Source organism: Trichoplax adhaerens, genomic scaffold, assembly GCF_000150275.1.
Source record: "Trichoplax adhaerens TRIADscaffold_4 genomic scaffold, whole genome shotgun sequence".
Lineage (NCBI taxonomy): Eukaryota > Metazoa > Placozoa > Uniplacotomia > Trichoplacea > Trichoplacidae > Trichoplax > Trichoplax adhaerens.
The window spans coordinates 3,381,436-3,497,193 of record NW_002060946.1 but is presented as its reverse complement, the minus strand read 5'-3'; the positions used below and the strand labels follow the sequence as shown (position 1 = coordinate 3,497,193).

At 32.2% G+C, this 115,758-nt stretch overlaps 13 protein-coding genes across 13 annotated transcripts; 6 read left to right on the top strand and 7 right to left on the bottom strand.

Moving 5' to 3' along the window:
• Nucleotides 1-1,225: 1,225 nt before the first annotated feature.
• Nucleotides 1,226-5,366, bottom strand: TRIADDRAFT_55545 (uncharacterized protein; the record flags this gene model as incomplete). The annotated part of the gene is made up of 16 exons (XM_002111445.1): nucleotides 1,226-1,272; nucleotides 1,364-1,493; nucleotides 1,579-1,719; nucleotides 1,803-1,898; nucleotides 1,967-2,084; nucleotides 2,182-2,321; nucleotides 2,396-2,508; nucleotides 2,589-2,655; nucleotides 2,803-2,923; nucleotides 3,045-3,175; nucleotides 3,249-3,401; nucleotides 3,492-3,599; nucleotides 3,728-3,837; nucleotides 4,289-4,398; nucleotides 5,028-5,155; nucleotides 5,304-5,366. The coding sequence occupies 16 exons, from the start codon at nucleotides 5,364-5,366 to the stop codon at nucleotides 1,226-1,228; spliced, it is 1,776 nt and encodes a 591-aa protein (XP_002111481.1).
• A 2,094-nt stretch (nucleotides 5,367-7,460) lies between these two features.
• Nucleotides 7,461-12,412, top strand: TRIADDRAFT_55544 (uncharacterized protein; the record flags this gene model as incomplete). The annotated part of the gene is made up of 15 exons (XM_002111939.1): nucleotides 7,461-7,533; nucleotides 8,731-8,882; nucleotides 9,066-9,116; nucleotides 9,291-9,434; nucleotides 9,936-10,008; nucleotides 10,124-10,230; nucleotides 10,447-10,530; nucleotides 10,613-10,732; nucleotides 10,859-11,048; nucleotides 11,313-11,458; nucleotides 11,524-11,625; nucleotides 11,707-11,766; nucleotides 11,858-11,986; nucleotides 12,069-12,170; nucleotides 12,284-12,412. The coding sequence occupies 15 exons, from the start codon at nucleotides 7,461-7,463 to the stop codon at nucleotides 12,410-12,412; spliced, it is 1,662 nt and encodes a 553-aa protein (XP_002111975.1).
• Nucleotides 12,413-12,525: 113 nt separating this feature from the next.
• TRIADDRAFT_55543 (uncharacterized protein) lies at nucleotides 12,526-16,511 on the top strand (the record flags this gene model as incomplete). Its single annotated transcript, XM_002111938.1, has 19 exons — nucleotides 12,526-12,566; nucleotides 12,647-12,780; nucleotides 12,861-13,009; nucleotides 13,190-13,251; nucleotides 13,337-13,421; nucleotides 13,525-13,591; nucleotides 13,708-13,805; nucleotides 13,904-13,938; nucleotides 14,029-14,126; nucleotides 14,364-14,501; nucleotides 14,720-14,814; nucleotides 14,938-14,995; nucleotides 15,146-15,217; nucleotides 15,425-15,513; nucleotides 15,626-15,725; nucleotides 15,804-15,869; nucleotides 15,997-16,053; nucleotides 16,220-16,320; nucleotides 16,419-16,511. The coding sequence occupies 19 exons, from the start codon at nucleotides 12,526-12,528 to the stop codon at nucleotides 16,509-16,511; spliced, it is 1,638 nt and encodes a 545-aa protein (XP_002111974.1).
• A 925-nt stretch (nucleotides 16,512-17,436) lies between these two features.
• On the bottom strand, nucleotides 17,437-24,644 carry TRIADDRAFT_55542 (uncharacterized protein; the record flags this gene model as incomplete). The annotated part of the gene is made up of 27 exons (XM_002111444.1): nucleotides 17,437-17,524; nucleotides 17,623-17,676; nucleotides 17,759-17,820; nucleotides 17,893-18,015; nucleotides 18,091-18,363; nucleotides 18,474-18,587; nucleotides 18,722-18,794; nucleotides 18,952-19,016; nucleotides 19,093-19,155; nucleotides 19,243-19,326; nucleotides 19,471-19,541; nucleotides 19,615-19,736; nucleotides 19,823-20,001; nucleotides 20,152-20,208; nucleotides 20,284-20,456; nucleotides 20,545-20,586; nucleotides 20,668-20,748; nucleotides 20,822-20,934; nucleotides 21,066-21,168; nucleotides 21,271-21,352; nucleotides 21,466-21,611; nucleotides 21,764-21,841; nucleotides 22,115-22,204; nucleotides 22,409-22,446; nucleotides 22,547-22,676; nucleotides 22,840-23,013; nucleotides 24,521-24,644. The coding sequence occupies 27 exons, from the start codon at nucleotides 24,642-24,644 to the stop codon at nucleotides 17,437-17,439; spliced, it is 2,802 nt and encodes a 933-aa protein (XP_002111480.1).
• Nucleotides 24,645-26,105: 1,461 nt separating this feature from the next.
• Nucleotides 26,106-32,968, top strand: TRIADDRAFT_24752 (uncharacterized protein; the record flags this gene model as incomplete). Its single annotated transcript, XM_002111937.1, has 31 exons — nucleotides 26,106-26,182; nucleotides 26,813-26,876; nucleotides 27,458-27,487; nucleotides 27,638-27,731; nucleotides 27,915-27,959; nucleotides 28,035-28,118; nucleotides 28,236-28,319; nucleotides 28,396-28,472; nucleotides 28,574-28,646; nucleotides 28,740-28,816; nucleotides 28,939-28,992; nucleotides 29,343-29,400; nucleotides 29,516-29,583; nucleotides 29,685-29,708; nucleotides 29,837-29,889; nucleotides 29,973-30,033; nucleotides 30,143-30,214; nucleotides 30,388-30,414; nucleotides 30,517-30,606; nucleotides 30,725-30,775; nucleotides 30,843-30,917; nucleotides 31,054-31,113; nucleotides 31,215-31,266; nucleotides 31,357-31,503; nucleotides 31,598-31,689; nucleotides 31,890-31,962; nucleotides 32,059-32,131; nucleotides 32,242-32,284; nucleotides 32,375-32,470; nucleotides 32,583-32,703; nucleotides 32,859-32,968. 31 exons carry the CDS (start codon nucleotides 26,106-26,108, stop codon nucleotides 32,966-32,968), a joined length of 2,205 nt encoding a protein of 734 aa, XP_002111973.1.
• A 3,848-nt stretch (nucleotides 32,969-36,816) lies between these two features.
• Nucleotides 36,817-39,970, bottom strand: TRIADDRAFT_55540 (uncharacterized protein; the record flags this gene model as incomplete). Its single annotated transcript, XM_002111443.1, has 13 exons — nucleotides 36,817-36,894; nucleotides 36,968-37,055; nucleotides 37,128-37,168; nucleotides 37,259-37,349; nucleotides 37,429-37,502; nucleotides 37,601-37,689; nucleotides 37,765-37,879; nucleotides 37,990-38,122; nucleotides 38,428-38,490; nucleotides 38,578-38,630; nucleotides 39,143-39,271; nucleotides 39,764-39,855; nucleotides 39,967-39,970. The coding sequence occupies 13 exons, from the start codon at nucleotides 39,968-39,970 to the stop codon at nucleotides 36,817-36,819; spliced, it is 1,050 nt and encodes a 349-aa protein (XP_002111479.1).
• Nucleotides 39,971-47,630: 7,660 nt separating this feature from the next.
• TRIADDRAFT_24172 (uncharacterized protein) lies at nucleotides 47,631-49,844 on the top strand (the record flags this gene model as incomplete). Its single annotated transcript, XM_002111936.1, has 4 exons — nucleotides 47,631-48,619; nucleotides 48,985-49,313; nucleotides 49,442-49,644; nucleotides 49,752-49,844. 4 exons carry the CDS (start codon nucleotides 47,631-47,633, stop codon nucleotides 49,842-49,844), a joined length of 1,614 nt encoding a protein of 537 aa, XP_002111972.1.
• A 1,609-nt stretch (nucleotides 49,845-51,453) lies between these two features.
• Nucleotides 51,454-60,823, top strand: TRIADDRAFT_55538 (uncharacterized protein; the record flags this gene model as incomplete). Its single annotated transcript, XM_002111935.1, has 27 exons — nucleotides 51,454-51,631; nucleotides 53,315-53,412; nucleotides 53,501-53,603; nucleotides 53,757-53,862; nucleotides 53,986-54,064; nucleotides 54,182-54,262; nucleotides 54,385-54,456; nucleotides 54,563-54,717; nucleotides 54,838-54,943; nucleotides 55,389-55,475; nucleotides 55,582-55,651; nucleotides 56,301-56,421; nucleotides 56,552-56,657; nucleotides 56,900-56,956; nucleotides 57,068-57,199; nucleotides 57,331-57,429; nucleotides 57,590-57,847; nucleotides 58,117-58,173; nucleotides 58,310-58,450; nucleotides 58,727-58,807; nucleotides 58,933-59,049; nucleotides 59,169-59,282; nucleotides 59,377-59,413; nucleotides 59,809-59,903; nucleotides 60,157-60,259; nucleotides 60,438-60,580; nucleotides 60,743-60,823. 27 exons carry the CDS (start codon nucleotides 51,454-51,456, stop codon nucleotides 60,821-60,823), a joined length of 2,877 nt encoding a protein of 958 aa, XP_002111971.1.
• A 2,614-nt stretch (nucleotides 60,824-63,437) lies between these two features.
• TRIADDRAFT_13868 (uncharacterized protein) lies at nucleotides 63,438-65,632 on the bottom strand (the record flags this gene model as incomplete). Its single annotated transcript, XM_002111442.1, has 5 exons — nucleotides 63,438-63,569; nucleotides 64,099-64,308; nucleotides 64,460-64,767; nucleotides 65,259-65,304; nucleotides 65,423-65,632. Coding segments are annotated over 5 exons (906 nt in total), but the record flags the coding sequence as incomplete, so codon positions are not given.
• Nucleotides 65,633-71,521: 5,889 nt separating this feature from the next.
• Nucleotides 71,522-72,217, bottom strand: TRIADDRAFT_55536 (uncharacterized protein; the record flags this gene model as incomplete). Its single annotated transcript, XM_002111441.1, has 3 exons — nucleotides 71,522-71,617; nucleotides 71,687-71,815; nucleotides 72,086-72,217. 3 exons carry the CDS (start codon nucleotides 72,215-72,217, stop codon nucleotides 71,522-71,524), a joined length of 357 nt encoding a protein of 118 aa, XP_002111477.1.
• Nucleotides 72,218-82,662: 10,445 nt separating this feature from the next.
• Nucleotides 82,663-84,228, top strand: TRIADDRAFT_55535 (uncharacterized protein; the record flags this gene model as incomplete). The annotated part of the gene is made up of 1 exon (XM_002111934.1): nucleotides 82,663-84,228. One exon carries the CDS (start codon nucleotides 82,663-82,665, stop codon nucleotides 84,226-84,228), a length of 1,566 nt encoding a protein of 521 aa, XP_002111970.1.
• A 3,245-nt stretch (nucleotides 84,229-87,473) lies between these two features.
• TRIADDRAFT_55534 (uncharacterized protein) lies at nucleotides 87,474-95,984 on the bottom strand (the record flags this gene model as incomplete). The annotated part of the gene is made up of 24 exons (XM_002111440.1): nucleotides 87,474-87,552; nucleotides 87,710-87,832; nucleotides 87,956-88,002; nucleotides 88,120-88,209; nucleotides 88,311-88,352; nucleotides 88,438-88,537; nucleotides 88,806-88,866; nucleotides 88,958-89,000; nucleotides 89,121-89,184; nucleotides 89,291-89,462; nucleotides 90,404-90,519; nucleotides 90,610-90,659; nucleotides 90,748-90,813; nucleotides 90,905-90,985; nucleotides 91,152-91,228; nucleotides 91,351-91,413; nucleotides 91,503-91,639; nucleotides 91,715-91,754; nucleotides 91,827-92,291; nucleotides 92,435-92,549; nucleotides 93,467-93,628; nucleotides 93,759-93,958; nucleotides 94,166-94,250; nucleotides 95,841-95,984. The coding sequence occupies 24 exons, from the start codon at nucleotides 95,982-95,984 to the stop codon at nucleotides 87,474-87,476; spliced, it is 2,622 nt and encodes an 873-aa protein (XP_002111476.1).
• Nucleotides 95,985-101,959: 5,975 nt separating this feature from the next.
• TRIADDRAFT_55533 (uncharacterized protein) lies at nucleotides 101,960-104,182 on the bottom strand (the record flags this gene model as incomplete). The annotated part of the gene is made up of 1 exon (XM_002111439.1): nucleotides 101,960-104,182. The coding sequence occupies one exon, from the start codon at nucleotides 104,180-104,182 to the stop codon at nucleotides 101,960-101,962; it is 2,223 nt and encodes a 740-aa protein (XP_002111475.1).
• Between the last annotated feature and the right edge of the window lie 11,576 nt (nucleotides 104,183-115,758).

The following is a 115,758-nucleotide window of genomic DNA, read 5'->3' as shown; positions in this document are numbered from 1 at the left end:
TAAAGAGAACCTTGTAGCATCTTGAGTATTATTTTTATTTAAATAATTACATCATTATAATTACAATCAATCATATATGCTTATGATCCCTAATTCCCTATCATATACTAAGTACTATATTAACAGTTAATCCAAAAATTAATTTATTCTACGTTATCGATCGAATATCTTGCCTATCCAGGAACCTATCGGTTAACTTGTTTGTAATTTATTGCTTTTGCGCAGATTATCTTCCCGTTTATTGCATGCTTACCTAGAAACTGACAAGATGTTGCACTAAATGATAGGTGATGAAGAATGTAGCGTATATAGTACGTGTACAGCATGGTACAGGATAATTTCGGAAAAATATCTAAATTATCTTTTCCCCGCTACTCATGCAATACTGGATTATTTATCACTTTAGACGTCAAAGAGTTGATGTCCTAGTAGTAATTTTACTATGATAACTGATTATATTACCATAACTCTAGCGATAGCTTACATGGGTTAGAAATTTGACTAGTAATGACTAAAACATAGACGTACGAGTATCTGTATAAAAAACATTCACTGCTAGTAAATTGCCTCAGAATCCGTATATATGTTTGCAAGTAGGACAGTCATATACGTTGGTGTACAGTAACTTCGTCAGATAAGCAAACATTTTACTCTATGTAATATATAAAATTTTTAATCCAACAATATGCACATTAAGGTTATAATAATTTTAACGAACATTAGTTATACAATCTACTTGTTTTTTCATCAACAAATTACACGATAGAAAATGGCTTATGTTTAGCCTGTAGACTATAACTCAATGACGATATAGAGGTGTAAAATCGATCCAATGGCTTGGTTGTGAAAAGACGGTATTATTTGATCTAGAAAAATTTTAAACATGACGTTCCGAAATACGTATATCAAAAGCGCCGATAGCAAATAGGATAAATCTATCAACATTTAAGTCTGCAACAATACCAACAACATTTCATATTCATAAAGAGTGCTTGACTGTGATTATGATAAGCGTTCGTAACAGTCATGTAAACATAATTATGACGTACAGCTTACAACTATACGAACCACAGATTCGCTAGTATTCCATTTATAGTACTAGTAGAAATTCTCAAAATCAAGGTCTATTATACTATACGTGTATGGTATAAGGAAAACAAACTAAAAATTAGTAACTTATGGTTCGAACCAGCTATCTTCGCGGGAGACTTATATCTACATATATCTAGTGATCGGTGATTATTGCGCTGGTCTTGTAAGTTTCACAGTAATCTACAATTAGGCAAAGCAATCGCAAGAAATTATCTTATTTTAGTTATTTCAATATACGTAAGTACTTAGCAATTGTAGGCTTTTGACAAACCTATAAAATTTACTGCGGGATCATCTTTATTCTGACTTTGTCGCAGCGAAATACAAACGTCGCTTTTTAGTAACGGCAAGAATAATTCAATAAAAATTGGCGTGTAAGGAGGACTTATGATATCAAGCACCTAAAAACAACAACATAAAAAATAAATCAATTACTCCATTTTATAAGTCTACACTCACACAGATGATGAATTATTGATTATTTACCCCAGAAACAAAATTTCGAATAAGTGAATTGTCCATCGAGTTGGTATCCAGACATTTCCTGATATAATTCAGTACAGGGACTACATAACCTCGACTCACTAAATGGACCATGCATTCGATAATGTGTCTTTTAAATCGGAGCTAAATAACGTTTAATAATTATAACATATTAAACTTAAGTATTTATGTATTGAAATTATATCAATAGACAACAATAGACTTACAATCAACATTATATCGCCATTATTGTATTCATATTCTAAAAATTTTATGAGTAAGTTAAAAGTTGTTGGATGCTGTAATGGATGATGCGTGCAAATCTAGAAATTAAAAGACCAATGATCAGACAATTTAAAAGTTAAAATGAATATTTGCAGATATTGCTCACTTCGTCCAAAATTGCTAGGTATATTAATGCCGTAGAATCGCCCATATAGTTGAAAAAGCTTGACGAAGATACGATGCAATCCACCCAATTAATTAATCCTCTACCAACTACTGGATATCTGCAAATGTCATTAGCGTCCGTAAATACTATTTTAATAGCGTAATGCTATGTATCGTACAATAATACTTTACGTATGGTAATATACAATTAGCTACCTAATATACTGATACAGATTTCCAATCTCTGATAAAAGATAATTGGAAGATCGACAATCTGCATGACTAATTATGTCCAACGTACGGCCGATAACGTTGGTAGTACTTTTCAAGTCATCAGTATTCAATAACGTTTGAGTCTATTATGAACAATAGAAATGTCTTAAATTTAAGTTGTTGAGACATTGATCACAGATATATCTATTTTGATTACCTCTGAGATTGTTTCAACAACACTAACGGCGTAAGCTAGAAGAAAACATAACTTTGATTTCAAGTCTGCATCTATCTTGTCATCAGGATCAAAAAGGCGCTTAATCAACAAATCTGTAAAGATACGTCGTCACTGTCAGTATACATAAAGAAATGATAAGGAAGTATTGAGAATAGCTTTTTAAAGAGCAAACCTAAAAAACGTGGATGTCTTATGATTTCTATTGGAGGTGGTTCATCTCCCGAATAGACTTCATACAACTGCAAATAAATTAATAGAACATTTGTAAGTGCATATTGCGGTAAAATTTTTAATCATATATATATAAATATAGCATATGGACAATTTACCATACGTAAACAGATTGGTACGAATATCAATAAATTAATCTCTTTGGTTATTATTACCGTAGCTACATCCGTGGAATCCAAGGCATTTCGAGAAAATATATTGTTAACAGCTGCATTGACATTAGTATATTGGTATACGCCGTTAACGATCATTGCGATATCACTGACTGCTAGTCCTCTGTAAAAATATGACATAGCTACATTATTTTTTTGTATGTACCTTTTTGATTGTAAAACGTCATCATCCGTATGTATAAGTTCGATACACATTGTATACCTTACATTACAGATATGATTACCTGGATATAGCACCACTTTCTATTTTTTGCATCAAAAATCGAATTAAATGACTGTTCTCAATATCATAGAGGAGTATTCTTAAGAAAAATTGGCAACATAGATAACCATGTTCTGTGTGGCAAGCCATATTCTAATCACAGCACAAAAATATAGAAAAAATTAACGTCAAGATAACTAATAAATTTTTCATAGTCTACACTTACAATCATATTATCAACATCTGCAGAAGATGTAGTAGGCCCCTTAGCAATAACACTATGGACACATGACTGTAATTGTCGAGTAAATAATTCCAAGTGCTGGCAAACTGTTGAAATGTTGTTTATGTCGTCTTGATAGCCGGCATCAGAAATCAACTGCATCAATAAGATGAAATATAGTAAATATTAAGGATTGGACAATTTAATCTTTCTTCTCACTCCAATATCCTAGTCATATCGTCATACCCTAACTGCGAATTTACACACTAAACAATCTGGAAATCGTTCAGCTAAGCAATAGAACAAATTACGCCAAAACGGTTGGGCTATCATATCTTGTAACCAAGTAACATTCTAGAACGAATTTTTGATTAGTTTGATAGTTTAAAGAATTTACTATCGATCAAGTGTTATGATTAAACAGATTAAAGTAATTGTTGTCAAAATTTTGACTATCACAAGAGTGTAATTCATTTCCAAACCTTTCCTTCGCCAATAAAAAGAGAATCTGCTTTAGCAGGATCAAATTTACTTATTACCACCTCTCGCAAATGCTCCACGCAGGTCCGATTTATAGTTTCGTCTTTGACTCCTTCAGTTATGAGAGTAATTTGATATTAATATTAAAATAACATAATATAAGACTACAATATATGAGATAACTTGAAGTTTATAGAGATAGTATGAGTTAACCAATTCCTCAATAAATTATTATTGTAAAACCATATCATATGGATCTGCAATACCCACAGATTTTTCAGTAACTGAATATTACAGAACTTATATACAGAATAAATTTAAAGATTGCATCACGTATCTTTCAGAAATACAACAATCAGAAAGTTAAAATGCTTTAACTTGCAGCGATAGTAGACATGCAGTAGTAGGAGCAACAGTGCATAATACTGTATATTCAAGTAGGTAATTAGGTAGATTTAGTCCTATCAATACACTTATATTTCGCGTACAATAGTACAGTCTATCATCTAGCATAAACCAGCTCGCGTTGACAGTTAGATACAGCAATTAGCGCTATTTGTTACCTAAATCCTGCAGCCATTTGATGTAAGCATTGGCAACTTCTCCTTCACCAATGTAGTGATCAGATAATAACTGCACCAGTTCTTCAGGTGTTCCGCCAGCTTTAATATATCTTGATTATAATTCATTATACAAAAAAAAGGTAAGTTAATAGTGAGTATGGAAGCAATAACATAAATACAGTTGTTAAGTTGTACTGATCATTTCCATCAAAGAATGAGGAATGACTTGCAATCCAAGTTATAGACACACATAACTGTATAATTAACAACGCTATGCTAGGTGATAATTGGCACTATACACGTTAGTAAATCATGTAGAATTGTGCATAGTTGTCAGGACAAAGAGTTATGTCAGCTAAAGACTATTAGAAAAGTAGTCGGTGTGTTTTACTTGGAAGCAGTAAGCACTTGAATCGATCAACAGAAGTTTTTCAATTTTCTTTCTATTTAGTTATTTATAGGAATCGCTAACAGCAAAATATTTGTCATGCAATCAATTCTGCCTAGATGTGTTACAATAAAGAGAAGTGATTTAAGCCTAAGAAGACGGAGGAAGTGAACAATTTGGACGGTATTGCATTAATTGTGCATGTCTGCTGCAATCTGCAAACTAAGAGTCCAGTGTATAGCAATGCCTATTGCAGAGTTCAGTAGTTGACTACTCGTTTATACTGCAGCGGTTGATAGCCAATGTGAGCAAAAAAATGAAAATAATATTGCTCAAGGGGAGATTACTAACTTTCGAATATGTACAATAAGATCCGATTCCATAACAGAGTCGTCATTGGAGAATTTACGTTTGCATTCCTCAATAACAGTCATGGTGTCTTCATCGTCGGCATTGTGGTCATTATCTGGTTGTTCTTCCTGTACAATCACGTTCATTGACATGATACATGAGTAAAATGATCCATGATCAACAAGTACCATAGCGTATAAATGGAATCATTGTTATTCTAGGCAATGAAAGTATGCTAAGAACTTGAATTAAAATGGTTGGCAATGTCATCAGTACCTGAAAATCGCCTGCGTTATAGTAGGATTCATATTCGTTATCACTGAGATCTTCCGTATCCATATTTCTTCCACCTCATTCACTCCGCAGCAAGTAGTACTTTACGACCCAATCAGTCTACAAATCAATTTTGGACAAGATTACGATAGCCAATTTTTGGTTTATATGATTACAGTAACCACTGGACTGTGTGGCCAATGTTGTATGCTCTCTCTTCCACACGCAATATCGATTTCTAATCACATTTTAAGAGTTGAAATGATTGAAACGCTCCTCTTTCTGTGGCCAACTTTTACATTTCTGGTCGGCAGTTTACGATACTGCAGGTAGTGTAGAGTAGAATACAGTAGGTCCAGTCCAGTCTATAGTCTTTGTTTTCACTTGACGCATTTTCATGGATTTACTAGCAGACTTGGACTGGATTGACCATCCTTGGACGGACAGATATTTTCGGTCTCCTCTCGTCAAAATGTAGCAAACACGTTGTTGAAGGTAGTGCTTTAGTAGGCAGACAGTCGATTTGGAGTGAGTGATGTTGTCTCAATCAAAGGTTGAGTAATACCAAGAGTCCTTGGTAATATTAGCCATCCATTGATCGAATTGGATTGTCTGTTACAAAGTTCTGCTTGAAAAGAGTTGTAAAAGATGATAGACGCTATTTCAATTTGTACCCGTGGATATGGAAAACAGACATGGAAGATCCATCCCTACTCCGTGGTCATTTTCAATATGGAAGGCATCCTTTGTTTGGTAGCGTCCGTCTGTCTGGGCGAGGATGGTCTTGATGGTACGCATGACACGGAAGAAGAAAATCGATGCCTGTGCAACGGCACACTATCGTCTTCTTCTAGTCTACAGACCAGGACTCAAAGTACAGTAGTAGACAGTACGGTCCAGTGGAGTCCTGGACTCGGTTGACACTTTGTGCGATCGTCGCTGTCCGCGGCTCAGTGCCGATGGGGGGTGTCACGTCAGCAGATAGCACACTACAGTAGCCAGTGTAACGGCACACTATCGTCTTCTAGTTGACTTTGTACACATTATCGTCTTCTAGTTGACTTTGTACACATTATCGTCTTCTAATTGACTTCGTACACACTATCGTCTTCTAGTTGACTTTGTACACACTATCGTCTTCTACAGTACAGTAGTTGACTTTGTACAGACCAGGACTCAAAGTACAGTAGTAGACAGTACTGTACAGTCCAGTGTAGTCCTGGACTGAGTTGACTTCTAGTTTACTTGGTGCACACTACCGTCTTCTAGTTTGTATTGTACTGTACAGGCCAGGACTCGAAGTACCGTAGTAGCCGTACTGTACTGTACAGTACACTGTACAGTACAGTAGTGGGGTTACAATACACTACAGTGGACAGTAGTCCTGGACTCGGTTGACTCTTTGTGCGATCGTCACTGTCCGCGGCTCAGTGCCGATGAGGGTGTCACGTCAGCAGATAGCACACTACAGTAGCCTGTGCAACGGCACACTATCGTCTTCTAGTTGACTTTGTACACACTATCGTCTTCTATAGTAGACGACTTTGTACAGTCCAGTGTAGTCCTGGACTGAGTTGACTTCTAGTTTACTGTACTGTACTTGGTGCACACTATCGTCTTCTAGTTTGTACTGTACTGTAGTAGCCGTACTGTACACAGTACAGTAGTCCTGGACTCCGTTGACTCTCTGTGCGATCGTCGCTGTCCGCGCTTCAGTGCCAATGGGGGTGTCACGTCAGCAGATAGCACACTACAGTAGTGTATGACGCACAATAATAGCGTCAATAGCAGCGGAAATGACTTGACTGTCAGAGTCGACGCGACCTACCACGTACTGTATGTACAGTATGGACGCGCTGTATGACACAGTAATAGCGTCAGTAGCAGCGGAAATGACTTGACTGTCGGAGTCGACGTGACCTACAGTATGCCTGACTGCCGTAAATAAATAAGTAAATAAATAAAGAACATCGGACTTCGGACATACGTACGGCAAAAGGTAAACCACTGGTCAAACTACTTTAGCTAGCAATTGAAGAGTGTCCATCGATTAATATACTGTCATTAGTCCAGGTAAACTATCCAATTTTTGGATGCTGATGCAGATCATTGCAGTCAACAGCATCTTGAATAGCTAGGAAATCCCCTCAAAGTCTAACTATGGCAAGGAAAAAATGGAAGGTTATCGCTCTATCATGTCGTAAAGGCTATCATACACAAGCTTTCCAGAAAGGTAAAGTTACTGCAATGCATGGCTATGATTCAATTGGAGTCGTGACAAAGAAAGAGCTTGGTAGATAGTCCGATAGCTCCATAGTCCATTATCACACACACATACACATAAAAGAAATTTTAAAAGCCTCAGGTCATGTTGTACACTCGTATCTTGCAATTCAACTGGCTATTTTATCACCGTATCCTAGTGGAACGTCTTGAAATGATCAATGGCCTTATCCAATCATCAATACATCCTACTAGCACCAACCATCAGTTATTTGAATTCTAAAGTTGGAAAACCCCAATATGGGATTACTGCATATCTCGTAGTTAGTCGTCGTCGACTAAATTGATCAAAAAATGATAGAAAGCATACATTAACCAACTGAATGCATAAACTCCATTTATATTCGCGATACAGGGTCTAAAAGGAGCCATACCTACCATGTCGTACTACCGTATACTCTCGTAGTTTCTTGCTGAAATCGCCGTTGACCACAGCAAGAACTACAGTATCGAAAATCCTACAAGTACTGTCGCCTATCATGTCGTACATTAGTAGTCTATTATCAAGTAAAGTTGTCGCAGACAGTGATACAAAATTAAGATTCTAGAAAATGATCGGATCAGTTGATCCAAATATCAATCAACTCCTAGCCGATAAACCCCCTCAAAAAGTGACAACGCCTACTATACGTACTATACTCACTATTGACGACATGACTTTAGACTGATAGTTAGTTTGTATTACAAAAGAAATACAATTATTCAATATGGCGATCAAAAGTAATCAAAATATCAACAACCAATTGCTCAACCTTAGACTGATCTGTCTGCAACCAAATTAAAAGTCCATTTTTTCGCAATCTAAAGACATCATTTAAGGCAACGCTATAGGTGAACATCTTTCAACCATTTTACAGGGCTCGCTACACCTGGGTACGAGTGGAGTGCTAAAACGACCATCACTACTCTAACGAGTCTAGCATTAATGAATTAATTATTTACTCTATTCCTCCCTATCCATTCTATTCGAACCAGTCATGATCTAAATAGAATTTTTAAAATGTATCGACTCGTATTATGTCATATACTAGTAGTTTATGACAAGGTCATGATTGACTATACTCATGCAAAATGTTGAAAATAAATCCATTTGCCCTCTATCTACATTCCATCACTTACAAATGTTGATATTGATCTACCCTTGTAGAGCTGGAGATACGCCAATCAAAAGGCTTGATCGATCCCAATGTCTTGTTACTGACAGTCGAAGATCCAGACACTCGAATTGGAAGTGGTGGTGCAACAATTAATACTATCTTGGTTGTAGCTGAACATTTGAGTTCATTAGCTGGCCATACGGTAAAAATTGCAAATAGCAATAACATTAACTTTCGATAAAGCAACGTCCTCATAACTTACTGTAGACGTACGAGTAGATTAGTTATCATTGGACATATCCGCCCTATCTAATTATCCAAGTAGATTGATTGCGATCTCTATACCGATCATCCTTCTAATAATTCTTATTTTCTTTCTCTCTAGGTCGTTAACCCCGATGTACTGGCTAATGCTGATATTCTAATCCTCCTAATGGTAAATATTATTCAATACTATTAAAGATACTTGCACTTCCATTGATTGGTACCATTGTAATAAATTGAACTGTAATTGTGTAATACAGTAAATACCCACCAAAAAAATTTATTAAATTTTCCATATGCTTTGGGCTTGCAATATGATAATCCACTCAAATCTGATTTGTAATAGGGTAGAAATTATTTATTTGATCCTTGCGGACGTGCATTTACTACTATGCCGGCTATGTACAGTGGAGCTCATCATATTACTGGATCCGATACAGAAAATATAGCGTGCAATATTGACTTTATTATCTATACTCTTACCAACGTAGTAAGTCGCTGACGATATTGAGCAGCATGATAGGCTCTGCATCTGCACCATTTTTAGCAAGCTGTACAATTTTTCTGTACATATTGTTCTTTTTGCTTTGACTGAATGATGATAAATCATACTCTCGTTAGTAAGGCAGTTTATGTTAAAATAACTTCTTAACGTGTAGTAGCTAGGCATTAATGCTTATATACTGTATAATTGTACCTATGTGAATAAAGCACAATTTACAGTCCACTCTTACCTTATTAGTTATATTCATATTTCTTTACTAATGGTATATCAAGATGAATTTAATGTATTGCCTATTTTACACTTATATTACTCGTAAGAAACGTATTAATATGCAATCGGATAATCTATCCTTCGTCTAGTAGTCTATGTGTATATCTACATTGAGAATTTTCAATCTCGCTTTATATTAAAATGCTAACATGATTGGAGTATAATACGAGTACTACACAGTACTGTACTGAAAATCTTGTGCGTATTCCATATCAGATTTGCCCTAATTCACCTCCTGGCGTTTGGGTGTGCAGTACAGACATGCTATTAAGTATTCCATCAGAAAAAGGTATTGCAGATAGAACCAATTTAACTTGATATAATATCACTGTGCGTACATGTACACGTATTTTGTTTCAGTCAAAGATGCGTATAATCAATTTATTATCCAATGTTTATTCTAGCCATTGACATCACTTTTCCAAAACACTGGAAGGGAGTTAGTTTGATAACTGTTCCAGCTTCTGTTGATTATGCAACATTGCATGGAGCCTGTAAAGTAAATCATGATGTAAGCTATTCATCATTGTACTCGTACCTCCAAACTGTTGATTTTTATCGCTTACCGCTAAAATTAATTCATACGATAGAGATTGGACAACAGCTATCATATTGATAAACGTTCCAGGCTTGCTTATATAGTTTACTTTAAAATCGATTCTAGCTGTCGTACTCTTAAAGCTACTGTTTTAATTGAACTGAATTTGGATTAAAATTCTATTCGAAGGATACTGTTGACGATATCTTTTACCAAAGTTCACCAGATAATCTGGAATCTTGCCTTTTGAATAACGGTCATCAAGTACCATTGGTAATAATGACCTTGTAGACTTATTGATCTACTTTTGTTATGAATTATAAATGGAATTGTATTGCTTAATGTTATCATATAGGTTTCTGGTTTATTGTTTATGTGTCCAAATACCGCTACTAAACTTTTGCAATTTCATGTGAAACCCCCTATTGATGCTTGCACTTATATGGGTATTGATAGCGGATCACTACCAATTAAAGTAAGCATTCCACCTGCTGCAATAAGCAACTTACACTTGTTACTGTCATTGAACTAAATGCTATATATGCCACTGTTCAACGTAAAATCTCGATTTAATAGAGTATTTAAAATTGATATATTTTAGCTTTCCTTATTCTTCGATATTTTATTGCCTATGGCCAATAACGTCTCTCGTGAAAATTTTGTAACTGGAAATCGTAGCGGCTCATATGGCAACAAAGACGATAGCCTGTTGCTGCCTGAAGATAAAGCGTTAATGGAACATGCTCGCTCTGTTTTATACGATGAATTGCATCAAATTCGAATTAGATCAAGTATAGCTCATACACTGTCTAACAGATAGCGTAATGATAACATGAACGCATATGCATCGTGTATGCCTACCTTTTTTCAACTATTACATAAAATTTAACGTCATATCTGTGTGTAATGCAAGAAGTACTGCAGTACTTAAATATTTACATTTTCAAATTAAAAATGTATTTTTCAGTTGATAATTGAACTAAATCAATCGTAATCCTTAGGTATACTCGTCATATGATCAAAAGGGATCAGTCATATTTTTCCTTTATTTGTAGTACTCATCACGGAAGGGATCCATAATTACATGTCTACGAGTGTTGCGTCCGATTTTCAAAATCAAATATTAAATTGCCCTCTCAGGCTTGGTACAAACGGTGTTAAAAATTTTCAATGGCAGAACAGAACTCATTGCTACACCGAAGTAAATAGATGATTTTTCATGATTAATTTACAACTGCAAATTAACACTTGATTATTTTTCTTCAGTCTGGATGTGAAGTTCCTATATCTACAATCATTATCAATAGCAGTATTGATAGCGAAATTGATATTGGAAAAAATTGTGTTGTTGCTCATTGTATCCTTAAAGTAAGGCCGATATTAATTAATTAGTAATTGTCTTATATTCTCAGCAATTTGCAACATCATTACACCATTATTAACTTTTAGAACAGCCTAAAAATTGGTAATAGATGCATTTTATCGGGGTTGTTACCCATAGAATTTGAAGTAAGATATTCTATCACTTTGCTTTATTATCTTGTAAATTTAAAACAGTCTGCTATACTGATCTAATGACATATATTTGTGGATATCGAAGCTCGATAAAGTTATAACAGAGCCCGTTGTTATACCGGATAAAAGTGTCATGTTAAATTTTATAATTTCTATCGGCGATAATGTATCTCGTCGAATCACTACCGTTTTTGGCTTGGATGATAATCTTATGGTGAGCATGTTTGAGTGGATAGTAGAGGTAGACTGAATTAATCTAACTGTGTTATTTTAAAAACTCATTTATTCAAATACAGTTATCGGTCGATAATCAAAAAAGCAGCTTTTGTAATAAGCCGTGGTCTGCATTCTTTGAAAGGACAGGCATTGATAGTTCAGATTTATGGCAACAGCATTTGGTAACGATACGATTATATAATAACTTTTAAAAATTGATATCTAGATGAGTAAGCATGTTACCAGTAGATCTTATTGTGCGGACTCATCTCCATTTTCGTTCTTGACCTTATAGCCATCGTCTAAGCGTAGTCTCTTCAACGCAAAGCTATATCCAGTCTTTAACCATATCCAAAAGATTGAAACTGAGGATATTTTATGGCTGTTAGGAACTCACAATTCTGCTGAGGCTTTAGAAAAGTAATCAAAACATTGTTTCTGCTTTTATCATATAAAAATGTTTATATCATATTGCTTAATATTGTACGATAAATAACTAGATGGAGACTATCTTGGAGACTTTCTTTAAAAGAAATCATGGCTATGGTCGATATTGCAGCTGTATTCGATTATAGAAGGTGGGATTGATACAGTTGTATTAATTAGAAGACGATCTATGTATTTTTTAAACTAAGTAACTATTAATTTGGGATCACAGAAAACTATACTTTGAAATTGGTGAAAAAAATGTCAAGGTTGCTTTATCGAATGGAGAGGATACCTGCTTTCTTCCATACTTTCAAAGTTGTGCTACAGAGGATTACCATAACATATTATGCACTATTGATAAAGGTAAACTAATTATTTAATAATCAAGTATAATTAAAGCTCTTCATTTTTTCTGTCGTTAAATAATTTTTTACTTCTCGCAGTCGCCTGCGAAGCGAGCTCTCTAGCTGTTGCAGCGCGCTGTCTAGCTAGCATTGCGGATGTCTTAGGTACAATGGCTGCCTCCGGAGGTGGTCTAAGAAGTGGACCTGCTGCTAACAAGTCATGGAAACAAGCTTTTCGATTATTAGAGGTACAGTAATTAACTAACTCCTAGGGAAAAACAACGAATAATTTTATTTACAGCACATTTTCATTGAAATTTTATTCTCTAAATTCTACTGCCTCCTGTTGTACTATATGTACTATGTCCTCCTCATTCTCTGATTTACTAAGACATTTTAACTAAGTGTGCAATAATTTATATTTTTAGGAACTTAAAATAAATGATGGAGTTACGGTCATGGCAAAAGAAAGAAAAAATTGGTTAAAGAGGTGTGATAGTATTATTGTACAGTTTAAGTTACAGATTCTTGTTTAACATTCACTCCTAAGTTACACCTCCAATTTTAAAAATTAGGCCTGATCTAATTATACGAGCGGCTCGACATTATGAAGGAGCGGAGCAAATCCTGATAAGAAAGGCCGTATCAACTGCAAGCAGGGTAACGAAATCGCAGAAACGCATTTGTTATTATTGCTAGATATACGATATAGTACAGTACAATAGCGTATTAAAAATTCACCTGCAATTTTGGGTCTTCACAGTTTGTTACTACAACACCACAAGAACTACCACCACTGAGCGAAATCTGGGTCGTAGCTAGTAGTGGCGGTATGAATGCTATACCTTATACTTTATAGATATAAAATTAGATACAACATATTCCAGTCTCGAGGTATTGACTTGACTAGGCTGTCACAATTGACTATCTTAATGCATAATATTAGCTCGCATAGATCTCGCAGGAGGCTGGAGTGATACACCACCTATAACGTATGAGCATGGTGGTGCAGTTGTAAATGCTGCTGTTACTATCGACGATAAGGTTACCAACCGCAATTGTCGTTAATATTCTACGAATATCGCTATCTTGAATGCTACGTAGAATATTCAATCCGTTAATTTTTTATAACAACATCATAGAGACCTATTGGAGCTAAAGCACGAAGAATAAGAGAGTAAAATTTACAATAGATTCGTGATGAGATTGAAATATTACTTGCTGATCGTTTGCTCAAATATCATGTCGTTTTTATTATTTTTTCTAGCCCAATCATTAAATTGGTACTTATCGGTGATAGTAAGACTGTTATCACTTGCGCTGAGATCTCAGATCTAGAAGACTACAATAAGCCTCATGCACCGGGTAGATAACCAATGAATAGTTTAACAATTTTTATGTACACTTAGCCGGTAAAGTATTCGTACGACAAGATTCTAATCGAATTACTTAACACAAATAACAACTAATACTATTGAGGATACTATGCATAATCAATTTTGATATTACTGAATTTTCAGTGCCCTAAAATCTTATGCTATCACCCTAAATGGTCGTAAAGATCTATTAAATTAATCGCTTCTTTCATTATTTGTACGCTAGGAGCATTATTGAAGGCTGCTTTCTTATGCACTGAAATCATTTCTTTCGCCTCATCAACTCCCTTAAAACAACAGCTATTAGAAAAGTATTCTGGTGGTTTTGAGCTTCACTCTTGGGCCCATTTACCACAGGGTTCAGGTAAAAGTTTAATATTATGGCCTTAGCTGCCTTAGATACTACCGTTGTAATTAAATTCTAATAACTATGAGTTTTACGAATATTAGGCGTAGAAATGTTAATTATCAGATCACTAAATTAAAGTCGTAGAATTCTCTATTACAGAATTACAGATTTACACAACCTGTATTATTTGGAGATATTTTATGCTTTATAACATTATCCCGTTATTATTACAGGCTTAGGAACGAGTAGTATTTTAGCCGGAGCCATTATGGCTTGTCTTTTCACTGTTTCCGGTAGAAAATGTGATAATGAATCAATTGTACACTCGGTATAATCGTATTTTAATTGTAAAATATTACGGCTTATTAGCATAATATTCTTCAATTCATATTATGAATTATGAAAGAATTGCGTTGATATTAATTACTGAGTGTCATCTCTATTAATAAAGGTTTTATACCTCGAACAAATGCTTACGACTGGAGGTGGTTGGCAGGATCAGGTTGGAGGTGAGTAAATTAAGTCTTAAAATATGACTCAATTTTACTTCTTTGCGCTAATGCTATTTATTCTTATGTAAATAAAGCCAATATAAATATGTAATAGAAGAAAAGTTCTGAAATTAATATAAGTTCCATGTACTGTATATGTGTTGCTAGGATTAGTAGAGGGTGTCAAGATTTCTCGGTCGCCACCGAAACTACCGCTGAAAGTTAATATCACTAAGCTAGGTAAAAATGTCTAAAATCCAATCAGTTATAAGATAAAGATAGTTTGTATAAGCTTCAATTCCTATCCGTAAGCTATCATCGTAAATTTTATTATTTTTATACAGCATCCAAATATAGTATTTTAAAATACGTTGCATTATTTACTAATTAAATGAAATGATAATATTTTAAATTGTAAACATTTATAATTAATCATTTCGTTTGTAGATACAAAAGAAAGCTTTATTACAGAGTTAAACAAGCGACTTTTGCTAATATACACAGGAAAAACGCGCTTAGCTAAAAATCTTTTACAGGTTCTTAATAATACGCTCAAATTCATATTTAATTGTAATTATCACCAATTCAATTTACGGTTTATGTACGATTTTTCTTTATAATTGTGAAGAATCTATTTCACTTTACTAGGACGTATTGCGAGGATGGTACAGTAAGCTACCAGAAATCCTTCCAAATGTTCATAATTTAACTAGTAATGCAGAGAAATCTGCTAAAGCCTTTATTGATGGTAATTTTACTATAATAGCGTTGCTTTTTCGATATGAATTTTTAATTATCAACTAAAGCGCTAATATTTTTTTGTAAGGTAATTTGGAATTAGTTGGAAATTGTCTCAATGAATACTGGCATCAGAAAAAAAAGATGGCTCCAGGTAAATGCTGTAAATTATATTTTACTTTGGTTGTAGTTATTGTACAAATGAACTGATAAATTTTACATCAACGTATTATGATAGACTAAGACAAAGTGTTTACTGCTACTATTTTACCATATAACAGGATGCGAGCCGGCTTTGGTAACTGAAATTATGACTGCTTTGAAGCCACATTCATATGGTATAATTCATATTTGAGCATATGTCTCACATGTAATAGATGGATATAATCATTAGTTGTAACTAAATGAACAATTAGAGAAAATATAAAACATTACTAATTACTATCAAGCACTGGATGTATTATCACTTCATCTTATTAACATTAATGAAATGCTTTTATGTAGGACAATCTTTAGCAGGAGCTGGCGGAGGAGGGTTTATGTATCTCATTACAAAGGAAGGAAATTCAATAAGAGAAGTAAACGCTATAATTTCAAAAATAAAGGTAGAAACGATTATCATAAAAGAATTTTTTTTAAAATGGCCTTCGAGACGTAAATTACATACGGAATATAACGAAGGTATATTCAAATGATGTTGTAGGGCACTGAAAATGTTACCGTACATCGTGGTACAATAGATCGTGAAGGTCTCAAAATATCTTACGAGCAGCATAGATGTGGAGATTCATGTTGATCGATAATTATTTACGATATCATCTAGAATTATGATATATAGTGCTTGAGGAATCGAAGTTTAGGACGATCGATAGCAATACAGAACTATAAAGATTTCCCACAATCTCATAAAGCAAACTTTGCAATAGAATTATTTCAAAGCTAAGTATTCTTAGCATGATAGCATTGTAGATCTACTTTTTAACATTTCTGTGTAATAGTTATACTTTATTATTTTTTAAGTTCAAGAATTACCGTAAATTTTTTAAAATTACAGTACATTGTAAAATATGTAAGGCTCATTTATACGCCCAGAATGATATTCTGTATGCGGTGACACTGAAATTAACATCACCTTGGAATAGTGATAAACAATAAAATTGGTATATTTGAAGATTTATCGATGGAAATTATTATATATCGTTTAGAAATATAAAATCGAAATTGCTTGCGGTTAATACCTCACTATAAACATTCCCCCTATTATACGCGTACACAGCATGACACTCTTTATTAAAATATTTGTACTCCAAATATACTAACTTGCATCTTATAGTAACGAACTTTATAGTCCTTCGATTTAATTGTAATTATCCAAGGCCATCGATATGTTTAGGTGAATTCGAATATTGCTTATATAGATAAGTAGTAATTTTTGTTATCTATTTTTACATAGATTAACCAGCTGGGTAAAAGGGTAAATGACGATTTATTCTTTAGAGCAACATTAACAACACTAAAATCCTCCAGTTGTAACTATACAATAAAAATAGATATCATTCAAATTGTTTACAGTGCCGATTGTAACATTTGGACAAAAATATATATCCAGTGCTTGTAGTCATCAAAATTTCTATATAACATGCAACACGTCGAGATACAAAAATTTTATCTAATATCTATATCCAAATATACACACGACTAAGACAATTTTCTAGAGCACCTTATAAACTAGAAATCTGCTGTATTTGAAAGCAGTAAAATTGAAATTCGGAATATTTCAGAAATTTTGCCACTATAGCTTCCGATTCGCTAAAAAAATATTATAGTTAGGGTTAAAAGTTAGATGACAATACAATTTTCAAATTTTTCAGTCAAAATTGTAAACAAAATTACAGTATTTTACAAACCTTGTAATGGCTTGAGCAGCATTAACGTACTTAATAGCTGCTGAGATCTCCGCTCTAATAAAAAGGAAATCATTGAGCAATGAATTAATACAAAGTATCATTTATAGGAATATTTTAATTACTGTACTCTGCTTACAATGCCCGATCATTGATATGCCCATAAGCAACTTTAGCAAACGCACTGAGATCGCAGTGAGCCTAAGAAATCATTAGTTTAGATAAGATTTAGAAAAAGTTCAGTAAATTAAAAACTTCAAAAAGTACTATAACCTGCAACCTTCCTTCAGCGCTGAAAGTATTTACACCTCTAAGGAGTCGTGACATCTGCTTTGATATATGTTCGGTCAATTTCGTCATCATTTTCTCAGCGAACCGTGGAGATACAGATGTGATCTTTACGTAATAATAATAATAACAATGGCATTTAGTGTAATACATCACCGTAATTTTTATTGTTTATAATCTTACCTCTGCATGTACTTCGACCAACCTTAATAATGTTTCTTTAACATAATTGCTGACATCTGAAAATTTTACACTTACCATGAGATCGACATTAAATAAAGTTATAGAAAATGATGTAAATCTCTGATTTTTACCTTGGACTGGTCGTGGAATATCCCAACTAAAGTTCCCCACATACATATTATCCTGCATTTCAGCTACAACAGGATTTCCTCTATATTTAATGTACAGTTTAAAGATTCTTTTCTCAAGGCTATCAAACTCTTGTCGTATGCCCTTTATTAGATAAATAATGAAATAATTGGATTATGTTGCGATAGCCATCCAGTAGCTGCATAGAACTGTAAATCATCTATAGTAGCATAAGGTATATAAGGAACCCTTACAGTATGCATATTCGCTGTATTAAAATTCTGAGAATGTAATATCTTGATAACCCGTGCTAATACGTGGTCCTTTGTATAGCAACAATCGCTTGAAATTACTAGCAATCGTTGAAACTGTAACAAGACGAAATGATGTCATTTAGTTTAATAAAATATAACTTCAAAGTGCTCATCCAGCAAACACATATGTTTGTCACAATATATATTAAAAATTTTTCGAGATTATCTCTAATCTATTTCTCAAATACCTGATTAAAAGACTGCCCTCCTTCCACTAAATCATGTTCGAGCGTTGAAGTCTTTTTTGTAATAGGATCGCCCCTATATTAATTGGCGCAGTTAGAGATCCATTAAAAGATTTCACTTATGTAAAATCGCATTCAGATTACTCTAAATAAAGTATTTCCGTTATTTTTTCTGATACGAAAGAAAAAGCCGAATATAAATCTCCATATACGGATATTGATCTATAACATACTCGCTACTATCTTCCTTATCGAGTTGTAAATCCATTACAATCTTATTTAAGCGATCATTATATACCTATTAGTAAGAAAAATTAATACTTAAGTTATGCAGATATCAGCGTAATGAATGATTAAGTCTAAAATGTCATTACCAGGAACATTTTACAAATCTGTGTGAGTAAATCTTTTTGCATGTCTAAAGAGACAGACTTATTCTGTACAAATAAATGAGAACATACGTCAGAAAATTATATATAGCGTACCGTTACAGCGTTAAACATACCTATGTCAATAGTAATTACCTCTATTTCTCCCACTTTTATGTTAAGAACATGTTCTTTTAGAATCAGCAGCACCTTCGTAACCGTAGACTCAAAGCGATGAGGCTTATTACAAAATAAAGATACTTAAATGTTAGTTATTTTCGCCTTACTTGAAATTACTTTCGCAAGCAAAGTCATGGATTATACGTAACAAACTAAAGCAAGAGAAATGCGGTCAGATAAACAAACTTCCACTGACAAACTTACCGCATCAGTTAAATATCTATCTCCCTCATTCCTTAAAATCCAGGAATCGTAATATCCATGAGTACTTATATCTACAACGAACAGTTATTGTATTAATTTTAAAGACTTTTATTAGTTTAGAATCAGATATTCTATATATTACACCTATTAACGAGGCTTCACAGGCGGTTATTGCACATCGATATTTTATCTCATTACATAAGTCTTGGAGGCATCCAGTTACCGAAAGAGGGATATCAAGAGGAGCAAGACGGAATAGGCAAGATCTAAGAGCATAATGTACAGTATCTTATCATCTCCTTTGCATTTGAAATGGTAAATAGAGCACTGTTATAAAAGATATCGCATAAACCTGAGAGCTGCGATGCAACGTTGCAGAATTTTAGCCTCATTAGCTACATTTTGCTTTTTTAAAGAAGCCCATATGCCAAGATATGACCTCTGTGATGAATTCATATCTACTAGCGTAGCAGGAAGGAAGCAAGCCTTCACCAGATTAGAAAATAGCCTGATCAGTTCCCCTACGACAACCTATCCGATTAAAAGTTCAAATTTATAATCGTTTAAATTAGAAACAAATATCATACAGTATAATTTATTCACGAGATATACGAAACTAATAAGCCGAGAAGAAAACTGATACGGTAGCGAGCTTTCTAATCCATATTACAATAAACATACAGAAAATGGCTTTTCTTGATGTGTTGCATTATTATCTACATAGTTTTGATCTTGTGCCTTTGAAATATCAAATTCAACAATAAATACAAGGCAATTTTAAAAGCTTTTTAGAAACATATAGAGATAAAATACCTGCCCAGCGGCAAAAGCACCATCCATATGTAGCTTGCCAAGTTTCCAAAGAGAAGGTAAATTCTCCGCCAGTAAATCACACATTTCTTCCATAAACTGCAATCTCGGTACATCATCATCTATTTCAATGGAAGATCTGTTGCTACCATCAGTTTTATCGCCGCTATTCCATTCTAAAATTTTGTAAGATCGATTCAAATATACTCAAAATATAACAAGGCTCATCAAGAATCAAATACACAAAATTTTTGATTTGAATACCTGAATGCGTAGAACTACTAGATTCTGGTTTCTTCGTAATGTCTGCACGTAAAATATTATCAATTACTTTGTTAAATTATATAATACATAGAAAAGTTAAAAAGTTTAGTTAAGAACACTAACCAACATGCGGAACAACATTTAATATCGAAATTTTTCTTTTTGGCGTTGGTAAATCGATATTGGAATTCACCAGTTCTTCATCTGGAATTATTAATTCAAAAAATTTACTTTATCGAACTAAGCACATGCAGGAAAATTCATTTATGTATTTTACCTTTACGCAGGTAGTCTTCTTTGCAACTCATAAATAAATCTATTATCCATTTTTGTTTGTTCACAATGCATTCCCAAGCAGGATCACCAACAGTATCGAGTTCTACCAAATATCTATTGATTTAAATTAGATAGTTAGCTACCGTGAGTTAAGTCTTAACCTAAAAAATAATATTAAGTGGATATCTAAATATCTACATTAGGACATTAAGATAAATTACAGTTTAAAATATTTAATTTTTTACCTAATAATACGTTTTTGCTCCTCTAGTGGTGCCATATGCTTATTCAGCCGCTGCTTCAAAATAGATCTTACTCTATCGATTTGTAACTCGACTTCATTTAATACTATATATAAGAACGTTTCAAGCAGGTATTACGTGTAAATATTATACGTAACTGATAATTTATACATACTGTGTATATGATATACAGATAGCAATGGCTTACCTTTTTTAAAAACCTGAACTTCAGTATTTGCAAATAAAGATCTTACTCTATCATAATCGTTGATAATTAATTCAAATTCTCCCTATAAGAGTTGTTAAAAGCTATGCTAAACATTGAGCTTGCCTTTGATCCTACATGTCATAAACTAAACTATAAACACTACATTTGTAATGATTCCCTGTATCATCATCTTACATTTTTTACATTACGCTCAATGTTGCTAGGAAGGTTAAAGAGAAAACGAAAACGTTGAAGTACTCCAAGAGCATTTCTAATCGAGTCGGCTTTGTCCTTTCTACGTAACGTTTCATCAAAAAGGTTAATGCCTAAAGTCGAAGATTCTAATAGCGATACGATATATACCAAAACAAAAATGACAAAGAAGTGAACATTAGGTACTGCAATAATGGCAGTATTTGATAGCTACATAGTAGATATTACGTAAATTTGAAAAATAGACTTAAAAGTGCAGACGGTATCATCGCAAGATTACCTCTAACTGATACTTCTAATTTACCAGTAGGCAATCCATGATCCCAAGTATCATTTTTAGCTGCTTCTCGATACACATCTTAACGAGGTTTGTTAATTAAAAATAGCCAGTAGAGACATTCTTTTTGTTAACCGTAGTATTATAAAATGAATAAGCTAGCATATTCATGGCATACTTAATTTATAGCGAAGTTAGAGAAGAAAATAGCTTAAATATGCAAACTGCATCAGATATGATTAAGGATACTAGTTAGCGTCTCATATGCGGCCAAGAAATTAGTAATATTACGTTTAAGAAATGTTTGAGGTCCGCTAGATAAAGAGCGTACTTTTTCCTTAAGATGTTGCAAACCCATCTTAAGATCGTCAAATGTAGCATTACAATGTTTCTCTAATAAAAATCGAATAGGATGAAATTTTTCGCTCGATATTTCCGAATCACCTGCAAATAAGATGAAAACAGATAAAGAACATCATCTTGATGGAAAATTGTGGGTCTTTCTATTCATATTGAGATTACCCTTATCATTAGCTATTTCGATTACAGAAATTTTTCAGCACTACGATAATTCTAATTAAGTTAAATGAGCCTATCCATTAATTTTAATATATTAGAGTAACATTATTATGAATTAAATCTACGTACAGCTTGAATAATAGGCTTCTAATTCGTCTTTAGGAATACTTAAATTGAGAAAAAGTTAAAAAATAAATTCAGTTACGCTAAAAATTCTTCTAATTTTAGTATAAAATTAATCTAAGTCGATAGGATGGCAATCCATACTCCGATTCAGCTGCAACAGGCAGTCCTAAAGGATCATTAAAAGCAATCGGCTTCCTTTTAACACCAGTAGTAGCAATTTCATCGTCACTTGTATCTTCTGGGATCCACATAGGAAATGGAGTCATAGGATCTAATAGATACGAAGAATAAATTCAATTACATGTACAGCTTGGAGAAGGAAAGCGTCGCCTCCTATTTTAAAGACAGTATTTACAAAGATAATTTGATTATTTCAAATCTACTAGAATAGTTAGTATACGCAAAATATAACTAATGAACACAGTAGCATCTACCTATACGGTCAGGAGCATATGCAAGGAAGGTAACGGTGCATGTGCCTTCTCCACCCGATTTGGTAGTGACAATAACCTCGCCATTTCCCAAGCCAAAGCCAGTTTTACACACAATCTTGCTTTGTGACATATAGGTAGCATTTAAAATACAATCAAATCCACATACCATGACATCTATAGAAAAATAATTTCACAGTTGATCAATTTATTAGTATTCGGTATATCACTAAGGTTCAAGAAGGATAGAATATTTTATGCGTGTCTTATTGTTTACGTCCAAGAGGTGTATACCGTCGTTGATAATTAATTCATTAATCAATGATATCCTTGTGATAATAAATTATAATCAACAAATTTTTAAACTTCTCACATAAATTACAGTGCATCGAAGAATTGCAGTTTAGCCTGTAAACAAAATGGTGTCAATGAAAGCATCAAATATGCTTCAGGTAAAGTAGATCTATCAAAGACATCTCAAAATCTAAATTAAGTGAATTAGCCATGCATCACGTTTTCAAGTTATTGAACCTAACCGCGAATTGCAATATTAATCGAATCTAGTAAAGGTGTTATGATTGTAATTCGTCAAGCTGTATTGAATCCATTAAGTTATCAGCAGTACTACCAAGTACGAGTATAATGAATTATACATTTTAAGATATACCCATATATATATACTGTATATATGACTTTATTGAATTGTCTGCTGAAAGAGCAATGCTATATGTATAACGTATTGAGTTTACTTAACGTTACACACTCCACTAAGCTGCTCGTGTTATGCGTGTACCACGGTATTGTAATTTGAGCTAAGAACTAGCAGCTTTGTAAGATTAAGTGAAATTTGGAACATGCAATGCTGTCTAATCCAATACTGTTCGCGCTAAATACCACAGTACTGTATAACGTGTAGATTGATTGGCGTCCGAATAGTACTTTAGTACAAGCTAGATGATGACTAGAGCTATGCACGTCTACTTTAACAAGGCTAAATGGAATGAATATTTGAAGAAAAAGTCCATTAATATTTCTTCAATAATTTTTGGCTATTCCCATGCCAACATTGCATTCATTTCCGTATTCTGTATTTTACCTACAAAACGACTGTCGCTCATAACCTATGTTCAAAAGAACTGCTGTATTACCCATGTTAGCTAGCAGGAAAAATATCTTTTCCAATTCTGTCCAGTTTACTTTGTACTGTATGAGTTGTAATCAAAACTTGCCGCCCATCTACAGAAGACTTGTTTACCTACGAGACTATGAGTAGATCATTACGTCCACCTCAAAATTGAAGTCAGTGCTCTACAGAATTTATCACTTGCACTCGACTATGCTGAAAATGGAACTGTGCTATATTTCAGCGCGATATGCTATGGTCAAAAGTACAGTATACCATAATAGATATAGGATTGCAATGATAAAATGAAATTCTGCTAATTGCATTTTTTTATTTCTTCCCTCTAGCCCTATCAAGGAACTCCATCCTTTTTTTACAGTATTGATGCATACAATGTATTAAACATTGACATACTACGGGAAAATTTTCACAGAAATTAATTAAATTAAATCGATTGAAGGAAGAGAGTGAGTGAAACATACACAGGAAGAAACAGAGAACTCATACAAACGACAAGAAAATGCAAGATAGTCGATAGCCAATTATTTATTGTACACTTACGAATTAAGTCTTGAGCATTAAGACCTAAATTTTCTCCGCGTATGGTTAATAGCGTACCAGGTATGCCATCTTTAGGCGATATACCGGTTACTTTAGGGGGTAATCCTCTCATCCGCTCTGCCATGATCCAAGATGGTCATTGAGAATGGGTTTCAATTTTTCAATTTTCACTGGGCTTTCTTCCTTCCTGTGAAGAACGTCGTCCCTGCAGTTGGTGTTGCTTGTGTTGTTTGACCGTAAGCAGTGACTGAACTGGTAAGGCGTGTCAGGTTACAGACCACCAGAGTCCATCTGTCTGTATAGTATTGAACTGTCCCTACAGTATACTACTGATTAAACAGTATACCGTACCATAATTCCAATAACTGTCTGTCTGTATTAGTGGATGTACAGTAGTCCATACTGCGCTGTAGTGTAGTTTATAACTTTGATGGACTGTACTGTACACTGTACTGTAGTCAAGTTAATCTGTCTGTCTGTATTACTGGATGTACATTGTACTGTACAGTAGTCCATACTGCACTGTAGTGTACAGTACTGTAGTTTGTAACTTTGATGGACTGTACACTGTACTGTACTGTAGTCAAGTAAATCACGCCAGTCTTTAATGGCTGCACTAGACCTCGTCATTTTGCAAGAAGTTCTTAGTATACTTGGCTGAAATTGCTGTACTGATGCTTTTTATATCACACACCGCTAAAAAAATTTTCAGCAAAGTGTACTTTACTCAACATTAACAAGTGAGAATTGGTTCTAAAATGGCTTGGTTTGCTTTGCTATACTCCTACATGTAGTACACTAGTCATCCTCCAATGCCTGTACTGTAGTCAAGTAAATCACAGCAGTCTTAATGTCTGCACTAGACATCGTCATTTTGCAAGAAGTTCTTAGTATACTTGGCTGAAATTGCTGTACTGATGCTTTTTATATCACACACCGCTAAAAAAAGTTTCAGCAAAGTGTACTTTACTCAACATTAACAAGTGAGAATTGATTCTAAAATGGCTTGGTTTGCTTTGCTATACTCCTACACTAGTCATCATCCAATGCCTGAACGTCTTGTACCAGTATGATTAAGCTCACTGCTCGACTACAGACAGACATTGGCGTTTTCATTGCTCACTACACTTGTACTGTACGTACGTACAGGGCGACAGGTCAAATGCAGAGGACCGTCGTGGCACTGCTGTACGTACTGTACTACATGTACTATAGGCCAAACCGGAAGAGTTCACTTTCACCTCCTTTCATTGCTCCAAGCATTACATTGCAGTGAAATTGCAAGCTCCTTCTGCTCACAAAGCCAGTGAAAAATCGAAAAAAATTAGCTATGACCGCATTTGCAGGTAATTATGTTAATCAGTTCTTCCATGGGCCATAGGACCATTGAACTGAATGTAGAATAGAGTCGTGAAAGTGTAAGAGAGACTAGAATATTGCTCAAAGCGATATCCACTCACTGCCAGTGCATCATCTTGCGCTGTCGTTAGCTGTCATACGAGACACTGAAATATAGTCAATAAAATTGCATTGCAAACCAGTTCGATGTTCATCTTCATCTAACCATCATTCTAATCTTGACCTTATGTCCCCCTTTCGATCCTACATAGAACTCGGGGTTATGCCAGAAATTGTGGAAGCAACTGAAGAAATGGATTGGATGTAAGCAAAAATAGAATTTTTAAATGAATGAAAACCAAGGTTGCTCAAGTTATGGTTCATCACCTTGATTTGTATTCTAGGCGATAGTAGTAACTAATTCTATGAAAAAAATCCACTTTTAAAAGTATACTATCGGTATTGACTGGTATTACTAGATTGCAATACCTAATGTGCATAGTTTTTAAGATACAATACATTACCAAGTGACGAATGAGGGTCATAAATCATAGTGTATACCTTGTGTAAGTAAACGTTAATTTGTACAACTGGTGTAGCCAAGTTCGATTACTGGCCTTAGCATACTGTACAGCTAGGCCTCCACGACAAAAGGAAAGGTTAGACAGAAACGGCCTAATTTCGATGATGAAGTTTAAAGTTGAACAACAAGACACACAGTAGAAATGAAGTCCTCAAGAGTTATTGATTTACCTTTATACTGTACATTGGACAGTACAAGATAGCAATCATAATATAAGACGAGTAGTCCAATCCATAGACACATGATTAATTTTTATTTTTAACCCATTCGCCAACTGAGATCGAAAAGATCGAATGGCAATAATTATAACATGCTATAGTGCAGCCTCAGAACAAAATGTCATTAATATTTCTTACCTTTTCATCCTGTAGTTTACCCACCAATATTCAGGCAGAAGCAATTCCATTAATATTAGGAGGTGGCGATGTATTAATGGTGAGGTTTTATATCATAAATACACATGTCAAATTCGCTCTTAATTAAAATATTCAATATTAACACGAGAGAGACCATCAATCACTACTGTGACTGCAATTCTGGCTAAAGCCTTAAAATCTATTTTCGGTAGTAAAATGAAATTATAATCTTGCATTAAGAAATCTATAATATAATATACGCATTTAAGACAGAATGATTGCAAGATTTATAAAATAGGAATGATCAATATTTGTATTAGTTGAGCCCTATCTAAGAAACTCTGCTATTAGTGCTATTAGTTACGTACGTTATACCACTATTACTTGATAATATTCCTATAACAATCAATCATTCAAATTTCGATACTATTGATCTAGAACTTGTTTCCAAATTATTTGATCATGTATCAAAGAAGTACACGTTCATTCTACTGTACATGAACTAATTACAGTTAATAATAGATTATTACTCATCTTTTCGTTATTATATATGTAATTAATAAAATTTAAATCTTACTCTTTGAAACGAAATGATAGTGTAGCAGTAAGCATTCTTCTTAGAATCTATTCCAATCCTTTTTTAATTTTAAATATTGTTAGGCTGCAGAAACCGGCAGTGGAAAAACCGGGGTAAGTTTAAAACTTGACATATACTTGTATGTAGTATATATGTATACATAAATGCTTACAACTGTAAAAGTCATATGCCGAAGCCGTACTCGTCAGATTACGTACGAGAAGAAAAAACATACAAATAATACCAGTATGTCCTCTTTACAGGCCTTTTGCCTTCCTGTTATTCAAATTGTGCATGAAGCATTGACAGAAACTGTCAAGGGTAAACCATTAAAGTCTTCAGTAAAACCTTCCATCGGTTAGTTTAAGCTGTTTTGGTTATTTTCATGTAAAAGCTACAGATATATCGTAATCTAATAGTAGAAAATTAACTAATCCATTTCCTTGATAGTTGATACAATCTCTTTTATCTATAAACATCGGTATGATTACACTGCTTTCTGATTGTATTGACCTTAAGATATTATATTTAACAATACAGATACCAAAGTTAAACTAAACCCCTTTGATAGAAGCGATCAGCTCGGTATGTTAATCCTATAACTGCTAGTATTACATTTATAGGTATTACATTGACGTATATTTGTTATAAACTATTCAGCAATTGATAAAGATGGCTTAATATGCCAAGGCAGAGAGCACTTTCAATGGCTAGGCTGCAGATCAAATATTGGCGTAGTTAAAGGTTTAAAAATAACGAAAGTAGCGAAGCAGTCACTTAGAGATACTATCACAATAAAGTATAGCAATACATGACATCAGAAAAGATATTTTAAACTTTAATGATTCTTATCTTGTATAGGAAAATTTTATTACGAAGCTACAGTAACCGATGAAGGCCTGTGTCGTGTGGGATGGTCAACTGATATAGCTTCCCTAGATTTAGGTATAACTCAACCTTTCAACCTTTCCTTATCTTTCTTGAGAACGGACAGTAGATTATGTTTACTATAAAAATCTAGGTACAGATAATAATGGTTTTGGTTTTGGGGGAACCGGGAAAAAATCCTATGCCAGACAATTCGATGGCTATGGTGAGGTGGGTAATTTTAATAACATTTATATTGTAATAATGATACTGGTAACTGGGTAATACTTCTCGATAACATACATGTGAAGAAAATGCTATCTTAATTTCAGCCATTCGGACACAAAGATGTGATAGGGTGTATGCTGGACCTTGATAATTATGAAATTCGTTTCAGCAAGAACGGTAATATCACCATTTACAGGATTCATGTACTAAATAATTTCCCAAAAAAGTAAAAATTTTAATGATTCAAATTAATTTTTGAACTTTTTCTAGGAGTCGATTTTGGTCGCGCATTTGAAATACCTCAAAAGCTTAGAAACTCTCCATTCTTTGCGGCAGTAGTCTTAAAAGTACTGAAAGCTTTTGATATCTATGCTAATTAATGCCTGCTAAAATATATATTATTACATGAGCAATACCTTGAATTGGATACCCGTTAACAACAATAACTATCTTATGATGGAATCTGTAGAATGCAGAAATGCAATTTAATTTTGGTGATGACGCGTTTACATTTTCACCGCCGGTAAGCAAATTGCAAATCCGATGGTAAAGTTCCACTAATAATTAATGAGTATACTTTACCTTACGACTATCCATGGTATTATAATCCTTTGTGAATACATACAGTATATATATACGAGTATATCGTATTCATATTCCATTGATGCGCATTTTTATAATTGCCACGTAATTTAATTTAAAATAGTAAGGTATTCTTTGAATCCAAACTACCAGCTATTGTGAAATGTAAATCATGTTATGTATTCTATTAAATCAATTCTAAATATCGAGACGCTTAAGTGAATCAAATTAGACGAAACGTAACACTAGGTTGCACGTAACTAATATTGACATATATCATAATATACGCAGCAAGGATTCAGGACCTTATCAAAGAGTACCACTGATGAACGCTACCATAATATCAAAGGTAGGTAGACATTATTTAGAAACTTAAAACATGGTAATCACACCAAGTGCACTTGAAAACGATATGAATAAATTAATATTATGCTTTCAATGTACGCGTACACTTTATTTGATAGGTCCAAACTCTTCAAGTAAAGAATCGCGAAGACCTACACATTCAGCACCTACAGCCTTGATTATAGAAGTAATTGAAATTAAAATGATGCTTGTAAAAGTGATGCCAACATTCGCTGGCAATAAAAAAATTTATATTATTAGTTTACTCCAATTTTTTCTCTAACTTAGCCATCTCGAGAACTAGCACAACAGGTACTGATTACTAAGCTATGTTTATTGTACGCCTAAAAAGCTCAATGCTGTTAGATTCGTCCCATGCGTATTATGTAGTTGTTAAAAAAGTCTATTTTTTATTTTTTTATTTCATGATTTATAAATAGACATGTGATCAAATATCCCTCTTTAAAGAACACCTAGCATCTCCAGCAATTAGGTAAGTATAAATTAAAGAATATCGAAAAAAGTTTTAAATTATTCAATAGATCATATCTCAATTTCTTCCATGGGCTATTAAAGAGAGGTTCTGCTAGTTGGTGGAGAAAATCCTAAACAACAAGTAAATCTCTTACGAGAAGGGGTATGCTTAAAAGCACATGAATATTGTAATTTCCTGTGCTTGATATAGTAACACATACATTGTATATACTAATATCAGCTTGTAAGATTTTTGGCATTAATTACCATAGGTCGAGATGGTAGTCGGTACACCAGGACGCCTAGATGATTTCATATCATCAAAAAAGCTTGATTTATCTCAGGTACTTATTTATCCGACCCCTATGCAATCTGCTTCTTATGATTATAGTCACATTTAACTTACTGATCTAATATTTGCTAAATGTTATATAGAAGTAACAAATTATATAAAATTAAACTTAATTTCACTACTCTGCTTTAATTATAATTATGACATACTCTTACTCTAATCTAGGTTCGATTTTACATCTTGGACGAAGTTGTGAGTTTAACTCTAAAATTATTTGATGCGATTTACCTTTAAATTTTATCATAACTTTAGCTACGGAAAGTTATTTTATTATCTTAAAACTTGTTCATAAAGGACGGGCTATTAGCTCAAGGGCATTCCGAACTGATATGTCAAATTTATAATAAATTACCAAAAGTATCTACCGATGGTAAACGTCTACAGGTTTGTTTCCGGAAATACCATACCTTATTTACTACTAACAAGTAGCTAAATGAACCGTAATATTTTAATAAACGATTGTGCAATCGATTCCTTCACTATTAATGTATCACTAATGTAGATAATTGTATGCTCCGCCACCCTACATAATGAAGCCGTGAAGCAGCTCGCTGTAAGCTCTAAATATACCATCATTTGTCCTGATAAGCTTTAATGGCGTCTTATATGCCTATATTTAGGATAAAATAATGAAATATCCTACGTGGATCGATCTGAAGGGAAAGGACAGTGTGCCCGATACCGTACATCATGTGGTATATAATTTATAATGCCATGCAGTATTAATCACAATGGAGTATTATGATTTCCGCAATATCGTAACAAGTGTAACTCCATGATTGAAATTTAGATAAGATTATCAGTAATTATCTTTATATTCTCAATAATTAGGTTTGTATGATTGACCCAACGAAAGATAAGGGATGGCTTAACCTAAGAAGAGACATTACAGTACGCCTAATTAGCTTAAACGTCTTCTGTTAAATGTTGAATACTAGCTGACAAGATGAAATTTTGATTTGAATTATTGCCATCTTTAAATCCATATCTAGACCGACAAAGTACATGCAAACGATCTCATTAAATCAACCTCTACTACTCCAGGTGATGACGGAAATAAATGATTCATCATTTCTTTTACCTTATTGTGTTTGCAGTATGATCTTAACTAAATTTCATGAAAATGCTGAACAGAAACTCTATCTGAAGCCATTAAAACTTTGAAAGTGCACTACCTAGTTAAGGCAATAAATGCGTTGAATATGGAACAAGCAATAATTTTTTGCAGAACTAAACTAGATTGTGATAATATTGAGAAACATTTAATCGAGTTAGGCGGAGGTAATTTAAGTAACATCTTAGCCAATGTATTGTATGCATATGAATCTACAACTGCGAATAGTCTATTAATTACTTAAGTCACTGTACGTTATAGGTCCACGTGCAATGGTGAATCAGCTATCATGCGTATGCCTTCACAGCGATAGAAATAGAGCAGAACGACAACAGAACCTATCCAGCTTTAAGGTTATTTGCTAATCAAGCCCTATATCTTCATAGTTTTAGAAGCTTTATGCTTTAATTTCAAACTATTGTATAGCCATTTCACTGTAACACGATAACATCATCACACACCATGAGTAGTTAGAGTAAATCCCACACTTACTTACAAATGACAAAATTGAGAAATAGGACTCTAAGTTTATCTACAACTCTAAAAATTTTAGTGTGGGCAAATAAGATTCCTTATATGTACCGACGTAGCTGCAAGAGGTCTAGATATCACTGGAATTCCTTATGGTGAAGCTTTAAATACTTAAGAATAGTTTTAATTTAACTTCTTGACATGAAATTACTTGAAATGATTCTTTAATTAGCCCGTAATTTATTGTATAGTGGTAAACGTAACGCTACCGGATGAAAAGGAAAATTATATTCACCGCATTGGCAGAGTTGGTCGAGCTGACAGGTAACGACAGACTATGAATTGTAAGAAATGAGCCAACGACCTTATGTTACGCTATAAGTATCATCTGCAACCGTATATCATATATACGCGTATTTATGTCCATCTTGCAGAATGGGATTAGCAATTTCCTTAATATCAACAGTTCCTGAAAAGGTAATTTCAAAAATTTTTAGCTTTCCCATGGATTTTATAACCTTAAACTAACTCGCAATATTCTTAATCACATCCTATACCAAATGCTAGGTTTGGTATCACACCTGTCCTAGTCGAGGTAAAAAGTGTCATAATACCAAACTCAAGGAAAATGGCGGATGTACTATTTGGTACGATGAAGTACAGGTAAAATTCGAAAACAGTTTAATATATATTTTTACTTTATAAATCAATCTTAACATGTGTGTGAAAGCCTCAATTGAAATTCGTTTCTTCAAAATACTTCATAATCTGTTAGCTTCTGAAGAACGTTGAAAATCATTTGAACACCAAGGTTGCAACTGTCAATAGCGATTTTGTGGTAGAAAAGACTGTATCTGGCGAAAAAATTGTCTATGGAGGGAAAAAATCTGAGACCGGTAAATAATTGTCGTTCTTTTTGTATTTATCAAATTAAATGCAATTTGTTTAATCAATCACTCAACACAAACTTTCCTCCTGAGTCACTTACATTTTTGATCATCATGATTGCCAGTGGTTTAATGTTGTACAAATATTTTTTCAATTCTGTAAGGTGAAAACAAGGGACATTTTGAACAATTAGCGTCAACAGTTTCTGAACTAGCCACCTTGGAGAAACAAGTTCAGTTATCATTCCTAAGTATGCAATTTAACCGAAGATGAATTTAAATATTTATAAAATAAGTAACACTATGAATCAACAGGATTAATTCAGATAGGAGACTTTTTATTATTTCTAACATTACTAGTACAGTTGTCTATTATAGTTACTGATTTTAGCTTCATGAAAGCCAGAAATTACTTTGGTAAAATTCCAGTATGATGTGATAGAAAAAGAATTCGATCATTCGTAACAGTCACTATTATTTTAAGTTGTTTCGAAGACCACACGTAAACATGAAATTGTGTACTTCTAGAAGTACCTATAAAATAGATGTAAACGTATCAAAAATATACTGTACAGAATGTGCACTAGTTGAGTATGATGCACGCCTAACCACAAGAACAATACCTAGAGCGTTGCAATGTATTTGTGGAGGATTAATGTATTATATAATAAACAAAATGGATTCTCTTAACGTTTGTAATGAAAAGCGGAACACTTCTATCAGTAATACTGATTCAGTTCTGCAAAGATTAAGCTAGCAAGCGATGATCAGCACAACGTCATTATTGCTTATCCAAAGCCATATTAAAAACTACTAATAAAGCTTCAGTCTCGTAGTCTCCGATTATAATATTTTAGTGGTAAATGAAGCATAATTTTAAGAGTATGATGGTCTTGAAGCTATTGCAAATTTAATTATGCTGCTTTGTAATGACCAAAATTGAAGTACGTAGCAAAAACAATACAGATCATTTCATTGCACGTATGTCTTCCATAGCTTAATTGTGAGTGAATGAAGGAGATTCAAGAAAAGTTACAGCCAATTATCTTAATTCATAAAAGTTATAATGTTACTTAAGCAATAGATAGAAGCGCTGGAAAGTTGCATATACAGTAATGGCAAATCTATTTTGTTTATTGTGCCCATTACGGGGGTTCAGAAGCCATCAGTTAATATTTTGCATAACTTTACTTATTTAAACACTTGCAGTTTTATGGAATCATGATTCACATTTCCATATTTAAAGAAGTAACCGCCAAGGTCACCTGGAATTAAAAGCTGAAATATAATTCACTATATATTTCCAAATACGACATATTTTGCTACTATTCTAGCTTAGTAATACTAATCAAACAATCAGAAACTAAAACATTTTAATTGTGCTTCTAATTTATTAGACTACAACAATTTCCTTTCCGTCCCTTGTCATTCATAGAATGAATATATTATATAAAATTTAAAATATCGTATTACATATTTTCGGAATATTGTATACCTAAGTACAATATGAAATTCCTTCATTCCCATTTATACCAATTGTACAGTACAATGTGTTATACGCATTACCGATCAATATTGAATAACCGATAACTCGCGTCTTGCAATAGCTTAATTCCAACGTTCTATACTATAATTTCATTTATGGTGCGAAGACACAATTGGTTTAACAATATTACATCGAAAAATTCAATACGTCATTTTTTGTGCGTATAAATACCCTGGTATAGCAAATAAAAACATGAAATACTGTGCTGTATATGCATTTACGCGTATATTTCGCGCCGCTTGGAACTTTCTGATGTTTTTTCTTCTCGTCGCTTTCGTTTTCGTTAAGAATCTATTCTACCGAGCCTTGTTAAATTCTCCATTCCTTTCTACCGTATTTTAACGTTACACCACTTTTAGTTTTGCACGAAGTTAGCAGATTAGTAAGAGATAAGTATGTATTGTATAAGTCAACTTTTATGTAAGTCACCTATTGGTTACCATTACTTTTATGACATTAAGCTACATCCGTACTAGTTATTGTAAATTCAAAAACTTTATGCAAAATATCAAGATGGTTATTTTAATTTTTATTTTCATTTGTGACAATGTCCGTTCTTTCAGATTTGATCTGAGCTTACCAAGTACAGTCTATTCCTTTTCTTTAATACGTTACACGTTTCTATCCTGAGTACATTAAATAAGTCATTTTGCAAGTGTTAAAAACATTTTACATTATCAGTTTTGTTGTACAATGTACGTATATTAAATAAGGCGCTTTGTAAGTATTAAAAACATTTTAAATCAGTTCTGTTGTATAATGTACGTATGTATATATTATATATATGCAGTTGCATCTCTTCAATTAAACATATTAGGCTTTCATTTATACAACGTAAATATTAACCAACGGTCGTGTCTTACAATATAATATGATTCTTATTATTAAGGTCACTTATACCTGAAGAATCATTTACTAGACATTACCAGGATGCGAGTATTAATAAATTCGTACGTTGACATGAATTACTACTTTATATTTTACTGTTTTATATCACACATCGTGAAGAATTTCATATCCTGATCAATTACTTTGATCAAGATTCTACAGTATCCAAGTAAACAGTAACGACGTATTCTCACTGCGCAGAATGCTATAGTCCATGCTGTTTAAAACTATCCCTAGGATTAATAGGTAACATTACGTACAGTATGCGTACGTTTATCTCGATACTTGCATCAGATAAAATTTTCATAAACTACCGACGTTGGTAGTTGAACTAAAAAAAACACATTTAAATATGGTATAAATGTATTATACGCATAAATATATACAAACATACAATTCAAATAATGATCATTTGATTACTAAAAGAGGTTTTATAGACGTCAATAAATTTTATAGCTTCGACTGAATGGTTACATTTCATGTAATTTAGCACATATGTGCCGCTATCTACAAATACAACGTTACGACATAATTCAAGAAAAGCTACATATAAATCATTCTTGCCTAATAGCTGAAACATTTGAAACAATTGTAATAATTCTGGTTTCTTATCAATACAAAAATGCTGCTCAATTTGAATAGATTATACAAATAACTAGATGCAAATAGGAATAATATATTTTAAATTGCCTCAACAGCATAACAGGAGAGACTATATAGAGAATAGGATTGATGAATTTATATTTAAATATAAATTACGTTTTATGAATCAGAAAAAAGCTTGTCATAGTCTCAGTTTCTGACATTGCTGCATTTGAATCTTGGAATTATATAACGATACTTGTCCACGGTATTGGTTTACAGTCATCATACCGAGTCGGTCGCCATCGAACCATTAAAGTCGTTGCTTTTTCTATCAGGCTGTATATATAGTAGTTCATATATATATATATATATATATATATATACATCAATACAAGCATGCAAATATATGCTCGCTATAAGTAAAGACTATCAGATTCTATCTTTCGTGTTCATGTTAGTATACCAACAGCATACATCAAAATAATAATAGCAAAAAGCTTAATAACAGCGTTACTACTTCAGCTACTTAACTTTGGAAATTTGAGTAAACAATAGACACAACAATAAATAGCAGAAAATGCATATCATTCAGAAGATTATCAGGTCACTTCCAGCCTCTTTCTTCTAATACAGCAAATATTATCGAGATTGCATCGTAAAGTAATAATAGCTCAGCAACACTGATTTTAGTGATCATGAGTAAAATTGCACATTTCAGAGAAAAAATGAAGATATAGTTATGTCTAGCATTATTAAGTAACCTGCACAGATAGCAGTACTATTCAGAGAACTAGAATCTTCTGATATTTTAGCCAAGAATATATCATCGCACAGATGTAAAGATTATGTTATTTTGCATAATTAAAAATTTGTTAGATTCTGCTATCATAGTTAATAAGTTTCGTGTATTGCCAAAATTTAGATAACTATATTCACACACAAATGATAACAGCTTGATACAGACCACCTTGAATAAAACCGACGATATGTCAGTAATTTTGCAGTCTTCATAACTGGTAGTTTAGAAGCAGTAATTAATGTGGCAAGTGTCAAGTTAAATAATTTCTCTCTTATCTTATTTAAGTTTTTATTACTGCTCTGTATCAAGGTGTCACTGCTCGTAGAGGACACTTAGAAGATATTTCGTGTCTTCCTGCAATACGATTACGATGTTTATCAACCTGAAATAGAATAAGAAAGCGGTTATGGACAATTTATGTTTAAAATTACTATAGCTTCGTGTTAAATAGTAACCTTTGGGAGTCCTGCTTGGTAAATTAAAGCGCGAGCACAATTATTATAATGTTTAAACCTATCAGCACCTAGCAATACTCCACCATACCTATGAACATAATGTGATTATACATTGAACACCCCTATGGAAGCATAGTTAAAGAATATAATTCAAATTTACCATCGACTGACGATTACCGCCACATTTTCAATATTAAGTATCTACATTAGAACATAGGATATAGTTAATATATTACGAAGTAGAAATAAGATTTATATTTGTTAATAAAATGATGGCTAAAAAATAATTACCTCTAATAAATGTAGTAATCTAGATCCAGCGGCTTTTTCTCCATCATCATCACAATCCTGTATATACGTCCCATGTTCCTCATTAATAATTCTATGATAAATATTGCCACGATAAAGTTAAACTTTTAAAATTGTAATGAATGTCAGGAATAACGGATCAATTTCTGCACCTGTATGCTAGTACATTATGAGATGCGTGCGCAATTTTACGCTTTTCCATAAGGGAATCTTTCATGCGGGCCACCTAGTAGTTTTTTGGCAATTGATCCCATTAGTAACGCCGTAAAATAAATAGAGGAGACCATACGTTAATAATAAATACGATTATATCTGTCAACTTACCTCAGAAACACATTTTACTACTGCTAAATGAGCCTGAAATACACTCTTGCGATCTACGATAGGTTCGCCATGGATAATCTCTGGGTTTTCTGCAATAGGTTAGGTTTAAAAATATTACATAGACTAAATATTTTGCAGTAGACGAAATTTTTAGTTATTTCTACCTTCTTTGCCAATAATTGCACTAGTACTAGGTGCGCTATTTACAGCGTTATCTGTTTCGTCCAATTTGGATTCTATTTCATTGTCTGAACCGGACGATTGATATACCGTACTAATCTAAAAATTGCCGCAATAATTCTATTTTAAGTGCGGGTATCAATCAATTAATTATACTCAAAATTATTCAATCTAACAGTGTATTGAAATCAAATTACATTGTTACATACATCAATACTGTTGCTACCGCTCGCTACATAATTTCTACGCTGAATGATAGAATTTTCTTTTTCAATCTTCCAAGCTAAACACTCACGAAGTTTTTCTACCCACTGGAACAGAATAACTTCACCGCCACTATCACTGTTACATACGTAATCAGAAAACATTACATATGCAAAATCCATTAACGCTATAACGAGTAAGTGAATAAGAACGCTAATAGGCAATAAGTATTGTGGTTTAGTGAAACTATATTCATATAAGCTATTTATTTAATAGTAAAGATTCATAAAGAAGCTAAAGAAACGACAGTAAAAACCAATATCACTGGCCAATTATTCTCGAAAGTAAAATCAAATTAAAAGTTCTTTTCAAAATTGCTGTCAAAGGTCAGTTGTAACATCTCAAACATTAACATTTCAACTGACCAAAGTTATTCGACTTACTTATAAATCGTATCAAGAGCATGACACATTTCGGTATGTTCTTCTTCACTAAAGAAATTAGCCCTAGGTAGAATTTTAATGGATGAAAAAAGTCAATTTTATAATCAAAGACCAACGTAACCATTTATCAAAAAGGTAACTTATTATTACGTTAATTCGTATTCCGGTGCATTATCAGTAGGATAGGTTACAGGGAGTAGAACCTACGAATATATCAGTACATACCCAATCAGAGTTACATCTACATCTAATATTTATGTCGAGGATTAAGGCACACTCAACCAATTTGAAGATATAGAAAACATTCAAGCACTTTATATCATTTATGCAAATTCTACTCTAATCAATTATTCTGACTCTGATTTAAATTATAAGCAAGAACATTTATAAATATTTGCTCCGGTAATTCTACATAATTCTACGCAGAAGGTAAAGTAATACTTTATATCATTTAATTTTTCAGAACATACTCGACACAATATTTACAGTATTGAAATTTCGCTTTAACGTTCAAATTAGGTGTAAATGCGTAAAACACTCGTGAATAGCGTGCAGTACATATCTTCTATTACACTATCCACTGCGTACAGATTTAATACTTTATAATTGAAGTTCGTAAATGGTACTTTTATCAGCAGTGCATACATACATAGACGTATTAACTTATCCTATGTTTAAAAATTTAAGCAACGTTGTTAACTAAAAGGTAATCTACCTTTAATTCAATGGATACGACCGAATCCAAGTAATCCTTCTGCAAACGAATGACGTAAATTCTTGATGTCCCATCAATAACTGACCAATCATCGCCATAAATTGATGCTAAAGCCTCTAATTCTTCTTTCTAATCGGTGTATAATATATACTTAACATTAACAAAAACCTTATAATGATGTCTGACTTAATAACGTTTTTATCTATTGCCGCAATAACTTTAAAGTAATGCTAGTGCCAACGTGTTATCAAACACATCCATCAGGATTATTATACATTTAATAGGGATTTACTAACAAATTATTTTTTTTAACACATGATTAGGTTCACGACACGGCTGATCGCAACTTAATAGCTGTATCGTGAGTCTACGGTAATGTACACACTGCATGTAAGTCACTAAAGAGCATAAATAAGACAGTTACTATTGGATATGTTAGTTCTGAAGGTACAGCCACATGTGTATCGTAGTATGGCCATGCAGGGCAAGGTAGGCTTTTGAGTATACTATGTTGTGTTATTAAGTGATAAAAAGTAGCAACTAAACATTACAGTAACAATAAGTGGCAACACCTAAACCGTAAGTAGACACAGTGAACGGCCGCTACAACGCATGACTCACTTTCAACGATCCTTCAATATCAAATATCATACCATACTGTACAGGGGGTGCCAATAGCAAATTATAAAGATGCATATTATTATTATTATTTTCTGATAAAATACAGTAGAGTACAGTCAGTACATGTTTAGCATACTGCACAAAATCGCTTGGTAAACAGACTGTACTATTATTGTTCACGGTCAATATGCTGATATACTGACCCATGATCACAGTAAAAACTGTCTAATTAATCAGTTACTGTACAGTATAGTACGTGATACTTAACATGAACACAATTGTACAAAGTCATACAAGTAAGCAAGCAAAATAAAATCTGTTCGTTGTAAATAATATTAAAATTTTGTCTAAAATCATAAATCATACAATACTACAGTGTGTGAATTATACGTACAGTACATGTTACACAATTATTGGAAAAATCGTTGAAAGAACAGTCTATCAATTACATTTATAGCCATACTTTGAACGTATACACAGGGAGTAAACATTATCTCCTAATTAATTACGAATACACGACCATAACTTTCTACGAGACTGTAACCTTCAATCTATCGAGATAGACAGCGTTGTATTTTAATGTCGTATTTTTGGCACATACCGGCTGTACTAAAATGGCAGATTGAAGAAAGTTCCTCCTCTATACTAGTTTCCTACTGAGTGAAACATCCGTTGTAAATTACTGTAATACCAAGTCGTGTTGCATGCAGGGACAGGATTCAGCAAATCAGCATGATAGCAGGCATTTCCTCTACTGGAATATCTCTGGTATTAATAATAAGTCTATGTCACTAAAAACACATCATTCAGCCCCGTTAAGCTTCGTCCAATGTAGAACCCTTGTTGTAACGTATGACTAAGTTCAACCAATGATCATGCAATTTAATAGTAGTAAGCAATGCAACGCAATACTATAAAGTTGATCGCATTTTAGGGGGCTAATCAGTTGCTACCTACTACAGCACCACTGCAATTTGCAATGGATAGGAAAGGGTACTAAGGCGAATACTAATTTAACTACAAATTTTTGTCATTATGATAGTTGTGTGTAAGTGCATAATAAATAATTAACTTCATGTCTACGTTGTATGGAATTGACGCTTTACTGTATCATATACTATCGTCGAGTTTCTAATCAACTTGGAAACCAAGCAGGACAATGGCGATATCAGACATTTTCCACAAGATTATGCCATTACCCCTTATAAAGTAACAACAATATAGCCAGCGATAACATCATCGTAAAATAATGTCCAGATTGTTCGACCTAGCTAGCAAGCAAGAAGTAAAAGAGAAATTTCATAGTACAAAGATACTAACCTGCGCTAACTCGTTATGATCGTTGACACTTTGCAATTCTTCCATTGATAGTACGAAGTGTACTATATCCAGATGGTACACCACTGATTAGAATAAGTATCCAAAGGGAAGGACTGCAATATTGCGATAGAAAATGAAAATTATTAGAGCTTACGGTAGAGCTAATCAATACAAAAGTTTCACAATGAGCTCCTATAGTACATATTAAGATTGGATTTTCAAGGTGAACACTGAACAGCTGTTAAGATATGACATAAATGAGGATGTAGATCGCTAGCAAGTATATCAATCTTGATTGGGATATTTGTAAACTGTTAACGCATGCATACAATATGCACATACCGATTAATGGATTATGACTGTATCGCTAGCACGATGAAAGTTTCAATTTGCGAACAATGCCTTACGATCGATAAAGATCAAGTAGTACAGTATTGAATGTCAAAAAGCTTCAAGTAGCAACTTGCTGTCCGTTGTAGTCGTAATAACTTCAGAATTCAACATCGCCTAATTAGCAACTGCTCAATCTCCATGATAGGCCATCGTGAAGGATTATTTATGTCTTCAGCTAATAATTAATTAATAAGGCCAATCATCTCGATCTCCGCTACTTAACAGTGATGATGCCACCGCATGTTCAGTACAGTACAGTAGAGTACAGTGTACAATACAGTACTACGGTCTATCGTACAGTACTCGTCCACCATTCCATACCCATCAAGTAGAGTACAGTAGTGTAGAGTACAATATCGTTTTCTCAGTGGAATCATGGCGTTACTGTCGGTAATCAGACAGTGCACAGCATGTTCATAACCCCAACCCATACACCAAGTCAACAAGCAAGAAATTCCTTGAACTATGCAATATTATACAAGGACATCAAATCACTATTATTTGTTTGCTTTGCGTCATGTTGATCAACGCTACATGCTGACAGTAAGGTATGGTATGGTAGGGTATGCTTTCATAATAAATATTATTATTCTAATAGAATAATTTAATTTCAAAGTCGCAGGCCTAGGCAGCATACTGTAGGCAAAGTAGAGTCATTCAGTCATTTGGCTATTGCCAATCATCAAGTGATTCATCCGATCCGACTCCATTTTCGTCAATATACAACACAACAGTAGCAAGATAGGATGATTCAATAAGGGAAATGAAAGTCATTCATCCGATCCGACTCCATTTTCATCAATATACAACACAACAGCAGCAAGATAGGATGATTCAATAAGGGAAATGACCAATTTCAATTTCTTCATCGCCAATTATTTTTTCCACAATTGAATTGAAATTTAATTTAAATTACATCATGATGAGGCGATAACTGATAACTAATAAACTGACAAGAAATACAAAACTTGGAAAGAAAAAATAATCAATCATCTACGCAGACGCACTCGATCCATTGCCTCTGCTAATGTTAGTGCGCCCCACACAGTGGTCACTGGTCACTGACTTGTCACAGTCACAGTATACTGTACAGTAGACTGTAGAGTACCCTTCAATACTGTAGTGGAGTCGATAGTCAAACAAATGATGTCCAAAATAAGCCCACGCCTGCCCCCCCCCACCCATTGGTTCTCCTAGTCAGCTAGAGTAACCATACAGTCTGTAGTTTGGCAACATTTTTACTTGATAGACATTGAAGAAAGAAGGGAAAATGAACGATATGCCACTATATTTTAGGGGCATATCGTTCATTTTCCCAAGAAAGAAAGAACAAATGATGTCCAAAATAAGCCCACGCCAGCCCCCACCCATTGGTACTCCTAGTCAGCTAGAGTAACCATACAGTCTGTAGTTTGGCAACATTTTTACTTGATAGACATTAAAGAAAGAAAAAAAGAAAAACCTTTGCTTACTGTACTGTACAAGTGTACAATGTACATGTACTTTTACAATACAGTATATATATATATATGTCGTTTACTGTACATCACTGAACGTCCTAGGAAGAAATTTTTCACAATTGATATCGAACCGCACTTCAGAGTAACAACTAACAACCAAGATACCACAAGCCCCCCATTCTACATGCTTCGTGTAGTTAGCGTACTGTACTGTATATATATACTGTAGTGCACAGTAAAGTTATATACAACATAAAGGGATTGAACCGAACCTTTCTCACGTCTACTATAGTAACATCAAGTTTCAACCAATTCTTTTCCAACACAACAGTAAATAAGCAAACAGAACGATGCGTGATGATCACAGAAGGACTAACTTCTAAATATGAACACGTGGGGTTAGGGTACCAAATCAATCAATCCAAGCCAGCGCTCACGTGTGCTATATACCGCACATGAATAGCAGTTAATAGTGTAGTAATAACAATAGCAATACCAATACCCCCTGGCTATATCCATCTACAGTACAATAATATACCAAATAGTACGTTGCAATGATGAAGCAAAAACGATACACGATTCTTATACTGTATTAGATGTATTCTTATGACATTTTACTCTGGCTACAGTTGGTATCAAAACATCCAGATACTCGGGGGAATGGAATGTGACTAGTATCCAAGTCTATACAGTATATATATATAAACACGAACGTAGCATAAACATACAAACGGGCATCGACTAACAACAAGAAGGCACTAGAATCTTCGCTAATAATCAATGTCATATACGTACTGTACACTGTACACTGTACAGTGCTGTACGAAGTCACTCGGTCTAAGAAACTCCATCTGGTTAACTTACAAAACACAGCAGGATCACTTTAAAGAACTCACAACAATACAAAGATAGAGAGAGATTTCAATTAAAACAAATTAAAAAAGCAAATTTATCCTTTGCAATAAAGATAAAGTAGAATTATTGTACTGTATTATTACCACCTTTGCTAAAAGAGAGATAATCACTGTCAACTGTAGAGGTACCGTCCAACCAGATCAATCAGGTACTTCTACGCACCAATATAGTACAATACTGTACAGTACATAGACGATACTAACTTCAGCTTAAGCGCACTGTTTCCAACTAATCACCAATCATTGAAACACAAAATTGTTGATGCATCTGCATTGTAGGTCAATACAAGTGCAGTAGCTGTCATGGAAGGAGAGTATCATTCGAATCGCCTTTGGTCTAGAATATTCAGGTTACGCAGTCAATACTAGGCAAGACAAGCAACTATTGTATAGTGTATTCAAGAGTGCCCCTGGGGTTCACATTGATATAGTACGTGTATACCGTTACGAAGATGCATGTTATTATAGTTGAGTTTTCTATCGAAAAACTTAGCCGTTAATGGAGCATCATCCCAGACAGACACTGTCGCATAACTCTCCAATTTGATTCCTGAATAGCGCATTGTGTGTAAGCTATGATACTGAAATGAAACACATCTTTATTCAATTACCAATAAAACAGTTCGATTGGTAACATGCAACAAGATTGCATCTATTTTTTTTTTATTATTACCAGTAATAGAATACAATATTCCGACATTAGAAGATTAATCTCCCTAACTGCTGCTAGGTGTAGTGCTACCATCGTCGCACGACTGTCACTATGATTTGATTGGTTAAACGAAAACTGAACAATCGATTTAACTTTGAACGAAGGGAAACTTTTCGCATCACTTGATTTAAGCAAGCCAAAACTTAATATTTACAATACTGATTACCGTCAAAGTTTATTTATTTGCACGGACTAATAACACCGATTTTACTATATAAGTACAAAGTACAAACTCGAATGAGTCCATCTACTATACGTACCTGCAGAGCTGTACGTATTTTGTGGATACTATATTGTACAAATGTACAGTACAACACAGGGTACAGAGTGATTTCTATGGCTAAGTAATGAATCAGCCGGTCATGTGCCGCTTTATTCCGTGCAGTTTATATGGATTTAAAATTCGGAGCGGCATACTGTAATCCATAAAACTTGGATCAACTCATCTTACCTGTACAGTGTACAGTATAGTGCATAAGTACTTGGAAAGTTATACTCACTTACCCCACCAGATAAATATTTAATAATGAAATATTCTCGTCTCAACACCCGTAACGAGCTATCTATCTTCAAAATCGTAAGCTATCGACTTGATATTCATACCCTAATAACACCGCACTTATTTCACTTGAACATTAACACGTAAATAGAATCTTATTACGTATGAGCTGTGTATCTATAGCGGCATCGATTGATTGACAAAAATATCAACGTTTGATAATGTAACTTGTACAATAGCGACCTCTGATTCATGATATAAATTACGTGACTTTGTGAAAAGGTTTGGAGAGATAGCAATATATACTATGGAACTTGTTACTATCCAGGAAATTGAATAAACACCTGAGAAGACATACACAATATTTACTACATCATTTTTACATACCTGCTGTAGGGCGTTAATGCTTGAAATCTTGGGATAGATGATTAGAGATTTGTAAAATCAACCGACGCAATTTGCATCACGTGCAGTGTTGCAGAAAATGAAGAAGTCTTTTAATTGGGGAGGAGATGTTGTATCGGCTTTAGGTTATCAGCGAGGGCGGCGAAACGATTCCGTCCAAAGAGTCAATAGTAAGTCAATTGGATAAGTTCAACTTATCCGCATGTGTCCTCTCAACCAGTCCTCCAATAAATATTGCAATCTAGAAGTCTCTCTGAGTTGATCGAGTCCATGTACACTTGTACTGTACGACGGTATCTGACTTTATACAGTACAGTGTACAGTAGAGTACACGGATACAATGATTTGGACCCATTTTCTCCACCATACAGTACAGTACAGCACAGTACTGTATACTGTACTGTAGTATAGTACTGTAGTCTGTACTGTGCACGTACAGTACTGTACACGGTGCATAGTGCTGTACAAAGTGACATGGACTTTTAACGCGGCAATTTTTCATTTCACCCGCGCAATAGTGTAACTCTGTATCTCAACTTGTGCAATAGGTACAGTATAGTACTTAGCCAGCCATTGGTTATTGCAATATATTCAATGACTGGATAGTTACTCTTTGTTTCTATTTTATTTATTTGACTCCATTATTTATACGTATTTATACGTTAGTCTTGACAAAAGAAAGAAAAAATACAGTACTGTATATAGAAAGATAATAATACCACCGGACCATATTAAAGCAAACGTCACAAAAGCTCTAGGCACAGTACTGTACTCTCTAGTGTATTGTACTGTACACGGCTACGCCTGTTTTGGGCCACCCTACACTACTATACTGTACAGTGTCCGTTGGTCTGTACAGTATACAGTACTGTACAGTCTACAGACCAATACTGTACAACAAAATTGCTTCTGCACTGTTGCAAATCTTTGCATACTGTACGTACAGACGGTACAGTATACCATATACAGTACAGTACAGTACGTATTCTTTTATGGGCTCACTAGCTGCAGCAATGGTACAGTGGGACTTTCAATGTATTTCATTTTAGCTCAAAAATAAATTACTGTCAATATTCTATTCAACAGTCAGTTCATTTTCACTTTTGAATCTAGCGGAGATTGGACGAAACTACGTCTGTGAATATTGGCTACTGTGTGATGATGAAGTTACTTTGAGACATAATTTTACAAGCCAACGATGTACAGTACATTGTACAGTACTGTACTGTACTATGTTACTGTGCAGTTCTGTACAGTACTGTACAGTACTGTACAGTACTGCAGTCTTCCATGCAATCCTATTGGCTATTGATGAAGGGTTAATGTTAAGCTTTTGAAGTTACTTTGAGACATCATTTTACAAGCCAACGATGTACTGTACAGTACTATGCTACTGTGCAGTTCTGTACTGTACTGCTGTCTTCCATGCAATCCTATTGGCTATTGTTGAAGGGTTCATGTTAAGCTTTTGTACGCAGACTCTGCTCTACTCTATTGATTTGCAATGTTCTCACAGTCAGTAAACTTCATCAAAGAGGGAAGAGTTCATTGAACAGCTGATACAGCACAGTAAGTCTACATGTAGTACGGCACTACTACTGTACACTGTACACTGTACAGTAGTAAGCTGTACAATCTGATGACTTTCGATGTCTCCCCTTCGTTCAAAAATCAAAGTTGTATTTCGTTCAAATTCCTGCATAGTATTTATATATGACATCTATACCCATAGAAAGATATCTCCCAAGATAGATTATCATGATAACATGAACGTACTATGTCAATAGATAGTAAAAAAATCGTTTTAATGGCGGACCATTATTTTTACTGTACTACAGTATACTGTAGTGTACAGTACAGTGCAGACAGTACAGTACTCCACTGCCTATCATGTGCGTACTGTACTGGACTGGACTGTCAATCAAAAACCCACTCAAAGATTAGAGACATCGAGGTTATATAAAGTGCGTACACAATCACGCACTCACTTAAGCCCTGACATTGATACATTTCAGATTAGTGGGTTAAAAAGAATTGATTCGCTTCTACTCTATGCTCCCCCCCATTCGATTCCTTGTGAGCATCGAGTTTACAGCTTTCATTCAGCTCTATCCAGTTTGAGTGGCGACTTGTAAGAACGACGAGTTCCAATACATCAAGTGATATGGCACACGCAAGCCTTAACGGATTTCTAGACTTGTATAGGCCGGCCACCGAAGAATGGCTTCGGACTCTCGTAACGCTAAAGGGCGAATTGTTAACCATCAGTTTAGAGAGCGATAAAGTATCCAAATTGATACCCCAACAAAAAACAAAAGATCAACCACCAAACCAACAAGAGCAAGATACAACTCAACCAACTAATTCAGGAGAGCAACAGAACGATGATTCCACCATCGCTCAATCGATCAATATCGATCAAGATAATGATACTACTGATAACACTACTATTGCCAATGACGCTGAATCAAGCCAACCACCCAACTCCATCTTGGATCAAGTACGCCAAGTAACAGTTGTTAAACAAGATATTGGAGGCCTTGGCATCAGTATTAAAGGTGGAATCGAAAATAAATTACCAATAACAATATCGAAAATTTTTAAAGGCTTGGCCGCTGAACAAACAAACAGTCTATATGTTGGTGATGCTATCTTATCAGTCAATGGCGTCGATCTAACCAATGCTACGCACGATCATGCTGTCAAAGCCTTAAAGTTATCTGGACGTGAAGTTGTGCTACAGGTAAAATATTTACAAGATCATGATATACGTTCTCGCCAACAGCTGCTGAGTTCATTGGTTTCTGAAGTGGAAACGTCGACAAATGGTGAAAATTCGAGCGGATTTCAAAATTGGCGAGAAGTCAAAACGATACCCTTAAAGTTATGCCACCTAACCCAGTTAATTTCACCATCAGTTCACAATAAAACCAATACAACATTTGAAATTCGAACCAGCGATGGCTGCCCTGCATGCATATTACGCTGTAAAGATCAAGATGAATTCGATCAATGGTTTGAGGCTATTAGCCATAACGCTGAACTTCAGATTAAAGTGGCAATTGATGAAGCCAATCAAGTGCTAGATGCAATTGGTAATAGCCGTGAAATAAAGCAAATGGGTTGGTTACATGAACAAATAACCACTGCAAGGTATTTTACTCTGTGATACAATACAATAGTTTCTGTTGTACAATTACAACGTAATAAGACCACTCAGCACTTGCACTTGTATTGACAAAATTCATTCATAAAACACTTCAAGTAAATTATCAAGGTCAAGATTGTCAAGTATAGTAAATGGTGTACAGTATGAAAGATAGAGCTCATTTGCAATTAGTACTCTTAGCTAATAATATTAGATAATACGCAAGTGAAATAGCCGATGTCTTTACAATTCATTGACCTTAAGCGAACTTAAATGAAGTTATGAATATTACCATAACTTATCACCTTTGTCAGTATGACTTTATTCACTAAAATATTCACATAGATCAAATTATCATAATATATTACAGTTCCGAAAACATTCGAGAAATCAAGAAATGGAAACCAGCTTTCGTTGCCCTCACTGCTAAAGATATCTTATTGTATAAAAGCATCCCATGGTCGAGAGATGAGTGGTCAACGCCAGTTGTTAGTCATCCTTTGCTTGCAACAAGATTAATTAGTTGCAGCAACAATACACGTAATAATGATTGGATATTTGCTACACGCACTGGCTCGCGAAATGGTGTAGAAACCCACGTTTTTCGTACGGAAACGAATCGTGCAATGAAATCATGGTCTCGTGCATTGGTACAGGGAGCCCATGCAGCGGCAGCACTAATTAAAGAAATTAGCTGCGGTTAGTAAAATTATTGCCTTCGATATTGCTATCTAGACCATAGCCTAGTTCATTCTGCAACTTGAACGCGCTAGACTAACCACATGCCAACTTGAAAAGCTAACACTTTGTATACTTATTAACAATAGCGGTAACGCATAAGAATGAAGATGCAAGACTAACACTTCATTGGGAAGATGGCTTTTGTTTAGCGGCTGCAAGATCATCTCCTGATGGTAGGCACCGAATCCCCCGAATCATTTGGCGGTACCCATACGAAAGACTTAGAATGTCCTCAGATGATGGACAGCGCTTTTTATACCTCGATTTTGGAGGTGACGATGGAGCACAAGTAAGTTTTTAGCAACAAATTTCAACGGGCAACGGATTAGCAATCTTAACCTTGTGCTCATACTTACGTAGATAACTGTTTTTGCAAATTGAATGTCACTTTATTAGGAATTGGATCTTCATGGCTGTCCTAAGCCGGTTGTGTTTATCTTACACACGTTTCTATCTGCAAAAACCACCAGGCTAGGATTGTATTGTTGATAGAACAATCATTACAATGTTTGTAATACTAGTTTGACATATTTGTATTAGAGTATTAATTAAAAGAGAGTAATTAACCAATCAAATTTTTAAGGACACTGCCTCTGTAAAATGGCTCAAGAAGTACTAATAACCTTAATCAGTATTTCATAGGATACTTGTGTTGGCTTTATCCCTTGTAAAACAAGCCGTAGCATACTATAGTTGTGCCCAAGCAACATAGCCGTATTAAATGGATTTTATCATATATACAGTATTAGGTAATCAATCATGTCTGTATAACTTTGGGGACATGCTCTATCATCTTAGCATTTTATGACGGAATTTATGTACTGAGAAAGTACTTTATCACGGTATTTCATTTATGTATATATATATATAAGTACACAGTATGAGTATAGCGCAAAGCTGTCGTGAACTACTTATTTAAGTATACACGTATATTTAAGATAGTCGAAAGAATGTTGATTCTTTCCAATCGATAACTCTCACAAAACCTTATTGTTCGTAATGTTGTAGCTATAACTGTGTCGATTAGTGGAGATATAGTAAACTTTTAATGTATGCTACAAGTTACACGATTATAACCATTTTTTAGGCTAAATACTTACAAATAAGTAAACGCTTGGCCTCCATTGTACCAGTTTATAATAGATACCTTCCAACTTATTTTATCGATTATAATATACATCGAATGTACGACTTATGACTAAGAATTTTGGTCACATCGTCTTTATTAAAATATCTATCCACGCTATTATCTTGTATGTGTCATTAATGTTGAACAAAAATTGACTGACATGCGCTAAAATAGCTAATACTTAGGTAGATTATATGCATTGATCACAACGTTGTCTGTAGGATAAAAGCTAGATTAGCATCATCAATTATATCAGTACACAAGCAATCAATCACTAGAAGAGAAGTTCTACTCAATATCAGGTTATAAGGTAGAATTACTGGATCAACTAGGGTAAAGAACATTTATATTTTATATTGCAATCTTAGTCGTGACAAGAATAAATGGCACGTAGCCCAAATGAAGAATTTAATGTTACTTCGCATTAAATTTATAGGATTAGCTTTAATATAATTCGTAGTAGTTATTGCCAAGTTTTACGGCTACTACCATGACACTACTTTACATTCGACTAAGCATTTAGGTTTGTTAGACATAGTTAAAAGTACTAGCTGATAAATAGGTGATTATCGAGTGCTATGCTGGTTGACGACATTATAACTTAGATGGCCATGAGCAGTCATTTAACTGATTATTAAGATAACTTCCAGTAAGTAGTATAAGTCAAATTGCCAAACCCGTTACTGGCATCATTATCCATCCATGACTAGCACCTAAAGTATATAAACCACGATTGCACTATATTCTGTTATATCAAATTATACAGTATAATAATAGAGTGCCACCGTAGGATATAAGCTAGTTAATTATTATTTAACTGGAGACTAATTGCAGTTGTCTGGAGTCTGTCTGCCTATCTGTATCTAGGATACCGGCGAAGCACTCGTAGTGCACTCGTAACTTCAATTACGCTTGCGCACTTAAAAATGACTAAAATTCTTGTTTTAAAAACAGAAACGGAAAAAAGTTATGGCGGCTAAAAGTAATCGTCAGTTGTTGCCAATAGTCTTAATCATTTCAATATTACCTTTAACTAGTGCGAATCTGTTTCCTTTAGTAAATAAAACGTGCACTAGTACTCAGTACTATGATATAGCAACTTTACAATGCAAAAACTGTGGTCTCAATCAAGAACGAAGTAGTGATGGTAAGTATGTCATATTACAACTGTATTGTTGTACGTTAGACTTATATTCTTATTTAATATATTATAGGCTTTTAACTAGTTCCCAGTTCACAGATTCTAGATTTAGTGGAATAAATATTTATATTATACTGGATCCTGGTTCACCTACGATAAATCCATAAATTTTATGATGATATATATATATGTATATATACATTGTACGGTATATGTGCAAGTTAGTACTGTATATATCTCATACGGGTTGTACGAGTGTTATACTAAAGCACAATAACATATCGTTATAATAATTAATGATAATTATAACGTTCAACATACCATATTATGCGATATTGCATTACCGTAAATAGGTATATCTTAGTAAAATGTTTCATTGACAGATAGGCACTCCTAGCATATTGCCAATAAAACTAGTATCATACAGCTTATCTATTTTGCTTAGGTAATGTCATTAATATGATTAGCCATAACAGATATGTGCATCTTGATGATTCGCTAATATTGAAGACTATGTTTTACAATTTCTTTTACAACTTTATATACGTATAGATCATATATTTAAAAAAATCAACTGTCAATAAAGCTTTTTGTAGACTCATAAAGTAGGGTATAGATCCAATTAGAAATCAGGCAGACTAAAAAATTTCAACAGCTGAAGTTAAAATATCAATAAATGATTTACTATTCTGTTGTAATGCCTGCTGTAATGTAGTTGATTCAGTAAGTTCTTCTTAATCGTGACCACTTTGTGCAATTTATTTTAATTTACAGTAAATAAGCACATGCAATATATGCTCAAAAATTATTAGATACGGTACTACGTATAGCATTGAAATAATTTCAAGGAAACACTTATAAGTAGTATCCTTAATCACGATCCACGTTAACTGTATAGATATTGTGTACAACTATTTTTTATACGTTAAATATGCCCATTTTCACTCAAACCGAATAATAATTGTATATTTCAGGCTCAGTTAATCTTCAGGTTCTGTGTAAATTACAGATATCTATAATATTACCCATAACTTTGGATTTAGTTGATGCAGCCCAGTACCGAGCTGCTCACTGTAATTGCATCAACCGCGCGAAATCCTCATATCTTTACAACATCAAAATCCGCTACGGATATTGTTTTAATAGCCTATTTACTCATCTTAAGTTATTACATCAGTTAACTCTACTGCTATACCGCTGTTAACAACACTAATAAATTCCATCCGTTCATTATATCTGACATCGAGCAAAATTTTGTTGAGAATAAAACCATCTTGACCGATTTAATCTGCAATGTAATAGTTTATCAATGTATTAGAAAGTTTTCTAACTTAATCTTCTTAAAAATTCATGATTTGCATTAGTGAAAAATTTCCTATATTCAATTAAAGCTAGCATTTAGCTTAAGAACAAATTATAAAAGGGCATTTATTTATTTTATCCGCAATCTATCAAATGCTCCACTTAACTGTTATGCTTTACCTTTTCTGGGTGCTACCACGATAAAGAAGCCTATAAATAACTGTCAATATTGCACTTTCTGATGTTATAATTTTATTTAAACTGTAAATATACTGCAAGTTACAGTAACTTCTAGACTATATTAATAATCTTCTATAAAAATTAGGGATAATCCATTTCAAAAAGTGATTTTTATCATATTAATGTAACGTTTACGTATTTATGTAGGTACCTATTGCATCTGTCTCAATGGTTACAGAATTTTAAGTGATAATGGAGGACCACCAACAAGCTCCCTGCAGTGTCAAAAATGCCCAACAAATACAGTACGAGTAGAACTATACTTACTATACTTACTGAAGTGCAATCCTGCGAATTATTTAATCAAGTTTCCGATGCGCTTTTCTTCCCTAGGCCTCTTCTACTGATCGTAGAGATTGTATTCGATGCAGCAGTAGTAACCCTTTTGATTCAGCAACTCAGGCCTGTCGAAGCTGCCCTGCTGGCGATATATCGAGTAACGATCTAAAATTTGATAGTTATACAGTAAATTGTTACCAGGATTATATGATAGAAACGATATTGTAGTATCCAATATCAAAATGCTTAATCCTTATCAGTATTTATTCCTTAATAATGTATTACTAATATCGTCTTTGATCTACATTAGACGTTAGATTTAGAAATATCAGCATTGGTAGTACTTTTAGCGTTGTTCCTGTCCTAGAATGTTCCACATGTGGTGATAGCTATCAACCTGATATCACACGGCAAAAGTAATATAAAACTTTTTCACATCAAAATACTGCCGTTAAAATTCATAGCTCATATTGCACAGGCTAAATTTAATTTCAACATTATTATATTAAATTAAAATTTCGGCGAATCCTATAATATAGTTGTGTCCGATGCGATGAGTACGTCCTTAATTTAACTTCAACATGTGTATGTTCTAACGCTCCTGGTACCTATATACAGGTAAGCTGCCTTTTATGAACATTTAAGCCACTACCAGTCAAAGGATAAGCACAGAAGATAGCAAGTTTTTCAGTAATGTCATTCTTCTAATTGGAACCCGAATTTTCTTTTTATAAGTACGGTGGTGTATGCTTTGATACAGGATCTAGTAACAACATTGTTGTGCCTTCTTCGTCATCAATGACTATTACGTACGAGGTTAGTCCATATTCAGCTTTCGTATAAGCTGGAATATTAATGACATTTACGATATCTTCAAATATCAATAAAATCTTAAACCACTTTACTTACAACAATTTTCTATCATTACTCACGATAAGGATTCACAAAGCACAAGTGTGGTATCCTATTACCTTAGTGAAAATTTATTAGCTGCGAAAACGTTATGCCAGGTAAACAGCACATGATCATGAAATTGGGGCTAAATATTATTTCATAATTACCAAGATCTACTTCAGCCGTAGGTAACATTTAATTCTAATAATTTTTATCCCATAGCAAAATTTTAACTACACCGCCTGCCAGCTCTTGGCTAACCTGTGTGTTGTCAACCACTATTTTCGATTTCCTGCAGATGGAGCTTGCGCTTCTTACTATACCTTAGGCAATAATCTCGTTACACAAAATAGAATTTCTAATGGAATTTTAGACTGGTAAGTTCTTTTTAGCGATAATTACCATAATATACCGCTAAGGATAAATTTTCAATAGTTCATAATGGTGATAATAAAAAACTGTTTCATTTCTTTCCCTTGCTGTCTTCCTCAATTTAGGCCAGCTGACTTGCCCTGGCTGTATTATTTCACGGCTACAACTGCTACACCAGTCCTAACTGCAACTTACATAACGACTAGTTATTCCATGAGACCGTCGGCCACGGTAAATAACCTTTAATTTGCAATAATTTCTTAAATTTCATAATCTCACTAGAAGGCATTCAACAATACCGTAACAGCCTACCAATTTCACTTTCTACAAACTTATTTATGCATTTTGTGTGAAAATGCAGCTATATGCAAATGATGATTACAATTTTATTATAATTATTAGCACTCTAGTATAATATTGTATATATATTAGCCGGTATCACTTTTCCTATATATAGATTCGTGTGGTGCTTCCATAATATTCAGCATTCTTATTCTATAATCGAATATGTAATTCAATATACAACGTTATCCCTTTATTCTTTTATTTCTATTTATGTGAAAAGCTAACTACGATTTGCAACAGAATTAGATTTTTATTCTATATGTAATTAGCGTATAAAAAATGGACACCTTAAACCTTTTCTCAGAGGCTAGCGTGATTTTTATCTCTATAGCTTCCTTCAAGATTACAATTTGCCTTTGGGAAATACTACTTAAATGGCACATTTTCTAACTTAGAGTTAACAGATATCCCTTTTCAGGTAGAACTTTCATTCCATTTGTTTTAGTTTTTACTTATCTATCTGGTAGCCAATTTAAGATTTTGACTGCTGTAAATATGAGATCGTCTATTTCTATTGCGTATAGCTATGCCCTGATTCACAAGGAAGAGCACAAGCAGCCTTTGACTTTGGAGTCACATATTCTATTACAGTAAGTTAATTTACGAAGACATGTTGTTTTAATAGATCACGTAATGTTAAAATCGGGATAAGATAACTATATTACTATTGTAAATTAAAATTTTGATTTGCTGATATTTTTTCACATATTATTACTACTACGAGAAAATTTTTATGATCACGTCAGAAAATTGTATATCGATAGAATTAGCATGATTGCTAAAATAACTTGACTTCTTCAGTGCTCTCTTTCCCGTTCGGTCCTACTGAATACACCGATGTACTTTTATGATCCATGTATCCTTTTTCTTCGGAATACTCAAAAAAGGAATACTACTATTACAGACAGATTACCGTTGTTTGCTGACTTTTCTATTGCTGAGAATTATATGCGTATTTCTCCAAGCTGGTTATAACATACTTTTAGGATTTTCTAATCTTATGGTAATAATATAAATTATTTTACTTAACCGAGTATTACTTTAAATGACGTAAACGCAAAGATTTGAGAGATGGAAATACTCTCTCTCCTATCCCTCTTATTTTGCAAAATTATGCGAATCGAGTAGTTGGTGGTAGCACTGAATTTCCCAACGCAGGTATCCTATTTCTTACAAATAATGTATAAACTCATTAAAATCTAAGTATCTTGCTGAAATTATTACAATTTCCTGTCATTACTAGGCACCGACGAAAGCGCCTGGGTACCAACGCGTCGGTTCTTTATTATCGACAACTATAGCAGTAAACCAACAAGTACCGATTCTCCTCGAGTTATACGCTATCCTAAGAGTATTAATTTAAGGTAATTTTATGTTATTAATTAATACCGAGAATAAAGGTATGTGTTAAAGAAAATAGGGGTAACGGAGATACATAATAATATCTACAACATATATACTAATGACCACTAATCAAAAATGGACTTGTGATAGGATAACATTGCAGGGTAGAGCTAGTGCTGGAAAGATCTATCCACCTCTACTAATAATTAATTATGCAGCCGTTAAAACTAGTGATTTGACGGCAACAACAATACAGGTTTGTATAACACTACTTTAATACTTATTTGATAGTATTTCTTTTCTGAATATATTTCAATTCATGTTTAAGTTATGGAAGTATTTAAATATTTTATCGATTGAAAAGACCTGTAACTTCAACATACAATTTTGTATACAAGATTTTATAATCGAAATAGGTGTCGACTAACAATTTCATATCTAATTTTTGCGCAAATGTAAAATTAACTTAATAAAACATATACGTATATACATTATTAGACATCGTTTACGGTTTCATATGTCACGCAAAATCCGGAATATCAAAATAATGTCAATGTAAGCATAAATTATTACCAATTAAAGTACTACAATTTTTTTCCTTACATATAAATGGTTGATTACATACATGAGAATTGTAAAGCCTACCGAAATTTTTCATTACCCTAGATTGCTTGCATAGTGACTGGGTGTCTTACAATAATATATTGCATAATCAAAATTATCGGCTGGAGACGGCGTTGTGGACGGTTTAGTGCTATCAATGTAGACGATGTTCCAGATGAATCCATCAACAGTCAGGTAAATAATGTTTAACATAGTAATTAGATTAGAGTATTATAAATTAGTGCTAATCGATCCAGGTTAAATTTAAAGCAACTTTTAACTCATGTAAATCACCCATTTACTAAATGGATTATCTGATTTGATAGACTATGGTAAAATTCTTCGCTCTATTTCTTGGCTATATGGCAAATTGTCTATTCATCATTTTATTTGGTACTAGCGTATATTATTTAATGTTTTTTAAGGTATGATCATAATTTATTTATGCTAACATCATAAATGATTTATTTAATGAAAGCGTAAAGTATGCCAATAAGTTGACTCTTCTCGAGAATTTGAGTCGCTCTGAAAGTTACGCGTTACAATAACTCGATCTTTCCTTTTATTTTATCATAATTATGATAGGGTCAAGAAGCAGCTTATTTAGTCTTACCATCTTCTACCGAGCGTGGCTATTTCTCCATCTTGTTTGCGATTGCATTTGCGTTTAAAGCCTTGGACTTATTACATATTATATGGACTCAAACAAGCATTGACATCTTTTTCATTGATTGGGAAAAACCTCGCGGAAGTGCAGGCGAAAATAGTGAAAGTAATCGTGCTAATGTGCCCATTAGTATCTGGAGGACATACTTCGTAGCTAACGAATGGAATGAAATACAGGTCAATATATATTTCCCACCTTGTAAAGATATTTGCATGTCAAGTACTGTATTATCCATTGAATCAATTTAATGGATCCCAATATCATAAATTTCTGTTAAAACAGGGTTAAATTGATGATTGTCACTGTTTAAAAATTCGTGCTAAAGTAAAACCAAACTAATCTAAACCAAGAAATTTTTACATCAGACTTTATGTACTGTATAATTTAGTTATGAACTTAGTAATCAACGATTAAATAATGTTTTTTATAAAATTAAATATTGTAGACGATGAGAAAAATCGAAAATACCTTTTTAATTTTTGCTGTCTTATTCTTTTTGGAGGTAACACATTAAGGCAACTCTGTTAACATGCTATCAACATCTTGCCTGATTTTCTATTTCATATACCAACACTTCTACCTGTTGGTATTAATTTTTATTGTCGGTTTATAACTAGTAGATTTTTAATATAATTTAGGTAGCAGGATTTAAAAATTTAGCTACCAACAATCCAGCAACCGGTGTAGTAACAACCGCTGATGAATATGTTGGCTCTCCTAGCCCGCTCTTACGCTTTGGGATTGCGTCGATTTGCTTCTTGGTGATTGCATTTGTCCAGGTAAAACAGAGCGATGATTTATCGAGCAATAAAAAGGTTATGACTCGATAAAATTACCGTATTAGTGCGTTACCAACAACAATGTAAAAAATATTAATTCGGCTAAAATCTAAATTAAGTAAAATAAACCCATAATCTAAGGTGTAGTGACGATGTTATGGTTCGACAGAATTATTCATTTATTACCAATTTTAAACGAGTAAAAATAAATTGTGCTACGAAGCTACAATCTACAGGAGACATAATTTCATACGTATCTCTTTTATTATCTTCCAGTGGGTGTTTTATACATTCATTTACGAACGCTTTATTGAGGATAAAATTGCCCAATTTGTTGATCTTTGCTCAATGAGTAACGTAAGTCCAAATATCATTCATTTATTAATTAAACTACACTACTACTACTTTAGCTTGACTATTGATATTAAAGCAGAACGGGATCCTATCAATATTACTAACTAAACTTTGATTAATTGTCGTAGGTGAGCATCTTCATCATGTCGCATATTCAATTTGGTTACTATATTCATGGTAAATCTGTTCATGGTCACGCAGATACTGATATGAAAGAAATGTTTGAACAATTAAAACGTGAAGAGGTATATTGCTATATGTATTTGAATATTTCCATCAATTTTTGATAGTTTCTACCGAAATGATATTGTCTGATAAAAACATGCTTTAAAACATGTTTACTTGTATATACTCTTCACTTTAGGATAATCTTTGCGGTCAGAGAGGATTACTGCCAAGTTCTGATGTTCAAACCTTTCAAATGGCGTTACCTAGACGATTAAGAATTCAATACGATAAAATTCTAAAACCCTTACAGGTTTGCTTGTCTTTATTGATAAGTACAGTCTTAACTATAATTAAAGATGTTAATTAATATGTTAATAAATCTGTACACGTACTTAAAATAATAGGAGGAAGCAGACAAATCTAAAACACAGAGAGGGAAAGGTAACCTGATAAATTGGAGTACTTTTCGAGCAAGAATAATCATTACTACTTTAGATGGGACTGCTTTCGTATATTTTATATAAAATAAGTAAATTAAATAATTATATCTGAAAAGAATAAACTCAAATTAAATAAGAAACTTGTAATCTCTTAAAGCACTGTATCAAACTTAATAGTTGATGTTACAATTTACAGCAGCAATCGTAGCACAGAGTGCAGTCTCCCATAGAATATCTAATACTATTATCTATAAGAAGATATTGTACAGGTTAAGATCATAGAGTTTCACGTCAGGATGTTGAATTAATTGCGTAGTAATAATGAGAAAGTCCTTGATGCTAAACAGTAACAAAATCTTTTATAAAAATAACTATAACCAATTATACTATTATTAGGTCCTGCAGATCCGCGCAGTAATACTTTGGACATTCAGGATAAAATTGAAGCATACAAGACAATAAATACATTTCTTTCAAATTTTGTTGAGCACGTAAGTATGGTTAATTATGTAATGAATAGCAAGTTGCATCGATTTGCCGCTATGCATATCTTATAGGCCTAGTTTCAAGTCAGGCTTGAGAGTTACAGTCTAGAAGAGTGGCGTTATAAGTTCATTTTGCAATTATAAGATTACAAACTGATTTGAAAATAAAATCACAATCATATTATTGTCTGTTGTTTGAATTTATAGGTAGTTATACGGTCAAACAAATTGATGAATTATTGTTAATCGTTTCTTTTAGTCCTTGCGGCACTTAGACTATGTTGTGAGAGATAAGCTGATGTTGGAAAGGTTGCTTGATATGGAGTTTAATTCTCCAATAGAAAAAGGTTGCTTCTATAGCGGTAAGTCAAAAATCATATTCTACGGCAGGTTGGCCATATCTAATTAGATCTACGAAGTCCTCCCAAGTTTAGAATTAGAAATCTATGTTATCAACATTTTTAGGCCTATAAATAGTCTATACTGTATATATATTCATAATGAAACTAATTCTACAATAAATGATATTATCAATTTTAGACGAATCTCATACATTTGATCGCGTACTCTTTTACGGAAACGAAATAAGTTTGCTGGTATTTGACATACTACTCTTTGGATTGATTGATTTCCATGCTACTAATTTTGTTCTTGCTGGAGCTATAACATACATTGTCGACATGGTAAATAGAACCAAATCTATAAATTAAGCATACTAATATACACCACCATCATGTAATGCTTGTAAATAAGGATATTGTGCCAATATAGGTCTTAAAAATTGCAAAAAAATTATTAAATAAGTTGATATTGGATGACTGTTTATAATGATTTTAATTGTATAGGTTATTGCGGCAATTCGAGACAATTGGGGCAGAACTAATCTAGCTACGAAGACTTTAGTTGATGAAAGATTCTTAATTTAGTCACATCAAGTTGTTAGGTCATAAGTATAAATTATTATGTTGCAGTAATTATGCTAAGGTAAGTCAAACTTTTATTCAAAACCATAAGCCCAGCCTAGCTATACTATAGCGACACGTTATCTAATTTTGATATTTATGACTTTTCTGAGCTATGTTCGCCTTGCTGTGTAGATACTGTATAAAACATTCTTATAAATTAATACAAATTGATTATTTGGAAAATTAAAAGGCTTTCAGGGTTCGAAGTAAATTCTTGCAACGATCTAGGATAGTATCGTAGTTAACTATGATTTAATTTTTAATACCTATCGATTTCAAGTTACTATCTGCTGCTTATTTATGTTCTTGATTATTAATTTGTTTGCGTCAAATCATATTAATATTGGAAATTTTTACTTGTATAGCAATATGCGATTGTAACAATAATCTAACTTTAGAATGCAATTTCCGGTATATTTTAGTACTCTAATAAAGAATACTGTTTGTATATTGGTGTTACGTGATTCAATGTAATCAACAAAAAATAGATCAGCAATGCTTTGCAATGTTAAAAATATAAATTAAAACCACTCCAAAATCATAAAAATTTGTTCATCAAAATTTTGTCTGGAAAATAATATTACTTCAATTGTATCTGTAAATAGTAGTAGATGGGAACGAACTTGCTAGATAAATAATAATAAGTAGTTACAGAAATATTCATTAACTGCACTTAAATTCTAAAGTTTTTTCTGCCTTGTTAATTTGTACGAAATATATTAATCTTTTCCGGAGTAATCGAAGCAAAACAGTCATAGGAGGTTCTTTAGTAGTTTGTAGTTCAACCAGCTTTTTATTACAATACTTTATATTTTACAAATTACTAGAAGTATTACAAATTTATAGTAGCAATCTGATCATATGGTGTATCTTTACTTACAATAAACCATACATGTCAGAGGTATAAGCAATTTTAGTAAGTAAAAGAGTGCATACTATGAGCAGCTTCCTAAAGCTGTTACTGTTTATAATTTAGTTCATATATAGTTAAAAGGAAAGTTTAGCTTCACAACTCCATTTAAATAGCATAATTGATATCGTATTATTTTCACTATGTTTAAAAAGATATTATCGTTTAATTACTGCGCATCAACTTCAAAGGCGTACTAATAACTAAATACTACAGTTTTGTTCCAGGCTTTGTTGATTTCAACAACAATTAATATAGGCAATATCTTAAAGAGCTTTCCCTACATTTTAGTAGATAAATGTTATATTAACTGCATAATTGAGGCTAGTAACCTTGGAAATAAGTCACAGCAATACATTTACATAAAAAGTCTACCAGCATTGCTCAACGGTTTCATAATGTAAGCGTTTCCAAATTATTTTTACGAATGCCTTATTAGTCAGCCATACCTATAACTTTAAAGTAATCTTTCAGATCAGCTTTTCTAACCATCTACAGGAAAGCTATTAGTTTGAAGTAAGGTACTGATGTAGACATTCCTTGTAATATGGTAATCATATTACATATAAGATAAGCTTAATATAAAACTTTCCAAGAAACTCATTCATGAAAGTGAATAATAAATTACTTTATTGAATTAAAGAGATACAAGTAGCGATTAAAATCAAGCACACTTAACATATAGTAAAGGGTGAAGGAATAACTTTCCTTTGTAAACAAATATAACGGATAAAAAAATGTTTTCAATAAGTCTTTTTTTCTGGTTTTGATCACCTCTAACGAATGTTTAAAATCCTTTATAACTGGCTATTGGTAAGGAGAATTTTTCTTCAAAAGTGTTGCTATTGCATGGACTATATCGTGCGAGTGATTAAGGAAATAATAACAGCAGTTATTTAAATTTGAAAACTAAATTTAAAAAGTATTACTATAAAATCGACATAGGGTATGTGAGCATAATGGAATGAGAGAAATGGGAAAAAATTAGAATTCTAACAGTTAATTAAGATCAGTTTAAGAGTGAGCATTTTATACCATATACATTTCAATATTTCTAGACGGCAAATGCTGATTTCGGCTACGTTGTAGATTATCGATTGGAGCCGGATAGGTGTAGATGATGTTGCCATCAGGTCTGTTATAATCTTCATATTGCAATTGAAGTGAAGTATTGGGCTGATACTAATGTTAAAAATATTTGATAATTTTAATGTATCGTCTATTTAACAGCTATTCGCATAGAACTTCTTAATAATGCTCAATTTATAATTTCTATAAATGTTTAATAAACAATAATCATCTAGGCAACCTTACCGTAGTATAGTCTGCTTGATAGCGTGAAATTTCTTTTGATATAGCAGGTGTAGCATTCCTAACTCGTGTTATCCTTGGCGAATTAGATTGTGGATAGAAATGCATGCCATCCTGTTGATATTGATTCCAAGTTTGTGGGATCATAGGTAATCCCATGCTTGTCATCATAGGAGTTGGGATAACACAAACAGATGATACAGGTGGACTTATTTGTCGATCGGTATTAGTATTATAACGATTTTCTGTTACAATGTTTTTAGCAGGATTATTATTTCGTCGACCGTGATATTGATTGTTATCATAGTAAGAATTGTAGCTTTTGTTGGCACTGGTAGTGATTTTAGCTTCTGTGACTTCCTCTCTAGAGCATTGGAATACCTCAATCCATCGTGTACCTAAATGTTCTCGATGTTTTTTCTCTGCTGATTTTATTGCATCTTCAGCCGATAGCATCTGAATATAAGCGTCACCGGAAGGCCGCCCCTACACAATTTTGATGAATAAATCCATTAAAAAGGCGAGATTTTATTTTAGCCATTTGTCTAGGATAGTAGTAATTATAAGGGTTGACTTGATTTCTTAGATACTATGGTAACATTATAACATATTCTGCAAGCTACCCTGGGTATTTTATAGATCAATGTTGTACGCTTATTCAGATGAATAATATGAACCTAGATTAAATTGATTTCTTCAATAGTATGACTCTGATTTTATGCATTTTGCAAAGAACTATTGGCATTTTATAAAATAATCATGAGCATGTTATCTAAATGAGTAACATTGATTTACACTTAGTTCTTGAGTGATAATATACGAAATAATCTCATAAGTTAGATAGACTTCTATTGGCATTTTATAGTTTAAGTTTAATTTTAAATATACCCTCTAGATTAGTAATATAAATCGAAACTACATTTCTTTAGATGATATCCTAGCATGGCGCTAATAATATATGATTAAAATCTACTATAGGTATGTATTGCTAAGCAAGTGTTCTATGCTATCGTACCCTGTCATTGATGCATAAATGAATACCATTAAGAGCAATTTTATCAGCAAGTTCCCCCATAAAATTGGTGATATCTGGTTCTGTTGCCGTAAAAGGCAATCCTCGCAAGCGTATGCAATCTCGTACACTTTCTTGGCTCTTTTGCCGTAAATTTGTTAAAATTTTATCGTTTTTGCGGTAACTGCTGCTGATATGGCTTTCTTGTAGTGCCTGAAGTGAAGGGTTACTCATTAAATTGGGCAATTTATAACAGCTCCGATTGATATAATTATCTATAAACGGAGGCATATATTATACATCGATTTTATTCCGTTCACTAATACGAATATATCGACCGAATTAAGATTATTCTTCATCTAACCTTTAGTGCATCATTTAATGAACAATCATATAATTCAATATGGTGATTTGCCATTATCTTGTAGTCTTTATATATTGCACTTCGTGCAATTTCAGGTGTTTTAAATGCTACGTAGCCTTCACCTGTTGTTCTTCCATCAGCAGATAGAAGCAGTAGAACACCTTCTTCGTTGTCTAAAACATCAGCTGTACCCTTAAAGAAATTGACAACATCGATAGCTATGACAGTACTTGGTAGCCCTTTTATACGTAGTAAAGCAATTTCTGGCCTGTCATTGCTTTTCATTAAAGCGTTGACAATAGTTGCACCTGAACATATTATAAGTAATTTAATTATTAGTATTTCAACTTATATTGCTATAGGACACAATTTATTCCTATAGCCTGTCCATATAATATTTATCAGATTTATGCACAGTATTCGCATAAACTAACTTGAAATGCAATTAAACTGAATAAGTTCTTAAGTTAGAAAAATAATTTTTCTTTTAGCTTAGCTTATCTACTGTCATTTCAACTTATCAATATTATAATAAAGGACATATAAAATATTATATATTGCCACCCCTTCAATAAGTAGATTTCATATAACACATCAAATTAAGTTTTGGTGAATTATTATTGTAAATTAATGTAACACACACTATTTATAACAATTTATCATAAGTATATTAAAATTCGTACTTCAACTTAATTTCGGATAGTAGAAGGATATATTTTAGCTTAAATTGACTAATTTACAGCGAATTTAAGGCTGTCAAGTAGAATTATTATATTATATCTTCAGTTTATATCAATACCTCCAACGTTAGGGATGAAACCTTGACCGGCATTGATTTTGTAAATCTATAAATATGCAGCATTAATGTTAATAGGTAGATTAGAGGATAGTAATATTATTAGATTTTAAACCCTTTATAAAAGCAACTGATTAATTCAATATCAATAAGGCTATTAATTTCACCCGAATAGACTTTTGATCAATATATTGGCTATGCCTTTTTAGTGCTAGATCTCGTTGAACAGTGTCTTCAAATTTAACATAAGCTTGACCATAGCGTTTACCATATTCGCTAAGCAAGAAGGAAATCCCTCCTCGAATAATGTTAAGTCCACGAAAGAAGCTTGCCACATCTTGGTCATTTAAATATGTGGGCAGATCACAAACTTTAACAGCTAGCTTATTATAGATAGGGCTAGCGCTGGATATACGCGCAAAGAAAAATAATAGACATCGAATATTTTGATTAACGATAAATGATTGTAGTCTAGACTTAAATCATCTTATTTACCAACTGCCATGGTAAGTTGTGGGTTCCAGTCTTCCCTTAATATTTTGGTAACTTGGGAATGTTTGAATTCCTATACGGAGTAGACAGAGAATCAATTAGCGCCATACGTGTTTGGTAATAAATCTTATCTTATGGGGTTAATAATTAGTAGGGGAAGGTTTAAAAAGTTACAATAAGATCCTATCTATATATCTCACTCCATAAATATTAAAAGCTATGACGCTATAGCACACGTTTAATGATTATAATTATTAATCCCCGTTATTTTTGTATGCACCATTTTTATCATAAGTACCTCTAGCTGCTAATGTTTGATAAAGGCTTAGGACCAATTTGCTTCGATTTTTTGATTGAATTAAATCCTTATCAAGATGCAAGTCTGAAGCAAAATATAAAGGATTCATGTATAAGTTTTAGCTAATACTTTACGATATGTCAATCTATATCACTGGTGATTATATTCGTAGGTTTTAAAGTTACATAAGAGTATCGTCGATCTGCCTATTTAGCATTCTGATTATTTGGTGGTAGATTAAGTTAACTTAGCAATTTATCTTTCCTGATATTATTATAGCTGGTTAAACAATTGCACAAATTGAAAACATTAAATATTTAAAATCTCTACAATTTATTGTAGACAACATGGATTAATTCTATCACATATTTTAAGAACTTACATTCAGCAACATCGTATAATGTCATATCTTGACTTTGGTCAGGAATAATTTTATGAAATTCTTCCTTAACATCAATAAATACTGAAAAAACAGGCGGCAAATTGAATGACAATTTACTGGCTAACTGTTGTAACCATTGCCTAAGGTGAAATTGGCCATAAGATACTAAGCACCATTTATGATGCTGGTATTGATTTACAGCTTTGCACAACTAAGAAAATATGAAATGAAAAATGGATAGAGGTGTTCAGTATGAAGCTGAAAAAGATTCATTTAATTTCAATTCTATTTCTTGGACGAAACTGCAGGTTATATCATCTAGAGCGGAATTACAGAAATATTATAAACAGATTAAGATAAATTACATATCAAACTATTTAATAAAATCTCTTAAGAAACATTGATACTTTGACCAATGGATGGATTATAGACTGAAGATTGATAGACGCTAAATGTTATTTTTTACCGGCTACTTTAGTCGAGATGTTGAAATTAGAAGATCTTTTAAACTGATCAGAATTAATACATAGAGATAAGTATGAATTATTTTTGGTTTTAAAATAAGCATAGGCAAAAGAAATTGACCTAGAAACGAGAATTAAGTACATTGCCATAGTATCTAGGTTATCATCATAGCAAGATTGTAGAATAGACCTAGATAGATAAATTATTCGTTTCAAAAGGTCATTTTTAATGTAATAATTTTAATAGCTTTTAGATTTAACACTTTAGTCCAATGGACAAAACATGAATTATAAATTGCCCAATTTTGAATATTAACTAATTCTTTACAGGTCATCATTATAGAAAGATTGTAGAATACCCCAGATAGGTTATCTCAGAAGATCAATCTCAGTTTAATTTTTTTATTGCGTTTAGCTTTAATATTTTAGTCGGATGGACAGAATATATATTATAAATTGACCGATTTCGAAAATTAAATTATTTCTTTATAGGTCATCATTATAGAAGGATTGTCAGATTGGTAAGATTGGTAAGATTGGATATCTCACAATTTCAATCTTATTTTAATTTATTTTTTAATCTTTAGTTTTTACATTTAGTTTAATGGACAGAATATGAATTATGAATTGACCAGTTTTGAATATTAATTATTTCATTATAGGCCATCACTATAGAAGATTGTAAAATAGACCCAGATAGCTTATCTCAGATGGTTAATCTTAATCTTATTATTTTATAGTGTTCAGCTCTAACATTTTAGTCCAATGGACAAAATATGAATTATGCATTGGCAGATTTTTGTATATTAATTATTTTTTCTATAGCTCATTTCTTATTTCCAGTATTGAACTCTAAGTTACACGTAAGAATTAAAGTAAATTGGTACGAAATAGTCTTTCTTCGGTTGATTTTATATTTGAAGGAGATGTTGGAATTAAAAACAAATAGAGGAATAGAATAAGGAGCATTAATGTGGTAGATTGAATGTATTTCATTTTTCGGTTGATTTATTGTGAATGATGAGATGTCCCGCAGACCGGCTGCAGTCTAGCACGTGAAGATGTTACTACAAACTTTGAAGTAAGCATTGAAAAATTAAAAATATACAAAAGACGACGAGGTAACTGATTAGCATAGCTTAATTTTTTATTTCATAGCTTATTAGGTATTCCTAATAGCTAATTACTGTTATTTATCACGTTGCAGAGGTCAGAGCAGGAATGTTGTATTATTCAGTTCTCTTGTTGACGGATATAATGTCAATCGAATAAGCAGAAAGAAAAATAAAACATAGAATCAATAGTGACATGACCATAGCAATTAGTTAAACATTGCATTAATTGATTCTTGTTTATTTCATAGCCATCTTTAACTTGTTGAAAAGTCTGCGTCTTTCAAATATGCATTGAAGCTAAGTGTATCAAAATAAGACGTCGAATTCACGCTGATTGTCTACTGGTGATGGATTGTTCTACAGACTGTCCTTGAACTACTAATTATTGAAATTGGATGCAACAGTAAATTTCAAGCTGTGTTCGCCATGTTGTTCTTTAATGACAATAACTCCATTATCGCCAATGTACTATCTTGATGGCTATGCAATGTCCAAACTTTGTCAAGTAATATTCAGTCACTATTTAATTGCAAAATTTGGATCCCAGCTTGAGTTCTAACCAATCTGCTGATATCTTCAAACATGGCCGTTAACATTATTCAAATACCAAAGCTTAGCCGACATACCCCCTTCCCTAGTCTATTTTATTTTCGCACGAATAATAATTGACATCATATATTCATTTCAAGCAGACGTCTATTGAATATCAACACTAATATTTTATTCTATTTGGGCTTAAGCTTACGAAGTGAACGTTATTCAAAGCAGAATTAATTTTCTACTTTAAAATTTATTGTCAACACTTTTTTTCATGTCAAACAATGACGCGTGATCAATTGACCTTGAAATTGGCGAAGTAGCGAGAGCAATCTTCGAAATTTGTTGGTCTAAACATAGCTAGAAGCGAGATTAGATGGTGATCGTGAATATTTCTTGCTCATTTATTAGTAAACAGGCGATCAATTCCATCTGTGTAATGAGGCCTTTGAGATATGACACTTTAATACTGGGCTAACGCGTACCCTCTTCTGTCAGCCATTGCTAAAGCTATTCAAATTTGCTTTAAAGTAACGCATGGCTGCTACTGAATTTAGGTCTAATGTAGTAAAGTCAATCGATCCTAATACTTCTTTTCTGGGGATTTTGGTGTATTAATTTTGTTAATAACGCCTATTTTCTATCGAAAATACTGCTAAAATCATTGCAGTTGGGATTACAATAAATATTGATAGTATTCTACCTGTTTTTGCTTATCTTAATCTATGCCAATTTCTATTCTAAAACAGTTTTAGGCTACGTATTAATAGAAATGGCTACCTTCTATCAATAGAAAGGTATTCTACTTTTAACTGAGAGATAAGGATATTCTTTTCTTTTCTGCTTGTTAATATAGGCTCTAAATTTCAAATCGTTATAAATACAATTCATATCTTTTACGATATTTTAATTTACAGGATGGAAGATATTTCAAAAGTAATAGGGTCCATAACGCCAACTAATGTCAGTTTAAATGAAATTATTTTCTTTTGATAGACTTGATATATTAAAAAAAGTTCATACTACTTACATTATTACCATATTGAATCATCCATTTCGTTAATTAATGAGTTTTATGATACCTAGGTTTAGCCTTGTAATAAAAAGAGTTATATACATATTTTTTGTGATTCATTTATGGTCAAAATGCATTAGTTTATGACCTATTTATGACAAAAGACATCAGCTTATGTGCATGTTATGCTATAGATCATAATATAGGCCAAAATTGATTTGACCAGATACAATTCAGTCATATCTAGCCTATCTTTCTATATAAACCCATTTATTGCTTGCAATAATGGCCCCATAACTAGATCTGCAATGCAGACCTTTTTAAGAAAGGGAAGGTATAAATATTTCTAAAGGTGTTAGTCCATTACCTTTCTAGTGCTGCTCCATATGAGTTTCTCGGTATATAATTATCTAGCTATGCAAAGCATCGAATAACGCCTACTTTAACCTTTACAACCTAATAGTAAATTAATTTTACTTGTTAAAAAAATATATCACTATCTATCTATTGCTACTCCATATGAGTTTCGCAGTACGTAATTAGCCGGCTGCCGCAAGACATCTAATCCTGTCTTCCATATAGGTTTCTCGGAATATTATCGTCTGGCTACTGTAAGACATCTAATCTCTGTCCGCTTAGAGCTTCATAGTCTAGTGGTAAACTAGTTTATTAACCACGAGAAACTATCGCTACTTCATATAGGCATCTTATCGATGGTTATTTCTATTTTAAATAGCTTCCATGCTAATCTAGTATTACTCAAGTGGACTATCTTACTCAGTCGTCTACTCACCATCGATAATCATGCTCAATCAATTAAATTTTATTTTAAGACAGTCTATATAACATTTATCTGTTATTATTACCCTTCTTTTATCTAATTTGATATCCCTTATGCCACGCAAGTACCTCCGAAAGTCCTATACCCTTTATCTATGTTAAATTTCTTGATAATCAAGCAAAGTCTGTAGAACTTCATTTTAAGCTAAATTAACGCCTACAGTAATTTTACTGATTTAACGTATTCTGTATGATTATTGTGAACGAATAAGATATCTTATTAATTAACTAATTAGTGATTTAATAGCATTCTATCATAAAAATTTGGGGGAGGGCTATTCGTCAGGTTACAATATAATTAGTTCTGGCTTTGTGTTGACTAGATTCTATAGCAGGTATGAAAGTGGTCGAAAATTCGTTAATGAGGAATGAGCAGCGTGGCTAAAATTAAATTTAAGTACGTGTATGGATATATAATGACTATACTGTCCTCATTAATAACATCACTCAACCATAGTGTTAAAATAATATCGGCGAATTTGAAATCATCTCTGCTACAGCATAACGTTAAATTTAATGTAGTATGATCGCTTTTGCTAAGTTGACAGAGATTTACATCTAATTCTTTCTATAACCTTTCAAGGTAACTTCTAATACAGCATTAAACTTATTATAGCAATAACTTGATCCGATCGTGGAGAAAATACGATTATTCTTTATCGTTTACTAAATGACATTTGAAAAATAATAAAATAGAATGCAGCAGAATGATTAATCAAAGCTCTTTTAAACCTATGTATGATTATTGGCTTGTTAAGTCAAGACTTTAAGACAAAAAGAAGACAGAAATGGGGTCAGCTAGCTTAAATAAGTTGTTAATATTATAATTAACTTTGTTATTTAGAATAATGATGATAAGAACAACTTTTTCATTCCTTTATTACACGATGAATCTAGTCTGAGTAATTTCTACTTGGATATTATCAACCTCCCTATAGAGTAGTGTAGAAATGCGAGTTCTGGTTAATTCTTTAGATATCAAAACTGTATCAAAAATTTTTTACACCATGAATCTAGAAAGAGCAGTTTTCATTTAAGTGAAATTAACCTCCCCATAGAGCAATATAGAAAACTTTATGAATGTGATTTTCTTATCCGTTCTATTCTAGTACCGTAATGTAGCTTAACAAAAATGATAGAGGATCAAATCGATATATTTCTCAATAAAAAAAAGTTGATACTTTAACTCTTTGGATGGTCGTGCTATAGCTCGTATAATCTTCAGGTAGAAATTAAAATCGTATTATGATTAACTATTGCTACTCCTGCTATTTTCTTAGAGTCTAACCTTCTCTAGCAATTGATGAACATTACATGCGCCTGATGATAGCGATGTTGGTGAGGAAAACTGACTGCCATATAAGCTAGCCAAGAGTTGGTTCTCGAGATAGACCGTTTCTTCTTCAGAATAGAGTATCTAATCAAAAAAGGAATCAACGACTCAATACTTTAATGTCTAAAATTCTAATATGAAGGTAAATTGATATAGAGAGATAGCAGGCGATAATGATAATTGATGAAATGATGATAGCGAATAACAACGATAATCGATTATGAACAAGTCAGTTGGCTGTTAAAAAATTGAAGGAATAGTTCCTTAAATCGTGCTTCCAAATCTCATAAAGATTGCAGATTGATTTAGTTGTCGCATTTTTAATTAGGTCGGATACATCAAATAAAAACTTACAGTATTATCTGCTAATGATAGAGATGACCACTGGACGCTATTTTGACAGCATAGAGTATATTTTCCATCGTTCTTTGGAAAGGGCTGGACATCAAACGACAAGAGATGGGTTTTTGATTTTAAAGAATCCATCATGGATAATTGGACTACAAAATAAAGTTGAGCAAAGGACGATTTTGATTTTATTAAGGAATATAATGACAGGTAACGTAAGGTATGATGGAGTGTTCCATTCCGGATTAATCGATTAATGGAGAAGATAGATACGATTTAATAGAAAGAATAAAGTTATAAGTTAAATAGAAGATTGCTAGTTTAACCTAAATAAAATTAATTTACTGTTAATTAAAAGATATAAAGGATAAATTCCAAAATTAAAGAGTAGATTTTTAACTATCCTCGAGCTAAGTTTTTCAAAACTGATTCTATATTATAGTGGCTTTCATACCATGCCATCAAGGTGGATGAAATAGTAGTTAACTTACCTTAATATCAATCTAAAATCGACGGTGATGGAAAGAATAAGTTCGAGATCGAAGATTGGAATAAATCTGAAGGATTCGGAGATCTGTTTTGGAGACAAAAATCTTTCCTATGTTAAATAATTAGCGACTAATGCATCATGCAGATTTTATATTCAATGATGATAGAATATAGGTATTAGTAATGTATCCTGATAGTAAACATCGTCTTTGGCTTCCTACTGAATCTTCATTTAATTGTATAATGTAATGAAAAGATGAGGCGCCAGCCACAATCAAAACCATAGGCATCATGCTAACAACGCCATATTCTATCATAATCATAATTACGAGTACATTGATTAATGATGATTCACACAGATTTTGAATGATACACTGTCTAGGTTGCAACAATGTAATATACTTGTATTACTTTATGATAGATAGACTGTTAATTAGTCTATGTTGGTTCTAATTGCACTGTAGTTTGAGGAGAACGATAATATAGCATAGGTTGCTTCTATTTCTTTATTAAATCTATTCTTTTACTTATAGCATAGGAAAATATTTCTATGCTATGTTATTTCTAATTGAAAAAACCTTATTTATTTCTTAGTCTAAGCATATTCACAGAATCGTTTCTCCATCTATTGAAAATGAAAATGTCAATATATCATATACAGCTATGTAGATATATCTAGTACTGTTTAGATATGTTTGTATATTTAGGGATAGGTATGAACTAGCTAGTCATATTATTGTTCCTTCGATGGATGTAAATTTACCATGATAGATTAAAAAATTGTATGAATTTTAGATTTTAATTAACTAATTCAATCTAATGATGCAGTTGTATGGATACTGTTATGTAAAGTTACAGTCATTTTTTGAAGTTATATGAAGAAAATAGGAGGAGAGATTATACCCGCATATTAGACCATCTATCATTATTTGTTAATTACATATTACCTCTGGTCCATTTGACTTTGATGTTGATTTGTATTAATCCTGATGAAATTTAACCTATTTCATTCTTGTCCATTTTATAATCATTATTGGACGTAAGTAATAAGAAGAATAACCACCTGCAGAGTATTCGTCTAATGATAATTATTACCAGTATGATGATAATGACAATAGTAAACGGTTTATTAACTTTTGTTTCTTTAGTTTTTATGCTAATTAATTAAGACATGATGATTTTGTTCATAAATAATAATAATGATGATGATTAATGTAGGCCATAATCCCAAAAATATTCTAGTCCAATTACCAAATTTGCATAAATGCAAATTGAATTCAACTAATATCAAATGTTTCGTAGAATGGATCTACGGCTATTGAAATGTCAATACTGTCTTAATTAATGCTAAATATTTTTAGGGTGAATAGCTAGTACAGTAAATGCTAGTGCTTAAAAGTACGACTATTACCAATTATCAGTTACTGTGTATATTATTATTAAGAACAAATAACATTGTTTACTAGCTACCAATAAATATCTTTGTAGTTCTCTACGTAGTTTGAAGGTGGAAGAATTAAATTTTATGGTAGAGTAAATTCTTGAAGTTTAAAAATTTTCTCTAGTAACACAACTGGAAAGAAGGTTAGTCTATCTCTTAGATTATACACTCTTAGAATACGAATGTTAAAATTCTTACTACTGACGAACGGATGGCGATATTTACTATTAGATCGTAATAAGAAATCGCTATAGAGATATAAAGGTAAATTATTACTAATAATTTTAACCTGGCTATAAAATCTTTGATCTATCGTAACGTTATTAATGCTCTCAAAATTCCATTCATGGATGGAATGCATCTATATGAAAGCTGTTTGTGATTGAGAATTAAAATAAGATTATGGGAAATAATCACCATCCATTGGAGATAGCTAAATCATAAAGGATAACAATAAATGAAAAAATATTTAAATGAAGTATATTTCAATTATGGTGATGATTTAAGTTAGTTTCTTTAGCTTTCAAACTGTTTTTATAGACGGATCTTTCTTCAATCATTTCAAGTCTCTAGGGAATTTCCACGATGAGAGACATCATTAAGTGTAGAATAGGAAATAGCCCTTTTGTAGCAATGTCCCGCCTATTATAAAAAATATAATATTAGTTCATTAATAATGGGACTGTGGCTCTAGTGGTTAGCTAGATCAATTGTTATGGGATTTACTCTTATTCAAATTCTAGACAAGAAAGCTTAACTTCAGCTATATTTCTCATTTTATTCAAGAAATGATAATTAGTATCATGTTGAGGTAATGACCTATTCTGAATGAACGAATAAGCTAGTAGATATTTACCGCAGTTGATAGGCTATAAGTATAATAAGAATTTGAACGTTATGATGGTTCAGATATTAATTACACCTTTTAGCAGTCAGTTTTTGTTACTGAATGCTGGTACTAAATGATTTTAAAATGGAAACGCACACAGTTTATAGGTTAGCAATGCAATCCAGCACTAGTATTAGACATGAAGTATTGAGACACAGGTAACTCTAAAAGAATGAGCAAATGAAGACTATCGTTAAGAAATTATAAAAGTCCATATCCTTATTAATCTTTATTAGGAGCTATTACTTTCGCTGCGTTTGTTACTAATATTCTAAATTAAACTGAATTCTTTACACTTAATCGTCGATTAAATTACAAAGTCACACATCTACTTGATCTTGCTATTAGAGCAATAGCAGGAGTATAATCTCGATGATACGGTTGCAATTTATCTTCAAGAATGAATAATTTTAGATCATGAGTAAGCAAATAACATGGACCTAATTAAATCATGCTATTAGAATGAGTATCAACGTAATTTGAAGCATTTTATTTTATCTAATTTTATGAATATATCGTAATTTGCTTTTTACCACCAGTATATCAAATAAAATTATATTGGGAGTGGAAGATGAAACTAGATATTTTTTATTTGCAAAGCGGACATTGCATGGACTAGTTGTAATTTATCCACTAATGTCAATTATTACAAGATTTAATCAGATAAATAAACAGTTTATATCATTATAGCTAATTAATTAGCACCTACTTATAGATATATTGTTACATTTACTAGGCATGAATTTTGATAATTTTAAAATTGCTTCTAAAATTATGACAAAGCTCTTTCATTAATAACCTTTGGGATTAAATCATAACAAAAAGAAATGTTCCTAGTTATGTATTGCTACTGTTCTACTTCCAGAAATTGTAGGAAGTTAGTCTATTAATTGAAGTAAAAGAGCAATTTTCGCGAATTGTAAGGTTATTAGTAGCACTTAAAGAGATATTGTTAGAACTTAGTTTATTGGGCACTGGATGTATGACGTATTCTACTATTAGAATTTATGAGTTAGTTTGTTAATAGTAATGTTACCGGAACGTAACGGAGTATTGCTATTTGTGATATATACCAATCACGAAATTCCAAATTTTAGAAAAATAAGGGCTTTATTGAATCTTATACAAAGATTAACTACACTCAGCTCTACTCTAGCCGAATACTACTACTAAAGACTTCTAGAACGAACTAACAGAATAATCTAAAGTTGCATGCTTTTATACTGTTCGTAGCATTCGCAGCTACAATCCGCTTGGCAACCTTTTACCTTATTTTACACATAGTAAAATTATTCTTATTATTCTACTGCGGACCATCATTAATCCAATATGGATACGACTACAGTATTTACCTAGACATTGTTCACACCAGCCCAAGTACAATGAATTAACCATATCCTAATATATGATTTACAGTTCTATTTTTACCTATAGCCTTATTAGTAACTCAACACCTTACTATATATAGTCATCTGTACTCTAGCATAGAGTCTATACCACTACAGTCTATAGTTATGGCTACCATTTAAATATCTCTTAGGATAAATATCTACCGTACATTATACTAAACATGGCTAACAGTTTACAATAACAATACTAAGTTACATTACACTATAATTAAGTTCATAGCATACTGTATATTTAATTTTGCCTTTGAAAATTTATAACAACTATTAATTGGAATGGCTACTGTGAATCACAAGATAATTAACATGCATAAAAGGGCACTGATTTCATACTGCTTGTCGGGAGAGAGGCTAAGATAGAGGGGATTCTAAAGTACAATTCTGATTTCAAGCGCTAGATATAGCTGATCTTAATCTTATTTATCATGAAAGTATGTCGGTATAAAGTAGATTTTTCTCCTTCGGCAGATACACATAATGTTGGCCATAAAGTTGAATTGGTGTAAAGTATTTTAAAATCAGACAATTTTATAAAGTAAAGCATGGATGGTAAGTGAGTGGTGGGTTTCTTGATTGAAGATATTGTAAATTAAAATTTAGTCATTTATTCAGAAATTGAAAAATTACTATTACTAATATGAAAGATAGAACTGACGATCCTAAGCTAAAACGAAGATGGTTTCATCTATACTCCTTAAGCTTGTCTTATACCATAATAAACTGTTGCACAATCGTCCTAGCTCAATTTTGTTAAGAATGCACGCTCAGAGGTAATATTTGAAAATGCCAGCTTATCGTTATTTAGAAATACTCGAAATTGCCATTTCTTTTACTTTACCTCACTATTAGATCCTGAGGCTTGTGTTAGTAGATACTAAAGTTATTACTTTAAATGTTGATACCCATTATGTTAAATATCTTATCTATAGGTAGCATGGATAGGCCAAATAATATCTCATGCTCTTGCTTGCAGTAGTAGCATCGATATTCTTATTGGGTAGTTTTGTGTCTACTTTTATAATTTAGGTGATGGTACCGTATTTTATCGGGTTAGAATACGGATAAAATAATTTTGGTTTCACAAACCTCAATCAATAACTTTCTAAAAATCCTGAGATATTGACTGTAAAATAATTTTTACTACATTCAAGGTCATTGACTGAATTACAGTCGATTAATCAAAATTGTACTTCAGATTGCAAGTACTGTATGTGTAGAATTAATAGTTTATTAGCTATACTAATAATACCAGTACTGTGTATCGCTGAATAATAATTGATTCTAGGTGGTAATTATATTGCAGTCATAGAGATTAAATAGTAGGTTACCCTGGAATGTAGTTACTGCAGTATTCATGATTGCTTTAAAGGTCTATTTTAGATTTCATCTTGACCTTATCATATTTGTATAGCATCTAAACTCTGCTAATTTAATCGTGAAAACAAGCTTAACGAATTAAGCTGTCATAGTATCTATCAACTAACAGTTTAATATTAACAAGTTCACTTAAGTAAGTAATAATCGTACGTAAAAATTTGAAAAAACTTTTTGCGTTGGCTTCCTACTACGTATACAAGAAGAGAATCTCACTCCATTCAATATATATATATATATATAGCAGTTATAATCGGCTGAAAGAGTTGTAAATGTCACTTAAACAGTATGTTGTGCTCAAGTCAGGATGAAGTAATAGAAAGATGATGGTTTGCCATCAATTAGCTTGTTATAAAACCGAAACTATGATATTACTTGTCGTATAAATAATATCGGTCCTGATCTTAACTATAAGTTGTTGGTTTATACAGTATGTGTACTACTGTTTCTACACTGCCTTTGCATCGTAGTAATTTGCTTGTAGAACTGAAAGTATACAAATACATGATCAGTCTATAAAATTTGTGAGTTGAAATACGTAGAGCTTATGTTATCATATTGTAACAATTTAATATATTTTAAAAAATGTATTTACGGTTAGGGATTTTTATGTTCTGCTATATAATAGTATAGCTATAAAGATACCTTAAGAGTTTAAACATTCTCTCGCGAATAATTATGCACCAAAACCAAAATTAACACAAGCATACAATATAATGTCAATGATATTCATATAAAGAGCTTGGATTTTCTATTCTATCGTGCCAATTGTATAAGAAAATGAACAANATGATCTTATCCAATATAATGAAAATTTTTAAAAGTTGAATGTTGCTTATTAGAAACAAATTGAGTAAGGGTAAAATATTAAACATTAAATATTATGGTTAATGATATTGAGCTCCTGTTCAAAGTTCCAAATTGCGCAATATCATTTGGAGATAAATATCCATTCGAGCGAGAGCATGTAAAGATATTAATAATCTATAAAGTGATGTGCGTACAACCGCTAATTGACAGGATTAATTCCAGAGCTAGGCTAAAGAGATCTCAAATTTTATTAAAATCAGAGAATAAAACTTCGAAGACATGGTGTTGTCTAATATTACGCTCTGATATATATAGTTCATATATATATATATAAATGTTACACTATTATTATTTATAATAATAGATCAGTATATTAACCATACAATAATTGTATGTAACTCATATAGCTTTAAAAATGTAAGATAGTAGTTTTATCAAAATCTAGATTTACTAACTATTTATGAATATAACTTCAAAGTTTGAGATGTTTTCTAATATTGAGCCCCGCTTTATACACAAAGATGCTATAACTTAGAGGTAAATATCTGTTTACACAAAAGGGTAGGGTAGATGTCGATAGATGATGAAATACTATTAAGCTTGGGGTATATGAATATATTAAGAACTTGTTTATCATTTATTATGTTGACATCAATAGAATGTAGCCCTAATGTGGAGGGTGTCTATGTACAATACACAGTATGTTGTTTCTTTGAGCTAAAAGTTAAAGGTGAATCAAAATCTTTTTTATGCATATTGTGGCAATTAGCAAGTAGGGTATCAATTGCTTACACCCATATATGCTTAAAAAGTCGTAATGTTATTTCAAATACGTTATAATCTAAAGTAAAAATTTAATATTCGGGTCTGATACGTAAAAATTAAGAACAATTTTAATGAAGTTAAATACTTTTTATTTTGTAATAATCACTGAAAAATGGATTAACTGCTATAAATTTATATATATAGGATAAGTATAAATCAATTATAGTGTAATAAATTCTATCGATACCTATTTGAGTTTATGGCAGTAACTACTTACCTATTTTGAAATACGTATATTATACCGCTTTACTAGATATTTGGTAACAACTTAAATTTGCGAATCAATCACTACCATAATTTTTTTAGTTTAATACAAGAACATTTAATAAAACTAGTCGCACTATAATAAGAATGTCAATTACAGCTTTTATTTCTTCTACTTGAAGAGATTGTATTCTGAAAGTCATTCCTGGATATATTCCTTTCTAGAGGTGCTGTACTTAAAGTCAGCAATGTTCTCTAAAGATAATTGTATACACTTTATACTATACTACAGCTTTGGAGGTCATTCAGACAGGCTTCGTCCGCTATATGAATCAAAATATTCGTATCTCTAAATGCAATCTAATTAGCAAATATTGTAATTCAATACTGAAATTCTTTATTTCTAATATTAGTCAATATTTGATTTCTTTAATTTAATCTGATTTTAGCTGATAGAGTAGTTACAGTTGATATTTTGTGTGTACCGGTACCATAAAGATTTAAAACCTTTCAATTAATAAATCTATCAACCCATATATGTTGAGAATAGTTGACTTACATATCTGCTTTAAATTACAGACTATCAATTGAAAATTATTAGGATCGGTTAGTACGCCATAGAAGATGGCACAAATTAGATCAAATTACATGCTTGGTAGTTACAATAACAAATTGAAACTTGGATTTGGAATAAATCTCATTAAGATGCCCTCGAATGTTACTTATTAACCAGCATAAATAAATAGATCTGCAACTCTACCCAAATTTATACTTTTGTTATTTTAATCTTTAGCGCTATTTATTAAATACCTTGCAAATGAGTAGAAATATCTCGCCACATGCTAGATTGTTAATGAGAAATTATAGAATCCATAGATTTATAGTTAGTAATGTTCCGTGTCTTACTATAAAATATTTACTATCGTAAGTTGAGTTTATAGCTAAAATCTGAGGATAGATTAATTTACATTTTTAACTTAAGTTCAAATCAAGTTAATTATTTTCATAGGTTACGGTAATGTTATCAGCTTATAAATTGGTGAATATACAGTCTAATTCATTGATCATCAAAAGCAGGTTAAACTTACATGTAAGTTAAAGGGATTAATCGTTAAGACATTGAGTTTGGGTATACGACTCAATATTGGATTAAAAATGACCTCTTAAAGATGTGATTACTTAACAATCTACAGGTAGCCACATTGTTTAAAGCCACTAATAAATTATATAATTATCAAATGAGCTGAGTAGTTTGGGTAGTTCTGTTTTATAATTTACCAGATTTTCATAAGTGGAATCGAGCAAATTCAATTTGAGAATTTGAATAAAATATGGAGAGAATTTAATCACTGATAGATCAATATCAATTTAATCGTTATGATTAGTTTTCTATATAGATTAATCTATTATTCTTATGTATATATCTTATCCTATATTAGATATAGAATCTATATTACTATGTTAAGATGAATATGTAATGAAATTGCCGCATGGTAAATTAGATAGCAATGAGTCACCATATGTATAGGATACGTAAATGCATTTTTTTAAATAGGTTAATTCTGAATTATTATTGTAACTGACAGCCAAGGTCATTTAGAGGCGTTAAATTTCTTATTCCTAATAATAAAGAATGAAATATAGGTTCTTTTAGATGGTAATAATATTGTATCCGATAACGAAATATGTAGAATTATCACTATGTATGCAAAATTCTATATCAAAGGCCGCTTGATTCCTGTTTTAACTATAAATTCAGTTATGAGAAAGATGACTAAAACAGTTTATCATCCTACGTCATTAAATACATTTCATATTATGCTATGGTTGGCAATGACGTAGAAGTATTTGCCAAATGTTAGATTTCTAGGCATCGAGGCTCCATTAATGGTCTATTTCAGGATTGTAATTTGATGTGATTCGCTAAAAAGATTGACTATCCAAGTTTTCGAAAGGTTGCTTATAATATACGAGTAGAATATTTATTTTGTAAAATGAGCTTCGAGCTCGTTCTTTCTATACTCATACAATAAATTAAAATGATACAATTTGATGAAATTAGCAGAAAATATGATACTCAACGGTATCTTTACTTAAATAGTACCGTATTCAATGCATTCATAGTGAATGGAGATGTATCAAATAGGATAATTAAATTAGCAGAAAATATATCATTCCAGATTGAATATGGAATTAAGTGATCGTTAATGGTATCTCTATTCCTATTGAACACATTCATGATTTTAAGTCGAAATATTGAAATCGATATAATGATTGTTAGCAACTATTCCAATATTTTCTAGCCGATTTTGCGTAACGATTTATCGGAATACTTATTATAATTAATTAAGAAACTTACTTTTTATGCCTGTACATAGGGTTAAGTAAATACTGATGATTTAATTTTCTCTAATTGTTCTTACAGGTTGACGTTGAAATATTACAAGTAATTAGTGTAATATTCATTACGATAGGAGTAGATCTCCATGCTTAATTAAATTAATCATAAATAGTGATATCATCTAAAATGAAAACCGTATGGTATGAAATCGTTGACGATATGCTATTGGATGGGAAAGAGTCAAATCGAGCAACTGATCTACATTAGTGTAGTTTAATTTTTTCGCTGTTGCAAATACCAAAGAAATTTAGGATTGAAATCACGCTAGGCTTTACTTAATTGTTAGAATACTATAATTCTGACGCAATATATTAACGTAACGTATTTGCTTTTAGCTACTCTTTCCCCTCTCTATTTTATTGAGCTTTCTATAAATTAATTGATGATAGTCCACTAAAGAAGTTGCTTGATAATCGTTTTCAGTAATTTCAGCTAGCAAGGGTTATTATTTCTATTTGAGCCAACCTGGCGACACCGTTACAATAAAAAAATTCTATGTAAATAAATATTTTTACCATTGCTCGTTAGTAGCATGAGAAATAAGTTTCTGTGCTCCATCCATCTTGAATAGCTGATGACAACCAATACGCCTAAATCAATATAACCATATGTTTTTAGGTTGTATTTAAACTAGTATTGAACAACAACAAACCAATCAATTCGAGTTGATTCCTTGAATTTTTCCTGTATAAGATTGATCATAGGATTGTCGTACAGGTTGATTTCAATTTGAGGTGGATAGCGATGAAAAGAGCTAAAAGGAAAATTGTAGATAAATATTCTTCATGGCGCCAACGTCGCCGTGGTGTTGTAGGAGAATCTTCTACAGTTGAGGAAGATCGTCAAATTGATGAAGAGAACTTAAAAGCCGCTCAATTATATGGCACCGTTCCTATGCATAACCCAGCTTCCAATAAACCGAAGCGGCCACCATTATCTGGTCTATTTCGGAAAAACCGAATCGAAGAAGAAGATTTGGAAACATTAAAAAAATCAGCTGAAAGTGGCAATATACGCAGCCAAGTCAAATTTGGCCGCCTTCATCTATCGGATAGCTTTCATGGAGCTTCGGCCAGGACGGGTGTTGAGTGGCTTATTAAGGCATCCAAAGCTCAGAATCTTGAAGCAACTGAATTATTAAAACAGTGTTTAGAGGATAATCTAGGGATAGATGAGGAGAATCGAAAACAAGTCATCTGGTGTATTAAAACCAGTGATAAAGTGAAGAAACAAGTCTCTGATGAGAATTTACTTTTACTACGTCTTCAACGAATGCGTCATCGTAGAACGAGTAGCTTAGACGATATCGATAAAATGCGAGATACCGAATTCCGTCAAGAAGAATTTATAGGTATACCGTTGAAAGATTTAGCTCAATACAAGAAAATAAATGAAAGTAAGGCTGAGAAAGGTGATGATGAACAGGATGCAACACAACAAGCCAGTGATAATGAGAATAACTCAACTGAACCATTGCAACAAATTGCAGATGGAAAAGACGTCGTTGATGCGGATCATCTATCTAATCAGGATCATGTCGGGTTGAATAAATTTGCTAATGAAATGGCGATAGTGAACGGTGATGGAGTGGAGCAAAGTAAAGAGAAAACAGCCATCAGTAGCAAGCAAGAATTAGACCATAAAACTCATGCTGATGGTCAAAATGATCAAGTAGAGGCAGAAAATAAGCCTATAGTACAAGTAAATTCATCTGATTCAAAGGTAGAACAAGACCAACAACAGCATGAAAAAATGATCCAATCGAATGAAAAACTAGAAGTAGAAAATGATAAGCTAATTCAGGCAAGTTCATCAAATTCAGAAGTAGAAAGTAACGAAGTAGTTCAAACAAATTTATCTCGTTCAAGCGTTGATCAAAGTCAACAATCATCGAAAATACAACAAAATGAAGTAGTCAAATCCAATGGCGAGCCAATTGTAGAAAATAACTCGGCAAATTCCTTGCATTCAGCGGCGGAGCAAAATCATGATCAAGAGAAAGCTATAATGAAATCAGTCAATCATTCTACTCCAACGAAAGCTGGTAGAAATTCTAAGCATGAAGAAAGCCCAAAGATGGAATCAGCATCAAAGAAAACTGCCAGTGGACCTAAGGAAAAAAAAGCTGCTCAGGTTATAAATTCTGAAGAGATAGTGGATTCGGTAAATCATCGTAGTTCAAAGGTTTCCAATACTCCTAATGATGATAACAACTCGAAAACTGCCAATCGATCTAAAAATGCAAAGGCATCCAAACAACCTAAAAAAGCCTATAAAAGAGCAGGATCTTCCGCAGAGACTGATTTGTAAGATTACCAACATCGCTGGAAGATGAACTGGAAATCACTTGCTTAACAAGGGAAAAGTTGCTTTTATTATCCGTTAATTTTCGTCGTTGGAAAGCGACTGTACCATTACTTTAAATAAACGTCGATTAGATTTCTTAGCCATGTTTCAAAAATTGTCTCACAAGATCCAAGAATTGGCAGAATTTCAACAAGTAGCCTAAATTTCAATATAAACTTGCTGTTTTTACCTAGTGTAAGATTACCATCCTATTTGCTTAGGGGAAATACTCTTATTACTATCGTTTGTCTATGTTAGTTTTAGAAGAAAAAAATCTTTTGAAATAGTTAGAATCACGTCGATTTGACTTCATCGGCTATAGCTTTTATTAAATGCCTCGTTTAATACGTTATTGCTTTTAGATATTGAATTATTTCGCTGGCTATGGATAGTATCGAGTTTTCATAGCGTAGCAATGGAATATAAATTGGGCATTTCTTTTTTCTATACGAATTGATTTTTAAGAAAGGATTTAAAATTGTTTAAAAATTAGAGGTCGAGAAAATTTGTATTATTTAGTTTTAGTTCTCCTGTTCCTATTTTAATTCTTTTACATATATAATAAAGTGGATAAATTACAGAAATTGATAATTTTAGCTATAGTTTTACTGTTCCCTTTAGCGATTCCTTTACATTCCTCAGAGGTGGGATAAATTACAAAAGCTTCTTCGATTATAGCTTTAGTTGTAGTCATTTCTTTTAGATTCTTTACGTACCTAAAGCGTGGATAAATTACTCTATAAAGAGTCTGATTAGACTCCACTAGGAAATTTTTAACCCGAATATACCGACTGCTTCTTAAATATTGAATGCAGGTAGAGTAATTTCATGCCTTCCAAATTGACTTTTTTAACGCTATGGGTTAGTTATAAATTTAATCTCCTAGTTGTTACTTGTAAGTGATTTATTTAAGTATTGAATTTGTAAGTGGTAGCTAGCAAGTAAAACTAGTATTTGCTACTTTAGTATTAACTTTATAAGTGGTAGCTAGAGAGGAAAAATAGCATTTGTTGTTTTATGATTAACTCTGGAAGTGGTAACTAGAAAGTTAAAGTAGAATTTATTTTAGGATTAAGTTTGTAAGTGATCGCTAGAAAGGAAATGTAGAATTTGTTATCTCCTACTGTTTTGTGATTTATACCTTTAGGACTAAAAGATGACAGTAACCATAAGAATTTGTTTTTGGCTTTAATTTCTGTGATGAATAAACTCATGGTATCGAAATTGTTTCCATGTTGTTTTTCTTCTCTTCATGATCCAATTTATAAAGCTATAAAAATGGACTATTGCTTTCGCTAGGTTGAAATAAAAGCTATTCCATAATTAGGAGTTATCCTTGTTTGAATAGTTGGTTTAATGTGGCTCTTTACTGCTCATTTTAGTGTAGAGTATACTTGCAAAGCCTTCAGAAGCAAATTAATATCACGTAATGCGACCATGATTGGATAAATTTAGCATTGAAAAGCATAAACTCCTATCGTTTCGCTGACACAGATATTACATTTAACCCTTCCATATGAGTTTGGCCGATTTGCAGGACGCTGTTCCATACAAACTCTATCTTTGCAGAGAAAAATTCTCTCTTTTAATATAACTGGTTAAGCAATCTACTCGTTTGACAGTAGTTTTACAGAGATAGATGAAAAAATTTACTTATTGTATCTATATTCAACGATATTCTGTATATTTAAACCTTGGGTCATCGACTATCTTAAGCAATCTACTCGTTCGACAGTGCTTTTATAGAGATGGATAAAGAATTTACTTATTGTATCTACATTTAACGATATTCAAAATATTTCAATCATAGCCTATTTACGATACCATCTAGGCAATCTACTCATTTGGCATAACTCTTACAGAAATGAATGAAGAATTTACTTATTGCATCCGTATTTAACAATATTCTAAATATTTGAATCATAGCTCATTTGCGGCGCTATCCAGGCGATCTATTGATTTGGTAGTACTTTTAAAGAGATGATTAGAGAATTTCCTTATTGTGTACATATTCAACGATGGTGTAAATATTTAAATCATAGCTCATTTACGGTACCATCTTAAGCAATTTACTCGTTTGGTAGTACTTTTAATAAGGAGATGACTGAAAAATTTACTTACTGCATCCATATTCAACAATATTCTAAACAATTTTAGCCTGTCAATATCTTATTTTTCGTTATAAGAGATTTAATGCCAGCTATTTTTTCTGCGCGTCGGCATTTCCATGGGTTTACGTTGAAATGGAATTGCTCTCTGTTACGGAGCAAAGCACCGTACTTGCTAATTAAATAGATTTTGTCAGTATTTAGCTAATGGATTATATTGGTAAGCGATAATTGAAATTAAGAATATTAATAATGTCTAGATTGCTAGACAACGAAAGGCATAATTGTATTTGCAATTAATTAGTAGAGCCTATATACAGTAGATATTAATAATGGCGACACGTTAGTGCCCGCTGCGTACGCGCGATTATCATGCATTTATCGTGCGACTATCGCGCATTTATCGCGCGATTATCGTGATTATCGTGCAGAGCCTCAAGGGTATAATTGGATATTAATTAGTTATTGCTAATTAAAGTTGTTTACGTGCTTGTATCTATAGTAAACTATATAGTTTATTGAGGCTTGTCCTCCTATACAAACCATGTAAATCTTATATTGTCAAGTTACTATGTGTGCACCATAAATTTAGTGGAATGGTATAAAAGGACGAGCGAATGCTCAGTTCCTGAGTTCCTTATTAGATCGTGTTCGATAAGGTACTCGGCTACTCTACTAATAAAAACTATACTAATCTTTTAGAACAGTCTTATCCCAGTGTGACCGAAAGTAGTAAAGAACTACCATACAGTAGATCTCCAGGTGTAGTGGAGCAAGGCATAAATAATCTATTAGTTTAGTGTAGTAATTCGCAACATAAGTTTGTGACACTCTCATAATACAAGAACTCTTTTATACTATAGTTTTGATTGATCAAATCTTATTTACAGTTTTCTTCATCCATTTTACAATTATTTTTTATTGAAATTCTTTTCGAAAATAACTTATACAAATTTTTGATATGATCAACTCAAGAATGCGGCAAGAATACAATACTATGGATTGAAATAATTCTCATTCTATACTTTCATTTTCTTAAATGGAAGAAAATCCAATCCATCTTCCGGAGAATGATCCATTGTCACTCTTGGTAGTCATGACTTATTGATTTTTCAAAGGAATTCTATCAGCATCATTAGTAGCTGCGTACCATAAGTTATCAAGTTGTCGTTCAACTTTCCTATTAGTTTAATATTGAAAGGAAATAATCAATTCCTTCTTGCGATTTTATAGGTTTTGTCTATCAGCTAGCTTAATATTTCCTTTTGAGAGGGGAATGAGTTCGCTGCTGTCTCTGCGAATAAATTTATTCACAGTCTCAAAACTAGAAATCATACCATTTTTGGTCTAGAAGAGAATCAAGTTGGACATCTTTGTTCTTGACCAATTCTTGTAAACGATCAATTTCATACTGATATTCGATAAATTTTTCACCATGAATCATGTCTTGCTTGGCCAGCCTTAAGATATAAAATAGAGAAGGAAATTGTTATTGTGCAGTGAATATCAAATTTCATTTATTTGTAGGATAGTCTTATTTCAATTAGCTTATTGGAGTTCAATGAAATAAAATATCAACGTACTTATTTGCAGCCTTATCCAATTTCTGATAGGTTGTAATTTCATAGCGCTATATTGGAAATGAATTTTATATTCTAGTTAGTATTAATTAAAGGCTCTAGCAGTGCATTTTTTACCAACAAAATTAGCTCTAGAGAGTATATCGAAACCATTACAGATCAAGTACCCGAAGTTTTTGTTCCAATTTATTAATTTCCAGATGGCCTTCTTGAACCTGGCGCTGGGCTTTTTCATAATTTTCTCGGTGTTTCTTGGCCTATTAACATCAATATAAATGGGCATAAGAATTCAAAGTAAGGCTAGAACAATTAATTGATAACCTAGGTTGCAGGAGAATAATATCGATTAAACGGTAACCTTTGTAGCGATTAAATCTCTTTCGAAGGTGGTTTTTTCAGCCTAACAGATAAGTTAACATTGGTGATTCCCAGACAATTTTACACGGTATCAAATTATAATAACTTAGAAGAAAATAACAACTGACCACTTTGAGAAGATCAGCTAGATTGGATGTAGTTAGCATTGCCTTTTCTTCGGCTAAATCTAACTTTTTACTTAATACAATGATTTTCTTTTGGCTTTTTCTAAAAGATGAATATTATCAGTAAATCTTGAGTAACTACATTTTCTATTAGATTTTCCTAAAGTCGTCAATATACCCGTACGAACTCGATTAACTCAACAATATTAAAATACACTATGATATCTAGACTACAATATAGAAATTTTGGATTATAAATTCAAAGTAAATTATGCTATTTGCTCAACAGGATTATGTAACAATGAACACAATTTAAATTGCTGAGCAATTGTAGCATTATGAATATTCAGGCCAATTTTAGATTGTATTACCCAATTTCTGATCGTGATAATTTCACTACTTTTTGTAATTGTTCGGCAGCTTCTGTAGTCTCTAAATTGGGTAATGACATGGCTTGAAATATACTAATTTAGTGTTAATAGATAAACTACTATAGGTATTGATTGTAAGTAAGAAAAACTACCAATTAATTGTAGAGTTAAAGCCCGCTTTTCCCTCTTTTCAGACTGCAATAAAAGGAATTCAATATCAGTTAGAGATAGAAAATGATGATATGGAGGATAGCCAATATTCAATTACAGAATAGCTACGATTCTTAACTACTAGTATGGTACGTTTAAAATTACCTGGATGTCATTTTTTAATTCCGTTATAATTTTGTTATATTCCGTTTGCAATTCGATCATAGACCTTTATATTAAATGCATGTAATGTAATTATACAGTATTATGTTATATTATCTTGCCTACAGTGATCAGAAATAACGGTAAGTTTATGAAATTGTGACTAGAATTACCTATTTTTTTCTTCTATAATCCTCAAATGTTCATGAGTATCAATTTTCTTATCAGACACGGCAATTAATTTTTCATATTTCTGTAGTAGCATTTCATTTCGTTTGTCGGGTCTGGATTCAATCTCTAATATTTTATCTTTTAAGTCTTGAATATTCTGATTGAGGCAATCAACTAGAAATAAATTTAATCCACCAATAGAATTAATATTGCAAAATATTCGAAATTGAGCGGAAGAAATTGGGCAGAAAATGTTATGTATTACAGGACGAAGGAAAAGTAAAAGCTATAAGGAGAGATTCAATTTATGAATTAGAGTATGAAATTAGGTACCGTTATTTATTCCAAAAGTAATATCTAAAGCCAATGCATAGTTACTAATTGGGTTGTCTGACTTAAACTTACGCTACAGAACTAGTATATAAAAACTATTCTACATCGATCAGCCTTCATTGAAATATTCTATGATCCTAATAATATTATGTGATTTCATATGACGATACTGAACTTAATCAGATGTTAAATATTTCATTTACTAGGATTAATTTTCTTTATATAAAGTATATTCTAATTATTTTGTTGGCTATGCAATTAATACCATGATGGCTCAATAACCAGATGATGCTCTTTTGAAAGCTCTCTTTTGAAGGAATGTTGGCTTTAATTTTACTTAATGTAAGGTATTGCATTTGTTAGAATTATTGACATCTGGTGCCTTTTCTAATATCTTGGCTACAATCTACTTAATATTATAATAATTTATGCACACTAATGGAATAGATTTAAATACTCTATTTATAACAATTGCTCTGCCTCAACAAAAATCTAAAGATCTTCTCTACTACATGATTAATATTGTGTCACGCGGGCTAGAATATCGGAAAATAATTGCATCTAAAGTAGACTCAATTCTATTTATCATAAAAGCTGCTCTGCTGCAAATGGACTCTGATTATCCTCTATCTGCTTTCTACGATCCCATAATTGCAAGAATGTCTAAAAATAATCTCATCTGACATTTAAAGCTATCAATCAAACTTGTATTGCAAAGTAGGCTAAAATTGATCATCTGCTGATTGCTTACAACTCAAATAGATTCTTTAAAAATATCATACTTTGTTCAGCATATTTTCTTGTAATTTCCTGTAAATTACTTTCAGATGATGCTTGTCTATCCTTTAAAACAGAGTTTTCCTGTAAAACGAGCTGTGCTTGTTCTTGTATTTGATTCCTTAAATAAAAGTAATCACCGTAGTTATTATAACAGCATAGCTCGTGATCCTAAGCACGATATAAACGCAAGGACCCTATCATTTCTTACCAATCTGATATACTAACTGGAGCAGTTGTTGCATTGATCGTTACCAATTCCTGCCATAATGATAGCCATAAAATTTGATTTCACCATTAATGATATAAAATTATCGACTGTTTAAGGTTAACTTTCGATTTATGTTACCTCTCGTAATGCTTTATTTTCGCTCACCAAGTCTTCAATTTGCTCTTTTAATACCTTTACTTCTTCCTATATTAGATTTTATGTCAATTGCTTTGAATAAGTTATCCACTGCTGTGCTGTACTTTGCAATAATCGTGATTTAAATTCAATAACTAACCGAAAAAGTTTTAAGTAAATGATCCTTCTTTCTAGATTTAATTTCAACCAGTCGCTTATCTTCTGCATTGATTTTCTCCGTCTGTAATATCATAACATCGGATTAGTAATAGGAGAAAAATTGTATCGATACTTCTACGATAGCTGTTTCTTAAATTAAACAACGAATGAATTTAAAGATGAGAATAAATAGCACATCGATAGAGTTAAGAATTACAGCCTATAATATAATTACTATATTTAGTTACCAGTAAGTCTTGACTTCCCGTTTCACTTTCAGCTTGTTTCATTTTATAACGTTCGAGTTCTTGGTTTAATTTATGGACTGTTAAGGTAAGTAAAGTAAATTTTAAATTCTATTCCAGCATAGCGATGAAGAGTTAGAAAAAATTAGGAATACTTGTACATAATATGATCGTAAGAACGTCGTTACTAAATCTTTCTTACCTAATACTTTTAAAAATTCGTTATCTTGTTTTAGATCAGAGTTGATCAACTCAGATTTAATATCTAGGATAGATAATCAACACTCTTTAATGGAAACTGTTCCTTTTTTAAATACTTAAGTATCATTTCAATATTTTTATTGAATAACTTACTCTCTTCTGCTAATGGTAGTGAACGATTACTTAATTCTTTCTGTAACATGGAATTCGTGTCTTTCAGCTGTTTATTCTCCGATTCTACGTCTCTAATTTGCCTTTCTAGCGATAATATAATTTCGGATTCCATTCCCCTATAAATTATAATATTAGTATTACGATGATTTGGAAGTTATTCTATTGAAAAATTGACGTTAATAAAAACCAACCTCATTCCCATTCTTGGTGAACTATCGATAGTAAAATCATCTTAAAAGTAATGTTGTAAAGATGTTTAGTAGATGGAAATATGGTATGTGCGTGTAAGTAACGATAACTTACTGTATTCCAATGAATCAGATTTCCTCAGATGTCGTCCACGATTCGTTGTAGATATGGTAGGTGCATCACCTTTACGTTTTCGTCCATCATAATCGGTGAAAATTTGGCTAGGATTGCGTGATACGGGGCTACTGACAGAATTTCGATCATTATGAATACCAGATAAAGCCGATGAAAAAAAATTAGATAGTGATGATGTTAAGCTATGTGATGACTTTCGCCCAAATTTCTTGTTCTCTGCTGGTGTAGCATCGACACTATTTGCACCGTGTTTCGATTTGTTTTTATCTACTAGAGTAGTTACTCTTTGGTTAGGAAGGACTTGAGGTTGGGTGTAAGCCTCTTCTGAAGTTTCAGAGTCAGCATATTTTTCATCTATGGGATCATTACCAGTTTTGTTAGAAATTAAAATTGCATCACGTTTAGTTGGTGAGCCCGAATTTCTTCTATTCTTTTCTATTATTCCTAATTGCATGTTGTAGCATATATTAGTGTTGATTGCGGGTTATATTTTCATTAACATAAAAGGAGCAATAAATTAGAGGTTAGTTCTTGATTAATATCTGCCTAATAATTTTGAATAGAGTTCGAAGGATCGAATAGACTACCTCGTTCTCTCACACCATCAGCTTCATCACTTTGGCTTTCTTCACTACTATCGGAACTTATGCGGCTAGTTACATTTGTAAAATCGCTAGCATTAGATTCTACAGTTAGTTGTTTCTAGGAAAGCAAAAGAGTCATATTTAGATCAGCTGAATAATAACTCGGTTCTAGTTTGCTAGACTGGAAAGAATTGTCTATTAGGATGACCTAGCATCGTATTTATGGTTAGAAATTTTTATACTGAAACAATCTACACAGTATTAACTAGAATTTTACTTTACTGAGTGATTCAATATCTTGTTTAAATCAATTTGGTAACTACTCTTATTTTACTTTACTCTACCAGATGGAAATGTCTAAAATTATAAGATAATAGTCTTGATTATAGCTAAAATTATATATGAGCAACGGTTGTATAATTCATTTCAACACTTTACTACTGTATAGTATTGACGAGATTAAACTGTCTAACGTCATGAATTGCTATCCTTGGTTATAGCTGCAATTCTATGTAGCTATGCTACGGTATTATAATTCATTTCGATAATTTTGCCATAACGTAATAATTAATATTAATTGTTGATTGTCTACCTTACATAAAAATATCTAACGCCCTGAAATATCCTTATACAACAGTAGTAAAACTCATTTTAGCAGTTCTCTATTACATAATAGTTACTGCCAATAGTAAAGTGTTTCAAGATTGCATCGGCCCTCGAGTTGCGTTGAAAACAATTTTTTTTACAGCAATAATTTAATAGTTTCCTCCTTCAATTTCTTGTTTTAACTTATAGTAGTTGATTATACCGTTATTTAATTTATCTTAAAAGCTAGTCGTCGATAATATGAACATACTCGTATATGTCTACTTTACTATTAGTTCAAGTAAAAACACTAGTATATCATCATAAAAAGTTTTAATCTATTTACTACCAATAAATGAGTATGTCATGAGCTTACTCTGGTATTTCTGATGATAGTGAGGGATACGATTACTATTATTAAGTATAACTCAAGGCCTTTGATTTACTTACCAACATTCGGTTACTATTTTTATTGACCGTTGCATACATCGGATCGGGATTAAGATTATTATTTTTACTGATCATGGAAGTTCTTGATGGATGGCTGCCAGTATTGCTGCTTGGGACAATTTTTCCAGGATCATACTCATCGCCACTATTTGAGGGAGATGCCTAAAATTTATTAAATTGATATTGCCGATGTATAAGAATTTCCATATTGAAAGTGTCGCTTGCTCATTACCATTCTGGCTTTAGATGATATTTCTACACTAGTATAAGTTTAACTCATTTTTTTATTCACCTGTCTTGCTCTAGTTGACATGAAGCTAAGCTTTCGCTGTGCATACTGATTAGAATCATTATTTATATCCTCGTCACTATTATCAGAATCGCCATGTTTTATATTTGGTAGATCTCGTATTCGAGCGTAAGGGGATTCATCATCTCTATTCGCTGATTGCGAGGGAGCGTTTTGATGTTCAGCTATTTCCTCATTAACTGCTAAAGGATTAATGGAGCTGGTATAATTATGATTACTTGGTGACAATTTCATTTTCCCTCCATAATCATCATTATGATCGTCACTATAGCTATTGCTATCATCGTCATCTTGTTGTATACCACTAGTACCCGGCGTAGTTACATCTTGGTTATAGTCTTTTCTAGAATCATTATTTTCAATTTCTCCATTTGGTGATTGATTATTACTTTCCTTTTCTTTTTCTTGAATCTCTTTATTATGATTAGGAGATAGAAATGAAGTCCTTGGTTTCAACGAATGAACCAGTTTACTCTAAGAAATTATTTAGGAAAAATATTATTATAATTTATTATCTTCGCTGCCATCAGAAAATCAGTGGCCCAGAAGTTTATCCTGGTAATGGTTACTTAGAAAATTTGCAGATATCACTGCCTATACTTTACGATAATGAAGTTAATTGAGTTTTAAAAACAAAATAAAATTAGCTTGATAAAATTGAAATATTATTTTCATTTATCTTTCATAGTTTTTAGCTTGTAACTTTAGCTCACTATTTATCTTGGATGAAGTAATAAACTCTATCTAGATTAGATTTTATAGCATTTTTTGTCTCTATTTTTTTGCTTTTAAACTCTTTTCAATACTATAATAATAAGCTGTTTACTAAAGTTTTTTAATATTAATAAATAATTCTGTAACTTGAAAATTCAATTTGTAAGATTATCGCTGAAGGTTATGATCGTTCAAAGTCGATTTATTTCTACTGGCAATAGGTAAAGATAATAATATCTAGCGGTCTTAAACTAAAAGGAAGGCTGTTTGCCATAATTTATTCTCTACTTTGACGAATACTATGATGAATACTACTAAATATAGTTATCCGCTAATTCAATACTTGGATAGGAAAGAAATGGTATGTTTTTAGTTTTTCTCATACCAAGTCTAAAGAGTGCAATATGTGAAATTGATGAGTTATCTTTGGCCTGGCCTTTTACAGTCACAAATAGTACTGAATATGATATTTATTGCATTCTCAAGACACAAGTAAAGATTCCTTTATATAAATTTAAGTTATAAACAAAGAACTAACTGTTATGATAAAAGTCTTGATTGATTTACGTTAGTAAGACAGCCAGTGTAGGCTACAGATTTTTATAATATTCTTACATATCGAGTCAATCAAGCAATATAGTAGTACTTTAAAACTGAAGTATAAGTCAAGAAGCAGCAAGATAAGTCTTAAAAGTTGAATTGTATTATTAAAGCCATAACTTATAAATGTATATCTTAAATTTAAAAGATTTTAGAATGTTAGCTGCAGATACAGCACCAGCTCAGTGATTGCATTATATGTAATGCTTCAAGTTTAGCGAATAGATATTTGTAAACTTCTACGATGCTCGAGTTTATTAATATGCTTTAAAAATGATCAATGAATTAATGGAATAAAATTATATAGCATGATTTCTACTGATATAGCAGTATAATTTACTGCAAACAAGCAATAAGTCTAAGAACATATGTAAAATATACTCTAGCTATATTTCAGCTTGTGAATGATATTTTTTACTTAATTTTAGTTAAAACTCAGCAATGAACCATATAAAATTTAGTAACGGAAATATTCATCAGATTATATAAATTATTTTAGCTAGCTAGTGTCTTAGATCACAATGTGCTGTAATATAACATTACATTACATAATAACATACGTTTTATTGTGTGTGGCTTGTTGATAAAATATGGAATTTATTGTAATTTCAAGTGATTACTGTCCTTAGTCATTCTTAACGAACTTAATGTAACATTATTAAACCGAATATGGTTATTATAATTGCTATCCGTTGTTAATGATGAATATGATAGTGATGTACTTTCTAGCCGTATAAAATTTGTACTTACTAATTTGCTACCCGCTCCATCCTTTTTCTTATCCTTTCTATTTCTATTTTTGAATTCTCTTTCTGCAGGTGTTTCAATCTTTTCATGTTGGCCACCGGCAGCGGATGATTTCCTTTTTGATAATCCTCTCCAATTTCGACTCATTTGCAAGCTTTGACGATTATCAATCTAAACGCCCAACTCAAAATGTTACTGTATACTCCTATAGGCGTTATTCATTTCATCTAAAGGTAGTAAATTGATAATTAATGTTAGAAACTTGCAGTTTTACTAGTCTGGAATCAAGGATAGCGTTCACTGATCGCCAGAAATGATAGAGGACTGAAACTGATATTGAATTTGAATGAAGTTTGAAATATCAGAGATGTTAACAACAACTCTAAATTGAATGAAATTATCTTGCTGGATCACCAAGAATTAATTGTAGGGTGAGAGTTTGGCCTCAATATAGTAACGTTAATTGTCGATCACTAAAGTTGAGTAGAGCACACTACTCTTTTAATGTCGAATTTTTAATGGCTAATACCAATCGATGAAATATCGAATCAGAAAACTATGTAAAAATCTATGCGATTAAATATTGGTCTGTTAACATAAATTTACATAGCGAGAATCTTCTACCATAACAGTCGCAAAATTGCGTCATTTATTTTCATGTAATATTGATCCACCAAAGGAACTTCGAAAGTCTTCACAGTTGTAAATTCAACACTATCAAAGCTAATGCTGTATTTATCTATGAAAGTAATTTACTATTCCAATATAGTCTTCAATTACAATCTTTTCATGCCTCTTTATAAAGTATCCCTACGATTTGAGCAGTCAAATAGACATATGTATGGATGCTTGGCCTATATTATGTTTTTAACGGTCACGTTACTCAACGGTTTCCATAGAAGCCGCGCCTAATTAGCGTCTGCAATAGTCACGCATGCGTTACGTCGGACACCCAGTAAGAATAATCTAAATTTGGCAATAAAAATATAAGATTTCCTGCTCTAGAAAGCGTAGTAAGTGATCAATTATAAGAGCAAGCTGCAAATATTAAAGTTTGTCAACGTTAAATATTTATTTAAGTTTGAATATGATCCTAGATAATTATCACTTGTCGTAGCATCGAGCTCGCTTGGCTACGCCTGGTTCTACTATGTGTTCCGTAGTGTACTATACATATTGGGCGTGTGTATGTTACAGGTAATTTATATGCAAGCATTAAATTAAATTTTATAGGGCTATAATATTAGCTTTAAAAAGTTAATTCAGGATTGCAATCTACCATAGTATATGTTGTGGAATGATAATATGTTTGTGCTATCCTAATGGAGTTAAGACTATTTAACCCAGATTATACAGCAGATTTTGAAATATTATAGTAAAATTTTGACGGCTATAAGGAATTATTGATAAATTAGTAGCTCATGAGATGAAAATTTTTTGCTCCAGAGCGAATAATAAACGATAACTTGCTACATTAAAATACTAAAATTAAAACTGTGAGTGTAACATATTTACCTGATGTTAGAAGAAGCTGAGATATTATTAAGTTACTTAGCTCTACTTGTTCCGCGACTAGCTACTCGTTCCACTGTATACATGCTACGCAGATATAGATGTGTGTATTTTAGAAATATAGCAGTGTAAAATGCTCGTATACTTGTATGTGATCTTACATAGTAATTTAAATTATAACCTTTTAATCAAATCATTTGTTTACGCATCGTAGCGTGTAGTACGTAGGAAAATATACTTTACAGTTTAGGTATGCCACTGTAAAAGTACGACTGTTGAAGAATTTTTGATGGCCTAACCTAGCAAGTCCGTAAAAAATCCTCGATAGTTAAATCATATTTGACACACATTAATAATTTAAAGATTGTAAGGGGAGGAATGAATGACAAGTTTTGGTTATCATTAATACGAAGTAGGCGAGATACCATATCGATTGTTCTAACTATAGTCAGCAGATGTATGTATAGAAGATACCATCTTTAGTGGACGGTACTAGTTAGACTAGTTCTGTCCTTGCACGGCAAGACTTGCATTAATATGGATGGACATTCTTACTCATGTGTATTGGTAGGCTACAATACCATGATGTGGATTGTATTATCCTGGAGTTTTAGATTAATTAAGCAGAATGTGTCATCTTGATTGTATCGTTGCATTACTTATTGGGTATCGATAATTTTCGTTTATTTCACATATGGAGAAAAGCTACAAAATATTTTAGTCACAACGTGTACATGTCCTTGTGTATAATTAGATTTGGAATATCAAAGCCATGAATTTTGCATGATTAGAACTAGCTATCATGAGGTTTGCTGATGAAAATGTACTTTAGCTAAAACTAGACAAGATTTCATCACAGCAGTATGGCGATTGGCTTCTTATTAGACTATTAGATTTATTTATCCTGGTAGATATGACTACATAGTTTTTCTCTCGTGACTCATGAAAATTCTTTCTTTAAGATTAATCAATAATTGCGATAATGATTAGGTAAAATTATAAAATTCCCTGTTTCTGAACAGCACATTCTCAAAATAGAAAATAGTATGCTTTGTTGTTTAGCGCTAAATGATAACTACTAGAAGATATTTTGAAAATTATCTGTCTATCTTTCGACTGGTACTTGAAAATTTCTTATAAAATTATTGATTAACATGCATTTAAAGTTTTATTTAGTATCTTTATAGAATTAATGACAGAAATAAGTAGAATTGCTGTTAAAAATTAATGAAATCTTTGCAATTAATGAACTATTAAATACCTTTTAATGCATAAATTTTGGTACATTAATCTTATGTTCGATTGATCAATTGATTTTTGGAAGCTTAGATGTATAATTATTATTATGCTTTACTACCTTTCAGTATAAATAAATTTCTTTATTGAGTTCTTTATTGATTGATTTATACAATATTTTAATAATTCTGTACCAATAGGAGATACGGTAACGACTTTAGGGTAAATGTTCTATGTAATTACAGTCATCTACATTTCTTTTCCAATTAATATTTATGATGATTACATGTATAATTTTATAGCAACTATACACTGATTGACGTAGTATCTTATATTATAATAAATATATTTCATCAAATATAACTGTTTTAAAATGAATAATTTTCAATGTTATTGTAAATAATTAAAAAAGCAGTAATGCATTGTTCTAATTCCTGGCTCTAGCCCCCATACTTAGTTGCACCCTTATAATAAAGCTTCAAATCAATTTTAAAATTATTTAGTATTAATAAAACAAATATTATGTAGTGGTTTCCTTGACATTGTAGAAGACAATTATATACGTCGATTCATTGGTAACTATGGTTTAACGAATTTTGCAGCTATTGTTATAAATAATAAATTTATAGTTATTACTTGGATCTTAATTGAATGTACTTTTTTTTGCTATATGTCATACATAACTTGAACACAAATCGGCAATATAAGCAATTTCAGAGTTATAGTAAATGAGTTGGCAAAAGTATATTTACATTGATATGGATGCTTATTCGCTGATAATTGCAAATCGTTGTAGTTGACAATCTTTAGAACAAAATACTCTGAAAATGTAATTATTACGACCGTTCATTGCAGATTATTCACTCTATATTCCAAATCTTTCGTCATATAGTTGACAACAATGTTGAACATAATAAATAACTTTTAGTCTCTGCTACGATAATTTCAGCTAAATTATTCATACATTTCGATAATATAAACGCGATTAAAATGAAATGAGAATCCAATCTATTAGATTAGTCGGTATTTTAATAAATGATGTTGTATAAGATCGGAACTATTATTGATTTAAAATTACAAATTTTTGCTTTTATATTCTGGTTGTATAGTCTCTTGTGCTATTATTTTCAGATTTACAGTTTTACTGTACTATTTAACTAATTGAGTCATGGATGGTTAGGATTAGGAATTTGAAAGTCATAAATGTTTATAAAACCTATATAGTATGTGGCTTTACAATACTGTAAATATTTTGTATCAAGGATGCTAGCAATTTGGCCTGCTTTCCATCTAAATAGGTTGTAGATGATCGATATTATTAACTTAATAATTATAAGTACAGGTTTTATAAATACACAGTCTACAATGTTATCATTAATTTAGGAATATGATGTCAATAGATTTGTCTATTCCTAGTTAACTCCGTCATAGGTGGATGATTGATAAGTAACACCCATTTATTACTTATAAATGTTTATTTAGTTTATAAGTAGTCTAATACTGCTATCATTTTTGTTTTCGTGACGTTAATTATAGAATTAATGATGAAATTTGATCAAATTGAAAGAAATAAAACAATAATTTAATATGCGAACATTAATGAATTAAAGTATAATGACGTAAGCAGAAGATTTACAAGTAATTACCATATTATTTAAAAATAATGGCTAGCAAATATGTTGTAGAATTCGATTTTTAAGCAGTTTATTGTAAAGAGCAAAGATCAAACCCATAAGCGAGAAAAACCATAATCAAACATAAGCAGAACAAACAACAATGTCAGAACGTAACGCAAATTTAAGATTTTAAATTAAGGCATGGTACTTAGTTTATATATGACCGTTTTCTAAAGAATGAATCAAATCTTAATGCAGTAATAAGCCAAAGATAAGAAAAATAACAGTTGCAAAGAAATGATCCCAATTTTGAAGGTAATCCATAGTTTTCAATTAATTCTTAGATTTTATATTTCGTCTAATTAACAGATTGGTATTCCTTACTTGATCGAATACCGCTGTAGTTCATATTCTCATACTTTTTAGTCATATACTAAAAATTATTTATGATCATTTTCAACATTTAAAATTACCATTATTCGAATAAGTTTTTATAATGCAGGAAGCATAGTCATAAACTAAACAAACTAGCTTGGTATTGAATTGAAATAGCTTAATTCTAGCTAAATCTAATTTATAGAAGATAACAACAGTAACAATATTCGAGTACAAAAACAAGATTAATTTATCATTCCTGCAAGATAGACTTTGAAAGGCATTATGATGGATGAATTGTTACGAAGATAATTGAAAAAATAGAACCAAGCAGCTATAGCCTAGTAATTCAGGGCGACATTAGTTAATAAGATATACACACTGACAAGATTTGGAAGTGGATTTAAAACTTAAAGTTTTAAAATATTATAACAATTGTATAAGCTTACAGATTATAATTAGACGGACCAAGTATTAGTGTACCACTAATATTATCTAAAAATTGCACAAATTTAAAATAACGGTAAAACGGGTTATACATTGCCGTTAATAAAGATGATGCTTTAAGAATTGAACTACATTTTATGATCAAATAAACTTTGCTATAGATTCTTAGTTTAACATTTGTAGGAGAATATTGCTACTGTATTTCTAGAATCATATATTAATGAGCTATTTAAATTGATCGAAAAATATCAGCTTAATAGCTAAATTGTAAACAATCATAAAATAAATAATTGAAAGATACTCAGCTTAAGCATAACAGAATGTACTCACACGCAGAATTATTTCTATAAGCAATTATATGATAAGATATAGCGAGCTACTAATATGCTAGGTGAAATAATGCACTGGTGCTATTTGTCAAGTTATATGCTTGTCAATAATATCGTATGTGATCCTTTAAACCAAAACAATCTAGGGTTAAAAGAAGACATTATTATCATTATTGGAAGCAACGAGAATCTATAAATATAACCGTAGTCTTTATAATAACAATAAAATTGTGAAAAGTAACTAAAAAGTTTTACAGTATACAAGCATAGCAGCCATTAATACAAGAAATTTTGCAAGTAGTTCCTAGACATTCTACTTGATTAGATATAAAAGCGTGTCTACACGGCTAAGATACTAGCGTATCATATAAATGAAATAGTTGACGTTAGAATGCCACAAGATAAGCTTTAAAGTTGATTTGAAGATTCAGCTTGTTCCATTATTACGCCGTATGGAATAGATCAATTAATAATACGAAAGTGAATTTTAGTTTAGGTTAATTAGAAGAATAATTTACAGAAACAACATCTTGATCGATGATAAAACTCTAAGGTCTCTAACAGTTACAACCGATATCTTTATGTCGATGCCTTGTTTATTCGTCAACTAATCTAAGTGAAGGAGTGTTAATTGGCCTTTCGTAAACGAAGGATTATCCATATCAGTTACTGCACTTATTTCTGAATCTGTTCGATTTGAACTGCCGCAACAAGTCATTAATTTAATGCAGATTGATGCTATGAAGCCTTCTCGATGAATATGACTATAGCGCTTCACTGCTGATGCCACGGTAGCAACTTTGCATAATATAAATGCTGCAATAACTTCAATCATACGATAAGATGTTTGAAATGCCCACCAAGGCCATGGATAAACCCTTAGATGAGGAACAAACATGTTAAACAAAGTTACCATAGCATAGAAATGAATTGCTGATAATGCTAGTCCAATTATGGAACAAGAGACAGATAAAGTAAATAGTTTGGACATTTTATTGGATTTAGCGAAATTCTTGGCAATAAATCTTCTTGATTCAGCCAATGCAATGGCTGTTAAAATGGCACGCTGATGCAGCATAACTGCAGCAATAATAAAACCGATGTTGCAGAATGCTCCCCATAAGAAGTAAAACGCTTGACATATAAATGTTACAATCCTCGAAGCCATAGAATTAGCCGATGTGAAATAGGCCATAAATTCAGCGGCAAATACCAACAGAAAATAAATCGTACATACAATTAAAAAATTGTTCAGTTTTGCTAAACGCAAAGTTTTCACGGCATAATTTGCATCTAAAAGTAAAATCATATAAACGCCCAATGATGAGATTAAGCAAGGACTACCTAATGCCCAAATAATATTGTATAATAGTGGCGGCATAATACCCTTGGAGTGATATGGATCTACTAGTAGACATATTGCGCGTGTTGTGGCAAAAACAAATAAGAAAAACAATACCAATCGATTGAATAGCATTCCAATAACTTTGAATTTTCTCTTTCGTGGCTTAACTAAGCTATATAAAGCGAATAGTGCTATTAGAATAAAAATAGCACCAAAAAAATAAATATGGATTGGCCAGGCTGCACCCCATTGCGGAATTGCTTCCGTCCATGCAGGTGTTGGTTCAGCAAGAGATACAGCTGTCTCTGGTTCACCCGATACAGTAACTTCTACTTCAGTTTCTGGACTTGTTTCACCAATGGATGAAAGTTCAACCTCAGGTGCTGATGTTACTTCTGATTCTGGTAATAAAGGTGATTCCTCTTCTGGGGTAGTAGATAGTTCTGCTTCGGGCGTAAATTCAAACTCAGCATAAGGGGTAACAGCCGTTTCTGCATTAGGGTGATTTTCAAACTCAGGATATGGTGTCGACATGGATTCACTTTCAGGTGTCATTTCCATTTCAGGGTAAGGAGTCGCACTTAGCTCTGATTCTGGTGTTGTTTCTACTTCGGGGAATGCAGTCATGGCAGATTCAGCTTCCGGAGTGGTTTCCATTTCAGGATAAGGAGTTATTCCTAATTCTGATTCTGGGGTTGTTTCTATTTCTGGAAATGGAGTTATTTCAGTTTCTGCTTCTGGTGTAGTTTCCATTTCAGGATAAGGGGTTATGCCTATTTCTGATTCTGGTGTCGTTTCTACTTCAGGAAATGGTGTTATAGCAGTTTCAGCTTCCGGCGTACTCTCCAGTTCAGCATAAGGAGTTACCCCTATCTCTGATTTTGGAGTTACTTCGCCTTCTGGGAAAGAAGTTATAGCGGATTCAGCTTCTGGTGTTGTTTCTATTTCAGCATAAGGAGTCCCTACTGCTTCTGATTCAGGAGTCGCTTCTCCTTCTGGAAATGAATTCGTAGCGGATTCAGCTTCGGCTGTAGTTTCCGTTTCAGTATTAGGAGTTACTACTGTTTCTAATTCAGGAGTCACTTCTCCTTCTGGGACAGAAATGATAGCGACTTCAGCTTCTGGTGTAGCTTCTGTTTCAGCGAAAGGGGTTGCACTTGTTTCTCCTTCGGGTGTACTTTCCACTTCAGCAAGTGGAGTCAATCCTAGTTCTGCCTCCGGCGTAACCTCTGTCTCAACATATGGAGTCGATACTGCTTCTCCTTCAGGTGTAACTTCAGCATGCAATGTATTTGCTGTTTCTACTTCTGGTGTTGATTCCGTTTCAGGGTGGATTGTGTATGGTTCGGTGGCCAAACTTTTTCCTTCCGCTGTTGGCGTTAGTTCAGCTTCACTTGTTGCTTCGGTAGATATATTAGAATTCCATTCGGATGTTGCGATTGGTTCGGCCGTTTCTACTACAGACGAACTGTCGGTAGTTGACATTTTTTTCAGATCGATGTAATACTTTCCTAGAATACTGTAATTATTAAATATAGGAATGAATTAAAGCATAATTAGAAAAATTATTTAGTTCTTTATTTATTTTCGTATCGTTATCATAAATTCTGTTAAACAAAATTGTATATACTATACGAGAATATCTAATATTGCTTAAAAAGGGATGATACGTGTATTATCGTTAAACTGATGCTGTAACTTTTGGAATCGAATAATTTCAGTGCTTTAATTCATCGGTGTTTGATTTTTAGGGAACTATATCTATCCAACTATAGCTATTACCAGATTTTTGGCAGTTAAAATTTTAGGCTAAATTTGCAACTGATTTCCCCAATCACTAATATTTGCACATTGCTCAATGTAGTAGGGTTCGCTATTCAGTAATTCATCGCTCTGATAATTAGTATGGCATAGATATTATGGCATCATAAACTGTAGTTTTGTGTAAGGATAATTTTATGTAATTTATTTAAGTATATGCTGTAATCTTTGCAGAAATGCATAGTGCATATTAATTTTTCGAGTAAGCATTAAATTAGACCCTAATGAATCTTTCAACAGTAGATTAATGAGTATGCTTGTTAAATAATAATATTATACGGTACGATAGTTTTAATAATTAATATTACTTAGTGAATCCTAAGAGTAATTGTGTATGATTATTGTGGTTTAAGTTATTCTGTGAGGAAAACAAAATGTCTATTTATAATTTGCATTTCAATTGCCTTCAAGCCTTGTGGTGAAACGTAGCTCACTGTACTGTTATATTAATCATCACTGATATTAGATTGACTTGAAATATCCAATATACATTATATATTTATTATTTGATAGCATATTTTAAGCTTCTTGTGTTCATTATGCGCAACAATCGTTAATAATTAATATATTTGCTATCATACGTGACATCCAAGGATATCAATATCTATTTTAATGTCTAAGTATTACAGCTTTTCAAGTTTATTCCTAGCTTTTAAGATAGTATGAACTTTTGTATTCTTTATCTTTATGATACACACTGAACCAGTAAGTGTATCGTGGTAATTAAAGTGCTTAAAATCTTACAATATAAAAGGATAGAATTTAGATAATAAACTGGAAAAATAAGGGAATAAGCATACCAAAGATAGCGATAGAGTTTCGAAAACTGTATTATGACAATAGTAGAACTAAAAATAAATTTGATAATATATAAACTTACTAATTAAGATAGAAAATTTAAGATTATTACAGAATATCGTCTTAATCTAAAGCAATATTGTAGTATTCTATTAGCTTCGATAGTACAACTAAGCATACTTTAAGTAGAATTTATATTGATTAATATCAATTGCGTATCTAGTATTGCATTTATTCTATAATACCAAGCATCGTTGAAGATTTTATTTCAATGCAATTATGAAAAGTAAATAAGGCGTGTATGCGAATATTTCATATTTAAAATTTCAAAGTTTTCGAGATTTCAGTCAAAAGATGAGAAAAGACTCTAGCAAGAAAATTTATAGACTAACTTTTGGTATTTTAAGCTATAGTTTGTTTAATAGCGGTTAATTCTAACACTTACAGTGTCGTGTAACTTAATGGTTAGTACTTCAACTATTAATAACGGCCAATGGGGAATATTGCAAGAAAAACTGATCAAATAGAAGACAGTTGATTAATTTATTATTTCTTGCATTTTCAATAACAATGATAGCATTATTTAGCAGAGGATCAATTATATTTATTTAATCCTAACATTTGACAGTTGATCTTTACCAGCATTGATTCGAATGCTACGTGCCTGCTTAGCTTTAATACTTTAATAATAATTTTGAAAAGATGGGCATTTTACATGAGTATTGATGTATCAGAGTATTAGAACGTCTATCAATTTTTGACTTACATAGTACCGTAATCATCAGATAATTTACTGGTTGTTAATTACGTTAAATGAAATTTTACTCTACGGTATTGTTTTCATTTTAGCTCTATCTGAGATATCGTATTATTTTTGTCTTGGTCTTCTACTGTAATTAAGTTATATAATCTTAAACAATATTTATCCTCAATCGTGGCCAACATATGTTGGGAATATTTAACGTTTAGTAATAATATCCGTGTTATATTCAAAAGTAGTATTTCATATTTAATGTTATCGTTTTCCGAAAATCTATCTATTTCTTAAGATAATTGGAATACATTAGTTTGATGTTGTCTAAATATGAGAATAGTGTGGGTTAATCCTATTAAAGTTCGTAAATTATAGATTTTAATTGAATAGATCTAGTACTATGTAGCCCAGCTTGGTGGAAATCCTCATTGAATATAGAAATCAAGGGATTTGGAAGGATTGATATTCAATATTGTTTGATTTTCCTATTATACCTATAGTAACGTGATCTACGAAATTAAGACGATAGAACATGTTGCGTATTTATAGCAGGATTTTATTTTATCATTTGCAAAAAATTTTCCAAGTTTAAAGTATTAAGCAGTGAATAAAACGACCTCAATCAGATTCTAAGCTTTCGAGTTTGATTTGTCAGGATATCTATTTCTATTATTTATGCTACTATAGGCAGTAATTATAACTACAATAAACTACGTACTCTATTACCAATTTTAGCTACCGGGAGCTATCTAGAAAATATAATCCACCATGATTATAGTACTCTTATCCTTTTGTTATCGTATTGCCGATACTAGAATAATTCCTAATCAATTATTAGATTTCGATTGGAATTGCTATATATCAAGTTGATCTAATTTCTTTTGGATGTACTGTACATCATGGTCAATTTTAATATAATATGTTCAAAATTGCTAGTTAAGACATTATCCGATTTTAAGTACATGTTGTCATTCCAATCTTAATAAATTTGAGGATGATATTGATGTAAATACACCTTTACTACCCTATAAATAAGTAGTCAATCTTAAATTTCTTGTAGCTGAACCGTATGATAATATTCAAGGTATATGTGATGCAGTTTGTTGGGAGTGGTAGTTAATGGTAAAAACAGTTTCGGTCTAATATTAGAAATAATAAACTAAAATAACATACTTAGCTTTGCTCTTAATAAGAAACGAGAAATTACGAACTGTTTTATCAATGTTAGGATATATTTGAAGGATTTATAGATATAACTTCACCTGATGTTGAAAACTTGGAAAATCGGATATATTTACGATTAAAATGTTCAAAGATTCTTTCGTAGCGATTTCCTTTGTATATTAGCAATGTAGAAGTTAATTGATTCTTGTTAAAAATACCTTTTTAATGCGCAATGAAACTTTAAATAGCAAGATTAGGAATGTTTAATTCTCCGTCTTTTCTTCTGTTTTGTCAGTTCCAATCTTGAAGATGTAGAAATGCGTCCTTAGTCAGCTTAATATTTGATTTAATTAATCTAGTCGTAAATTTATTTAATGAAAAACACTAACCTAGGTGAATTACTGCCGTTTTTTTACCAGTAATTAAAATTTATGAAATTGTGAAAGATATTGAAATTAGCTGCTGTATTCCTATAGACTATACAAGTTTAGTGCAGGCTAGAAGTGGTTTATGGTTGCTTATATGAAGTAGTTAACATGTCTGTGATCATTTAGTTCTATCAACCGACTTCCTTTTGATATTGTTATCAATTGAAAAATTTTTAATCGTTAACAATAGTTAAATGATGGTGATACATCTCAGCTATACTTGCCATTGAATGTTAGCGATCAAACACAAAATTAAAAAAATTTCTGTTATTAATTTATTCGTTGCACCTGTTTCTAAATTCAAAATGATGCTGATCAAATACAGACTTATAATGAATTGTCTTAACGATGGGAAAAAGAAATATTGGGTTTATGCCTTTATTTTTAGCGCTATTATCATAACTTGATCAATATATTATTCAATGGAGAAAAATATTGACTTATTGAATTGGTTCTATTTTTTTATCACTTCAAGAGAGGAGTTTAATATAACTTCTACCTATTCAATTTTGCAGTTCAATAGTACGATCAAGGTTAGACGGATGAATAGTGGAAAGAATATATAAAAACAACATTTTACTCTTGAATTACAATAGATCAGGAGATTATTAAACTTTTATTATTATAAAAGACAAGTTACCATTGTTGGATATGATGGCAACGATCATGAAATCGATTGAGAAGAAAAATATGATAGCCTCTGCAACAGACATTACATTGCTTGTAAATCAAAGAATTGCAAGAGCAAATATGAGATTGAACTAATCTTTATATTTGATTACCCACTTTGAGATAAATTGCTATAGAAATAGAAATATTATCATATTCTCATGACGATATTAATGACTTTAGTCAATTAAAGTGCCTAATTTCATATATTTTGTTTTCGATTTTTAATCTTGATTTGACATATGGCTGTGCCTGTCTTGCTTCTTATAATTGTTTATTTCTATAATTTTGATTAATGAATATGATACTGGATCAGCTTATGCTTTTATTCTGTCGAACAATAATAGGTATCATTGATCAATAACTAGGTTTATAGTGATATTTAAAGGCTGTTATAACTTTACATAACTGACCTTTCTGGTCAATAAAATTTATTATTTTCCATTGTGAATTGTCCAGAAAAAGGGAATTTAAGTGGAATGACATCAAATTGTGAGTGTAGTAAAATAAATTTCAAATACTCAATCTTGAAGTCAATGATACATCTAGTAAAATCAGTCATACTAGTATTTACGTATTTCGTAATAATAGAAAATAAGAAAGGAAATAATATTTTAGGCTAGACTGATGGTTTAATTTAAACTTGAATTTTTTATGAGCGTAAATGATCGCTTTACGAGGGTTAATGGCATAGCATTTTACTATATATACTTATTAATATACAGATTTTTATTAGTAGAATAGCTTCCGTTGGATTTTGAATGTACAAGTGAATTGAATATACTAAGTATTGATACCGAAAGAGTCTTTATATGCGTAAATATTAATTTACATAAACATAAAATAGATTTTCTAAAAGACATTAAGTATAAACATGCATAGAGTACAAGGCATATGTTGTATTATAGAGATGAAATAGTAGATATACAGCTCTGTGTACGTATGTACAAATAAGCCTACATCTGAAAGTGAGCTATAATTGCAATATAATCTCAAATTTATAAATTAATTTTCGTAGTTGCATGCATATTTTTAGATTGCAATTAAATTTTGACCTATATACTGTATATGCATATATACGTATGAAAAGCAAAATTTATTGTAGTTAGCTGTGATGTAACTGCAAGTATGGAATTACAAATAAACAGACGCTAATTGTAAGGAATGCAATCAATGATAAAACTCTTTATCGCTTAATTTCTATTTAACTATTGCAAACTATGGAACAGCATTATATTTAATCTTGCAAAATATTTCGTGGATTATATTTTCAAATATTTAAGTTTAACTAGTCGAAATTACATCAATGACTTATTGTAGCGTTGGTAATGTCACTTAACTATTGAATAGCAATTAGTAAGTTATTTTTAATTCAGTAGTTAAAGCGTAGCTCATTTTATCGATAGGAATGAATCCGATATATTATTTTTATAGTTGTTATGGATGATGTGGGAATATACGTCTTTACTATGGGAGTTCTATCAGCATGTATTGGACATATAATATCGCTAAAATAAACGGCATTGTTAGTCGTTAATATATGGCATAATATTCGATTTTACGCCGATAAATTACTGAAACCCTGCGTCATAAACAATGGAGAAAATTTGGGTTATGTTGGGTATATTGTAAATATATTGTCAACAGAGAAAGAAATATTCACTGTGTATCGATAAATATGCATTGCATGTGTATAGTGTATATGACGCCATATTATCTAGGAACTTGTTAGAATACCCCGTAGCACAAGAAAGAAGAAAAAAAATTTTAAATCACGGAAAGGGATTGTATAGAGTGGATTATCTCTTTTGAGTAAAGGTGATATTACGTGAGTAGAACCGTTAGTGCATTGTATCTTTGCTTGAGAAGGGGCAGAGATGGTTATACGTGATGATTTCAGCTAATTATAGTAGTTATGTGCTATAGAATACAGTGATATAGTGTGACATTAGCAATTGAAAGGCTGCAATCTGATTTGCGCTAAAATAGTACTCTTGAAAAAATCGTAAAGAGTAAAAATAATATGCTATTTTCACTAATGGGAATGCTCCTTAAATATTTCAAAAATGGACCGTAAAGTCTGATTAACATTATTTTAGATGGATATTGTATTATAAATGCAAAGAAATCGAAGATTATATGTATTATTTTAGTTTGGCAAGTGACGAAATAGAAGTCAATAATGGCACTAATTACAAAAAAGTAGCGAAGAGGTTTGGTCGTTATTATGGTAACTTACCCAGATCCAATATACTTTCGTTATAAAATGGATATTTGCATATTCTCTAGCGATTTGGGTTCTGAATAGCTGATTATTATCAGCTATGAGAGCAGTCAACCTTATGGGAAAAAATTATTGAAGTATTTCTGTAAAGACATAAATTAATTCCTGATTTGAATTCGGTACAAAAATAGCTGGCCAATGGATTCCCTATTGACATATGATATACCTGTTTCCTAGGAACAGCTAGAGTAATAAAATCAATCAATCTTGCAAATAGCTTAGTATTGATAGCATCGCACTTTGAAATTAAAAATACGTGCCCAATTCAATTGCTGTTTTGATCCATATTTTGAATAATCGGTCTAGCCAATCCATTTAGATATGGCTTATTGTAACTTGAGAGTATAAATACTAACAATCGTCTTGTGATCTACACTAATTAAAATAGGAATATGGCCTGCCTAAATAATTAAAGCGTATACCTTTCAGATGTGGGCGTCCTGGTTGGAAATTGAGAATTGAGTGATGGTAATAGGCTACCTAGTTGTAAAGATCATTTAAGTCGATAATTATGACTGTGATTATTCATCGTACGCAAATTTGGGCTATTGAAGAGAAAATTAAAAGATTTTCTTTCGAATCATTTCCTTAGACCTACAATGGATGCGATTTTAGCTAGATAATTTTTTCAAAGTAAATACCTACCGTCGTTCATCTATACGCCAATTCGCTACTTACACACTTTGCAACTTTCAGCGATGAATATAGTATTCGTCTAATTGAAGATTTTCTTTGGGCAAAATGTCATATTGTAATCGATTTTATGAATAAGCTGATTATACCTATTAATAGGACAAGAAATTAATCAAGAATTTGGTGAGAACAGACTAGTTGATGCTTTTAATTGTAAATTCGCCAAGAAAAAATGTTGTCGATAATTCGATTTTATTTCATTTTCATTTTTATGGTACTAACTTACAGAATGATATGAGAACAAATTAATTAATCGCCTAAGATTCGCCAATTATGTAGCTTTTAAACGCCAAAAAGGTAATTTAATTACATTTGGATTGTCAACCAATGAAATACAAAAGCGAAGAAGTTTTATTGGTATAGAGTCAATATTTGAAATATATCAAAAATTCTAAGAAACCTTAATCGTCAAGTTTGGCTAATTTAATTTAATTTTTTACAAGGCAAACAGCCATTGCGTAAATAGAAGGGCAGCTTCGATTTTAAATCGATATCTGTCACGTTGTTGATTCGCCAAGCAGTATAACTACATTCTATTAATTGTTATACTGAGTAGATAGCCTGTCATCAAGGTTCTAGATCAGCCTGTATGCTTGTCACAGTACTCGTACCATGACTCATAATAATGCTGTATACGCGTATACATATGTAGATTAATATTACTTGTAAAATTGCAAACTAATTCATTATTGGATAAGGGTAGGGAAATTAGTTGGATACCTGATTTAAAAGGAGCTCAAAGGTCAGATTAGTGTTTTGATGGTCATTTAATCGACTGCTATATGCATGCTGAAAGGTATTTCAAAAGGAGAGCACGAAACTATACAAATTTAGATCTAAAAATGAACGCCAGCTAATATTTTTGATTAGTATTAAGCTCTATAGACTAATATGTTCAACATATATATCTTGTAGCTGCTCGCGAATATAGATAGAATATATAAAAGCGAGTTATTTTTTACTGTAAAAAGAGTTTGATAATAGATCGTTTATACGTAAGGAGATGGTTTAGATTATTGCTACGTCAAGCTTAAAAGAAAAAGCTTACATTGGTTACGGAGAACTGATCTTGATAAGTAGTTCAAGATCCAAGAAGACCACGGAAATATCTAGAAATGTATTTTTGTCGTAAGAATAATATATATCTCCATTTTAGTGACAGCATCATTGGCTAAAATGTGACCTTACTGGATAAAGATGAAGCGCAAGAGTGACGTGCTCTACATTTCATGAAATGACGTAATAAACTCGCTTGCCTAAAGTCAAACGATCGATTAGTATTCACTTCCCACCAATCAGAGGTCGCTACTGCTAAGATAGGGTCACCTAATAGGGTCACTTAATTTCCAACGCTATGCTCTTCAATGCGTCACTATTGACGGATTGAGAGTCAACTAACTGTAACTGACTGACTGGCAATGAAGCAGGTCATCTGTCGCTCTTAATGAAGGACTAGATATAAATTAGTGGCACCTAAATTGAAGTAACTCAGTGCCGGCATTTCCTTTTATTGGCGGCAGTTTGTTAAGCTTATCAGAATGTAAAAATAATTTTAGAAGAAAATGCCACTTAAAACTCAGATCTGTAGAGCATAAATGGAAGATTTTCAAAAATGAAAGGACGAATTAAGCTTATCAGAATGTAAAAAATAATTATAGAAGAAAATGCCACTTAAAATTCACTCATAAATTAGTTGCACCTAAATTGAAGTAACTTGGTGCCAGCATTTCCTTTTATTGGCGGCAATTTGTTAAGCTTATCAGAATGTAAAAATAATTTTAGAAGAAAATGCCACTTAAAACTCAGATCTGTAGAGCATAAATGGAAGATTTTCAAAAATGAAAGGACGTATTAAGCTTATCAGAATGTAAAAAATAATTATAGAAGAAAATGCCACTTAAAATTCACTCATAAATTAGTTGCACCTAAATTGAAGTAACTTGGTGCCAGCATTTCCTTTTATTGGCGGCGATTTGTTAAGCTTATCAGAATGTAAAAATAATTATAGAAGAAAATGCCGCTTAAAACTCACTCATAAATTAGTTGCACCTAAATTGAAGTAACTTAGTGCCGGCATTTCCTTTTATTGGCGGCGATTTGTTAAGCTTATCAGAATGTGAATATAATTTTAGAAGAAAATGCCACTTAAAACTCAGATCAGTAGAGCATAAATGGAAGAGTTTCAAAAATGAAAGGACGTGTCTGTCTGGACCTGTTCAAAATGAACTAGTATTGAATTCAGTGCTACCTGACATTGACACTGGAGAAATTAGTATAGTATCGTATGGTGCTTGCTTTGAAGTACAGTAGGGTAAGTCAGTATTTTTGCATCGGCTTGTTGTTCATGCCTGCTGATAATATATCGAGCATAAGGGGGTAATTTATATTTTATTGAATAAATAAATACGTAATTAAAATTTTGATTGCATTACAGTAGGTACCGTAAGAAATTTTCTTGCATTAACAGTTTCCTTCGCTTTCCAAACATATAAATTACCAGTATCTATTGTTTGTATTTCATATGATTGACAATGCCCACGTCAAAATGAAATCCTGTGTTTAATTTCGTTTTAGAAATATGAATCAATTTATGGTATATCAAATTATTATCAAATGCATAGGCTAATCATATTACTTTTACTGTTTATGCTTAGAGTGCCCACTTTCCACGCATGAGTTACAACTACAATGATTGTTAATTAACGTCTTTATGAGTAATAATAGATCGCTGTCCCCAAAATGAGAACTTTATATTTCTTTCCTCTTAAGAGGCAGCGTTATTTACGAATTTGGATTTATTATCCTATTGTGAATTTGTTTTTATTATTGATTTTCACTTTAATTTATATCAGGGCTATTGTTGATCGCGTTATTTTGTTAGACACCAGTTGTCGTTAATTGAAAGACATTCAATTAAGTACGTCAAAAAAGTGACAAAAGGTGACCAGTTATAAACATGTCTCAGTCGCTATCGAGTCACTGTTATTACCAGTCCGGATAGGATATGGCTAAATATTTCTGACGATGATGACTGCCAATCTTCGCTCATGGGTAATTAAAAAAGTTGAATATTACGGTTATTTCCTTCCTGTTTAAAGGCGTCAAATTAAAATTAGCTATTTTATCATATCTTATTGTCTAAGACTGCGTTAGCAAAAGAGTTCTTGAAATAGTACTATAGTCATTCAAAATAATTTTTTAACGGAAGCTAGTAATAAAGTAATTGCTGAAAGTGGTGATTTTCTTCATTAAATCATTTAAAATTATTTCGTTTTCTTACATTATTTCTAGGGCACTATTTATCAAGTCTGTTAAAAGGCTTTTTAATTTACTCGAAATCTTCTTCGTTATAGTAAAGCTATTATATGGTAAACTCGCTGCTAAATTGCTTATGAGATCATTAATGACAATACAGTACTCGGCTCTATTTTACTTACATGTATTGTTATATTCGTAAATTCTTATTTAATTATTTACGGTATTTCTTTTCCATTACTGCATAGCAGGCGTTTCTATATAAGAAATAATAACGACATCAATAGAGAAATTTTTTCTTCCCTTAAACTAACAGAATCACCTTTAACCTCTGGATAAACAATGTACTTCATTGTCTGGAGTGGTTAAAAATATGATTAAATCTAACATGATGGAATGATGCCAAGATATTGATAATTAATATGATATGATAGCGTACGTAATGTTTTGAATGTTACTAGATATTCATGGCCATTGTTAATAGATTTTAACTGCAAAAATTTTATGGAATGCATAGTTGATGATGTTGTGGCAATGATATTTATGTTGAGGTTTCTTCCTTAACTTTGTTTGATCGTATTGATTCGTCTCGTATCTTATTAGCCAGCCGACTGTAATAGGAACATAATGATTAAGTTCTATAACCAATAAATCAGAGCTAGTTCGATATAACTTTATAACCAATATAATTATTCACCTGTAATATGTTTAAGATATATGTATGCAATATACAACCGCGAGTTGATCAGTATTTAGATGCTTAACTAGGTTTTTAAAGTTGTTTTCCGAGTAGGTCAAGTTGGAAGTAGTCACCGTCTTTTGCGCATACGTAATAACATCATTAATTCACTTACTACTGCGTATGATAAAATATAAATTTTACGGATAATTGATATCAAGTACTGTCAAAATATTCTAGCGTACTAGAGCTGTGATTTCAAACCAATATCAGTCTTGTACTTCGTTTTATCTATGTATTGCCATATTAGGTTTTCTCTCAGTACTGAAATGTTTTAGAATGGCGATTATAGCAGAAAATCTACGTTGAAGCTATATCAGGGCTAATTTTTGTATTGTACAAGCATTGTCTGGATTGAATTAAAGTTGAAGTTAAACTGTTATTATTTCAATATTGTTTGTGAGTAAAAAGAAGTAGCTACATTTTATATTCTTTAAATGCTTTCAATCTATCTTG